The following is a 144179-nucleotide window of genomic DNA, read 5'->3' on the forward strand; positions in this document are numbered from 1 at the left end:
TCACTGTGAAAAGGCTTAAATGACTTTTTTAATTAAGTTTGATGATTGCGTTCAAACAAAATGTCCTAGAACAAAATTTTCAAATGTAACTACTAGATTGTGATACAATACACTATTGGGTGAAATTTGGTTGACTTCTGCGCAGCGGTTTGGGAGTTAACATCAAAATTACATTTCTCGGCCATATCGCATAGATCTCACTGTGAAAAGGCTTAAATGACTTTTTTAATTAAGTTTGATGATTGCGTTCAAACAAAATGTCCTAGAACAAAATTTTCAAATGTAACTACTAGATTGTGATATAATACACTATTGGGTGAAGTTTGGTTGACTTCTGCGCAGCGGTTTGGGAGTTAACATCAAAATTACATTTCTCGGCCATATCGCATAGATCTCACTGTGAAAAGGCTTAAATGGCTTTTTTGACCTAAGTTTGAGGATTGCGCTCAAATCAAATGTCCTAGAACCAAATTTCCACATGTAACTACTAGATTGTGATACAATACACTAATGGGTGAAGTTTGGTTTACTTCTGCGCAGCGGTTTGGGAGTTAACATCAAAATTACATTTCTCGGCCATATCGCATAGATCTCACTGTGAAAAGGCTTAAATGGCTTTTTTGACCTAAGTTTAATAATTGCGCTCAAACCAAATGTCCTAAAACTAAATTTCCAAATGTAACTACTAGATTGTGATAAAATACACTATTGGGTGAAGTTTAGTTGACTTCTGCGCAGCGGTTTGGGAGTTAACATCAAAATTACATTTCTCGGCCATATCGCATAGATCTCACTGTGAAAAGGCTTAAATGGCTTTTTTGACCTAAGTTTGAGGATTGCGCTCAAATCAAATGTCCTAGAACCAAATTTCCACATGTAACTACTAGATTGTGATACAATACACTAATGGGTGAAGTTTGGTTGACTTCTGCGCAGCGGTTTGGGAGTTAACATCAAAATTACATTTCTCGGCCATATCGCATAGATCTCACTGTGAAAAGGCTTAAATGACTTTTTTAATTAAGTTTGATGATTGCGTTCAAACAAAATGTCCTAGAACAAAATTTTCAAATGTAACTACTAGATTGTGATACAATAAACTATTGGGTGAAGTTTGGTTGACTTCTGCGCAGCGGTTTGGGAGTTAACATCAAAATTACATTTCTCGGCCATATCGCATAGATCTCACTGTGAAAAGGCTTAAATGACTTTTTTAATTAAGTTTAATGATTGCGCTCAAACCAAATGTCCTAGAACGAAATTTTCAAATGTAACTACTAGAATGTGATACAATACACTATTGGGTGAAGTTTAGTTGACTTCTGCGCAGCGGTTTGGGAGTTAACATCAAAATTACATTTCTCGGCCATATCGCATAGATCTCACTGTGAAAAGGCTTAAATGGCTTTTTTGACCTAAGTTTAATAATTGCGCTCAAACCAAATGTCCTAGAACGAAATTTTCACATGTAACTACTAGAATGTGATACAATACACTAATGGGTGAAGTTTGGTTGACTTCTGCGCAGCGGTTTGGGAGTTAACATCAAAATTACATTTCTCGGCCATATCGCATAGATCTCACTGTGAAAAGGCTTAAATGGCTTTTTTGACCTAAGTTTGGGGATTGCGCTCAAATCAAATGTCCTAGAACCAAATTTCCACATGTAACTACTAGATTGTGATACAATACACTAATGGGTGAAGTTTGGTTTACTTCTGCGCAGCGGTTTGGGAGTTAACATCAAAATTACATTTCTCGGCCATTTCGCATTGATCTCACTGTGAAAAGGCTTAAATGGCTTTTTTGACCTAAGTTTAATAATTGCGCTCAAACCAAATGTCCTAGAACGAAATTTTCAAATGTAACTACTAGATTGTGATACAATACACTATCGGGTGAAGTTTGGTTGACTTCTGCGCAGCGGTTTGGGAGTTAACATCAAAATTACATTTCTCGGCCATATCGCATAGATCTCACTGTGAAAAGGCTTAAATGGCTTTTTTGACCTAAGTTTGAGGATTGCGCTCAAACAAAATGTCCTAGAACAAAATTTCCACATGTAACTACTAGATTGTGATACAATACACTAATGGGTGAAGTTTGGTTGACTTCTGCGCAGCGGTTTGGGAGTTAACATCAAAATTACATTTCTCGGCCATATCGCATAGATCTCACTGTGAAAAGGCTTAAATGGCTTTTTTGACCTAAGTTTGAGGATTGCGCTCAAATCAAATGTCCTAGAACAAAATTTCCACATGTAACTACTAGATTGTGATACAATACACTAATGGGTGAAGTTTGGTTGACTTCTGCGCAGCGGTTTGGGAGTTAACATCAAAATTACATTTCTCGGCCATATCGCATAGATCTCACTGTGAAAAGGCTTAAATGGCTTTTTTGACCTAAGTTTGAGGATTGCGCTCAAATCAAATGTCCTAGAACAAAATTTCCACATGTAACTACTAGATTGTGATACAATACACTAATGGGTGAAGTTTGGTTGACTTCTGCGCAGCGGTTTGGGAGTTAACATCAAAATTACATTTCTCGGCCATATCGCATAGATCTCACTGTGAAAAGGCTTAAATGGCTTTTTTGACCTAAGTTTAATGATTGCGCTCAAAACAAATGTCCTAGAACGAAATTTTAAAATGTAACTACTAGAATGTGATACAATACACTATTGGGTGAAGTTTGGTTGACTTCTGCGCAGCGGTTTGGGAGTTAACATCAAAATTACATTTCTCGGCCATATCGCATAGATCTCACTGTGAAAAGGCTTAAATGGCTTTTTTGACCTAAGTTTAATGATTGCGCTCAAACCAAATGTCCTATAACAAAATTTTCAAATGTAACTACTAGATTGTGATACAATACACTATCGGGTGAAGTTTGGTTGACTTCTGCGCAGCGGTTTGGGAGTTAACATCAAAATTACATTTCTCGGCCATATCGCATAGATCTCACTGTGAAAAGGCTTAAATGACTTTTTTAATTAAGTTTGATGATTGCGTTCAAACAAAATGTCCTAGAACCAAATTTTCAAATGTAACTACTAGATTGTGATACAATACACTATCGGGTGAAGTTTGGTTGACTTCTGCGCAGCGGTTTGGGAGTTAACATCAAAATTACATTTCTCGGCCATATCGCATAGATCTCACTGTGAAAAGGCTTAAATGGCTTTTTTGACCTAAGTTTGAGGATTGCGCTCAAACAAAATGTCCTAGAACAAAATTTTCAAATGTAACTACTAGATTGTGATACAATACACTATTGGGTGAAGTTTGGTTGACTTCTGCGCAGCGGTTTGGGAGTTAAAATCAAAATTACATTTCTCGGCCATATCGCATAGATCTCTCTGTGAAAAGGCTTAAATGACTTTTTTAATTAAGTTTGATGATTGCGTTCAAACAAAATGTCCTAGAACAAAATTTTCAAATGTAACTACTAGATTGTGATAAAATACACTAATGGGTGAAGTTTGGTTGACTTCTGCGCAGCGGTTTGGGAGTTAACATCAAAATTACATTTCTCGGCCATATCGCATAGATCTCACTGTGAAAAGGCTTAAATGACTTTTTTAATTAAGTTTGATGATTGCGTTCAAACAAAATGTCCTAGAACAAAATTTTCAAATGTAACTACTAGATTGTGATACAATACACTATTGGGTGAAGTTTGGTTGACTTCTGCGCAGCGGTTTGGGAGTTAACATCAAAATTACATTTCTCGGCCATATCGCATAGATCTCACTGTGAAAAGGCTTAAATGACTTATTTAATTAAGTTTGATGATTGCGTTCAAACAAAATGTCCTAGAACAAAATTTTCAAATGTAACTACTAGATTGTGATACAATACACTATTGGGTGAAGTTTGGTTGACTTCTGCGCAGCGGTTTGGGAGTTAACATCAAAATTACATTTCTCGGCCATATCGCATAGATCTCACTGTGAAAAGGCTTAAATGGCTTTTTTGACCTAAGTTTGAGGATTGCGCTCAAATCAAATGTCCTAGAACCAAATTTCCACATGTAACTACTAGATTGTGATACAATACACTAATGGGTGAAGTTTGGTTTACTTCTGCGCAGCGGTTTGGGAGTTAACATCAAAATTACATTTCTCGGCCATATCGCATAGATCTCACTGTGAAAAGGCTTAAATGGCTTTTTTGACCTAAGTTTAATAATTGCGCTCAAACCAAATGTCCTAGAACGAAATTTTACAATGTAACTACTAGAATGTGATACAATACACTATTGGGTGAAGTTTGGTTGACTTCTGCGCAGCGGTTTGGGAGTTAACATCAAAATTACATTTCTCGGCCATATCGCATAGATCTCACTGTGAAAAGGCTTAAATGGCTTTTTTGACCTAAGTTTGAGGATTGCGCTCAAATCAAATGTCCTAGAACAAAATTTCCACATGTAACTACTAGATTGTGATACAATACACTAATGGGTGAAGTTTGGTTGACTTCTGCGCAGCGGTTTGGGAGTTAACATCAAAATTACATTTCTCGGCCATATCGCATAGATCTCACTGTGAAAAGGCTTAAATGACTTTTTTAATTAAGTTTGATGATTGCGTTCAAACAAAATGTCCTAGAACAAAATTTTCAAATGTAACTACTAGATTGTGATATAATACACTATTGGGTGAAGTTTGGTTGACTTCTGCGCAGCGGTTTGGGAGTTAACATCAAAATTACATTTCTCGGCCATATCGCATAGATCTCACTGTGAAAAGGCTTAAATGGCTTTTTTGACCTAAGTTTGAGGATTGCGCTCAAATCAAATGTCCTAGAACCAAATTTCCACATGTAACTACTAGATTGTGATACAATACACTAATGGGTGAAGTTTGGTTTACTTCTGCGCAGCGGTTTGGGAGTTAACATCAAAATTACATTTCTCGGCCATATCGCATAGATCTCACTGTGAAAAGGCTTAAATGGCTTTTTTGACCTAAGTTTAATAATTGCGCTCAAACCAAATGTCCTAAAACTAAATTTCCAAATGTAACTACTAGATTGTGATAAAATACACTATTGGGTGAAGTTTAGTTGACTTCTGCGCAGCGGTTTGGGAGTTAACATCAAAATTACATTTCTCGGCCATATCGCATAGATCTCACTGTGAAAAGGCTTAAATGGCTTTTTTGACCTAAGTTTGAGGATTGCGCTCAAATCAAATGTCCTAGAACCAAATTTCCACATGTAACTACTAGATTGTGATACAATACACTAATGGGTGAAGTTTGGTTGACTTCTGCGCAGCGGTTTGGGAGTTAACATCAAAATTACATTTCTCGGCCATATCGCATAGATCTCACTGTGAAAAGGCTTAAATGACTTTTTTAATTAAGTTTGATGATTGCGTTCAAACAAAATGTCCTAGAACAAAATTTTCAAATGTAACTACTAGATTGTGATACAATACACTATTGGGTGAAGTTTGGTTGACTTCTGCGCAGCGGTTTGGGAGTTAACATCAAAATTACATTTCTCGGCCATATCGCATAGATCTCACTGTGAAAAGGCTTAAATGACTTTTTTAATTAAGTTTAATGATTGCGCTCAAACCAAATGTCCTAGAACGAAATTTTCACATGTAACTACTAGAATGTGATACAATACACTAATGGGTGAAGTTTGGTTGACTTCTGCGCAGCGGTTTGGGAGTTAACATCAAAATTACATTTCTCGGCCATATCGCATAGATCTCAATGTGAAAAGGCTTAAATGGCTTTTTTGACCTAAGTTTGGGGATTGCGCTCAAATCAAATGTCCTAGAACCAAATTTCCACATGTAACTACTAGATTGTGATACAATACACTAATGGGTGAAGTTTGGTTTACTTCTGCGCAGCGGTTTGGGAGTTAACATCAAAATTACATTTCTCGGCCATATCGCATTGATCTCACTGTGAAAAGGCTTAAATGGCTTTTTTGACCTAAGTTTAATAATTGCGCTCAAACCAAATGTCCTAGAACGAAATTTTCAAATGTAACTACTAGATTGTGATACAATACACTATCGGGTGAAGTTTGGTTGACTTCTGCGCAGCGGTTTGGGAGTTAACATCAAAATTACATTTCTCGGCCATATCGCATAGATCTCACTGTGAAAAGGCTTAAATGGCTTTTTTGACCTAAGTTTAATGATTGCGCTCAAACCAAACGTCCTAGAACAAAATTTTCAAATGTAACTAATAGAATGTGATACAATACACTATTGGGTGAAGTTTGGTTGACTTCTGCGCAGCGGTTTGGGAGTTAACATCAAAATTACATTTCTCGGCCATATCGCATAGATCTCACTGTGAAAAGGCTTAAATGGCTTTTTTGACCTAAGTTTGAGGATTGCGCTCAAACAAAATGTCGTAGAACAAAATTTTCAAATGTAACTACTAGATTGTGATACAATACACTATTGGGTGAAGTTTGGTTGACTTCTGCGCAGCGGTTTGGGACTTAACATCAAAATTACATTTCTCGGCCATATCGCATAGATCTCTCTGTGAAAAGGCTTAAATGGCTTTTTTGACCTAAGTTTAATAATTGCGCTCAAACCAAATGTCCTAAAACTAAATTTCCAAATGTAACTACTAGATTGTGATAAAATACACTAATGGGTGAAGTTTGGTTGACTTCTGCGCAGCGGTTTGGGAGTTAACATCAAAATTACATTTCTCGGCCATATCGCATAGATCTCACTGTGAAAAGGCTTAAATGACTTTTTTAATTAAGTTTGATGATTGCGTTCAAACAAAATGTCCTAGAACAAAATTTTCAAATGTAACTACTAGATTGTGATACAATACACTATTGGGTGAAGTTTGGTTGACTTCTGCGCAGCGGTTTGGGAGTTAACATCAAAATTACATTTCTCGGCCATATCGCATAGATCTCACTGTGAAAAGGCTTAAATGGCTTTTTTGACCTAAGTTTGAGGATTGCGCTCAAATCAAATGTCCTAGAACCAAATTTCCACATGTAACTACTAGATTGTGATACAATACACTAATGGGTGAAGTTTGGTTTACTTCTGCGCAGCGGTTTGGGAGTTAACATCAAAATTACATTTCTCGGCCATATCGCATAGATCTCACTGTGAAAAGGCTCAAATGGCTTTTTTGACCTAAGTTTAATAATTGCGCTCAAACCAAATGTCCTAGAACGAAATTTTAAAATGTAACTACTAGAATGTGATACAATACACTATTGGGTGAAGTTTGGTTGACTTCTGCGCAGCGGTTTGGGAGTTAACATCAAAATTACATTTCTCGGCCATATCGCATAGATCTCACTGTGAAAAGGCTTAAATGGCTTTTTTGACCTAAGTTTGAGGATTGCGCTCAAATCAAATGTCCTAGAACAAAATTTCCACATGTAACTACTAGATTGTGATACAATACACTAATGGGTGAAGTTTGGTTGACTTCTGCGCAGCGGTTTGGGAGTTAACATCAAAATTACATTTCTCGGCCATATCGCATAGATCTCACTGTGAAAAGGCTTAAATGACTTTTTTAATTAAGTTTGATGATTGCGTTCAAACAAAATGTCCTAGAACAAAATTTTCAAATGTAACTACTAGATTGTGATACAATACACTATTGGGTGAAATTTGGTTGACTTCTGCGCAGCGGTTTGGGAGTTAACATCAAAATTACATTTCTCGGCCATATCGCATAGATCTCACTGTGAAAAGGCTTAAATGACTTTTTTAATTAAGTTTGATGATTGCGTTCAAACAAAATGTCCTAGAACAAAATTTTCAAATGTAACTACTAGATTGTGATATAATACACTATTGGGTGAAGTTTGGTTGACTTCTGCGCAGCGGTTTGGGAGTTAACATCAAAATTACATTTCTCGGCCATATCGCATAGATCTCACTGTGAAAAGGCTTAAATGGCTTTTTTGACCTAAGTTTGAGGATTGCGCTCAAATCAAATGTCCTAGAACCAAATTTCCACATGTAACTACTAGATTGTGATACAATACACTAATGGGTGAAGTTTGGTTTACTTCTGCGCAGCGGTTTGGGAGTTAACATCAAAATTACATTTCTCGGCCATATCGCATAGATCTCACTGTGAAAAGGCTTAAATGGCTTTTTTGACCTAAGTTTAATAATTGCGCTCAAACCAAATGTCCTAAAACTAAATTTCCAAATGTAACTACTAGATTGTGATAAAATACACTATTGGGTGAAGTTTAGTTGACTTCTGCGCAGCGGTTTGGGAGTTAACATCAAAATTACATTTCTCGGCCATATCGCATAGATCTCACTGTGAAAAGGCTTAAATGGCTTTTTTGACCTAAGTTTGAGGATTGCGCTCAAATCAAATGTCCTAGAACCAAATTTCCACATGTAACTACTAGATTGTGATACAATACACTAATTGGTGAAGTTTGGTTGACTTCTGCGCAGCGGTTTGGGAGTTAACATCAAAATTACATTTCTCGGCCATATCGCATAGATCTCACTGTGAAAAGGCTTAAATGACTTTTTTAATTAAGTTTGATGATTGCGTTCAAACAAAATGTCCTAGAACAAAATTTTCAAATGTAACTACTAGATTGTGATACAATAAACTATTGGGTGAAGTTTGGTTGACTTCTGCGCAGCGGTTTGGGAGTTAACATCAAAATTACATTTCTCGGCCATATCGCATAGATCTCACTGTGAAAAGGCTTAAATGACTTTTTTAATTAAGTTTAATGATTGCGCTCAAACCAAATGTCCTAGAACGAAATTTTCAAATGTAACTACTAGAATGTGATACAATACACTATTGGGTGAAGTTTAGTTGACTTCTGCGCAGCGGTTTGGGAGTTAACATCAAAATTACATTTCTCGGCCATATCGCATAGATCTCACTGTGAAAAGGCTTAAATGGCTTTTTTGACCTAAGTTTAATAATTGCGCTCAAACCAAATGTCCTAGAACGAAATTTTCACATGTAACTACTAGAATGTGATACAATACACTAATGGGTGAAGTTTGGTTGACTTCTGCGCAGCGGTTTGGGAGTTAACATCAAAATTACATTTCTCGGCCATATCGCATAGATCTCACTGTGAAAAGGCTTAAATGGCTTTTTTGACCTAAGTTTGGGGATTGCGCTCAAATCAAATGTCCTAGAACCAAATTTCCACATGTAACTACTAGATTGTGATACAATACACTAATGGGTGAAGTTTGGTTTACTTCTGCGCAGCGGTTTGGGAGTTAACATCAAAATTACATTTCTCGGCCATTTCGCATTGATCTCACTGTGAAAAGGCTTAAATGGCTTTTTTGACCTAAGTTTAATAATTGCGCTCAAACCAAATGTCCTAGAACGAAATTTTCAAATGTAACTACTAGATTGTGATACAATACACTATCGGGTGAAGTTTGGTTGACTTCTGCGCAGCGGTTTGGGAGTTAACATCAAAATTACATTTCTCGGCCATATCGCATAGATCTCACTGTGAAAAGGCTTAAATGGCTTTTTTGACCTAAGTTTGAGGATTGCGCTCAAACAAAATGTCCTAGAACAAAATTTCCACATGTAACTACTAGATTGTGATACAATACACTAATGGGTGAAGTTTGGTTGACTTCTGCGCAGCGGTTTGGGAGTTAACATCAAAATTACATTTCTCGGCCATATCGCATAGATCTCACTGTGAAAAGGCTTAAATGGCTTTTTTGACCTAAGTTTGAGGATTGCGCTCAAATCAAATGTCCTAGAACAAAATTTCCACATGTAACTACTAGATTGTGATACAATACACTAATGGGTGAAGTTTGGTTGACTTCTGCGCAGCGGTTTGGGAGTTAACATCAAAATTACATTTCTCGGCCATATCGCATAGATCTCACTGTGAAAAGGCTTAAATGGCTTTTTTGACCTAAGTTTAATGATTGCGCTCAAACCAAATGTCCTAGAACGAAATTTTAAAATGTAACTACTAGAATGTGATACAATACACTATTGGGTGAAGTTTGGTTGACTTCTGCGCAGCGGTTTGGGAGTTAACATCAAAATTACATTTCTCGGCCATATCGCATAGATCTCACTGTGAAAAGGCTTAAATGGCTTTTTTGACCTAAGTTTGAGGATTGCGCTCAAACAAAATGTCCTAGAACAAAATTTTCAAATGTAACTACTAGATTGTGATACAATACACTATTGGGTGAAGTTTGGTTTTCTTCTGCGCAGCGGTTTGGGAGTTAACATCAAAATTACATTTCTCGGCCATATCGCATAGATCTCACTGTGAAAAGGCTTAAATGACTTTTTTAATTAAGTTTGATGATTGCGTTCAAACAAAATGTCCTAGAACAAAATTTTCAAATGTAACTACTAGATTGTGATACAATACACTATTGGGTGAAGTTTGGTTGACTTCTGCGCAGCGGTTTGGGAGTTAACATCAAAATTACATTTCTCGGCCATATCGCATAGATCTCACTGTGAAAAGGCTTAAATGGCTTTTTTGACCTAAGTTTGAGGATTGCGCTCAAATCAAATGTCCTAGAACCAAATTTCTACATGTAACTACTAGATTGTGATACAATACACTAATGGGTGAAGTTTGGTTTACTTCTGCGCAGCGGTTTGGGAGTTAACATCAAAATTACATTTCTCGGCCATATCGCATAGATCTCACTGTGAAAAGGCTTAAATGGCTTTTTTGACCTAAGTTTAATGATTGCGCTCAAACCAAATGTCCTATAAAAAAAATTTCCACATGTAACTACTAGATTGTGATACAATACACTATCGGGTGAAGTTTGGTTGACTTCTGCGCAGCGGTTTGGGAGTTAACATCAAAATTACATTTCTCGGCCATATCGCATAGATCTCACTGTGAAAAGGCTTAAATGGCTTTTTTGACCTAAGTTTGAGGATTGCGCTCAAACAAAATGTCCTAGAACAAAATTTTCAAATGTAACTACTAGATTGTGATACAATACACTATTGGGTGAAGTTTGGTTGACTTCTGCGCAGCGGTTTGGGAGTTAACATCAAAATTACATTTCTCGGCCATATCGCATAGATCTCACTGTGAAAAGGCTTAAATGACTTTTTTAATTAAGTTTGATGATTGCGTTCAAACAAAATGTCCTAGAACAAAATTTTCAAATGTAACTACTAGATTGTGATACAATACACTATTGGGTGAAGTTTGGTTGACTTCTGCGCAGCGGTTTGGGAGTTAACATCAAAATTACATTTCTCGGCCATATCGCATAGATCTCACTGTGAAAAGGCTTAAATGGCTTTTTTGACCTAAGTTTGAGGATTGCGCTCAAATCAAATGTCCTAGAACCAAATTTCCACATGTAACTACTAGATTGTGATACAATACACTAATGGGTGAAGTTTGGTTTACTTCTGCGCAGCGGTTTGGGAGTTAACATCAAAATTACATTTCTCGGCCATATCGCATAGATCTCACTGTGAAAAGGCTTAAATGGCTTTTTTGACCTAAGTTTAATGATTGCGCTCAAACCAAACGTCCTAGAACGAAATTTTCAAATGTAACTAATAGAATGTGATACAATACACTATTGGGTGAAGTTTGGTTGACTTCTGCGCAGCGGTTTGGGAGTTAACATCAAAATTACATTTCTCGGCCATATCGCATAGATCTCACTATGAAAAGGCTTAAATGACTTTTTTAATTAAGTTTGATGATTGCGTTCAAACAAAATGTCCTAGAACAAAATTTTCAAATGTAACTACTAGATTGTGATACAATACACTATTGGGTGAAGTTTGGTTGACTTCTGCGCAGCGGTTTGGGAGTTAACATCAAAATTACATTTCTCGGCCATATCGCATAGATCTCACTGTGAAAAGGCTTAAATGGCTTTTTTGACCTAAGTTTGAGGATTGCGCTCAAACAAAATGTCCTAGAACAAAATTTCCACATGTAACTACTAGATTGTGATACAATTCACTAATGGGTGAAGTTTGGTTGACTTCTGCGCAGCGGTTTGGGAGTTAACATCAAAATTACATTTCTCGGCCATATCGCATAGATCTCACTGTGAAAAGGCTTAAATGGCTTTTTTGACCTAAGTTTGAGGATTGCGCTCAAACAAAATGTCCTAGAACAAAATTTCCACATGTAACTACTAGATTGTGATACAATTCACTAATGGGTGAAGTTTGGTTGACTTCTGCGCAGCGGTTTGGGAGTTAACATCAAAATTACATTTCTCGGCCATATCGCATAGATCTCACTGTGAAAAGGCTTAAATGGCTTTTTTGACCTAAGTTTAATAATTGCGCTCAAACCAAATGTCCTAGAACGAAATTTTCACATGTAACTACTAGAATGTGATACAATACACTAATGGGTGAAGTTTGGTTGACTTCTGCGCAGCGGTTTGGGAGTTAACATCAAAATTACATTTCTCGGCCATATCGCATAGATCTCACTGTGAAAAGGCTTAAATGGCTTTTTTGACCTAAGTTTGAGGATTGCGCTCAAATCAAATGTCCTAGAACCAAATTTCCACATGTAACTACTAGATTGTGATACAATACACTAATGGGTGAAGTTTGGTTTACTTCTGCGCAGCGGTTTGGGAGTTAACATCAAAATTAAATTTCTCGGCCATATCGCATTGATCTCACTGTGAAAAGGCTTAAATGGCTTTTTTGACCTAAGTTTAATAATTGCGCTCAAACCAAATGTCCTAGAACGAAATTTTCAAATGTAACTACTAGAATGTGATACAATACACTATCGGGTGAAGTTTGGTTGACTTCTGCGCAGCGGTTTGGGAGTTAACATCAAAATTACATTTCTCGGCCATATCGCATAGATCTCACTGTGAAAAGGCTTAAATGGCTTTTTTGACCTAAGTTTGAGGATTGCGCTCAAACAAAATGTCCTAGAACAAAATTTCCACATGTAACTACTAGATTGTGATACAATACACTATTGGGTGAAGTTTGGTTGACTTCTGCGCAGCGGTTTGGGAGTTAACATCAAAATTACATTTCTCGGCCATATCGCATAGATCTCACTGTGAAAAGGCTTAAATGACTTTTTTAATTAAGTTTGATGATTGCGTTCAAACAAAATGTCCTAGAACCAAATTTTCAAATGTAACTACTAGATTGTGATACAATACACTATCGGGTGAAGTTTGGTTGACTTCTGCGCAGCGGTTTGGGAGTTAACATCAAAATTACATTTCTCGGCCATATCGCATAGATCTCACTGTGAAAAGGCTTAAATGGCTTTTTTGACCTAAGTTTGAGGATTGCGCTCAAATCAAATGTCCTAGAACCAAATTTCCACATGTAACTACTAGATTGTGATACAATACACTAATGGGTGAAGTTTGGTTTACTTCTGCGCAGCGGTTTGGGAGTTAACATCAAAATTACATTTCTCGGCCATATCGCATAGATCTCACTGTGAAAAGGCTTAAATGGCTTTTTTGACCTAAGTTTAATGATTGCGCTCAAACCAAACGTCCTAGAACCAAATTTCCACATGTAACTACTAGATTGTGATACAATACACTAATGGGTGAAGTTTGGTTTACTTCTGCGCAGCGGTTTGGGAGTTAACATCAAAATTACATTTCTCGGCCATATCGCATAGATCTCACTGTGAAAAGGCTTAAATGGCTTTTTTGACCTAAGTTTAATGATTGCGCTCAAACCAAACGTCCTAGAACAAAATTTTCAAATGTAACTAATAGAATGTGATACAATACACTATTGGGTGAAGTTTGGTTGACTTCTGCGCAGCGGTTTGGGAGTTAACATCAAAATTACATTTCTCGGCCATATCGCATAGATCTCACTGTGAAAAGGCTTAAATGGCTTTTTTGACCTAAGTTTGAGGATTGCGCTCAAACAAAATGTCCTAGAACAAAATTTTCAAATGTAACTACTAGATTGTGATACAATACACTATTGGGTGAAGTTTGGTTGACTTCTGCGCAGCGGTTTGGGAGTTAACATCAAAATTACATTTCTCGGCCATATCGCATAGATCTCTCTGTAAAAAGGCTTAAATGGCTTTTTTGACCTAAGTTTAATAATTGCGCTCAAACCAAATGTCCTAAAACTAAATTTCCAAATGTAACTACTAGATTGTGATACAATACACTAATGGGTGAAGTTTGGTTTACTTCTGCGCAGCGGTTTGGGAGTTAACATCAAAATTACATTTCTCGGCCATATCGCATAGATCTCACTGTGAAAAGGCTCAAATGGCTTTTTTGACCTAAGTTTAATAATTGCGCTAAAACCAAATGTCCTAGAACGAAATTTTAAAATGTAACTACTAGAATGTGATACAATACACTATTGGGTGAAGTTTGGTTGACTTCTGCGCAGCGGTTTGGGAGTTAACATCAAAATTACATTTCTCGGCCATATCGCATAGATCTCACTGTGAAAAGGCTTAAATGGCTTTTTTGACCTAAGTTTGAGGATTGCGCTCAAATCAAATGTCCTAGAACAAAATTTCCACATGTAACTACTAGATTGTGATACAATACACTAATGGGTGAAGTTTGGTTGACTTCTGCGCAGCGGTTTGGGAGTTAACATCAAAATTACATTTCTCGGCCATATCGCATAGATCTCACTGTGAAAAGGCTTAAATGACTTTTTTAATTAAGTTTGATGATTGCGTTCAAACAAAATGTCCTAGAACAAAATTTTCAAATGTAACTACTAGATTGTGATACAATACACTATTGGGTGAAATTTGGTTGACTTCTGCGCAGCGGTTTGGGAGTTAACATCAAAATTACATTTCTCGGCCATATCGCATAGATCTCACTGTGAAAAGGCTTAAATGACTTTTTTAATTAAGTTTGATGATTGCGTTCAAACAAAATGTCCTAGAACAAAATTTTCAAATGTAACTACTAGATTGTGATATAATACACTATTGGGTGAAGTTTGGTTGACTTCTGCGCAGCGGTTTGGGAGTTAACATCAAAATTACATTTCTCGGCCATATCGCATAGATCTCACTGTGAAAAGGCTTAAATGGCTTTTTTGACCTAAGTTTGAGGATTGCGCTCAAATCAAATGTCCTAGAACCAAATTTCCACATGTAACTACTAGATTGTGATACAATACACTAATGGGTGAAGTTTGGTTTACTTCTGCGCAGCGGTTTGGGAGTTAACATCAAAATTACATTTCTCGGCCATATCGCATAGATCTCACTGTGAAAAGGCTTAAATGGCTTTTTTGACCTAAGTTTAATAATTGCGCTCAAACCAAATGTCCTAAAACTAAATTTCCAAATGTAACTACTAGATTGTGATAAAATACACTATTGGGTGAAGTTTAGTTGACTTCTGCGCAGCGGTTTGGGAGTTAACATCAAAATTACATTTCTCGGCCATATCGCATAGATCTCACTGTGAAAAGGCTTAAATGGCTTTTTTGACCTAAGTTTGAGGATTGCGCTCAAATCAAATGTCCTAGAACCAAATTTCCACATGTAACTACTAGATTGTGATACAATACACTAATGGGTGAAGTTTGGTTGACTTCTGCGCAGCGGTTTGGGAGTTAACATCAAAATTACATTTCTCGGCCATATCGCATAGATCTCACTGTGAAAAGGCTTAAATGACTTTTTTAATTAAGTTTGATGATTGCGTTCAAACAAAATGTCCTAGAACAAAATTTTCAAATGTAACTACTAGATTGTGATACAATAAACTATTGGGTGAAGTTTGGTTGACTTCTGCGCAGCGGTTTGGGAGTTAACATCAAAATTACATTTCTCGGCCATATCGCATAGATCTCACTGTGAAAAGGCTTAAATGACTTTTTTAATTAAGTTTAATGATTGCGCTCAAACCAAATGTCCTAGAACGAAATTTTCAAATGTAACTACTAGAATGTGATACAATACACTATTGGGTGAAGTTTAGTTGACTTCTGCGCAGCGGTTTGGGAGTTAACATCAAAATTACATTTCTCGGCCATATCGCATAGATCTCACTGTGAAAAGGCTTAAATGGCTTTTTTGACCTAAGTTTAATAATTGCGCTCAAACCAAATGTCCTAGAACGAAATTTTCACATGTAACTATAGAATGTGATACAATACACTAATGGGTGAAGTTTGGTTGACTTCTGCGCAGCGGTTTGGGAGTTAACATCAAAATTACATTTCTCGGCCATATCGCATAGATCTCACTGTGAAAAGGCTTAAATGGCTTTTTTGACCTAAGTTTGGGGATTGCGCTCAAATCAAATGTCCTAGAACCAAATTTCCACATGTAACTACTAGATTGTGATACAATACACTAATGGGTGAAGTTTGGTTTACTTCTGCGCAGCGGTTTGGGAGTTAACATCAAAATTACATTTCTCGGCCATATCGCATTGATCTCACTGTGAAAAGGCTTAAATGGCTTTTTTGACCTAAGTTTAATAATTGCGCTCAAACCAAATGTCCTAGAACGAAATTTTCAAATGTAACTACTAGATTGTGATACAATACACTATCGGGTGAAGTTTGGTTGACTTCTGCGCAGCGGTTTGGGAGTTAACATCAAAATTACATTTCTCGGCCATATCGCATAGATCTCACTGTGAAAAGGCTTAAATGGCTTTTTTGACCTAAGTTTGAGGATTGCGCTCAAACAAAATGTCCTAGAACAAAATTTCCACATGTAACTACTAGATTGTGATACAATACACTAATGGGTGAAGTTTGGTTGACTTCTGCGCAGCGGTTTGGGAGTTAACATCAAAATTACATTTCTCGGCCATATCGCATAGATCTCACTGTGAAAAGGCTTAAATGGCTTTTTTGACCTAAGTTTGAGGATTGCGCTCAAATCAAATGTCCTAGAACAAAATTTCCACATGTAACTACTAGATTGTGATACAATACACTAATGGGTGAAGTTTGGTTGACTTCTGCGCAGCGGTTTGGGAGTTAACATCAAAATTACATTTCTCGGCCATATCGCATAGATCTCACTGTGAAAAGGCTTAAATGGCTTTTTTGACCTAAGTTTAATGATTGCGCTCAAACCAAATGTCCTAGAACGAAATTTTAAAATGTAACTACTAGAATGTGATACAATACACTATTGGGTGAAGTTTGGTTGACTTCTGCGCAGCGGTTTGGGAGTTAACATCAAAATTACATTTCTCGGCCATATCGCATAGATCTCACTGTGAAAAGGCTTAAATGGCTTTTTTGACCTAAGTTTGAGGATTGCGCTCAAACAAAATGTCCTAGAACAAAATTTTCAAATGTAACTACTAGATTGTGATACAATACACTATTGGGTGAAGTTTGGTTTTCTTCTGCGCAGCGGTTTGGGAGTTAACATCAAAATTACATTTCTCGGCCATATCGCATAGATCTCACTGTGAAAAGGCTTAAATGACTTTTTTAATTAAGTTTGATGATTGCGTTCAAACAAAATGTCCTAGAACAAAATTTTCAAATGTAACTACTAGATTGTGATACAATACACTATTGGGTGAAGTTTGGTTGACTTCTGCGCAGCGGTTTGGGAGTTAACATCAAAATTACATTTCTCGGCCATATCGCATAGATCTCACTGTGAAAAGGCTTAAATGGCTTTTTTGACCTAAGTTTGAGGATTGCGCTCAAATCAAATGTCCTAGAACCAAATTTCTACATGTAACTACTAGATTGTGATACAATACACTAATGGGTGAAGTTTGGTTTACTTCTGCGCAGCGGTTTGGGAGTTAACATCAAAATTACATTTCTCGGCCATATCGCATAGATCTCACTGTGAAAAGGCTTAAATGGCTTTTTTGACCTAAGTTTAATGATTGCGCTCAAACCAAATGTCCTATAACAAAATTTTCAAATGTAACTACTAGATTGTGATACAATACACTATCGGGTGAAGTTTGGTTGACTTCTGCGCAGCGGTTTGGGAGTTAACATCAAAATTACATTTCTCGGCCATATCGCATAGATCTCACTGTGAAAAGGCTTAAATGGCTTTTTTGACCTAAGTTTGAGGATTGCGCTCAAACAAAATGTCCTAGAACAAAATTTTCAAATGTAACTACTAGATTGTGATACAATACACTATTGGGTGAAGTTTGGTTGACTTCTGCGCAGCGGTTTGGGAGTTAACATCAAAATTACATTTCTCGGCCATATCGCATAGATCTCACTGTGAAAAGGCTTAAATGACTTTTTTAATTAAGTTTGATGATTGCGTTCAAACAAAATGTCCTAGAACAAAATTTTCAAATGTAACTACTAGATTGTGATACAATACACTATTGGGTGAAGTTTGGTTGACTTCTGCGCAGCGGTTTGGGAGTTAACATCAAAATTACATTTCTCGGCCATATCGCATAGATCTCACTGTGAAAAGGCTTAAATGGCTTTTTTGACCTAAGTTTGAGGATTGCGCTCAAATCAAATGTCCTAGAACCAAATTTCCACATGTAACTACTAGATTGTGATACAATACACTAATGGGTGAAGTTTGGTTTACTTCTGCGCAGCGGTTTGGGAGTTAACATCAAAATTACATTTCTCGGCCATATCGCATAGATCTCACTGTGAAAAGGCTTAAATGGCTTTTTTGACCTAAGTTTAATGATTGCGCTCAAACCAAACGTCCTAGAACGAAATTTTCAAATGTAACTAATAGAATGTGATACAATACACTATTGGGTGAAGTTTGGTTGACTTCTGCGCAGCGGTTTGGGAGTTAACATCAAAATTACATTTCTCGGCCATATCGCATAGATCTCACTATGAAAAGGCTTAAATGACTTTTTTAATTAAGTTTGATGATTGCGTTCAAACAAAATGTCCTAGAACAAAATTTTCAAATGTAACTACTAGATTGTGATACAATACACTATTGGGTGAAGTTTGGTTGACTTCTGCGCAGCGGTTTGGGAGTTAACATCAAAATTACATTTCTCGGCCATATCGCATAGATCTCACTGTGAAAAGGCTTAAATGGCTTTTTTGACCTAAGTTTGAGGATTGCGCTCAAACAAAATGTCCTAGAACAAAATTTCCACATGTAACTACTAGATTGTGATACAATTCACTAATGGGTGAAGTTTGGTTGACTTCTGCGCAGCGGTTTGGGAGTTAACATCAAAATTACATTTCTCGGCCATATCGCATAGATCTCACTGTGAAAAGGCTTAAATGGCTTTTTTGACCTAAGTTTGAGGATTGCGCTCAAACAAAATGTCCTAGAACAAAATTTCCACATGTAACTACTAGATTGTGATACAATTCACTAATGGGTGAAGTTTGGTTGACTTCTGCGCAGCGGTTTGGGAGTTAACATCAAAATTACATTTCTCGGCCATATCGCATAGATCTCACTGTGAAAAGGCTTAAATGGCTTTTTTGACCTAAGTTTAATAATTGCGCTCAAACCAAATGTCCTAGAACGAAATTTTCACATGTAACTACTAGAATGTGATACAATACACTAATGGGTGAAGTTTGGTTGACTTCTGCGCAGCGGTTTGGGAGTTAACATCAAAATTACATTTCTCGGCCATATCGCATAGATCTCACTGTGAAAAGGCTTAAATGGCTTTTTTGACCTAAGTTTGAGGATTGCGCTCAAATCAAATGTCCTAGAACCAAATTTCCACATGTAACTACTAGATTGTGATACAATACACTAATGGGTGAAGTTTGGTTTACTTCTGCGCAGCGGTTTGGGAGTTAACATCAAAATTAAATTTCTCGGCCATATCGCATTGATCTCACTGTGAAAAGGCTTAAATGGCTTTTTTGACCTAAGTTTAATAATTGCGCTCAAACCAAATGTCCTAGAACGAAATTTTCAAATGTAACTACTAGAATGTGATACAATACACTATCGGGTGAAGTTTGGTTGACTTCTGCGCAGCGGTTTGGGAGTTAACATCAAAATTACATTTCTCGGCCATATCGCATAGATCTCACTGTGAAAAGGCTTAAATGGCTTTTTTGACCTAAGTTTGAGGATTGCGCTCAAACAAAATGTCCTAGAACAAAATTTCCACATGTAACTACTAGATTGTGATACAATACACTATTGGGTGAAGTTTGGTTGACTTCTGCGCAGCGGTTTGGGAGTTAACATCAAAATTACATTTCTCGGCCATATCGCATAGATCTCACTGTGAAAAGGCTTAAATGACTTTTTTAATTAAGTTTGATGATTGCGTTCAAACAAAATGTCCTAGAACAAAATTTTCAAATGTAACTACTAGATTGTGATACAATACACTATTGGGTGAAGTTTGGTTGACTTCTGCGCAGCGGTTTGGGAGTTAACATCAAAATTACATTTCTCGGCCATATCGCATAGATCTCACTGTGAAAAGGCTTAAATGGCTTTTTTGACCTAAGTTTGAGGATTGCGCTCAAATCAAATGTCCTAGAACCAAATTTCCACATGTAACTACTAGATTGTGATACAATACACTAATGGGTGAAGTTTGGTTTACTTCTGCGCAGCGGTTTGGGAGTTAACATCAAAATTACATTTCTCGGCCATATCGCATAGATCTCACTGTGAAAAGGCTTAAATGGCTTTTTTGACCTAAGTTTAATGATTGCGCTCAAACCAAACGTCCTAGAACGAAATTTTCAAATGTAACTAATAGAATGTGATACAATACACTATTGGGTGAAGTTTGGTTGACTTCTGCGCAGCGGTTTGGGAGTTAACATCAAAATTACATTTCTCGGCCATATCGCATAGATCTCACTGTGAAAAGGCTTAAATGGCTTTTTTGACCTAAGTTTGAGGATTGCGCTCAAACAAAATGTCCTAGAACAAAATTTTCAAATGTAACTACTAGATTGTGATACAATACACTATTGGGTGAAGTTTGGTTGACTTCTGCGCAGCGGTTTGGGAGTTAACATCAAAATTACATTTCTCGGCCATATCGCATAGATCTCTCTGTGAAAAGGCTTAAATGACTTTTTTAATTAAGTTTGATGATTGCGTTCAAACAAAATGTCCTAGAACAAAATTTTCAAATGTAACTACTAGATTGTGATATAATACACTATTGGGTGAAGTTTGGTTTACTTCTGCGCAGCGGTTTGGGAGTTAACATCAAAATTACATTTCTCGGCCATATCGCATTGATCTCACTGTGAAAAGGCTTAAATGGCTTTTTTGACCTAAGTTTAATAATTGCGCTCAAACCAAATGTCCTAGAACGAAATTTTCAAATGTAACTACTAGAATGTGATACAATACACTATCGGGTGAAGTTTGGTTGACTTCTGCGCAGCGGTTTGGGAGTTAACATCAAAATTACATTTCTCGGCCATATCGCATAGATCTCACTGTGAAAAGGCTTAAATGGCTTTTTTGACCTAAGTTTGAGGATTGCGCTCAAACAAAATGTCCTAGAACAAAATTTCCACATGTAACTACTAGATTGTGATACAATACACTATTGGGTGAAGTTTGGTTGACTTCTGCGCAGCGGTTTGGGAGTTAACATCAAAATTACATTTCTCGGCCATATCGCATAGATCTCACTGTGAAAAGGCTTAAATGACTTTTTTAATTAAGTTTGATGATTGCGTTCAAACAAAATGTCCTAGAACAAAATTTTCAAATGTAACTACTAGATTGTGATACAATACACTATTGGGTGAAGTTTGGTTGACTTCTGCGCAGCGGTTTGGGAGTTAACATCAAAATTACATTTCTCGGCCATATCGCATAGATCTCACTGTGAAAAGGCTTAAATGGCTTTTTTGACCTAAGTTTGAGGATTGCGCTCAAATCAAATGTCCTAGAACCAAATTTCCACATGTAACTACTAGATTGTGATACAATACACTAATGGGTGAAGTTTGGTTTACTTCTGCGCAGCGGTTTGGGAGTTAACATCAAAATTACATTTCTCGGCCATATCGCATAGATCTCACTGTGAAAAGGCTTAAATGGCTTTTTTGACCTAAGTTTAATGATTGCGCTCAAACCAAACGTCCTAGAACGAAATTTTCAAATGTAACTAATAGAATGTGATACAATACACTATTGGGTGAAGTTTGGTTGACTTCTGCGCAGCGGTTTGGGAGTTAACATCAAAATTACATTTCTCGGCCATATCGCATAGATCTCACTGTGAAAAGGCTTAAATGGCTTTTTTGACCTAAGTTTGAGGATTGCGCTCAAACAAAATGTCCTAGAACAAAATTTTCAAATGTAACTACTAGATTGTGATACAATACACTATTGGGTGAAGTTTGGTTGACTTCTGCGCAGCGGTTTGGGAGTTAACATCAAAATTACATTTCTCGGCCATATCGCATAGATCTCTCTGTGAAAAGGCTTAAATGACTTTTTTAATTAAGTTTGATGATTGCGTTCAAACAAAATGTCCTAGAACAAAATTTTCAAATGTAACTACTAGATTGTGATATAATACACTATTGGGTGAAGTTTGGTTTACTTCTGCGCAGCGGTTTGGGAGTTAACATCAAAATTACATTTCTCGGCCATATCGCATTGATCTCACTGTGAAAAGGCTTAAATGGCTTTTTTGACCTAAGTTTAATAATTGCGCTCAAACCAAATGTCCTAGAACGAAATTTTCAAATGTAACTACTAGATTGTGATACAATACACTATCGGGTGAAGTTTGGTTGACTTCTGCGCAGCGGTTTGGGAGTTAACATCAAAATTACATTTCTCGGCCATATCGCATAGATCTCACTGTGAAAAGGCTTAAATGGCTTTTTTGACCTAAGTTTGAGGATTGCGCTCAAACAAAATGTCCTAGAACAAAATTTCCACATGTAACTACTAGATTGTGATACAATACACTAATGGGTGAAGTTTGGTTGACTTCTGCGCAGCGGTTTGGGAGTTAACATCAAAATTACATTTCTCGGCCATATCGCATAGATCTCACTGTGAAAAGGCTTAAATGGCTTTTTTGACCTAAGTTTGAGGATTGCGCTCAAATCAAATGTCCTAGAACAAAATTTCCACATGTAACTACTAGATTGTGATACAATACACTAATGGGTGAAGTTTGGTTGACTTCTGCGCAGCGGTTTGGGAGTTAACATCAAAATTACATTTCTCGGCCATATCGCATAGATCTCACTGTGAAAAGGCTTAAATGGCTTTTTTGACCTAAGTTTAATGATTGCGCTCAAACCAAATGTCCTAGAACGAAATTTTAAAATGTAACTACTAGAATGTGATACAATACACTATTGGGTGAAGTTTGGTTGACTTCTGCGCAGCGGTTTGGGAGTTAACATCAAAATTACATTTCTCGGCCATATCGCATAGATCTCACTGTGAAAAGGCTTAAATGGCTTTTTTGACCTAAGTTTGAGGATTGCGCTCAAACAAAATGTCCTAGAACAAAATTTTCAAATGTAACTACTAGATTGTGATACAATACACTATTGGGTGAAGTTTGGTTTTCTTCTGCGCAGCGGTTTGGGAGTTAACATCAAAATTACATTTCTCGGCCATATCGCATAGATCTCACTGTGAAAAGGCTTAAATGACTTTTTTAATTAAGTTTGATGATTGCGTTCAAACAAAATGTCCTAGAACAAAATTTTCAAATGTAACTACTAGATTGTGATACAATACACTATTGGGTGAAGTTTGGTTGACTTCTGCGCAGCGGTTTGGGAGTTAACATCAAAATTACATTTCTCGGCCATATCGCATAGATCTCACTGTGAAAAGGCTTAAATGGCTTTTTTGACCTAAGTTTGAGGATTGCGCTCAAATCAAATGTCCTAGAACCAAATTTCTACATGTAACTACTAGATTGTGATACAATACACTAATGGGTGAAGTTTGGTTTACTTCTGCGCAGCGGTTTGGGAGTTAACATCAAAATTACATTTCTCGGCCATATCGCATAGATCTCACTGTGAAAAGGCTTAAATGGCTTTTTTGACCTAAGTTTAATGATTGCGCTCAAACCAAATGTCCTATAACAAAATTTTCAAATGTAACTACTAGATTGTGATACAATACACTATCGGGTGAAGTTTGGTTGACTTCTGCGCAGCGGTTTGGGAGTTAACATCAAAATTACATTTCTCGGCCATATCGCATAGATCTCACTGTGAAAAGGCTTAAATGGCTTTTTTGACCTAAGTTTGAGGATTGCGCTCAAACAAAATGTCCTAGAACAAAATTTTCAAATGTAACTACTAGATTGTGATACAATACACTATTGGGTGAAGTTTGGTTGACTTCTGCGCAGCGGTTTGGGAGTTAACATCAAAATTACATTTCTCGGCCATATCGCATAGATCTCACTGTGAAAAGGCTTAAATGACTTTTTTAATTAAGTTTGATGATTGCGTTCAAACAAAATGTCCTAGAACAAAATTTTCAAATGTAACTACTAGATTGTGATACAATACACTATTGGGTGAAGTTTGGTTGACTTCTGCGCAGCGGTTTGGGAGTTAACATCAAAATTACATTTCTCGGCCATATCGCATAGATCTCACTGTGAAAAGGCTTAAATGGCTTTTTTGACCTAAGTTTGAGGATTGCGCTCAAATCAAATGTCCTAGAACCAAATTTCCACATGTAACTACTAGATTGTGATACAATACACTAATGGGTGAAGTTTGGTTTACTTCTGCGCAGCGGTTTGGGAGTTAACATCAAAATTACATTTCTCGGCCATATCGCATAGATCTCACTGTGAAAAGGCTTAAATGGCTTTTTTGACCTAAGTTTGAGGATTGCGCTCAAACCAAACGTCCTAGAACGAAATTTTCAAATGTAACTAATAGAATGTGATACAATACACTATTGGGTGAAGTTTGGTTGACTTCTGCGCAGCGGTTTGGGAGTTAACATCAAAATTACATTTCTCGGCCATATCGCATAGATCTCACTATGAAAAGGCTTAAATGACTTTTTTAATTAAGTTTGATGATTGCGTTCAAACAAAATGTCCTAGAACAAAATTTTCAAATGTAACTACTAGATTGTGATACAATACACTATTGGGTGAAGTTTGGTTGACTTCTGCGCAGCGGTTTGGGAGTTAACATCAAAATTACATTTCTCGGCCATATCGCATAGATCTCACTGTGAAAAGGCTTAAATGGCTTTTTTGACCTAAGTTTGAGGATTGCGCTCAAACAAAATGTCCTAGAACAAAATTTCCACATGTAACTACTAGATTGTGATACAATTCACTAATGGGTGAAGTTTGGTTGACTTCTGCGCAGCGGTTTGGGAGTTAACATCAAAATTACATTTCTCGGCCATATCGCATAGATCTCACTGTGAAAAGGCTTAAATGGCTTTTTTGACCTAAGTTTGAGGATTGCGCTCAAACAAAATGTCCTAGAACAAAATTTCCACATGTAACTACTAGATTGTGATACAATTCACTAATGGGTGAAGTTTGGTTGACTTCTGCGCAGCGGTTTGGGAGTTAACATCAAAATTACATTTCTCGGCCATATCGCATAGATCTCACTGTGAAAAGGCTTAAATGGCTTTTTTGACCTAAGTTTAATAATTGCGCTCAAACCAAATGTCCTAGAACGAAATTTTCACATGTAACTACTAGAATGTGATACAATACACTAATGGGTGAAGTTTGGTTGACTTCTGCGCAGCGGTTTGGGAGTTAACATCAAAATTACATTTCTCGGCCATATCGCATAGATCTCACTGTGAAAAGGCTTAAATGGCTTTTTTGACCTAAGTTTGAGGATTGCGCTCAAATCAAATGTCCTAGAACCAAATTTCCACATGTAACTACTAGATTGTGATACAATACACTAATGGGTGAAGTTTGGTTTACTTCTGCGCAGCGGTTTGGGAGTTAACATCAAAATTAAATTTCTCGGCCATATCGCATTGATCTCACTGTGAAAAGGCTTAAATGGCTTTTTTGACCTAAGTTTAATAATTGCGCTCAAACCAAATGTCCTAGAACGAAATTTTCAAATGTAACTACTAGAATGTGATACAATACACTATCGGGTGAAGTTTGGTTGACTTCTGCGCAGCGGTTTGGGAGTTAACATCAAAATTACATTTCTCGGCCATATCGCATAGATCTCACTGTGAAAAGGCTTAAATGGCTTTTTTGACCTAAGTTTGAGGATTGCGCTCAAACAAAATGTCCTAGAACAAAATTTCCACATGTAACTACTAGATTGTGATACAATACACTATTGGGTGAAGTTTGGTTGACTTCTGCGCAGCGGTTTGGGAGTTAACATCAAAATTACATTTCTCGGCCATATCGCATAGATCTCACTGTGAAAAGGCTTAAATGACTTTTTTAATTAAGTTTGATGATTGCGTTCAAACAAAATGTCCTAGAACAAAATTTTCAAATGTAACTACTAGATTGTGATACAATACACTATTGGGTGAAGTTTGGTTGACTTCTGCGCAGCGGTTTGGGAGTTAACATCAAAATTACATTTCTCGGCCATATCGCATAGATCTCACTGTGAAAAGGCTTAAATGGCTTTTTTGACCTAAGTTTGAGGATTGCGCTCAAATCAAATGTCCTAGAACCAAATTTCCACATGTAACTACTAGATTGTGATACAATACACTAATGGGTGAAGTTTGGTTTACTTCTGCGCAGCGGTTTGGGAGTTAACATCAAAATTACATTTCTCGGCCATATCGCATAGATCTCACTGTGAAAAGGCTTAAATGGCTTTTTTGACCTAAGTTTAATGATTGCGCTCAAACCAAACGTCCTAGAACGAAATTTTCAAATGTAACTAATAGAATGTGATACAATACACTATTGGGTGAAGTTTGGTTGACTTCTGCGCAGCGGTTTGGGAGTTAACATCAAAATTACATTTCTCGGCCATATCGCATAGATCTCACTGTGAAAAGGCTTAAATGGCTTTTTTGACCTAAGTTTGAGGATTGCGCTCAAACAAAATGTCCTAGAACAAAATTTTCAAATGTAACTACTAGATTGTGATACAATACACTATTGGGTGAAGTTTGGTTGACTTCTGCGCAGCGGTTTGGGAGTTAACATCAAAATTACATTTCTCGGCCATATCGCATAGATCTCTCTGTGAAAAGGCTTAAATGACTTTTTTAATTAAGTTTGATGATTGCGTTCAAACAAAATGTCCTAGAACAAAATTTTCAAATGTAACTACTAGATTGTGATATAATACACTATTGGGTGAAGTTTGGTTGACTTCTGCGCAGCGGTTTGGGAGTTAACATCAAAATTACATTTCTCGGCCATATTGCATAGATCTCACTGTGAAAAGGCTTAAATGGCTTTTTTGACCTAAGTTTAAAAATTGCGCTCAAACCAAATGTCCTAAAACTAAATGTCCAAATGTAACTACTAGATTGTGATAAAATACACTAATGGGTGAAGTTTGGTTGACTTCTGCGCAGCGGTTTGGGAGTTAACATCAAAATTACATTTCTCGGCCATATCGCATAGATCTCACTGTGAAAAGGCTTAAATGACTTTTTTAATTAAGTTTGATGATTGCGTTCAAACAAAATGTCCTAGAACAAAATTTTCAAATGTAACTACTAGATTGTGATACAATACACTATTGGGTGAAGTTTGGTTGACTTCTGCGCAGCGGTTTGGGAGTTAACATCAAAATTACATTTCTCGGCCATATCGCATAGATCTCACTGTGAAAAGGCTTAAATGACTTATTTAATTAAGTTTGATGATTGCGTTCAAACAAAATGTCCTAGAACAAAATTTTCAAATGTAACTACTAGATTGTGATACAATACACTATTGGGTAAAGTTTGGTTGACTTCTGCGCAGCGGTTTGGGAGTTAACATCAAAATTACATTTCTCGGCCATATCGCATAGATCTCACTGCGAAAAGGCTTAAATGGCTTTTTTGACCTAAGTTTGAGGATTGCGCTCAAATCAAATGTCCTAGAACCAAATTTCCACATGTAACTACTAGATTGTGATACAATACACTAATGGGTGAAGTTTGGTTTACTTCTGCGCAGCGGTTTGGGAGTTAACATCAAAATTACATTTCTCGGCCATATCGCATAGATCTCACTGTGAAAAGGCTTAAATGGCTTTTTTGACCTAAGTTTAATAATTGCGCTCAAACCAAATGTCCTTGAACGAAATTTTAAAATGTAACTACTAGAATGTGATACAATACACTATTGGGTGAAGTTTGGTTGACTTCTGCGCAGCGGTTTGGGAGTTAACATCAAAATTACATTTCTCGGCCATATCGCATAGATCTCACTGTGAAAAGGCTTAAATGGCTTTTTTGACCTAAGTTTGAGGATTGCGCTCAAATCAAATGTCCTAGAACAAAATTTCCACATGTAACTACTAGATTGTGATACAATACACTAATGGGTGAAGTTTGGTTGACTTCTGCGCAGCGGTTTGGGAGTTAACATCAAAATTACATTTCTCGGCCATATCGCATAGATCTCACTGTGAAAAGGCTTAAATGACTTTTTTAATTAAGTTTGATGATTGCGGTCAAACAAAATGTCCTAGAACAAAATTTTCAAATGTAACTACTAGATTGTGATACAATACACTATTGGGTGAAATTTGGTTGACTTCTGCGCAGCGGTTTGGGAGTTAACATCAAAATTACATTTCTCGGCCATATCGCATAGATCTCACTGTGAAAAGGCTTAAATGACTTTTTTAATTAAGTTTGATGATTGCGTTCAAACAAAATGTCCTAGAACAAAATTTTCAAATGTAACTACTAGATTGTGATATAATACACTATTGGGTGAAGTTTGGTTGACTTCTGCGCAGCGGTTTGGGAGTTAACATCAAAATTACATTTCTCGGCCATATCGCATAGATCTCACTGTGAAAAGGCTTAAATGGCTTTTTTGACCTAAGTTTGAGGATTGCGCTCAAATCAAATGTCCTAGAACCAAATTTCCACATGTAACTACTAGATTGTGATACAATACACTAATGGGTGAAGTTTGGTTTACTTCTGCGCAGCGGTTTGGGAGTTAACATCAAAATTACATTTCTCGGCCATATCGCATAGATCTCACTGTGAAAATGCTTAAATGGCTTTTTTGACCTAAGTTTGAGGATTGCGCTCAAACAAAATGTCCTAGAACAAAATTTCCACATGTAACTACTAGATTGTGATACAATTCACTAATGGGTGAAGTTTGGTTGACTTCTGCGCAGCGGTTTGGGAGTTAACATCAAAATTACATTTCTCGGCCATATCGCATAGATCTCACTGTGAAAAGGCTTAAATGGCTTTTTTGACCTAAGTTTAATAATTGCGCTCAAACCAAATGTCCTAGAACGAAATTTTCACATGTAACTACTAGAATGTGATACAATACACTAATGGGTGAAGTTTGGTTGACTTCTGCGCAGCGGTTTGGGAGTTAACATCAAAATTACATTTCTCGGCCATATCGCATAGATCTCACTGTGAAAAGGCTTAAATGGCTTTTTTGACCTAAGTTTGAGGATTGCGCTCAAATCAAATGTCCTAGAACCAAATTTCCACATGTAACTACTAGATTGTGATACAATACACTAATGGGTGAAGTTTGGTTTACTTCTGCGCAGCGGTTTGGGAGTTAACATCAAAATTAAATTTCTCGGCCATATCGCATTGATCTCACTGTGAAAAGGCTTAAATGGCTTTTTTGACCTAAGTTTAATAATTGCGCTCAAACCAAATGTCCTAGAACGAAATTTTCAAATGTAACTACTAGAATGTGATACAATACACTATCGGGTGAAGTTTGGTTGACTTCTGCGCAGCGGTTTGGGAGTTAACATCAAAATTACATTTCTCGGCCATATCGCATAGATCTCACTGTGAAAAGGCTTAAATGGCTTTTTTGACCTAAGTTTGAGGATTGCGCTCAAACAAAATGTCCTAGAACAAAATTTCCACATGTAACTACTAGATTGTGATACAATACACTATTGGGTGAAGTTTGGTTGACTTCTGCGCAGCGGTTTGGGAGTTAACATCAAAATTACATTTCTCGGCCATATCGCATAGATCTCACTGTGAAAAGGCTTAAATGACTTTTTTAATTAAGTTTGATGATTGCGTTCAAACAAAATGTCCTAGAACAAAATTTTCAAATGTAACTACTAGATTGTGATACAATACACTATTGGGTGAAGTTTGGTTGACTTCTGCGCAGCGGTTTGGGAGTTAACATCAAAATTACATTTCTCGGCCATATCGCATAGATCTCACTGTGAAAAGGCTTAAATGGCTTTTTTGACCTAAGTTTGAGGATTGCGCTCAAATCAAATGTCCTAGAACCAAATTTCCACATGTAACTACTAGATTGTGATACAATACACTAATGGGTGAAGTTTGGTTTACTTCTGCGCAGCGGTTTGGGAGTTAACATCAAAATTACATTTCTCGGCCATATCGCATAGATCTCACTGTGAAAAGGCTTAAATGGCTTTTTTGACCTAAGTTTAATGATTGCGCTCAAACCAAACGTCCTAGAACGAAATTTTCAAATGTAACTAATAGAATGTGATACAATACACTATTGGGTGAAGTTTGGTTGACTTCTGCGCAGCGGTTTGGGAGTTAACATCAAAATTACATTTCTCGGCCATATCGCATAGATCTCACTGTGAAAAGGCTTAAATGGCTTTTTTGACCTAAGTTTGAGGATTGCGCTCAAACAAAATGTCCTAGAACAAAATTTTCAAATGTAACTACTAGATTGTGATACAATACACTATTGGGTGAAGTTTGGTTGACTTCTGCGCAGCGGTTTGGGAGTTAACATCAAAATTACATTTCTCGGCCATATCGCATAGATCTCTCTGTGAAAAGGCTTAAATGACTTTTTTAATTAAGTTTGATGATTGCGTTCAAACAAAATGTCCTAGAACAAAATTTTCAAATGTAACTACTAGATTGTGATATAATACACTATTGGGTGAAGTTTGGTTGACTTCTGCGCAGCGGTTTGGGAGTTAACATCAAAATTACATTTCTCGGCCATATTGCATAGATCTCACTGTGAAAAGGCTTAAATGGCTTTTTTGACCTAAGTTTAAAAATTGCGCTCAAACCAAATGTCCTAAAACTAAATGTCCAAATGTAACTACTAGATTGTGATAAAATACACTAATGGGTGAAGTTTGGTTGACTTCTGCGCAGCGGTTTGGGAGTTAACATCAAAATTACATTTCTCGGCCATATCGCATAGATCTCACTGTGAAAAGGCTTAAATGACTTTTTTAATTAAGTTTGATGATTGCGTTCAAACAAAATGTCCTAGAACAAAATTTTCAAATGTAACTACTAGATTGTGATACAATACACTATTGGGTGAAGTTTGGTTGACTTCTGCGCAGCGGTTTGGGAGTTAACATCAAAATTACATTTCTCGGCCATATCGCATAGATCTCACTGTGAAAAGGCTTAAATGACTTATTTAATTAAGTTTGATGATTGCGTTCAAACAAAATGTCCTAGAACAAAATTTTCAAATGTAACTACTAGATTGTGATACAATACACTATTGGGTAAAGTTTGGTTGACTTCTACGCAGCGGTTTGGGAGTTAACATCAAAATTACATTTCTCGGCCATATCGCATAGATCTCACTGCGAAAAGGCTTAAATGGCTTTTTTGACCTAAGTTTGAGGATTGCGCTCAAATCAAATGTCCTAGAACCAAATTTCCACATGTAACTACTAGATTGTGATACAATACACTAATGGGTGAAGTTTGGTTTACTTCTGCGCAGCGGTTTGGGAGTTAACATCAAAATTACATTTCTCGGCCATATCGCATAGATCTCACTGTGAAAAGGCTTAAATGGCTTTTTTGACCTAAGTTTAATAATTGCGCTCAAACCAAATGTCCTTGAACGAAATTTTAAAATGTAACTACTAGAATATGATACAATACACTATTGGGTGAAGTTTGGTTGACTTCTGCGCAGCGGTTTGGGAGTTAACATCAAAATTACATTTCTCGGCCATATCGCATAGATCTCACTGTGAAAAGGCTTAAATGGCTTTTTTGACCTAAGTTTGAGGATTGCGCTCAAATCAAATGTCCTAGAACAAAATTTCCACATGTAACTACTAGATTGTGATACAATACACTAAAGGGTGAAGTTTGGTTGACTTCTGCGCAGCGGTTTGGGAGTTAACATCAAAATTACATTTCTCGGCCATATCGCATAGATCTCACTGTGAAAAGGCTTAAATGACTTTTTTAATTAAGTTTGATGATTGCGGTCAAACAAAATGTCCTAGAACAAAATTTTCAAATGTAACTACTAGATTGTGATACAATACACTATTGGGTGAAATTTGGTTGACTTCTGCGCAGCGGTTTGGGAGTTAACATCAAAATTACATTTCTCGGCCATATCGCATAGATCTCACTGTGAAAAGGCTTAAATGACTTTTTTAATTAAGTTTGATGATTGCGTTCAAACAAAATGTCCTAGAACAAAATTTTCAAATGTAACTACTAGATTGTGATATAATACACTATTGGGTGAAGTTTGGTTGACTTCTGCGCAGCGGTTTGGGAGTTAACATCAAAATTACATTTCTCGGCCATATCGCATAGATCTCACTGTGAAAAGGCTTAAATGGCTTTTTTGACCTAAGTTTGAGGATTGCGCTCAAATCAAATGTCCTAGAACCAAATTTCCACATGTAACTACTAGATTGTGATACAATACACTAATGGGTGAAGTTTGGTTTACTTCTGCGCAGCGGTTTGGGAGTTAACATCAAAATTACATTTCTCGGCCATATCGCATAGATCTCACTGTGAAAAGGCTTAAATGGCTTTTTTGACCTAAGTTTAATAATTGCGCTCAAACCAAATGTCCTAAAACTAAATTTCCAAATGTAACTACTAGATTGTGATAAAATACACTATTGGGTGAAGTTTAGTTGACTTCTGCGCAGCGGTTTGGGAGTTAACATCAAAATTACATTTCTCGGCCATATCGCATAGATCTCACTGTGAAAAGGCTTAAATGGCTTTTTTGACCTAAGTTTGAGGATTGCGCTCAAATCAAATGTCCTAGAACCAAATTTCCACATGTAACTACTAGATTGTGATACAATACACTAATGGGTGAAGTTTGGTTGACTTCTGCGCAGCGGTTTGGGAGTTAACATCAAAATTACATTTCTCGGCCATATCGCATAGATCTCACTGTGAAAAGGCTTAAATGACTTTTTTAATTAAGTTTGATGATTGCGTTCAAACAAAATGTCCTAGAACAAAATTTTCAAATGTAACTACTAGATTGTGATACAATACACTATTGGGTGAAGTTTGGTTGACTTCTGCGCAGCGGTTTGGGAGTTAACATCAAAATTACATTTCTCGGCCATATCGCATAGATCTCACTGTGAAAAGGCTTAAATGACTTTTTTAATTAAGTTTAATGATTGCGCTCAAACCAAATGTCCTAGAACGAAATTTTCAAATGTAACTACTAGAATGTGATACAATACACTATTGGGTGAAGTTTAGTTGACTTCTGCGCAGCGGTTTGGGAGTTAACATCAAAATTACATTTCTCGGCCATATCGCATAGATCTCACTGTGAAAAGGCTTAAATGGCTTTTTTGACCTAAGTTTAATAATTGCGCTCAAACCAAATGTCCTAGAACGAAATTTTCACATGTAACTACTAGAATGTGATACAATACACTAATGGGTGAAGTTTGGTTGACTTCTGCGCAGCGGTTTGGGAGTTAACATCAAAATTACATTTCTCGGCCATATCGCATAGATCTCACTGTGAAAAGGCTTAAATGGCTTTTTTGACCTAAGTTTGGGGATTGCGCTCAAATCAAATGTCCTAGAACCAAATTTCCACATGTAACTACTAGATTGTGATACAATACACTAATGGGTGAAGTTTGGTTGACTTCTGCGCAGCGGTTTGGGAGTTAACATCAAAATTACATTTCTCGGCCATATCGCATTGATCTCACTGTGAAAAGGCTTAAATGGCTTTTTTGACCTAAGTTTAATAATTGCGCTCAAACCAAATGTCCTAGAACGAAATTTTCAAATGTAACTACTAGATTGTGATACAATACACTATCGGGTGAAGTTTGGTTGACTTCTGCGCAGCGGTTTGGGAGTTAACATCAAAATTACATTTCTCGGCCATATCGCATAGATCTCACTGTGAAAAGGCTTAAATGGCTTTTTTGACCTAAGTTTGAGGATTGCGCTCAAACAAAATGTCCTAGAACAAAATTTACACATGTAACTACTAGATTGTGATACAATACACTAATGGGTGAAGTTTGGTTGACTTCTGCGCAGCGGTTTGGGAGTTAACATCAAAATTACATTTCTCGGCCATATCGCATAGATCTCACTGTGAAAAGGCTTAAATGGCTTTTTTGACCTAAGTTTGAGGATTGCGCTCAAATCAAATGTCCTAGAACAAAATTTCCACATGTAACTACTAGATTGTGATACAATACACTAATGGGTGAAGTTTGGTTGACTTCTGCGCAGCGGTTTGGGAGTTAACATCAAAATTACATTTCTCGGCCATATCGCATAGATCTCACTGTGAAAAGGCTTAAATGGCTTTTTTGACCTAAGTTTAATGATTGCGCTCAAACCAAATGTCCTAGAACGAAATTTTAAAATGTAACTACTAGATTGTGATACAATACACTAATGGGTGAAGTTTGGTTGACTTCTGCGCAGCGGTTTGGGAGTTAACATCAAAATTACATTTCTCGGCCATATCGCATAGATCTCACTGTGAAAAGGCTTAAATGACTTTTTTAATTAAGTTTGATGATTGCGTTCAAACAAAATGTCCTAGAACAAAATTTTCAAATGTAACTACTAGATTGTGATAAAATACACTATTGGGTGAAGTTTAGTTGACTTCTGCGCAGCGGTTTGGGAGTTAACATCAAAATTACATTTCTCGGCCATATCGCATAGATCTCACTGTGAAAAGGCTTAAATGGCTTTTTTGACCTAAGTTTGAGGATTGCGCTCAAATCAAATGTCCTAGAACCAAATTTCCACATGTAACTACTAGATTGTGATACAATACACTAATGGGTGAAGTTTGGTTGACTTCTGCGCAGCGGTTTGGGAGTTAACATCAAAATTACATTTCTCGGCCATATCGCATAGATCTCACTGTGAAAAGGCTTAAATGACTTTTTTAATTAAGTTTGATGATTGCGTTCAAACAAAATGTCCTAGAACAAAATTTTCAAATGTAACTACTAGATTGTGATACAATACACTATTGGGTGAAGTTTGGTTGACTTCTGCGCAGCGGTTTGGGAGTTAACATCAAAATTACATTTCTCGGCCATATCGCATAGATCTCACTGTGAAAAGGCTTAAATGACTTTTTTAATTAAGTTTAATGATTGCGCTCAAACCAAATGTCCTAGAACGAAATTTTCAAATGTAACTACTAGAATGTGATACAATACACTATTGGGTGAAGTTTAGTTGACTTCTGCGCAGCGGTTTGGGAGTTAACATCAAAATTACATTTCTCGGCCATATCGCATAGATCTCACTGTGAAAAGGCTTAAATGGCTTTTTTGACCTAAGTTTAATAATTGCGCTCAAACCAAATGTCCTAGAACGAAATTTTCACATGTAACTACTAGAATGTGATACAATACACTAATGGGTGAAGTTTGGTTGACTTCTGCGCAGCGGTTTGGGAGTTAACATCAAAATTACATTTCTCGGCCATATCGCATAGATCTCACTGTGAAAAGGCTTAAATGGCTTTTTTGACCTAAGTTTGGGGATTGCGCTCAAATCAAATGTCCTAGAACCAAATTTCCACATGTAACTACTAGATTGTGATACAATACACTAATGGGTGAAGTTTGGTTTACTTCTGCGCAGCGGTTTGGGAGTTAACATCAAAATTACATTTCTCGGCCATATCGCATTGATCTCACTGTGAAAAGGCTTAAATGGCTTTTTTGACCTAAGTTTAATAATTGCGCTCAAACCAAATGTCCTAGAACGAAATTTTCAAATGTAACTACTAGATTGTGATACAATACACTATCGGGTGAAGTTTGGTTGACTTCTGCGCAGCGGTTTGGGAGTTAACATCAAAATTACATTTCTCGGCCATATCGCATAGATCTCACTGTGAAAAGGCTTAAATGGCTTTTTTGACCTAAGTTTGAGGATTGCGCTCAAACAAAATGTCCTAGAACAAAATTTACACATGTAACTACTAGATTGTGATACAATACACTAATGGGTGAAGTTTGGTTGACTTCTGCGCAGCGGTTTGGGAGTTAACATCAAAATTACATTTCTCGGCCATATCGCATAGATCTCACTGTGAAAAGGCTTAAATGGCTTTTTTGACCTAAGTTTGAGGATTGCGCTCAAATCAAATGTCCTAGAACAAAATTTCCACATGTAACTACTAGATTGTGATACAATACACTAATGGGTGAAGTTTGGTTGACTTCTGCGCAGCGGTTTGGGAGTTAACATCAAAATTACATTTCTCGGCCATATCGCATAGATCTCACTGTGAAAAGGCTTAAATGGCTTTTTTGACCTAAGTTTAATGATTGCGCTCAAACCAAATGTCCTAGAACGAAATTTTAAAATGTAACTACTAGAATGTGATACAATACACTATTGGGTGAAGTTTGGTTGACTTCTGCGCAGCGGTTTGGGAGTTAACATCAAAATTACATTTCTCGGCCATATCGCATAGATCTCACTGTGAAAAGGCTTAAATGGCTTTTTTGACCTAAGTTTGAGGATTGCGCTCAAACAAAATGTCCTAGAACAAAATTTTCAAATGTAACTACTAGATTGTGATACAATACACTATTGGGTGAAGTTTGGTTTTCTTCTGCGCAGCGGTTTGGGAGTTAACATCAAAATTACATTTCTCGGCCATATCGCATAGATCTCACTGTGAAAAGGCTTAAATGACTTTTTTAATTAAGTTTGATGATTGCGTTCAAACAAAATGTCCTAGAACAAAATTTTCAAATGTAACTACTAGATTGTGATACAATACACTATTGGGTGAAGTTTGGTTGACTTCTGCGCAGCGGTTTGGGAGTTAACATCAAAATTACATTTCTCGGCCATATCGCATAGATCTCACTGTGAAAAGGCTTAAATGGCTTTTTTGACCTAAGTTTGAGGATTGCGCTCAAATCAAATGTCCTAGAACCAAATTTCTACATGTAACTACTAGATTGTGATACAATACACTAATGGGTGAAGTTTGGTTTACTTCTGCGCAGCGGTTTGGGAGTTAACATCAAAATTACATTTCTCGGCCATATCGCATAGATCTCACTGTGAAAAGGCTTAAATGGCTTTTTTGACCTAAGTTTAATGATTGCGCTCAAACCAAATGTCCTATAACAAAATTTTCAAATGTAACTACTAGATTGTGATACAATACACTATCGGGTGAAGTTTGGTTGACTTCTGCGCAGCGGTTTGGGAGTTAACATCAAAATTACATTTCTCGGCCATATCGCATAGATCTCACTATGAAAAGGCTTAAATGACTTTTTTAATTAAGTTTGATGATTGCGTTCAAACAAAATGTCCTAGAACCAAATTTTCAAATGTAACTACTAGATTGTGATACAATACACTATCGGGTGAAGTTTGGTTGACTTCTGCGCAGCGGTTTGGGAGTTAACATCAAAATTACATTTCTCGGCCATATCGCATAGATCTCACTGTGAAAAGGCTTAAATGGCTTTTTTGACCTAAGTTTGAGGATTGCGCTCAAACAAAATGTCCTAGAACAAAATTTTCAAATGTAACTACTAGATTGTGATACAATACACTATTGGGTGAAGTTTGGTTGACTTCTGCGCAGCGGTTTGGGAGTTAAAATCAAAATTACATTTCTCGGCCATATCGCATAGATCTCACTGTGAAAAGGCTTAAATGACTTTTTTAATTAAGTTTGATGATTGCGTTCAAACAAAATGTCCTAGAACAAAATTTTCAAATGTAACTACTAGATTGTGATATAATACACTATTGGGTGAAGTTTGGTTGACTTTTGCGCAGCGGTTTGGGAGTTAACATCAAAATTACATTTCTCGGCCATATTGCATAGATCTCACTGTGAAAAGGCTTAAATGGCTTTTTTGACCTAAGTTTAATAATTGCGCTCAAACCAAATGTCCTAAAACTAAATTTCCAAATTTAACTACTAGATTGTGATAAAATACACTAATGGGTGAAGTTTGGTTGACTTCTGCGCAGCGGTTTGGGAGTTAACATCAAAATTACATTTCTCGGCCATATCGCATAGATCTCACTGTGAAAAGGCTTAAATGACTTTTTTAATTAAGTTTGATGATTGCGTTCAAACAAAATGTCCTAGAACAAAATTTTCAAATGTAACTACTAGATTGTGATACAATACACTATTGGGTGAAGTTTGGTTGACTTCTGCGCAGCGGTTTGGGAGTTAACATCAAAATTACATTTCTCGGCCATATCGCATAGATCTCACTGTGAAAAGGCTTAAATGGCTTTTTTGACCTAAGTTTGAGGATTGCGCTCAAATCAAATGTCCTAGAACCAAATTTCCACATGTAACTACTAGATTGTGATACAATACACTAATGGGTGAAGTTTGGTTTACTTCTGCGCAGCGGTTTGGGAGTTAACATCAAAATTAAATTTCTCGGCCATATCGCATTGATCTCACTGTGAAAAGGCTTAAATGGCTTTTTTTAGACCTAAGTTTAATAATTGCGCTCAAACCAAATGTCCTAGAACGAAATTTTCAAATGTAACTACTAGAATGTGATACAATACACTATCGGGTGAAGTTTGGTTGACTTCTGCGCAGCGGTTTGGGAGTTAACATCAAAATTACATTTCTCGGCCATATCGCATAGATCTCACTGTGAAAAGGCTTAAATGGCTTTTTTGACCTAAGTTTGAGGATTGCGCTCAAACAAAATGTCCTAGAACAAAATTTCCACATGTAACTACTAGATTGTGATACAATACACTATTGGGTGAAGTTTGGTTGACTTCTGCGCAGCGGTTTGGGAGTTAACATCAAAATTACATTTCTCGGCCATATCGCATAGATCTCACTGTGAAAAGGCTTAAATGACTTTTTTAATTAAGTTTGATGATTGCGTTCAAACAAAATGTCCTAGAACAAAATTTTCAAATGTAACTACTAGATTGTGATACAATACACTATTGGGTGAAGTTTGGTTGACTTCTGCGCAGCGGTTTGGGAGTTAACATCAAAATTACATTTCTCGGCCATATCGCATAGATCTCACTGTGAAAAGGCTTAAATGGCTTTTTTGACCTAAGTTTGAGGATTGCGCTCAAATCAAATGTCCTAGAACCAAATTTCCACATGTAACTACTAGATTGTGATACAATACACTAATGGGTGAAGTTTGGTTTACTTCTGCGCAGCGGTTTGGGAGTTAACATCAAAATTACATTTCTCGGCCATATCGCATAGATCTCACTGTGAAAAGGCTTAAATGGCTTTTTTGACCTAAGTTTAATGATTGCGCTCAAACCAAACGTCCTAGAACGAAATTTTCAAATGTAACTAATAGAATGTGATACAATACACTATTGGGTGAAGTTTGGTTGACTTCTGCGCAGCGGTTTGGGAGTTAACATCAAAATTACATTTCTCGGCCATATCGCATAGATCTCACTGTGAAAAGGCTTAAATGGCTTTTTTGACCTAAGTTTGAGGATTGCGCTCAAACAAAATGTCCTAGAACAAAATTTACACATGTAACTACTAGATTGTGATACAATACACTAATGGGTGAAGTTTGGTTGACTTCTGCGCAGCGGTTTGGGAGTTAACATCAAAATTACATTTCTCGGCCATATCGCATAGATCTCACTGTGAAAAGGCTTAAATGGCTTTTTTGACCTAAGTTTGAGGATTGCGCTCAAATCAAATGTCCTAGAACAAAATTTCCACATGTAACTACTAGATTGTGATACAATACACTAATGGGTGAAGTTTGGTTGACTTCTGCGCAGCGGTTTGGGAGTTAACATCAAAATTACATTTCTCGGCCATATCGCATAGATCTCACTGTGAAAAGGCTTAAATGGCTTTTTTGACCTAAGTTTAATGATTGCGCTCAAACCAAATGTCCTAGAACGAAATTTTAAAATGTAACTACTAGAATGTGATACAATACACTATTGGGTGAAGTTTGGTTGACTTCTGCGCAGCGGTTTGGGAGTTAACATCAAAATTACATTTCTCGGCCATATCGCATAGATCTCACTGTGAAAAGGCTTAAATGGCTTTTTTGACCTAAGTTTGAGGATTGCGCTCAAACAAAATGTCCTAGAACAAAATTTTCAAATGTAACTACTAGATTGTGATACAATACACTATTGGGTGAAGTTTGGTTTTCTTCTGCGCAGCGGTTTGGGAGTTAACATCAAAATTACATTTCTCGGCCATATCGCATAGATCTCACTGTGAAAAGGCTTAAATGACTTTTTTAATTAAGTTTGATGATTGCGTTCAAACAAAATGTCCTAGAACAAAATTTTCAAATGTAACTACTAGATTGTGATACAATACACTATTGGGTGAAGTTTGGTTGACTTCTGCGCAGCGGTTTGGGAGTTAACATCAAAATTACATTTCTCGGCCATATCGCATAGATCTCACTGTGAAAAGGCTTAAATGGCTTTTTTGACCTAAGTTTGAGGATTGCGCTCAAATCAAATGTCCTAGAACCAAATTTCTACATGTAACTACTAGATTGTGATACAATACACTAATGGGTGAAGTTTGGTTTACTTCTGCGCAGCGGTTTGGGAGTTAACATCAAAATTACATTTCTCGGCCATATCGCATAGATCTCACTGTGAAAAGGCTTAAATGGCTTTTTTGACCTAAGTTTAATGATTGCGCTCAAACCAAATGTCCTATAACAAAATTTTCAAATGTAACTACTAGATTGTGATACAATACACTATCGGGTGAAGTTTGGTTGACTTCTGCGCAGCGGTTTGGGAGTTAACATCAAAATTACATTTCTCGGCCATATCGCATAGATCTCACTATGAAAAGGCTTAAATGACTTTTTTAATTAAGTTTGATGATTGCGTTCAAACAAAATGTCCTAGAACCAAATTTTCAAATGTAACTACTAGATTGTGATACAATACACTATCGGGTGAAGTTTGGTTGACTTCTGCGCAGCGGTTTGGGAGTTAACATCAAAATTACATTTCTCGGCCATATCGCATAGATCTCACTGTGAAAAGGCTTAAATGGCTTTTTTGACCTAAGTTTGAGGATTGCGCTCAAACAAAATGTCCTAGAACAAAATTTTCAAATGTAACTACTAGATTGTGATACAATACACTATTGGGTGAAGTTTGGTTGACTTCTGCGCAGCGGTTTGGGAGTTAAAATCAAAATTACATTTCTCGGCCATATCGCATAGATCTCACTGTGAAAAGGCTTAAATGACTTTTTTAATTAAGTTTGATGATTGCGTTCAAACAAAATGTCCTAGAACAAAATTTTCAAATGTAACTACTAGATTGTGATATAATACACTATTGGGTGAAGTTTGGTTGACTTTTGCGCAGCGGTTTGGGAGTTAACATCAAAATTACATTTCTCGGCCATATTGCATAGATCTCACTGTGAAAAGGCTTAAATGGCTTTTTTGACCTAAGTTTAATAATTGCGCTCAAACCAAATGTCCTAGAACCAAATTTCCACATGTAACTACTAGATTGTGATACAATACACTATTGGGTGAAGTTTGGTTGACTTCTGCGCAGCGGTTTGGGAGTTAACATCAAAATTACATTTCTCGGCCATATCGCATAGATCTCACTGTGAAAAGGCTTAAATGGCTTTTTTGACCTAAGTTTGAGGATTGCGCTCAAACAAAATGTCCTAGAACAAAATTTTCAAATGTAACTACTAGATTGTGATACAATACACTATTGGGTGAAGTTTGGTTGACTTCTGCGCAGCGGTTTGGGAGTTAACATCAAAATTACATTTCTCGGCCATATCGCATAGATCTCTCTGTGAAAAGGCTTAAATGACTTTTTTAATTAAGTTTGATGATTGCGTTCAAACAAAATGTCCTAGAACAAAATTTTCAAATGTAACTACTAGATTGTGATATAATACACTATTGGGTGAAGTTTGGTTGACTTCTGCGCAGCGGTTTGGGAGTTAACATCAAAATTACATTTCTCGGCCATATTGCATAGATCTCACTGTGAAAAGGCTTAAATGGCTTTTTTGACCTAAGTTTAAAAATTGCGCTCAAACCAAATGTCCTAAAACTAAATGTCCAAATGTAACTACTAGATTGTGATAAAATACACTAATGGGTGAAGTTTGGTTGACTTCTGCGCAGCGGTTTGGGAGTTAACATCAAAATTACATTTCTCGGCCATATCGCATAGATCTCACTGTGAAAAGGCTTAAATGACTTTTTTAATTAAGTTTGATGATTGCGTTCAAACAAAATGTCCTAGAACAAAATTTTCAAATGTAACTACTAGATTGTGATACAATACACTATTGGGTGAAGTTTGGTTGACTTCTGCGCAGCGGTTTGGGAGTTAACATCAAAATTACATTTCTCGGCCATATCGCATAGATCTCACTGTGAAAAGGCTTAAATGACTTATTTAATTAAGTTTGATGATTGCGTTCAAACAAAATGTCCTAGAACAAAATTTTCAAATGTAACTACTAGATTGTGATACAATACACTATTGGGTAAAGTTTGGTTGACTTCTGCGCAGCGGTTTGGGAGTTAACATCAAAATTACATTTCTCGGCCATATCGCATAGATCTCACTGCGAAAAGGCTTAAATGGCTTTTTTGACCTAAGTTTGAGGATTGCGCTCAAATCAAATGTCCTAGAACCAAATTTCCACATGTAACTACTAGATTGTGATACAATACACTAATGGGTGAAGTTTGGTTTACTTCTGCGCAGCGGTTTGGGAGTTAACATCAAAATTACATTTCTCGGCCATATCGCATAGATCTCACTGTGAAAAGGCTTAAATGGCTTTTTTGACCTAAGTTTAATAATTGCGCTCAAACCAAATGTCCTTGAACGAAATTTTAAAATGTAACTACTAGAATGTGATACAATACACTATTGGGTGAAGTTTGGTTGACTTCTGCGCAGCGGTTTGGGAGTTAACATCAAAATTACATTTCTCGGCCATATCGCATAGATCTCACTGTGAAAAGGCTTAAATGGCTTTTTTGACCTAAGTTTGAGGATTGCGCTCAAATCAAATGTCCTAGAACAAAATTTCCACATGTAACTACTAGATTGTGATACAATACACTAATGGGTGAAGTTTGGTTGACTTCTGCGCAGCGGTTTGGGAGTTAACATCAAAATTACATTTCTCGGCCATATCGCATAGATCTCACTGTGAAAAGGCTTAAATGACTTTTTTAATTAAGTTTGATGATTGCGGTCAAACAAAATGTCCTAGAACAAAATTTTCAAATGTAACTACTAGATTGTGATACAATACACTATTGGGTGAAATTTGGTTGACTTCTGCGCAGCGGTTTGGGAGTTAACATCAAAATTACATTTCTCGGCCATATCGCATAGATCTCACTGTGAAAAGGCTTAAATGACTTTTTTAATTAAGTTTGATGATTGCGTTCAAACAAAATGTCCTAGAACAAAATTTTCAAATGTAACTACTAGATTGTGATATAATACACTATTGGGTGAAGTTTGGTTGACTTCTGCGCAGCGGTTTGGGAGTTAACATCAAAATTACATTTCTCGGCCATATCGCATAGATCTCACTGTGAAAAGGCTTAAATGGCTTTTTTGACCTAAGTTTGAGGATTGCGCTCAAATCAAATGTCCTAGAACCAAATTTCCACATGTAACTACTAGATTGTGATACAATACACTAATGGGTGAAGTTTGGTTTACTTCTGCGCAGCGGTTTGGGAGTTAACATCAAAATTACATTTCTCGGCCATATCGCATAGATCTCACTGTGAAAATGCTTAAATGGCTTTTTTGACCTAAGTTTGAGGATTGCGCTCAAACAAAATGTCCTAGAACAAAATTTCCACATGTAACTACTAGATTGTGATACAATTCACTAATGGGTGAAGTTTGGTTGACTTCTGCGCAGCGGTTTGGGAGTTAACATCAAAATTACATTTCTCGGCCATATCGCATAGATCTCACTGTGAAAAGGCTTAAATGGCTTTTTTGACCTAAGTTTAATAATTGCGCTCAAACCAAATGTCCTAGAACGAAATTTTCACATGTAACTACTAGAATGTGATACAATACACTAATGGGTGAAGTTTGGTTGACTTCTGCGCAGCGGTTTGGGAGTTAACATCAAAATTACATTTCTCGGCCATATCGCATAGATCTCACTGTGAAAAGGCTTAAATGGCTTTTTTGACCTAAGTTTGAGGATTGCGCTCAAATCAAATGTCCTAGAACCAAATTTCCACATGTAACTACTAGATTGTGATACAATACACTAATGGGTGAAGTTTGGTTTACTTCTGCGCAGCGGTTTGGGAGTTAACATCAAAATTAAATTTCTCGGCCATATCGCATTGATCTCACTGTGAAAAGGCTTAAATGGCTTTTTTGACCTAAGTTTAATAATTGCGCTCAAACCAAATGTCCTAGAACGAAATTTTCAAATGTAACTACTAGAATGTGATACAATACACTATCGGGTGAAGTTTGGTTGACTTCTGCGCAGCGGTTTGGGAGTTAACATCAAAATTACATTTCTCGGCCATATCGCATAGATCTCACTGTGAAAAGGCTTAAATGGCTTTTTTGACCTAAGTTTGAGGATTGCGCTCAAACAAAATGTCCTAGAACAAAATTTCCACATGTAACTACTAGATTGTGATACAATACACTATTGGGTGAAGTTTGGTTGACTTCTGCGCAGCGGTTTGGGAGTTAACATCAAAATTACATTTCTCGGCCATATCGCATAGATCTCACTGTGAAAAGGCTTAAATGACTTTTTTAATTAAGTTTGATGATTGCGTTCAAACAAAATGTCCTAGAACAAAATTTTCAAATGTAACTACTAGATTGTGATACAATACACTATTGGGTGAAGTTTGGTTGACTTCTGCGCAGCGGTTTGGGAGTTAACATCAAAATTACATTTCTCGGCCATATCGCATAGATCTCACTGTGAAAAGGCTTAAATGGCTTTTTTGACCTAAGTTTGAGGATTGCGCTCAAATCAAATGTCCTAGAACCAAATTTCCACATGTAACTACTAGATTGTGATACAATACACTAATGGGTGAAGTTTGGTTTACTTCTGCGCAGCGGTTTGGGAGTTAACATCAAAATTACATTTCTCGGCCATATCGCATAGATCTCACTGTGAAAAGGCTTAAATGGCTTTTTTGACCTAAGTTTAATGATTGCGCTCAAACCAAACGTCCTAGAACGAAATTTTCAAATGTAACTAATAGAATGTGATACAATACACTATTGGGTGAAGTTTGGTTGACTTCTGCGCAGCGGTTTGGGAGTTAACATCAAAATTACATTTCTCGGCCATATCGCATAGATCTCACTGTGAAAAGGCTTAAATGGCTTTTTTGACCTAAGTTTGAGGATTGCGCTCAAACAAAATGTCCTAGAACAAAATTTTCAAATGTAACTACTAGATTGTGATACAATACACTATTGGGTGAAGTTTGGTTGACTTCTGCGCAGCGGTTTGGGAGTTAACATCAAAATTACATTTCTCGGCCATATCGCATAGATCTCTCTGTGAAAAGGCTTAAATGACTTTTTTAATTAAGTTTGATGATTGCGTTCAAACAAAATGTCCTAGAACAAAATTTTCAAATGTAACTACTAGATTGTGATATAATACACTATTGGGTGAAGTTTGGTTGACTTCTGCGCAGCGGTTTGGGAGTTAACATCAAAATTACATTTCTCGGCCATATTGCATAGATCTCACTGTGAAAAGGCTTAAATGGCTTTTTTGACCTAAGTTTAAAAATTGCGCTCAAACCAAATGTCCTAAAACTAAATGTCCAAATGTAACTACTAGATTGTGATAAAATACACTAATGGGTGAAGTTTGGTTGACTTCTGCGCAGCGGTTTGGGAGTTAACATCAAAATTACATTTCTCGGCCATATCGCATAGATCTCACTGTGAAAAGGCTTAAATGACTTTTTTAATTAAGTTTGATGATTGCGTTCAAACAAAATGTCCTAGAACAAAATTTTCAAATGTAACTACTAGATTGTGATACAATACACTATTGGGTGAAGTTTGGTTGACTTCTGCGCAGCGGTTTGGGAGTTAACATCAAAATTACATTTCTCGGCCATATCGCATAGATCTCACTGTGAAAAGGCTTAAATGACTTATTTAATTAAGTTTGATGATTGCGTTCAAACAAAATGTCCTAGAACAAAATTTTCAAATGTAACTACTAGATTGTGATACAATACACTATTGGGTAAAGTTTGGTTGACTTCTACGCAGCGGTTTGGGAGTTAACATCAAAATTACATTTCTCGGCCATATCGCATAGATCTCACTGCGAAAAGGCTTAAATGGCTTTTTTGACCTAAGTTTGAGGATTGCGCTCAAATCAAATGTCCTAGAACCAAATTTCCACATGTAACTACTAGATTGTGATACAATACACTAATGGGTGAAGTTTGGTTTACTTCTGCGCAGCGGTTTGGGAGTTAACATCAAAATTACATTTCTCGGCCATATCGCATAGATCTCACTGTGAAAAGGCTTAAATGGCTTTTTTGACCTAAGTTTAATAATTGCGCTCAAACCAAATGTCCTTGAACGAAATTTTAAAATGTAACTACTAGAATGTGATACAATACACTATTGGGTGAAGTTTGGTTGACTTCTGCGCAGCGGTTTGGGAGTTAACATCAAAATTACATTTCTCGGCCATATCGCATAGATCTCACTGTGAAAAGGCTTAAATGGCTTTTTTGACCTAAGTTTGAGGATTGCGCTCAAATCAAATGTCCTAGAACAAAATTTCCACATGTAACTACTAGATTGTGATACAATACACTAAAGGGTGAAGTTTGGTTGACTTCTGCGCAGCGGTTTGGGAGTTAACATCAAAATTACATTTCTCGGCCATATCGCATAGATCTCACTGTGAAAAGGCTTAAATGACTTTTTTAATTAAGTTTGATGATTGCGGTCAAACAAAATGTCCTAGAACAAAATTTTCAAATGTAACTACTAGATTGTGATACAATACACTATTGGGTGAAATTTGGTTGACTTCTGCGCAGCGGTTTGGGAGTTAACATCAAAATTACATTTCTCGGCCATATCGCATAGATCTCACTGTGAAAAGGCTTAAATGACTTTTTTAATTAAGTTTGATGATTGCGTTCAAACAAAATGTCCTAGAACAAAATTTTCAAATGTAACTACTAGATTGTGATATAATACACTATTGGGTGAAGTTTGGTTGACTTCTGCGCAGCGGTTTGGGAGTTAACATCAAAATTACATTTCTCGGCCATATCGCATAGATCTCACTGTGAAAAGGCTTAAATGGCTTTTTTGACCTAAGTTTGAGGATTGCGCTCAAATCAAATGTCCTAGAACCAAATTTCCACATGTAACTACTAGATTGTGATACAATACACTAATGGGTGAAGTTTGGTTTACTTCTGCGCAGCGGTTTGGGAGTTAACATCAAAATTACATTTCTCGGCCATATCGCATAGATCTCACTGTGAAAAGGCTTAAATGGCTTTTTTGACCTAAGTTTAATAATTGCGCTCAAACCAAATGTCCTAAAACTAAATTTCCAAATGTAACTACTAGATTGTGATAAAATACACTATTGGGTGAAGTTTAGTTGACTTCTGCGCAGCGGTTTGGGAGTTAACATCAAAATTACATTTCTCGGCCATATCGCATAGATCTCACTGTGAAAAGGCTTAAATGGCTTTTTTGACCTAAGTTTGAGGATTGCGCTCAAATCAAATGTCCTAGAACCAAATTTCCACATGTAACTACTAGATTGTGATACAATACACTAATGGGTGAAGTTTGGTTGACTTCTGCGCAGCGGTTTGGGAGTTAACATCAAAATTACATTTCTCGGCCATATCGCATAGATCTCACTGTGAAAAGGCTTAAATGACTTTTTTAATTAAGTTTGATGATTGCGTTCAAACAAAATGTCCTAGAACAAAATTTTCAAATGTAACTACTAGATTGTGATACAATACACTATTGGGTGAAGTTTGGTTGACTTCTGCGCAGCGGTTTGGGAGTTAACATCAAAATTACATTTCTCGGCCATATCGCATAGATCTCACTGTGAAAAGGCTTAAATGACTTTTTTAATTAAGTTTAATGATTGCGCTCAAACCAAATGTCCTAGAACGAAATTTTCAAATGTAACTACTAGAATGTGATACAATACACTATTGGGTGAAGTTTAGTTGACTTCTGCGCAGCGGTTTGGGAGTTAACATCAAAATTACATTTCTCGGCCATATCGCATAGATCTCACTGTGAAAAGGCTTAAATGGCTTTTTTGACCTAAGTTTAATAATTGCGCTCAAACCAAATGTCCTAGAACGAAATTTTCACATGTAACTACTAGAATGTGATACAATACACTAATGGGTGAAGTTTGGTTGACTTCTGCGCAGCGGTTTGGGAGTTAACATCAAAATTACATTTCTCGGCCATATCGCATAGATCTCACTGTGAAAAGGCTTAAATGGCTTTTTTGACCTAAGTTTGGGGATTGCGCTCAAATCAAATGTCCTAGAACCAAATTTCCACATGTAACTACTAGATTGTGATACAATACACTAATGGGTGAAGTTTGGTTGACTTCTGCGCAGCGGTTTGGGAGTTAACATCAAAATTACATTTCTCGGCCATATCGCATTGATCTCACTGTGAAAAGGCTTAAATGGCTTTTTTGACCTAAGTTTAATAATTGCGCTCAAACCAAATGTCCTAGAACGAAATTTTCAAATGTAACTACTAGATTGTGATACAATACACTATCGGGTGAAGTTTGGTTGACTTCTGCGCAGCGGTTTGGGAGTTAACATCAAAATTACATTTCTCGGCCATATCGCATAGATCTCACTGTGAAAAGGCTTAAATGGCTTTTTTGACCTAAGTTTGAGGATTGCGCTCAAACAAAATGTCCTAGAACAAAATTTACACATGTAACTACTAGATTGTGATACAATACACTAATGGGTGAAGTTTGGTTGACTTCTGCGCAGCGGTTTGGGAGTTAACATCAAAATTACATTTCTCGGCCATATCGCATAGATCTCACTGTGAAAAGGCTTAAATGGCTTTTTTGACCTAAGTTTGAGGATTGCGCTCAAATCAAATGTCCTAGAACAAAATTTCCACATGTAACTACTAGATTGTGATACAATACACTAATGGGTGAAGTTTGGTTGACTTCTGCGCAGCGGTTTGGGAGTTAACATCAAAATTACATTTCTCGGCCATATCGCATAGATCTCACTGTGAAAAGGCTTAAATGGCTTTTTTGACCTAAGTTTAATGATTGCACTCAAACCAAATGTCCTAGAACGAAATTTTAAAATGTAACTACTAGATTGTGATACAATACACTAATGGGTGAAGTTTGGTTGACTTCTGCGCAGCGGTTTGGGAGTTAACATCAAAATTACATTTCTCGGCCATATCGCATAGATCTCACTGTGAAAAGGCTTAAATGACTTTTTTAATTAAGTTTGATGATTGCGTTCAAACAAAATGTCCTAGAACAAAATTTTCAAATGTAACTACTAGATTGTGATAAAATACACTATTGGGTGAAGTTTAGTTGACTTCTGCGCAGCGGTTTGGGAGTTAACATCAAAATTACATTTCTCGGCCATATCGCATAGATCTCACTGTGAAAAGGCTTAAATGGCTTTTTTGACCTAAGTTTGAGGATTGCGCTCAAATCAAATGTCCTAGAACCAAATTTCCACATGTAACTACTAGATTGTGATACAATACACTAATGGGTGAAGTTTGGTTGACTTCTGCGCAGCGGTTTGGGAGTTAACATCAAAATTACATTTCTCGGCCATATCGCATAGATCTCACTGTGAAAAGGCTTAAATGACTTTTTTAATTAAGTTTGATGATTGCGTTCAAACAAAATGTCCTAGAACAAAATTTTCAAATGTAACTACTAGATTGTGATACAATACACTATTGGGTGAAGTTTGGTTGACTTCTGCGCAGCGGTTTGGGAGTTAACATCAAAATTACATTTCTCGGCCATATCGCATAGATCTCACTGTGAAAAGGCTTAAATGACTTTTTTAATTAAGTTTAATGATTGCGCTCAAACCAAATGTCCTAGAACGAAATTTTCAAATGTAACTACTAGAATGTGATACAATACACTATTGGGTGAAGTTTAGTTGACTTCTGCGCAGCGGTTTGGGAGTTAACATCAAAATTACATTTCTCGGCCATATCGCATAGATCTCACTGTGAAAAGGCTTAAATGGCTTTTTTGACCTAAGTTTAATAATTGCGCTCAAACCAAATGTCCTAGAACGAAATTTTCACATGTAACTACTAGAATGTGATACAATACACTAATGGGTGAAGTTTGGTTGACTTCTGCGCAGCGGTTTGGGAGTTAACATCAAAATTACATTTCTCGGCCATATCGCATAGATCTCACTGTGAAAAGGCTTAAATGGCTTTTTTGACCTAAGTTTGGGGATTGCGCTCAAATCAAATGTCCTAGAACCAAATTTCCACATGTAACTACTAGATTGTGATACAATACACTAATGGGTGAAGTTTGGTTTACTTCTGCGCAGCGGTTTGGGAGTTAACATCAAAATTACATTTCTCGGCCATATCGCATTGATCTCACTGTGAAAAGGCTTAAATGGCTTTTTTGACCTAAGTTTAATAATTGCGCTCAAACCAAATGTCCTAGAACGAAATTTTCAAATGTAACTACTAGATTGTGATACAATACACTATCGGGTGAAGTTTGGTTGACTTCTGCGCAGCGGTTTGGGAGTTAACATCAAAATTACATTTCTCGGCCATATCGCATAGATCTCACTGTGAAAAGGCTTAAATGGCTTTTTTGACCTAAGTTTGAGGATTGCGCTCAAACAAAATGTCCTAGAACAAAATTTACACATGTAACTACTAGATTGTGATACAATACACTAATGGGTGAAGTTTGGTTGACTTCTGCGCAGCGGTTTGGGAGTTAACATCAAAATTACATTTCTCGGCCATATCGCATAGATCTCACTGTGAAAAGGCTTAAATGGCTTTTTTGACCTAAGTTTGAGGATTGCGCTCAAATCAAATGTCCTAGAACAAAATTTCCACATGTAACTACTAGATTGTGATACAATACACTAATGGGTGAAGTTTGGTTGACTTCTGCGCAGCGGTTTGGGAGTTAACATCAAAATTACATTTCTCGGCCATATCGCATAGATCTCACTGTGAAAAGGCTTAAATGGCTTTTTTGACCTAAGTTTAATGATTGCGCTCAAACCAAATGTCCTAGAACGAAATTTTAAAATGTAACTACTAGAATGTGATACAATACACTATTGGGTGAAGTTTGGTTGACTTCTGCGCAGCGGTTTGGGAGTTAACATCAAAATTACATTTCTCGGCCATATCGCATAGATCTCACTGTGAAAAGGCTTAAATGGCTTTTTTGACCTAAGTTTGAGGATTGCGCTCAAACAAAATGTCCTAGAACAAAATTTTCAAATGTAACTACTAGATTGTGATACAATACACTATTGGGTGAAGTTTGGTTTTCTTCTGCGCAGCGGTTTGGGAGTTAACATCAAAATTACATTTCTCGGCCATATCGCATAGATCTCACTGTGAAAAGGCTTAAATGACTTTTTTAATTAAGTTTGATGATTGCGTTCAAACAAAATGTCCTAGAACAAAATTTTCAAATGTAACTACTAGATTGTGATACAATACACTATTGGGTGAAGTTTGGTTGACTTCTGCGCAGCGGTTTGGGAGTTAACATCAAAATTACATTTCTCGGCCATATCGCATAGATCTCACTGTGAAAAGGCTTAAATGGCTTTTTTGACCTAAGTTTGAGGATTGCGCTCAAATCAAATGTCCTAGAACCAAATTTCTACATGTAACTACTAGATTGTGATACAATACACTAATGGGTGAAGTTTGGTTTACTTCTGCGCAGCGGTTTGGGAGTTAACATCAAAATTACATTTCTCGGCCATATCGCATAGATCTCACTGTGAAAAGGCTTAAATGGCTTTTTTGACCTAAGTTTAATGATTGCGCTCAAACCAAATGTCCTATAACAAAATTTTCAAATGTAACTACTAGATTGTGATACAATACACTATCGGGTGAAGTTTGGTTGACTTCTGCGCAGCGGTTTGGGAGTTAACATCAAAATTACATTTCTCGGCCATATCGCATAGATCTCACTATGAAAAGGCTTAAATGACTTTTTTAATTAAGTTTGATGATTGCGTTCAAACAAAATGTCCTAGAACCAAATTTTCAAATGTAACTACTAGATTGTGATACAATACACTATCGGGTGAAGTTTGGTTGACTTCTGCGCAGCGGTTTGGGAGTTAACATCAAAATTACATTTCTCGGCCATATCGCATAGATCTCACTGTGAAAAGGCTTAAATGGCTTTTTTGACCTAAGTTTGAGGATTGCGCTCAAACAAAATGTCCTAGAACAAAATTTTCAAATGTAACTACTAGATTGTGATACAATACACTATTGGGTGAAGTTTGGTTGACTTCTGCGCAGCGGTTTGGGAGTTAAAATCAAAATTACATTTCTCGGCCATATCGCATAGATCTCACTGTGAAAAGGCTTAAATGACTTTTTTAATTAAGTTTGATGATTGCGTTCAAACAAAATGTCCTAGAACAAAATTTTCAAATGTAACTACTAGATTGTGATATAATACACTATTGGGTGAAGTTTGGTTGACTTTTGCGCAGCGGTTTGGGAGTTAACATCAAAATTACATTTCTCGGCCATATTGCATAGATCTCACTGTGAAAAGGCTTAAATGGCTTTTTTGACCTAAGTTTAATAATTGCGCTCAAACCAAATGTCCTAAAACTAAATTTCCAAATGTAACTACTAGATTGTGATAAAATACACTAATGGGTGAAGTTTGGTTGACTTCTGCGCAGCGGTTTGGGAGTTAACATCAAAATTACATTTCTCGGCCATATCGCATAGATCTCACTGTGAAAAGGCTTAAATGACTTTTTTAATTAAGTTTGATGATTGCGTTCAAACAAAATGTCCTAGAACAAAATTTTCAAATGTAACTACTAGATTGTGATACAATACACTATTGGGTGAAGTTTGGTTGACTTCTGCGCAGCGGTTTGGGAGTTAACATCAAAATTACATTTCTCGGCCATATCGCATAGATCTCACTGTGAAAAGGCTTAAATGGCTTTTTTGACCTAAGTTTGAGGATTGCGCTCAAATCAAATGTCCTAGAACCAAATTTCCACATGTAACTACTAGATTGTGATACAATACACTAATGGGTGAAGTTTGGTTTACTTCTGCGCAGCGGTTTGGGAGTTAACATCAAAATTAAATTTCTCGGCCATATCGCATTGATCTCACTGTGAAAAGGCTTAAATGGCTTTTTTGACCTAAGTTTAATAATTGCGCTCAAACCAAATGTCCTAGAACGAAATTTTCAAATGTAACTACTAGAATGTGATACAATACACTATCGGGTGAAGTTTGGTTGACTTCTGCGCAGCGGTTTGGGAGTTAACATCAAAATTACATTTCTCGGCCATATCGCATAGATCTCACTGTGAAAAGGCTTAAATGGCTTTTTTGACCTAAGTTTGAGGATTGCGCTCAAACAAAATGTCCTAGAACAAAATTTCCACATGTAACTACTAGATTGTGATACAATACACTATTGGGTGAAGTTTGGTTGACTTCTGCGCAGCGGTTTGGGAGTTAACATCAAAATTACATTTCTCGGCCATATCGCATAGATCTCACTGTGAAAAGGCTTAAATGACTTTTTTAATTAAGTTTGATGATTGCGTTCAAACAAAATGTCCTAGAACAAAATTTTCAAATGTAACTACTAGATTGTGATACAATACACTATTGGGTGAAGTTTGGTTGACTTCTGCGCAGCGGTTTGGGAGTTAACATCAAAATTACATTTCTCGGCCATATCGCATAGATCTCACTGTGAAAAGGCTTAAATGGCTTTTTTGACCTAAGTTTGAGGATTGCGCTCAAATCAAATGTCCTAGAACCAAATTTCCACATGTAACTACTAGATTGTGATACAATACACTAATGGGTGAAGTTTGGTTTACTTCTGCGCAGCGGTTTGGGAGTTAACATCAAAATTACATTTCTCGGCCATATCGCATAGATCTCACTGTGAAAAGGCTTAAATGGCTTTTTTGACCTAAGTTTAATGATTGCGCTCAAACCAAACGTCCTAGAACGAAATTTTCAAATGTAACTAATAGAATGTGATACAATACACTATTGGGTGAAGTTTGGTTGACTTCTGCGCAGCGGTTTGGGAGTTAACATCAAAATTACATTTCTCGGCCATATCGCATAGATCTCACTGTGAAAAGGCTTAAATGGCTTTTTTGACCTAAGTTTGAGGATTGCGCTCAAACAAAATGTCCTAGAACAAAATTTACACATGTAACTACTAGATTGTGATACAATACACTAATGGGTGAAGTTTGGTTGACTTCTGCGCAGCGGTTTGGGAGTTAACATCAAAATTACATTTCTCGGCCATATCGCATAGATCTCACTGTGAAAAGGCTTAAATGGCTTTTTTGACCTAAGTTTGAGGATTGCGCTCAAATCAAATGTCCTAGAACAAAATTTCCACATGTAACTACTAGATTGTGATACAATACACTAATGGGTGAAGTTTGGTTGACTTCTGCGCAGCGGTTTGGGAGTTAACATCAAAATTACATTTCTCGGCCATATCGCATAGATCTCACTGTGAAAAGGCTTAAATGGCTTTTTTGACCTAAGTTTAATGATTGCGCTCAAACCAAATGTCCTAGAACGAAATTTTAAAATGTAACTACTAGAATGTGATACAATACACTATTGGGTGAAGTTTGGTTGACTTCTGCGCAGCGGTTTGGGAGTTAACATCAAAATTACATTTCTCGGCCATATCGCATAGATCTCACTGTGAAAAGGCTTAAATGGCTTTTTTGACCTAAGTTTGAGGATTGCGCTCAAACAAAATGTCCTAGAACAAAATTTTCAAATGTAACTACTAGATTGTGATACAATACACTATTGGGTGAAGTTTGGTTTTCTTCTGCGCAGCGGTTTGGGAGTTAACATCAAAATTACATTTCTCGGCCATATCGCATAGATCTCACTGTGAAAAGGCTTAAATGACTTTTTTAATTAAGTTTGATGATTGCGTTCAAACAAAATGTCCTAGAACAAAATTTTCAAATGTAACTACTAGATTGTGATACAATACACTATTGGGTGAAGTTTGGTTGACTTCTGCGCAGCGGTTTGGGAGTTAACATCAAAATTACATTTCTCGGCCATATCGCATAGATCTCACTGTGAAAAGGCTTAAATGGCTTTTTTGACCTAAGTTTGAGGATTGCGCTCAAATCAAATGTCCTAGAACCAAATTTCTACATGTAACTACTAGATTGTGATACAATACACTAATGGGTGAAGTTTGGTTTACTTCTGCGCAGCGGTTTGGGAGTTAACATCAAAATTACATTTCTCGGCCATATCGCATAGATCTCACTGTGAAAAGGCTTAAATGGCTTTTTTGACCTAAGTTTAATGATTGCGCTCAAACCAAATGTCCTATAACAAAATTTTCAAATGTAACTACTAGATTGTGATACAATACACTATCGGGTGAAGTTTGGTTGACTTCTGCGCAGCGGTTTGGGAGTTAACATCAAAATTACATTTCTCGGCCATATCGCATAGATCTCACTATGAAAAGGCTTAAATGACTTTTTTAATTAAGTTTGATGATTGCGTTCAAACAAAATGTCCTAGAACCAAATTTTCAAATGTAACTACTAGATTGTGATACAATACACTATCGGGTGAAGTTTGGTTGACTTCTGCGCAGCGGTTTGGGAGTTAACATCAAAATTACATTTCTCGGCCATATCGCATAGATCTCACTGTGAAAAGGCTTAAATGGCTTTTTTGACCTAAGTTTGAGGATTGCGCTCAAACAAAATGTCCTAGAACAAAATTTTCAAATGTAACTACTAGATTGTGATACAATACACTATTGGGTGAAGTTTGGTTGACTTCTGCGCAGCGGTTTGGGAGTTAAAATCAAAATTACATTTCTCGGCCATATCGCATAGATCTCACTGTGAAAAGGCTTAAATGACTTTTTTAATTAAGTTTGATGATTGCGTTCAAACAAAATGTCCTAGAACAAAATTTTCAAATGTAACTACTAGATTGTGATATAATACACTATTGGGTGAAGTTTGGTTGACTTTTGCGCAGCGGTTTGGGAGTTAACATCAAAATTACATTTCTCGGCCATATTGCATAGATCTCACTGTGAAAAGGCTTAAATGGCTTTTTTGACCTAAGTTTAATAATTGCGCTCAAACCAAATGTCCTAGAACCAAATTTCCACATGTAACTACTAGATTGTGATACAATACACTATTGGGTGAAGTTTGGTTGACTTCTGCGCAGCGGTTTGGGAGTTAACATCAAAATTACATTTCTCGGCCATATCGCATAGATCTCACTGTGAAAAGGCTTAAATGGCTTTTTTGACCTAAGTTTGAGGATTGCGCTCAAACAAAATGTCCTAGAACAAAATTTTCAAATGTAACTACTAGATTGTGATACAATACACTATTGGGTGAAGTTTGGTTGACTTCTGCGCAGCGGTTTGGGAGTTAACATCAAAATTACATTTCTCGGCCATATCGCATAGATCTCTCTGTGAAAAGGCTTAAATGACTTTTTTAATTAAGTTTGATGATTGCGTTCAAACAAAATGTCCTAGAACAAAATTTTCAAATGTAACTACTAGATTGTGATATAATACACTATTGGGTGAAGTTTGGTTGACTTCTGCGCAGCGGTTTGGGAGTTAACATCAAAATTACATTTCTCGGCCATATTGCATAGATCTCACTGTGAAAAGGCTTAAATGGCTTTTTTGACCTAAGTTTAAAAATTGCGCTCAAACCAAATGTCCTAAAACTAAATGTCCAAATGTAACTACTAGATTGTGATAAAATACACTAATGGGTGAAGTTTGGTTGACTTCTGCGCAGCGGTTTGGGAGTTAACATCAAAATTACATTTCTCGGCCATATCGCATAGATCTCACTGTGAAAAGGCTTAAATGACTTTTTTAATTAAGTTTGATGATTGCGTTCAAACAAAATGTCCTAGAACAAAATTTTCAAATGTAACTACTAGATTGTGATACAATACACTATTGGGTGAAGTTTGGTTGACTTCTGCGCAGCGGTTTGGGAGTTAACATCAAAATTACATTTCTCGGCCATATCGCATAGATCTCACTGTGAAAAGGCTTAAATGACTTATTTAATTAAGTTTGATGATTGCGTTCAAACAAAATGTCCTAGAACAAAATTTTCAAATGTAACTACTAGATTGTGATACAATACACTATTGGGTAAAGTTTGGTTGACTTCTGCGCAGCGGTTTGGGAGTTAACATCAAAATTACATTTCTCGGCCATATCGCATAGATCTCACTGCGAAAAGGCTTAAATGGCTTTTTTGACCTAAGTTTGAGGATTGCGCTCAAATCAAATGTCCTAGAACCAAATTTCCACATGTAACTACTAGATTGTGATACAATACACTAATGGGTGAAGTTTGGTTTACTTCTGCGCAGCGGTTTGGGAGTTAACATCAAAATTACATTTCTCGGCCATATCGCATAGATCTCACTGTGAAAAGGCTTAAATGGCTTTTTTGACCTAAGTTTAATAATTGCGCTCAAACCAAATGTCCTTGAACGAAATTTTAAAATGTAACTACTAGAATGTGATACAATACACTATTGGGTGAAGTTTGGTTGACTTCTGCGCAGCGGTTTGGGAGTTAACATCAAAATTACATTTCTCGGCCATATCGCATAGATCTCACTGTGAAAAGGCTTAAATGGCTTTTTTGACCTAAGTTTGAGGATTGCGCTCAAATCAAATGTCCTAGAACAAAATTTCCACATGTAACTACAAGATTGTGATACAATACACTAATGGGTGAAGTTTGGTTGACTTCTGCGCAGCGGTTTGGGAGTTAACATCAAAATTACATTTCTCGGCCATATCGCATAGATCTCACTGTGAAAAGGCTTAAATGACTTTTTTAATTAAGTTTGATGATTGCGGTCAAACAAAATGTCCTAGAACAAAATTTTCAAATGTAACTACTAGATTGTGATACAATACACTATTGGGTGAAATTTGGTTGACTTCTGCGCAGCGGTTTGGGAGTTAACATCAAAATTACATTTCTCGGCCATATCGCATAGATCTCACTGTGAAAAGGCTTAAATGACTTTTTTAATTAAGTTTGATGATTGCGTTCAAACAAAATGTCCTAGAACAAAATTTTCAAATGTAACTACTAGATTGTGATATAATACACTATTGGGTGAAGTTTGGTTGACTTCTGCGCAGCGGTTTGGGAGTTAACATCAAAATTACATTTCTCGGCCATATCGCATAGATCTCACTGTGAAAAGGCTTAAATGGCTTTTTTGACCTAAGTTTGAGGATTGCGCTCAAATCAAATGTCCTAGAACCAAATTTCCACATGTAACTACTAGATTGTGATACAATACACTAATGGGTGAAGTTTGGTTTACTTCTGCGCAGCGGTTTGGGAGTTAACATCAAAATTACATTTCTCGGCCATATCGCATAGATCTCACTGTGAAAAGGCTTAAATGGCTTTTTTGACCTAAGTTTAATAATTGCGCTCAAACCAAATGTCCTAAAACTAAATTTCCAAATGTAACTACTAGATTGTGATAAAATACACTATTGGGTGAAGTTTGGTTGACTTCTGCGCAGCGGTTTGGGAGTTAACATCAAAATTACATTTCTCGGCCATATCGCATAGATCTCACTGTGAAAAGGCTTAAATGGCTTTTTTGACCTAAGTTTGAGGATTGCGCTCAAATCAAATGTCCTAGAACCAAATTTCCACATGTAACTACTAGATTGTGATACAATACACTAATGGGTGAAGTTTGGTTGACTTCTGCGCAGCGGTTTGGGAGTTAACATCAAAATTACATTTCTCGGCCATATCGCATAGATCTCACTGTGAAAAGGCTTAAATGACTTTTTTAATTAAGTTTGATGATTGCGTTCAAACAAAATGTCCTAGAACAAAATTTTCAAATGTAACTACTAGATTGTGATACAATACACTATTGGGTGAAGTTTGGTTGACTTCTGCGCAGCGGTTTGGGAGTTAACATCAAAATTACATTTCTCGGCCATATCGCATAGATCTCACTGTGAAAAGGCTTAAATGGCTTTTTTGACCTAAGTTTGATGATTGCGTTCAAACAAAATGTCCTAGAACAAAATTTTCAAATGTAACTACTAGATTGTGATACAATACACTATTGGGTGAAGTTTGGTTGACTTCTGCGCAGCGGTTTGGGAGTTAACATCAAAATTACATTTCTCGGCCATATCGCATAGATCTCACTGTGAAAAGGCTTAAATGGCTTTTTTGACCTAAGTTTGAGGATTGCGCTCAAATCAAATGTCCTAGAACCAAATTTCTACATGTAACTACTAGATTGTGATACAATACACTAATGGGTGAAGTTTGGTTTACTTCTGCGCAGCGGTTTGGGAGTTAACATCAAAATTACATTTCTCGGCCATATCGCATAGATCTCACTGTGAAAAGGCTTAAATGGCTTTTTTGACCTAAGTTTAATGATTGCGCTCAAACCAAATGTCCTATAACAAAATTTTCAAATGTAACTACTAGATTGTGATACAATACACTATCGGGTGAAGTTTGGTTGACTTCTGCGCAGCGGTTTGGGAGTTAACATCAAAATTACATTTCTCGGCCATATCGCATAGATCTCACTATGAAAAGGCTTAAATGACTTTTTTAATTAAGTTTGATGATTGCGTTCAAACAAAATGTCCTAGAACCAAATTTTCAAATGTAACTACTAGATTGTGATACAATACACTATCGGGTGAAGTTTGGTTGACTTCTGCGCAGCGGTTTGGGAGTTAACATCAAAATTACATTTCTCGGCCATATCGCATAGATCTCACTGTGAAAAGGCTTAAATGGCTTTTTTGACCTAAGTTTGAGGATTGCGCTCAAACAAAATGTCCTAGAACAAAATTTTCAAATGTAACTACTAGATTGTGATACAATACACTATTGGGTGAAGTTTGGTTGACTTCTGCGCAGCGGTTTGGGAGTTAAAATCAAAATTACATTTCTCGGCCATATCGCATAGATCTCACTGTGAAAAGGCTTAAATGACTTTTTTAATTAAGTTTGATGATTGCGTTCAAACAAAATGTCCTAGAACAAAATTTTCAAATGTAACTACTAGATTGTGATATAATACACTATTGGGTGAAGTTTGGTTGACTTTTGCGCAGCGGTTTGGGAGTTAACATCAAAATTACATTTCTCGGCCATATTGCATAGATCTCACTGTGAAAAGGCTTAAATGGCTTTTTTGACCTAAGTTTAATAATTGCGCTCAAACCAAATGTCCTAGAACCAAATTTCCACATGTAACTACTAGATTGTGATACAATACACTATTGGGTGAAGTTTGGTTGACTTCTGCGCAGCGGTTTGGGAGTTAACATCAAAATTACATTTCTCGGCCATATCGCATAGATCTCACTGTGAAAAGGCTTAAATGGCTTTTTTGACCTAAGTTTGAGGATTGCGCTCAAACAAAATGTCCTAGAACAAAATTTTCAAATGTAACTACTAGATTGTGATACAATACACTATTGGGTGAAGTTTGGTTGACTTCTGCGCAGCGGTTTGGGAGTTAACATCAAAATTACATTTCTCGGCCATATCGCATAGATCTCTCTGTGAAAAGGCTTAAATGACTTTTTTAATTAAGTTTGATGATTGCGTTCAAACAAAATGTCCTAGAACAAAATTTTCAAATGTAACTACTAGATTGTGATATAATACACTATTGGGTGAAGTTTGGTTGACTTCTGCGCAGCGGTTTGGGAGTTAACATCAAAATTACATTTCTCGGCCATATTGCATAGATCTCACTGTGAAAAGGCTTAAATGGCTTTTTTGACCTAAGTTTAAAAATTGCGCTCAAACCAAATGTCCTAAAACTAAATGTCCAAATGTAACTACTAGATTGTGATAAAATACACTAATGGGTGAAGTTTGGTTGACTTCTGCGCAGCGGTTTGGGAGTTAACATCAAAATTACATTTCTCGGCCATATCGCATAGATCTCACTGTGAAAAGGCTTAAATGACTTTTTTAATTAAGTTTGATGATTGCGTTCAAACAAAATGTCCTAGAACAAAATTTTCAAATGTAACTACTAGATTGTGATACAATACACTATTGGGTGAAGTTTGGTTGACTTCTGCGCAGCGGTTTGGGAGTTAACATCAAAATTACATTTCTCGGCCATATCGCATAGATCTCACTGTGAAAAGGCTTAAATGACTTATTTAATTAAGTTTGATGATTGCGTTCAAACAAAATGTCCTAGAACAAAATTTTCAAATGTAACTACTAGATTGTGATACAATACACTATTGGGTAAAGTTTGGTTGACTTCTGCGCAGCGGTTTGGGAGTTAACATCAAAATTACATTTCTCGGCCATATCGCATAGATCTCACTGCGAAAAGGCTTAAATGGCTTTTTTGACCTAAGTTTGAGGATTGCGCTCAAATCAAATGTCCTAGAACCAAATTTCCACATGTAACTACTAGATTGTGATACAATACACTAATGGGTGAAGTTTGGTTTACTTCTGCGCAGCGGTTTGGGAGTTAACATCAAAATTACATTTCTCGGCCATATCGCATAGATCTCACTGTGAAAAGGCTTAAATGGCTTTTTTGACCTAAGTTTAATAATTGCGCTCAAACCAAATGTCCTTGAACGAAATTTTAAAATGTAACTACTAGAATGTGATACAATACACTATTGGGTGAAGTTTGGTTGACTTCTGCGCAGCGGTTTGGGAGTTAACATCAAAATTACATTTCTCGGCCATATCGCATAGATCTCACTGTGAAAAGGCTTAAATGGCTTTTTTGACCTAAGTTTGAGGATTGCGCTCAAATCAAATGTCCTAGAACAAAATTTCCACATGTAACTACTAGATTGTGATACAATACACTAATGGGTGAAGTTTGGTTGACTTCTGCGCAGCGGTTTGGGAGTTAACATCAAAATTACATTTCTCGGCCATATCGCATAGATCTCACTGTGAAAAGGCTTAAATGACTTTTTTAATTAAGTTTGATGATTGCGGTCAAACAAAATGTCCTAGAACAAAATTTTCAAATGTAACTACTAGATTGTGATACAATACACTATTGGGTGAAATTTGGTTGACTTCTGCGCAGCGGTTTGGGAGTTAACATCAAAATTACATTTCTCGGCCATATCGCATAGATCTCACTGTGAAAAGGCTTAAATGACTTTTTTAATTAAGTTTGATGATTGCGTTCAAACAAAATGTCCTAGAACAAAATTTTCAAATGTAACTACTAGATTGTGATATAATACACTATTGGGTGAAGTTTGGTTGACTTCTGCGCAGCGGTTTGGGAGTTAACATCAAAATTACATTTCTCGGCCATATCGCATAGATCTCACTGTGAAAAGGCTTAAATGGCTTTTTTGACCTAAGTTTGAGGATTGCGCTCAAATCAAATGTCCTAGAACCAAATTTCCACATGTAACTACTAGATTGTGATACAATACACTAATGGGTGAAGTTTGGTTTACTTCTGCGCAGCGGTTTGGGAGTTAACATCAAAATTACATTTCTCGGCCATATCGCATAGATCTCACTGTGAAAAGGCTTAAATGGCTTTTTTGACCTAAGTTTAATAATTGCGCTCAAACCAAATGTCCTAAAACTAAATTTCCAAATGTAACTACTAGATTGTGATAAAATACACTATTGGGTGAAGTTTGGTTGACTTCTGCGCAGCGGTTTGGGAGTTAACATCAAAATTACATTTCTCGGCCATATCGCATAGATCTCACTGTGAAAAGGCTTAAATGGCTTTTTTGACCTAAGTTTGAGGATTGCGCTCAAATCAAATGTCCTAGAACCAAATTTCCACATGTAACTACTAGATTGTGATACAATACACTAATGGGTGAAGTTTGGTTGACTTCTGCGCAGCGGTTTGGGAGTTAACATCAAAATTACATTTCTCGGCCATATCGCATAGATCTCACTGTGAAAAGGCTTAAATGACTTTTTTAATTAAGTTTGATGATTGCGTTCAAACAAAATGTCCTAGAACAAAATTTTCAAATGTAACTACTAGATTGTGATACAATACACTATTGGGTGAAGTTTGGTTGACTTCTGCGCAGCGGTTTGGGAGTTAACATCAAAATTACATTTCTCGGCCATATCGCATAGATCTCACTGTGAAAAGGCTTAAATGACTTTTTTAATTAAGTTTAATGATTGCGCTCAAACCAAATGTCCTAGAACGAAATTTTCAAATGTAACTACTAGAATGTGATACAATACACTATTGGGTGAAGTTTAGTTGACTTCTGCGCAGCGGTTTGGGAGTTAACATCAAAATTACATTTCTCGGCCATATCGCATAGATCTCACTGTGAAAAGGCTTAAATGGCTTTTTTGACCTAAGTTTAATAATTGCGCTCAAACCAAATGTCCTAGAACGAAATTTTCACATGTAACTACTAGAATGTGATACAATACACTAATGGGTGAAGTTTGGTTGACTTCTGCGCAGCGGTTTGGGAGTTAACATCAAAATTACATTTCTCGGCCATATCGCATAGATCTCACTGTGAAAAGGCTTAAATGGCTTTTTTGACCTAAGTTTGGGGATTGCGCTCAAATCAAATGTCCTAGAACCAAATTTCCACATGTAACTACTAGATTGTGATACAATACACTAATGGGTGAAGTTTGGTTGACTTCTGCGCAGCGGTTTGGGAGTTAACATCAAAATTACATTTCTCGGCCATATCGCATTGATCTCACTGTGAAAAGGCTTAAATGGCTTTTTTGACCTAAGTTTAATAATTGCGCTCAAACCAAATGTCCTAGAACGAAATTTTCAAATGTAACTACTAGATTGTGATACAATACACTATCGGGTGAAGTTTGGTTGACTTCTGCGCAGCGGTTTGGGAGTTAACATCAAAATTACATTTCTCGGCCATATCGCATAGATCTCACTGTGAAAAGGCTTAAATGGCTTTTTTGACCTAAGTTTGAGGATTGCGCTCAAACAAAATGTCCTAGAACAAAATTTACACATGTAACTACTAGATTGTGATACAATACACTAATGGGTGAAGTTTGGTTGACTTCTGCGCAGCGGTTTGGGAGTTAACATCAAAATTACATTTCTCGGCCATATCGCATAGATCTCACTGTGAAAAGGCTTAAATGGCTTTTTTGACCTAAGTTTGAGGATTGCGCTCAAATCAAATGTCCTAGAACAAAATTTCCACATGTAACTACTAGATTGTGATACAATACACTAATGGGTGAAGTTTGGTTGACTTCTGCGCAGCGGTTTGGGAGTTAACATCAAAATTACATTTCTCGGCCATATCGCATAGATCTCACTGTGAAAAGGCTTAAATGGCTTTTTTGACCTAAGTTTAATGATTGCGCTCAAACCAAATGTCCTAGAACGAAATTTTAAAATGTAACTACTAGATTGTGATACAATACACTAATGGGTGAAGTTTGGTTGACTTCTGCGCAGCGGTTTGGGAGTTAACATCAAAATTACATTTCTCGGCCATATCGCATAGATCTCACTGTGAAAAGGCTTAAATGACTTTTTTAATTAAGTTTGATGATTGCGTTCAAACAAAATGTCCTAGAACAAAATTTTCAAATGTAACTACTAGATTGTGATAAAATACACTATTGGGTGAAGTTTAGTTGACTTCTGCGCAGCGGTTTGGGAGTTAACATCAAAATTACATTTCTCGGCCATATCGCATAGATCTCACTGTGAAAAGGCTTAAATGGCTTTTTTGACCTAAGTTTGAGGATTGCGCTCAAATCAAATGTCCTAGAACCAAATTTCCACATGTAACTACTAGATTGTGATACAATACACTAATGGGTGAAGTTTGGTTGACTTCTGCGCAGCGGTTTGGGAGTTAACATCAAAATTACATTTCTCGGCCATATCGCATAGATCTCACTGTGAAAAGGCTTAAATGACTTTTTTAATTAAGTTTGATGATTGCGTTCAAACAAAATGTCCTAGAACAAAATTTTCAAATGTAACTACTAGATTGTGATACAATACACTATTGGGTGAAGTTTGGTTGACTTCTGCGCAGCGGTTTGGGAGTTAACATCAAAATTACATTTCTCGGCCATATCGCATAGATCTCATTGTGAAAAGGCTTAAATGACTTTTTTAATTAAGTTTAATGATTGCGCTCAAACCAAATGTCCTAGAACGAAATTTTCAAATGTAACTACTAGAATGTGATACAATACACTATTGGGTGAAGTTTAGTTGACTTCTGCGCAGCGGTTTGGGAGTTAACATCAAAATTACATTTCTCGGCCATATCGCATAGATCTCACTGTGAAAAGGCTTAAATGGCTTTTTTGACCTAAGTTTAATAATTGCGCTCAAACCAAATGTCCTAGAACGAAATTTTCACATGTAACTACTAGAATGTGATACAATACACTAATGGGTGAAGTTTGGTTGACTTCTGCGCAGCGGTTTGGGAGTTAACATCAAAATTACATTTCTCGGCCATATCGCATAGATCTCACTGTGAAAAGGCTTAAATGGCTTTTTTGACCTAAGTTTGGGGATTGCGCTCAAATCAAATGTCCTAGAACCAAATTTCCACATGTAACTACTAGATTGTGATACAATACACTAATGGGTGAAGTTTGGTTTACTTCTGCGCAGCGGTTTGGGAGTTAACATCAAAATTACATTTCTCGGCCATATCGCATAGATCTCACTGTGAAAAGGCTTAAATGGCTTTTTTGACCTAAGTTTAATGATTGCGCTCAAACCAAATGTCCTAGAACGAAATTTTAAAATGTAACTACTAGAATGTGATACAATACACTATTGGGTGAAGTTTGGTTGACTTCTGCGCAGCGGTTTGGGAGTTAACATCAAAATTACATTTCTCGGCCATATCGCATAGATCTCACTGTGAAAAGGCTTAAATGGCTTTTTTGACCTAAGTTTGAGGATTGCGCTCAAACAAAATGTCCTAGAACAAAATTTTCAAATGTAACTACTAGATTGTGATACAATACACTATTGGGTGAAGTTTGGTTTTCTTCTGCGCAGCGGTTTGGGAGTTAACATCAAAATTACATTTCTCGGCCATATCGCATAGATCTCACTGTGAAAAGGCTTAAATGACTTTTTTAATTAAGTTTGATGATTGCGTTCAAACAAAATGTCCTAGAACAAAATTTTCAAATGTAACTACTAGATTGTGATACAATACACTATTGGGTGAAGTTTGGTTGACTTCTGCGCAGCGGTTTGGGAGTTAACATCAAAATTACATTTCTCGGCCATATCGCATAGATCTCACTGTGAAAAGGCTTAAATGGCTTTTTTGACCTAAGTTTGAGGATTGCGCTCAAATCAAATGTCCTAGAACCAAATTTCTACATGTAACTACTAGATTGTGATACAATACACTAATGGGTGAAGTTTGGTTTACTTCTGCGCAGCGGTTTGGGAGTTAACATCAAAATTACATTTCTCGGCCATATCGCATAGATCTCACTGTGAAAAGGCTTAAATGGCTTTTTTGACCTAAGTTTAATGATTGCGCTCAAACCAAATGTCCTATAACAAAATTTTCAAATGTAACTACTAGATTGTGATACAATACACTATCGGGTGAAGTTTGGTTGACTTCTGCGCAGCGGTTTGGGAGTTAACATCAAAATTACATTTCTCGGCCATATCGCATAGATCTCACTATGAAAAGGCTTAAATGACTTTTTTAATTAAGTTTGATGATTGCGTTCAAACAAAATGTCCTAGAACCAAATTTTCAAATGTAACTACTAGATTGTGATACAATACACTATTGGGTGAAGTTTGGTTGACTTCTGCGCAGCGGTTTGGGAGTTAAAATCAAAATTACATTTCTCGGCCATATCGCATAGATCTCACTGTGAAAAGGCTTAAATGACTTTTTTAATTAAGTTTGATGATTGCGTTCAAACAAAATGTCCTAGAACAAAATTTTCAAATGTAACTACTAGATTGTGATCCAATACACTATTGGGTGAAGTTTGGTTGACTTCTGCGCAGCGGTTTGGGAGTTAACATCAAAATTACATTTCTCGGCCATATCGCATAGATCTCACTGTGAAAAGGCTTAAATGGCTTTTTTGACCTAAGTTTAATGATTGCGCTCAAACCAAATGTCCTAGAACGAAATTTTAAAATGTAACTACTAGAATGTGATACAATACACTATTGGGTGAAGTTTGGTTGACTTCTGCGCAGCGGTTTGGGAGTTAACATCAAAATTACATTTCTCGGCCATATCGCATAGATCTCACTGTGAAAAGGCTTAAATGGCTTTTTTGACCTAAGTTTGAGGATTGCGCTCAAACAAAATGTCCTAGAACAAAATTTTCAAATGTAACTACTAGATTGTGATACAATACACTATTGGGTGAAGTTTGGTTTTCTTCTGCGCAGCGGTTTGGGAGTTAACATCAAAATTACATTTCTCGGCCATATCGCATAGATCTCACTGTGAAAAGGCTTAAATGACTTTTTTAATTAAGTTTGATGATTGCGTTCAAACAAAATGTCCTAGAACAAAATTTTCAAATGTAACTACTAGATTGTGATACAATACACTATTGGGTGAAGTTTGGTTGACTTCTGCGCAGCGGTTTGGGAGTTAACATCAAAATTACATTTCTCGGCCATATCGCATAGATCTCACTGTGAAAAGGCTTAAATGGCTTTTTTGACCTAAGTTTGAGGATTGCGCTCAAATCAAATGTCCTAGAACCAAATTTCTACATGTAACTACTAGATTGTGATACAATACACTAATGGGTGAAGTTTGGTTTACTTCTGCGCAGCGGTTTGGGAGTTAACATCAAAATTACATTTCTCGGCCATATCGCATAGATCTCACTGTGAAAAGGCTTAAATGGCTTTTTTGACCTAAGTTTAATGATTGCGCTCAAACCAAATGTCCTATAACAAAATTTTCAAATGTAACTACTAGATTGTGATACAATACACTATCGGGTGAAGTTTGGTTGACTTCTGCGCAGCGGTTTGGGAGTTAACATCAAAATTACATTTCTCGGCCATATCGCATAGATCTCACTATGAAAAGGCTTAAATGACTTTTTTAATTAAGTTTGATGATTGCGTTCAAACAAAATGTCCTAGAACCAAATTTTCAAATGTAACTACTAGATTGTGATACAATACACTATCGGGTGAAGTTTGGTTGACTTCTGCGCAGCGGTTTGGGAGTTAACATCAAAATTACATTTCTCGGCCATATCGCATAGATCTCACTGTGAAAAGGCTTAAATGGCTTTTTTGACCTAAGTTTGAGGATTGCGCTCAAACAAAATGTCCTAGAACAAAATTTTCAAATGTAACTACTAGATTGTGATACAATACACTATTGGGTGAAGTTTGGTTGACTTCTGCGCAGCGGTTTGGGAGTTAAAATCAAAATTACATTTCTCGGCCATATCGCATAGATCTCACTGTGAAAAGGCTTAAATGACTTTTTTAATTAAGTTTGATGATTGCGTTCAAACAAAATGTCCTAGAACAAAATTTTCAAATGTAACTACTAGATTGTGATATAATACACTATTGGGTGAAGTTTGGTTGACTTTTGCGCAGCGGTTTGGGAGTTAACATCAAAATTACATTTCTCGGCCATATTGCATAGATCTCACTGTGAAAAGGCTTAAATGGCTTTTTTGACCTAAGTTTAATAATTGCGCTCAAACCAAATGTCCTAAAACTAAATTTCCAAATGTAACTACTAGATTGTGATAAAATACACTAATGGGTGAAGTTTGGTTGACTTCTGCGCAGCGGTTTGGGAGTTAACATCAAAATTACATTTCTCGGCCATATCGCATAGATCTCACTGTGAAAAGGCTTAAATGACTTTTTTAATTAAGTTTGATGATTGCGTTCAAACAAAATGTCCTAGAACAAAATTTTCAAATGTAACTACTAGATTGTGATACAATACACTATTGGGTGAAGTTTGGTTGACTTCTGCGCAGCGGTTTGGGAGTTAACATCAAAATTACATTTCTCGGCCATATCGCATAGATCTCACTGTGAAAAGGCTTAAATGACTTATTTAATTAAGTTTGATGATTGCGTTCAAACAAAATGTCCTAGAACAAAATTTTCAAATGTAACTACTAGATTGTGATACAATACACTATTGGGTGAAGTTTGGTTGACTTCTGCGCAGCGGTTTGGGAGTTAACATCAAAATTACATTTCTCGGCCATATCGCATAGATCTCACTGTGAAAAGGCTTAAATGGCTTTTTTGACCTAAGTTTGAGGATTGCGCTCAAATCAAATGTCCTAGAACCAAATTTCCACATGTAACTACTAGATTGTGATACAATACACTAATGGGTGAAGTTTGGTTTACTTCTGCGCAGCGGTTTGGGAGTTAACATCAAAATTACATTTCTCGGCCATATCGCATAGATCTCACTGTGAAAAGGCTTAAATGGCTTTTTTGACCTAAGTTTAATAATTGCGCTCAAACCAAATGTCCTAGAACGAAATTTTACAATGTAACTACTAGAATGTGATACAATACACTATTGGGTGAAGTTTGGTTGACTTCTGCGCAGCGGTTTGGGAGTTAACATCAAAATTACATTTCTCGGCCATATCGCATAGATCTCACTGTGAAAAGGCTTAAATGGCTTTTTTGACCTAAGTTTGAGGATTGCGCTCAAATCAAATGTCCTAGAACAAAATTTCCACATGTAACTACTAGATTGTGATACAATACACTAATGGGTGAAGTTTGGTTGACTTCTGCGCAGCGGTTTGGGAGTTAACATCAAAATTAAATTTCTCGGCCATATCGCATTGATCTCACTGTGAAAAGGCTTAAATGGCTTTTTTGACCTAAGTTTAATAATTGCGCTCAAACCAAATGTCCTAGAACGAAATTTTCAAATGTAACTACTAGATTGTGATACAATACACTATCGGGTGAAGTTTGGTTGACTTCTGCGCAGCGGTTTGGGAGTTAACATCAAAATTACATTTCTCGGCCATATCGCATAGATCTCACTGTGAAAAGGCTTAAATGGCTTTTTTGACCTAAGTTTAATGATTGCGCTCAAACCAAACGTCCTAGAACAAAATTTTCAAATGTAACTAATAGAATGTGATACAATACACTATTGGGTGAAGTTTGGTTGACTTCTGCGCAGCGGTTTGGGAGTTAACATCAAAATTACATTTCTCGGCCATATCGCATAGATCTCACTGTGAAAAGGCTTAAATGGCTTTTTTGACCTAAGTTTGAGGATTGCGCTCAAACAAAATGTCCTAGAACAAAATTTTCAAATGTAACTACTAGATTGTGATACAATACACTATTGGGTGAAGTTTGGTTGACTTCTGCGCAGCGGTTTGGGAGTTAACATCAAAATTACATTTCTCGGCCATATCGCATAGATCTCTCTGTGAAAAGGCTTAAATGGCTTTTTTGACCTAAGTTTAATAATTGCGCTCAAACCAAATGTCCTAAAACTAAATTTCCAAATGTAACTACTAGATTGTGATAAAATACACTAATGGGTGAAGTTTGGTTGACTTCTGCGCAGCGGTTTGGGAGTTAACATCAAAATTACATTTCTCGGCCATATCGCATAGATCTCACTGTGAAAAGGCTTAAATGACTTTTTTAATTAAGTTTGATGATTGCGTTCAAACAAAATGTCCTAGAACAAAATTTTCAAATGTAACTACTAGATTGTGATACAATACACTATTGGGTGAAGTTTGGTTGACTTCTGCGCAGCGGTTTGGGAGTTAACATCAAAATTACATTTCTCGGCCATATCGCATAGATCTCACTGTGAAAAGGCTTAAATGACTTATTTAATTAAGTTTGATGATTGCGTTCAAACAAAATGTCCTAGAACAAAATTTTCAAATGTAACTACTAGATTGTGATACAATACACTATTGGGTGAAGTTTGGTTGACTTCTGCGCAGCGGTTTGGGAGTTAACATCAAAATTACATTTCTCGGCCATATCGCATAGATCTCACTGTGAAAAGGCTTAAATGGCTTTTTTGACCTAAGTTTGAGGATTGCGCTCAAATCAAATGTCCTAGAACCAAATTTCCACATGTAACTACTAGATTGTGATACAATACACTAATGGGTGAAGTTTGGTTTACTTCTGCGCAGCGGTTTGGGAGTTAACATCAAAATTACATTTCTCGGCCATATCGCATAGATCTCACTGTGAAAAGGCTCAAATGGCTTTTTTGACCTAAGTTTAATAATTGCGCTCAAACCAAATGTCCTAGAACGAAATTTTAAAATGTAACTACTAGAATGTGATACAATACACTATTGGGTGAAGTTTGGTTGACTTCTGCGCAGCGGTTTGGGAGTTAACATCAAAATTACATTTCTCGGCCATATCGCATAGATCTCACTGTGAAAAGGCTTAAATGGCTTTTTTGACCTAAGTTTGAGGATTGCGCTCAAATCAAATGTCCTAGAACAAAATTTCCACATGTAACTACTAGATTGTGATACAATACACTAATGGGTGAAGTTTGGTTGACTTCTGCGCAGCGGTTTGGGAGTTAACATCAAAATTACATTTCTCGGCCATATCGCATAGATCTCACTGTGAAAAGGCTTAAATGACTTTTTTAATTAAGTTTGATGATTGCGTTCAAACAAAATGTCCTAGAACAAAATTTTCAAATGTAACTACTAGATTGTGATACAATACACTATTGGGTGAAATTTGGTTGACTTCTGCGCAGCGGTTTGGGAGTTAACATCAAAATTACATTTCTCGGCCATATCGCTTAGATCTCACTGTGAAAAGGCTTAAATGACTTTTTTAATTAAGTTTGATGATTGCGTTCAAACAAAATGTCCTAGAACAAAATTTTCAAATGTAACTACTAGATTGTGATATAATACACTATTGGGTGAAGTTTGGTTGACTTCTGCGCAGCGGTTTGGGAGTTAACATCAAAATTACATTTCTCGGCCATATCGCATAGATCTCACTGTGAAAAGGCTTAAATGGCTTTTTTGACCTAAGTTTGAGGATTGCGCTCAAATCAAATGTCCTAGAACCAAATTTCCACATGTAACTACTAGATTGTGATACAATACACTAATGGGTGAAGTTTGGTTTACTTCTGCGCAGCGGTTTGGGAGTTAACATCAAAATTACATTTCTCGGCCATATCGCATAGATCTCACTGTGAAAAGGCTTAAATGGCTTTTTTGACCTAAGTTTAATAATTGCGCTCAAACCAAATGTCCTAAAACTAAATTTCCAAATGTAACTACTAGATTGTGATAAAATACACTATTGGGTGAAGTTTAGTTGACTTCTGCGCAGCGGTTTGGGAGTTAACATCAAAATTACATTTCTCGGCCATATCGCATAGATCTCACTGTGAAAAGGCTTAAATGGCTTTTTTGACCTAAGTTTGAGGATTGCGCTCAAATCAAATGTCCTAGAACCAAATTTCCACATGTAACTACTAGATTGTGATACAATACACTAATGGGTGAAGTTTGGTTGACTTCTGCGCAGCGGTTTGGGAGTTAACATCAAAATTACATTTCTCGGCCATATCGCATAGATCTCACTGTGAAAAGGCTTAAATGACTTTTTTAATTAAGTTTGATGATTGCGTTCAAACAAAATGTCCTAGAACAAAATTTTCAAATGTAACTACTAGATTGTGATACAATAAACTATTGGGTGAAGTTTGGTTGACTTCTGCGCAGCGGTTTGGGAGTTAACATCAAAATTACATTTCTCGGCCATATCGCATAGATCTCACTGTGAAAAGGCTTAAATGACTTTTTTAATTAAGTTTAATGATTGCGCTCAAACCAAATGTCCTAGAACGAAATTTTCAAATGTAACTACTAGAATGTGATACAATACACTATTGGGTGAAGTTTAGTTGACTTCTGCGCAGCGGTTTGGGAGTTAACATCAAAATTACATTTCTCGGCCATATCGCATAGATCTCACTGTGAAAAGGCTTAAATGGCTTTTTTGACCTAAGTTTAATAATTGCGCTCAAACCAAATGTCCTAGAACGAAATTTTCACATGTAACTACTAGAATGTGATACAATACACTAATGGGTGAAGTTTGGTTGACTTCTGCGCAGCGGTTTGGGAGTTAACATCAAAATTACATTTCTCGGCCATATCGCATAGATCTCACTGTGAAAAGGCTTAAATGGCTTTTTTGACCTAAGTTTGGGGATTGCGCTCAAATCAAATGTCCTAGAACCAAATTTCCACATGTAACTACTAGATTGTGATACAATACACTAATGGGTGAAGTTTGGTTTACTTCTGCGCAGCGGTTTGGGAGTTAACATCAAAATTACATTTCTCGGCCATATCGCATTGATCTCACTGTGAAAAGGCTTAAATGGCTTTTTTGACCTAAGTTTAATAATTGCGCTCAAACCAAATGTCCTAGAACGAAATTTTCAAATGTAACTACTAGATTGTGATACAATACACTATCGGGTGAAGTTTGGTTGACTTCTGCGCAGCGGTTTGGGAGTTAACATCAAAATTACATTTCTCGGCCATATCGCATAGATCTCACTGTGAAAAGGCTTAAATGGCTTTTTTGACCTAAGTTTGAGGATTGCGCTCAAACAAAATGTCCTAGAACAAAATTTCCACATGTAACTACTAGATTGTGATACAATACACTAATGGGTGAAGTTTGGTTGACTTCTGCGCAGCGGTTTGGGAGTTAACATCAAAATTACATTTCTCGGCCATATCGCATAGATCTCACTGTGAAAAGGCTTAAATGGCTTTTTTGACCTAAGTTTGAGGATTGCGCTCAAATCAAATGTCCTAGAACAAAATTTCCACATGTAACTACTAGATTGTGATACAATACACTAATGGGTGAAGTTTGGTTGACTTCTGCGCAGCGGTTTGGGAGTTAACATCAAAATTACATTTCTCGGCCATATCGCATAGATCTCACTGTGAAAAGGCTTAAATGGCTTTTTTGACCTAAGTTTAATGATTGCGCTCAAACCAAATGTCCTAGAACGAAATTTTAAAATGTAACTACTAGAATGTGATACAATACACTATTGGGTGAAGTTTGGTTGACTTCTGCGCAGCGGTTTGGGAGTTAACATCAAAATTACATTTCTCGGCCATATCGCATAGATCTCACTGTGAAAAGGCTTAAATGGCTTTTTTGACCTAAGTTTGAGGATTGCGCTCAAACAAAATGTCCTAGAACAAAATTTTCAAATGTAACTACTAGATTGTGATACAATACACTATTGGGTGAAGTTTGGTTTTCTTCTGCGCAGCGGTTTGGGAGTTAACATCAAAATTACATTTCTCGGCCATATCGCATAGATCTCACTGTGAAAAGGCTTAAATGACTTTTTTAATTAAGTTTGATGATTGCGTTCAAACAAAATGTCCTAGAACAAAATTTTCAAATGTAACTACTAGATTGTGATACAATACACTATTGGGTGAAGTTTGGTTGACTTCTGCGCAGCGGTTTGGGAGTTAACATCAAAATTACATTTCTCGGCCATATCGCATAGATCTCACTGTGAAAAGGCTTAAATGGCTTTTTTGACCTAAGTTTGAGGATTGCGCTCAAATCAAATGTCCTAGAACCAAATTTCTACATGTAACTACTAGATTGTGATACAATACACTAATGGGTGAAGTTTGGTTTACTTCTGCGCAGCGGTTTGGGAGTTAACATCAAAATTACATTTCTCGGCCATATCGCATAGATCTCACTGTGAAAAGGCTTAAATGGCTTTTTTGACCTAAGTTTAATGATTGCGCTCAAACCAAATGTCCTATAACAAAATTTTCAAATGTAACTACTAGATTGTGATACAATACACTATCGGGTGAAGTTTGGTTGACTTCTGCGCAGCGGTTTGGGAGTTAACATCAAAATTACATTTCTCGGCCATATCGCATAGATCTCACTATGAAAAGGCTTAAATGACTTTTTTAATTAAGTTTGATGATTGCGTTCAAACAAAATGTCCTAGAACCAAATTTTTAAATGTAACTACTAGATTGTGATACAATACACTATCGGGTGAAGTTTGGTTGACTTCTGCGCAGCGGTTTGGGAGTTAACATCAAAATTACATTTCTCGGCCATATCGCATAGATCTCACTGTGAAAAGGCTTAAATGGCTTTTTTGACCTAAGTTTGAGGATTGCGCTCAAACAAAATGTCCTAGAACAAAATTTTCAAATGTAACTACTAGATTGTGATACAATACACTATTGGGTGAAGTTTGGTTGACTTCTGCGCAGCGGTTTGGGAGTTAACATCAAAATTACATTTCTCGGCCATATCGCATAGATCTCTCTGTGAAAAGGCTTAAATGACTTTTTTAATTAAGTTTGATGATTGCGTTCAAACAAAATGTCCTAGAACAAAATTTTCAAATGTAACTACTAGATTGTGATATAATACACTATTGGGTGAAGTTTGGTTGACTTCTGCGCAGCGGTTTGGGAGTTAACATCAAAATTACATTTCTCGGCCATATTGCATAGATCTCACTGTGAAAAGGCTTAAATGGCTTTTTTGACCTAAGTTTAATAATTGCGCTCAAACCAAATGTCCTAAAACTAAATTTCCAAATGTAACTACTAGATTGTGATAAAATACACTAATGGGTGAAGTTTGGTTGACTTCTGCGCAGCGGTTTGGGAGTTAACATCAAAATTACATTTCTCGGCCATATCGCATAGATCTCACTGTGAAAAGGCTTAAATGACTTTTTTAATTAAGTTTGATGATTGCGTTCAAACAAAATGTCCTAGAACAAAATTTTCAAATGTAACTACTAGATTGTGATACAATACACTATTGGGTGAAGTTTGGTTGACTTCTGCGCAGCGGTTTGGGAGTTAACATCAAAATTACATTTCTCGGCCATATCGCATAGATCTCACTGTGAAAAGGCTTAAATGACTTATTTAATTAAGTTTGATGATTGCGTTCAAACAAAATGTCCTAGAACAAAATTTTCAAATGTAACTACTAGATTGTGATACAATACACTATTGGGTGAAGTTTGGTTGACTTCTGCGCAGCGGTTTGGGAGTTAACATCAAAATTACATTTCTCGGCCATATCGCATAGATCTCACTGTGAAAAGGCTTAAATGGCTTTTTTGACCTAAGTTTGAGGATTGCGCTCAAATCAAATGTCCTAGAACCAAATTTCCACATGTAACTACTAGATTGTGATACAATACACTAATGGGTGAAGTTTGGTTTACTTCTGCGCAGCGGTTTGGGAGTTAACATCAAAATTACATTTCTCGGCCATATCGCATAGATCTCACTGTGAAAAGGCTTAAATGGCTTTTTTGACCTAAGTTTAATAATTGCGCTCAAACCAAATGTCCTAGAACGAAATTTTAAAATGTAACTACTAGAATGTGATACAATACACTATTGGGTGAAGTTTGGTTGACTTCTGCGCAGCGGTTTGGGAGTTAACATCAAAATTACATTTCTCGGCCATATCGCATAGATCTCACTGTGAAAAGGCTTAAATGGCTTTTTTGACCTAAGTTTGAGGATTGCGCTCAAATCAAATGTCCTAGAACAAAATTTCCACATGTAACTACTAGATTGTGATACAATACACTAATGGGTGAAGTTTGGTTGACTTCTGCGCAGCGGTTTGGGAGTTAACATCAAAATTACATTTCTCGGCCATATCGCATAGATCTCACTGTGAAAAGGCTTAAATGACTTTTTTAATTAAGTTTGATGATTGCGTTCAAACAAAATGTCCTAGAACAAAATTTTCAAATGTAACTACTAGATTGTGATACAATACACTATTGGGTGAAATTTGGTTGACTTCTGCGCAGCGGTTTGGGAGTTAACATCAAAATTACATTTCTCGGCCATATCGCATAGATCTCACTGTGAAAAGGCTTAAATGACTTTTTTAATTAAGTTTGATGATTGCGTTCAAACAAAATGTCCTAGAACAAAATTTTCAAATGTAACTACTAGATTGTGATATAATACACTATTGGGTGAAGTTTGGTTGACTTCTGCGCAGCGGTTTGGGAGTTAACATCAAAATTACATTTCTCGGCCATATCGCATAGATCTCACTGTGAAAAGGCTTAAATGGCTTTTTTGACCTAAGTTTGAGGATTGCGCTCAAATCAAATGTCCTAGAACCAAATTTCCACATGTAACTACTAGATTGTGATACAATACACTAATGGGTGAAGTTTGGTTTACTTCTGCGCAGCGGTTTGGGAGTTAACATCAAAATTACATTTCTCGGCCATATCGCATAGATCTCACTGTGAAAAGGCTTAAATGGCTTTTTTGACCTAAGTTTAATAATTGCGCTCAAACCAAATGTCCTAAAACTAAATTTCCAAATGTAACTACTAGATTGTGATAAAATACACTATTGGGTGAAGTTTAGTTGACTTCTGCGCAGCGGTTTGGGAGTTAACATCAAAATTACATTTCTCGGCCATATCGCATAGATCTCACTGTGAAAAGGCTTAAATGGCTTTTTTGACCTAAGTTTGAGGATTGCGCTCAAATCAAATGTCCTAGAACCAAATTTCCACATGTAACTACTAGATTGTGATACAATACACTAATGGGTGAAGTTTGGTTGACTTCTGCGCAGCGGTTTGGGAGTTAACATCAAAATTACATTTCTCGGCCATATCGCATAGATCTCACTGTGAAAAGGCTTAAATGACTTTTTTAATTAAGTTTGATGATTGCGTTCAAACAAAATGTCCTAGAACAAAATTTTCAAATGTAACTACTAGATCGTGATACAATACACTATTGGGTGAAGTTTGGTTGACTTCTGCGCAGCGGTTTGGGAGTTAACATCAAAATTACATTTCTCGGCCATATCGCATAGATCTCACTGTGAAAAGGCTTAAATGACTTTTTTAATTAAGTTTAATGATTGCGCTCAAACCAAATGTCCTAGAACGAAATTTTCAAATGTAACTACTAGAATGTGATACAATACACTATTGGGTGAAGTTTAGTTGACTTCTGCGCAGCGGTTTGGGAGTTAACATCAAAATTACATTTCTCGGCCATATCGCATAGATCTCACTGTGAAAAGGCTTAAATGGCTTTTTTGACCTAAGTTTAATAATTGCGCTCAAACCAAATGTCCTAGAACGAAATTTTCACATGTAACTACTAGAATGTGATACAATACACTAATGGGTGAAGTTTGGTTGACTTCTGCGCAGCGGTTTGGGAGTTAACATCAAAATTACATTTCTCGGCCATATCGCATAGATCTCAATGTGAAAAGGCTTAAATGGCTTTTTTGACCTAAGTTTGGGGATTGCGCTCAAATCAAATGTCCTAGAACCAAATTTCCACATGTAACTACTAGATTGTGATACAATACACTAATGGGTGAAGTTTGGTTTACTTCTGCGCAGCGGTTTGGGAGTTAACATCAAAATTACATTTCTCGGCCATATCGCATTGATCTCACTGTGAAAAGGCTTAAATGGCTTTTTTGACCTAAGTTTAATAATTGCGCTCAAACCAAATGTCCTAGAACGAAATTTTCAAATGTAACTACTAGATTGTGATACAATACACTATCGGGTGAAGTTTGGTTGACTTCTGCGCAGCGGTTTGGGAGTTAACATCAAAATTACATTTCTCGGCCATATCGCATAGATCTCACTGTGAAAAGGCTTAAATGGCTTTTTTGACCTAAGTTTAATGATTGCGCTCAAACCAAACGTCCTAGAACAAAATTTTCAAATGTAACTAATAGAATGTGATACAATACACTATTGGGTGAAGTTTGGTTGACTTCTGCGCAGCGGTTTGGGAGTTAACATCAAAATTACATTTCTCGGCCATATCGCATAGATCTCACTGTGAAAAGGCTTAAATGGCTTTTTTGACCTAAGTTTGAGGATTGCGCTCAAACAAAATGTCCTAGAACAAAATTTTCAAATGTAACTACTAGATTGTGATACAATACACTATTGGGTGAAGTTTGGTTGACTTCTGCGCAGCGGTTTGGGAGTTAACATCAAAATTACATTTCTCGGCCATATCGCATAGATCTCTCTGTGAAAAGGCTTAAATGGCTTTTTTGACCTAAGTTTAATAATTGCGCTCAAACCAAATGTCCTAAAACTAAATTTCCAAATGTAACTACTAGATTGTGATAAAATACACTAATGGGTGAAGTTTGGTTGACTTCTGCGCAGCGGTTTGGGAGTTAACATCAAAATTACATTTCTCGGCCATATCGCATAGATCTCACTGTGAAAAGGCTTAAATGACTTTTTTAATTAAGTTTGATGATTGCGTTCAAACAAAATGTCCTAGAACAAAATTTTCAAATGTAACTACTAGATTGTGATACAATACACTATTGGGTGAAGTTTGGTTTACTTCTGCGCAGCGGTTTGGGAGTTAACATCAAAATTACATTTCTCGGCCATATCGCATAGATCTCACTGTGAAAAGGCTTAAATGACTTATTTAATTAAGTTTGATGATTGCGTTCAAACAAAATGTCCTAGAACAAAATTTTCAAATGTAACTACTAGATTGTGATACAATACACTATTGGGTGAAGTTTGGTTGACTTCTGCGCAGCGGTTTGGGAGTTAACATCAAAATTACATTTCTCGGCCATATCGCATAGATCTCACTGTGAAAAGGCTTAAATGGCTTTTTTGACCTAAGTTTGAGGATTGCGCTCAAATCAAATGTCCTAGAACCAAATTTCCACATGTAACTACTAGATTGTGATACAATACACTAATGGGTGAAGTTTGGTTTACTTCTGCGCAGCGGTTTGGGAGTTAACATCAAAATTACATTTCTCGGCCATATCGCATAGATCTCACTGTGAAAAGGCTTAAATGGCTTTTTTGACCTAAGTTTAATAATTGCGCTCAAACCAAATGTCCTAGAACGAAATTTTAAAATGTAACTACTAGAATGTGATACAATACACTATTGGGTGAAGTTTGGTTGACTTCTGCGCAGCGGTTTGGGAGTTAACATCAAAATTACATTTCTCGGCCATATCGCATAGATCTCACTGTGAAAAGGCTTAAATGGCTTTTTTGACCTAAGTTTGAGGATTGCGCTCAAATCAAATGTCCTAGAACAAAATTTCCACATGTAACTACTAGATTGTGATACAATACACTAATGGGTGAAGTTTGGTTGACTTCTGCGCAGCGGTTTGGGAGTTAACATCAAAATTACATTTCTCGGCCATATCGCATAGATCTCACTGTGAAAAGGCTTAAATGACTTTTTTAATTAAGTTTGATGATTGCGTTCAAACAAAATGTCCTAGAACAAAATTTTCAAATGTAACTACTAGATTGTGATACAATACACTATTGGGTGAAATTTGGTTGACTTCTGCGCAGCGGTTTGGGAGTTAACATCAAAATTACATTTCTCGGCCATATCGCATAGATCTCACTGTGAAAAGGCTTAAATGACTTTTTTAATTAAGTTTGATGATTGCGTTCAAACAAAATGTCCTAGAACAAAATTTTCAAATGTAACTACTAGATTGTGATATAATACACTATTGGGTGAAGTTTGGTTGACTTCTGCGCAGCGGTTTGGGAGTTAACATCAAAATTACATTTCTCGGCCATATCGCATAGATCTCACTGTGAAAAGGCTTAAATGGCTTTTTTGACCTAAGTTTGAGGATTGCGCTCAAATCAAATGTCCTAGAACCAAATTTCCACATGTAACTACTAGATTGTGATACAATACACTAATGGGTGAAGTTTGGTTTACTTCTGCGCAGCGGTTTGGGAGTTAACATCAAAATTACATTTCTCGGCCATATCGCATAGATCTCACTGTGAAAAGGCTTAAATGGCTTTTTTGACCTAAGTTTAATAATTGCGCTCAAACCAAATGTCCTAAAACTAAATTTCCAAATGTAACTACTAGATTGTGATAAAATACACTATTGGGTGAAGTTTAGTTGACTTCTGCGCAGCGGTTTGGGAGTTAACATCAAAATTACATTTCTCGGCCATATCGCATAGATCTCACTGTGAAAAGGCTTAAATGGCTTTTTTGACCTAAGTTTGAGGATTGCGCTCAAATCAAATGTCCTAGAACCAAATTTCCACATGTAACTACTAGATTGTGATACAATACACTAATGGGTGAAGTTTGGTTGACTTCTGCGCAGCGGTTTGGGAGTTAACATCAAAATTACATTTCTCGGCCATATCGCATAGATCTCACTGTGAAAAGGCTTAAATGACTTTTTTAATTAAGTTTGATGATTGCGTTCAAACAAAATGTCCTAGAACAAAATTTTCAAATGTAACTACTAGATTGTGATACAATAAACTATTGGGTGAAGTTTGGTTGACTTCTGCGCAGCGGTTTGGGAGTTAACATCAAAATTACATTTCTCGGCCATATCGCATAGATCTCACTGTGAAAAGGCTTAAATGACTTTTTTAATTAAGTTTAATGATTGCGCTCAAACCAAATGTCCTAGAACGAAATTTTCAAATGTAACTACTAGAATGTGATACAATACACTATTGGGTGAAGTTTAGTTGACTTCTGCGCAGCGGTTTGGGAGTTAACATCAAAATTACATTTCTCGGCCATATCGCATAGATCTCACTGTGAAAAGGCTTAAATGGCTTTTTTGACCTAAGTTTAATAATTGCGCTCAAACCAAATGTCCTAGAACGAAATTTTCACATGTAACTACTAGAATGTGATACAATACACTAATGGGTGAAGTTTGGTTGACTTCTGCGCAGCGGTTTGGGAGTTAACATCAAAATTACATTTCTCGGCCATATCGCATAGATCTCACTGTGAAAAGGCTTAAATGGCTTTTTTGACCTAAGTTTGGGGATTGCGCTCAAATCAAATGTCCTAGAACCAAATTTCCACATGTAACTACTAGATTGTGATACAATACACTAATGGGTGAAGTTTGGTTTACTTCTGCGCAGCGGTTTGGGAGTTAACATCAAAATTACATTTCTCGGCCATATCGCATTGATCTCACTGTGAAAAGGCTTAAATGGCTTTTTTGACCTAAGTTTAATAATTGCGCTCAAACCAAATGTCCTAGAACGAAATTTTCAAATGTAACTACTAGATTGTGATACAATACACTATCGGGTGAAGTTTGGTTGACTTCTGCGCAGCGGTTTGGGAGTTAACATCAAAATTACATTTCTCGGCCATATCGCATAGATCTCACTGTGAAAAGGCTTAAATGGCTTTTTTGACCTAAGTTTGAGGATTGCGCTCAAACAAAATGTCCTAGAACAAAATTTCCACATGTAACTACTAGATTGTGATACAATACACTAATGGGTGAAGTTTGGTTGACTTCTGCGCAGCGGTTTGGGAGTTAACATCAAAATTACATTTCTCGGCCATATCGCATAGATCTCACTGTGAAAAGGCTTAAATGGCTTTTTTGACCTAAGTTTGAGGATTGCGCTCAAATCAAATGTCCTAGAACAAAATTTCCACATGTAACTACTAGATTGTGATACAATACACTAATGGGTGAAGTTTGGTTGACTTCTGCTTAGCGGTTTGGGAGTTAACATCAAAATTACATTTCTCGGCCATATCGCATAGATCTCACTGTGAAAAGGCTTAAATGGCTTTTTTGACCTAAGTTTAATGATTGCGCTCAAACCAAATGTCCTAGAACGAAATTTTCAAATGTAACTACTAGAATGTGATACAATACACTATTGGGTGAAGTTTGGTTGACTTCTGCGCAGCGGTTTGGGAGTTAACATCAAAATTACATTTCTCGGCCATATCGCATAGATCTCACTGTGAAAAGGCTTAAATGGCTTTTTTGACCTAAGTTTGAGGATTGCGCTCAAACAAAATGTCCTAGAACAAAATTTTCAAATGTAACTACTAGATTGTGATACAATACACTATTGGGTGAAGTTTGGTTTTCTTCTGCGCAGCGGTTTGGGAGTTAACATCAAAATTACATTTCTCGGCCATATCGCATAGATCTCACTGTGAAAAGGCTTAAATGACTTTTTTAATTAAGTTTGATGATTGCGTTCAAACAAAATGTCCTAGAACAAAATTTTCAAATGTAACTACTAGATTGTGATACAATACACTATTGGGTGAAGTTTGGTTGACTTCTGCGCAGCGGTTTGGGAGTTAACATCAAAATTACATTTCTCGGCCATATCGCATAGATCTCACTGTGAAAAGGCTTAAATGGCTTTTTTGACCTAAGTTTGAGGATTGCGCTCAAATCAAATGTCCTAGAACCAAATTTCTACATGTAACTACTAGATTGTGATACAATACACTAATGGGTGAAGTTTGGTTTACTTCTGCGCAGCGGTTTGGGAGTTAACATCAAAATTACATTTCTCGGCCATATCGCATAGATCTCACTGTGAAAAGGCTTAAATGGCTTTTTTGACCTAAGTTTAATGATTGCGCTCAAACCAAATGTCCTATAACAAAATTTTCAAATGTAACTACTAGATTGTGATACAATACACTATCGGGTGAAGTTTGGTTGACTTCTGCGCAGCGGTTTGGGAGTTAACATCAAAAATACATTTCTCGGCCATATCGTATAGATCTCACTATGAAAAGGCTTAAATGACTTTTTTAATTAAGTTTGATGATTGCGTTCAAACAAAATGTCCTAGAACCAAATTTTCAAATGTAACTACTAGATTGTGATACAATACACTATCGGGTGAAGTTTGGTTGACTTCTGCGCAGCGGTTTGGGAGTTAACATCAAAATTACATTTCTCGGCCATATCGCATAGATCTCACTGTGAAAAGGCTTAAATGGCTTTTTTGACCTAAGTTTGAGGATTGCGCTCAAACAAAATGTCCTAGAACAAAATTTTCAAATGTAACTACTAGATTGTGATACAATACACTATTGGGTGAAGTTTGGTTGACTTCTGCGCAGCGGTTTGGGAGTTAACATCAAAATTACATTTCTCGGCCATATCGCATAGATCTCACTGTGAAAAGGCTTAAATGGCTTTTTTGACCTAAGTTTAATGATTGCGCTCAAACCAAATGTCCTATAACAAAATTTTCAAATGTAACTACTAGATTGTGATACAATACACTATCGGGTGAAGTTTGGTTGACTTCTGCGCAGCGGTTTGGGAGTTAACATCAAAATTACATTTCTCGGCCATATCGCATAGATCTCACTATGAAAAGGCTTAAATGACTTTTTTAATTAAGTTTGATGATTGCGTTCAAACAAAATGTCCTAGAACCAAATTTTCAAATGTAACTACTAGATTGTGATACAATACACTATCGGGTGAAGTTTGGTTGACTTCTGCGCAGCGGTTTGGGAGTTAACATCAAAATTACATTTCTCGGCCATATCGCATAGATCTCACTGTGAAAAGGCTTAAATGGCTTTTTTGACCTAAGTTTGAGGATTGCGCTCAAACAAAATGTCCTAGAACAAAATTTTCAAATGTAACTACTAGATTGTGATACAATACACTATTGGGTGAAGTTTGGTTGACTTCTGCGCAGCGGTTTGGGAGTTAAAATCAAAATTACATTTCTCGGCCATATCGCATAGATCTCTCTGTGAAAAGGCTTAAATGACTTTTTTAATTAAGTTTGATGATTGCGTTCAAACAAAATGTCCTAGAACAAAATTTTCAAATGTAACTACTAGATTGTGATATAATACACTATTGGGTGAAGTTTGGTTGACTTCTGCGCAGCGGTTTGGGAGTTAACATCAAAATTACATTTCTCGGCCATATTGCATAGATCTCACTGTGAAAAGGCTTAAATGGCTTTTTTGACCTAAGTTTAATAATTGCGCTCAAACCAAATGTCCTAAAACTAAATTTCCAAATGTAACTACTAGATTGTGATAAAATACACTAATGGGTGAAGTTTGGTTGACTTCTGCGCAGCGGTTTGGGAGTTAACATCAAAATTACATTTCTCGGCCATATCGCATAGATCTCACTGTGAAAAGGCTTAAATGGCTTTTTTGACCTAAGTTTGAGGATTGCGCTCAAATCAAATGTCCTAGAACCAAATTTCCACATGTAACTACTAGATTGTGATAAAATACACTAATGGGTGAAGTTTGGTTGACTTCTGCGCAGCGGTTTGGGAGTTAACATCAAAATTACATTTCTCGGCCATATCGCATAGATCTCACTGTGAAAAGGCTTAAATGACTTTTTTAATTAAGTTTGATGATTGCGCTCAAACAAAATTTCCTAGAACAAAATTTTCAAATGTAACTACTAGATTGTGATACAATACACTATTGGGTGAAGTTTGGTTGACTTCTGCGCAGCGGTTTGGGAGTGAACATCAAAATTACATTTCTCGGCCATATCGCATAGATCTCACTGTGAAAAGGCTTAAATGGCTTTTTTGACCTAAGTTTGAGGATTGCGCTCAAATCAAATGTCCTAGAACCAAATTTCCACATGTAACTACTAGATTGTGATACAATACACTAATGGGTGAAGTTTGGTTTACTTCTGCGCAGCGGTTTGGGAGTTAACATCAAAATTACATTTCTCGGCCATATCGCATAGATCTCACTGTGAAAAGGCTTAAATGGCTTTTTTGACCTAAGTTTAATAATTGCGCTCAAACCAAATGTCCTAAAACTAAATTTCCAAATGTAACTACTAGATTGTGATAAAATACACTATTGGGTGAAGTTTAGTTGACTTCTGCGCAGCGGTTTGGGAGTTAACATCAAAATTACATTTCTCGGCCATATCGCATAGATCTCACTGTGAAAAGGCTTAAATGGCTTTTTTGACCTAAGTTTGAGGATTGCGCTCAAATCAAATGTCCTAGAACCAAATTTCCACATGTAACTACTAGATTGTGATACAATACACTAATGGGTGAAGTTTGGTTGACTTCTGCGCAGCGGTTTGGGAGTTAACATCAAAATTACATTTCTCGGCCATATCGCATAGATCTCACTGTGAAAAGGCTTAAATGACTTTTTTAATTAAGTTTGATGATTGCGTTCAAACAAAATGTCCTAGAACAAAATTTTCAAATGTAACTACTAGATCGTGATACAATACACTATTGGGTGAAGTTTGGTTGACTTCTGCGCAGCGGTTTGGGAGTTAACATCAAAATTACATTTCTCGGCCATATCGCATAGATCTCACTGTGAAAAGGCTTAAATGACTTTTTTAATTAAGTTTAATGATTGCGCTCAAACCAAATGTCCTAGAACGAAATTTTCAAATGTAACTACTAGAATGTGATACAATACACTATTGGGTGAAGTTTAGTTGACTTCTGCGCAGCGGTTTGGGAGTTAACATCAAAATTACATTTCTCGGCCATATCGCATAGATCTCACTGTGAAAAGGCTTAAATGGCTTTTTTGACCTAAGTTTAATAATTGCGCTCAAACCAAATGTCCTAGAACGAAATTTTCACATGTAACTACTAGAATGTGATACAATACACTAATGGGTGAAGTTTGGTTGACTTCTGCGCAGCGGTTTGGGAGTTAACATCAAAATTACATTTCTCGGCCATATCGCATAGATCTCAATGTGAAAAGGCTTAAATGGCTTTTTTGACCTAAGTTTGGGGATTGCGCTCAAATCAAATGTCCTAGAACCAAATTTCCACATGTAACTACTAGATTGTGATACAATACACTAATGGGTGAAGTTTGGTTTACTTCTGCGCAGCGGTTTGGGAGTTAACATCAAAATTACATTTCTCGGCCATATCGCATTGATCTCACTGTGAAAAGGCTTAAATGGCTTTTTTGACCTAAGTTTAATAATTGCGCTCAAACCAAATGTCCTAGAACGAAATTTTCAAATGTAACTACTAGATTGTGATACAATACACTATCGGGTGAAGTTTGGTTGACTTCTGCGCAGCGGTTTGGGAGTTAACATCAAAATTACATTTCTCGGCCATATCGCATAGATCTCACTGTGAAAAGGCTTAAATGGCTTTTTTGACCTAAGTTTAATGATTGCGCTCAAACCAAACGTCCTAGAACAAAATTTTCAAATGTAACTAATAGAATGTGATACAATACACTATTGGGTGAAGTTTGGTTGACTTCTGCGCAGCGGTTTGGGAGTTAACATCAAAATTACATTTCTCGGCCATATCGCATAGATCTCACTGTGAAAAGGCTTAAATGGCTTTTTTGACCTAAGTTTGAGGATTGCGCTCAAACAAAATGTCCTAGAACAAAATTTTCAAATGTAACTACTAGATTGTGATACAATACACTATTGGGTGAAGTTTGGTTGACTTCTGCGCAGCGGTTTGGGAGTTAACATCAAAATTACATTTCTCGGCCATATCGCATAGATCTCTCTGTGAAAAGGCTTAAATGGCTTTTTTGACCTAAGTTTAATAATTGCGCTCAAACCAAATGTCCTAAAACTAAATTTCCAAATGTAACTACTAGATTGTGATAAAATACACTAATGGGTGAAGTTTGGTTGACTTCTGCGCAGCGGTTTGGGAGTTAACATCAAAATTACATTTCTCGGCCATATCGCATAGATCTCACTGTGAAAAGGCTTAAATGACTTTTTTAATTAAGTTTGATGATTGCGTTCAAACAAAATGTCCTAGAACAAAATTTTCAAATGTAACTACTAGATTGTGATACAATACACTATTGGGTGAAGTTTGGTTTACTTCTGCGCAGCGGTTTGGGAGTTAACATCAAAATTACATTTCTCGGCCATATCGCATAGATCTCACTGTGAAAAGGCTTAAATGACTTATTTAATTAAGTTTGATGATTGCGTTCAAACAAAATGTCCTAGAACAAAATTTTCAAATGTAACTACTAGATTGTGATACAATACACTATTGGGTGAAGTTTGGTTGACTTCTGCGCAGCGGTTTGGGAGTTAACATCAAAATTACATTTCTCGGCCATATCGCATAGATCTCACTGTGAAAAGGCTTAAATGGCTTTTTTGACCTAAGTTTGAGGATTGCGCTCAAATCAAATGTCCTAGAACCAAATTTCCACATGTAACTACTAGATTGTGATACAATACACTAATGGGTGAAGTTTGGTTTACTTCTGCGCAGCGGTTTGGGAGTTAACATCAAAATTACATTTCTCGGCCATATCGCATAGATCTCACTGTGAAAAGGCTTAAATGGCTTTTTTGACCTAAGTTTAATAATTGCGCTCAAACCAAATGTCCTAGAACGAAATTTTAAAATGTAACTACTAGAATGTGATACAATACACTATTGGGTGAAGTTTGGTTGACTTCTGCGCAGCGGTTTGGGAGTTAACATCAAAATTACATTTCTCGGCCATATCGCATAGATCTCACTGTGAAAAGGCTTAAATGGCTTTTTTGACCTAAGTTTGAGGATTGCGCTCAAATCAAATGTCCTAGAACAAAATTTCCACATGTAACTACTAGATTGTGATACAATACACTAATGGGTGAAGTTTGGTTGACTTCTGCGCAGCGGTTTGGGAGTTAACATCAAAATTACATTTCTCGGCCATATCGCATAGATCTCACTGTGAAAAGGCTTAAATGACTTTTTTAATTAAGTTTGATGATTGCGTTCAAACAAAATGTCCTAGAACAAAATTTTCAAATGTAACTACTAGATTGTGATACAATACACTATTGGGTGAAATTTGGTTGACTTCTGCGCAGCGGTTTGGGAGTTAACATCAAAATTACATTTCTCGGCCATATCGCATAGATCTCACTGTGAAAAGGCTTAAATGACTTTTTTAATTAAGTTTGATGATTGCGTTCAAACAAAATGTCCTAGAACAAAATTTTCAAATGTAACTACTAGATTGTGATATAATACACTATTGGGTGAAGTTTGGTTGACTTCTGCGCAGCGGTTTGGGAGTTAACATCAAAATTACATTTCTCGGCCATATCGCATAGATCTCACTGTGAAAAGGCTTAAATGGCTTTTTTGACCTAAGTTTGAGGATTGCGCTCAAATCAAATGTCCTAGAACCAAATTTCCACATGTAACTACTAGATTGTGATACAATACACTAATGGGTGAAGTTTGGTTTACTTCTGCGCAGCGGTTTGGGAGTTAACATCAAAATTACATTTCTCGGCCATATCGCATAGATCTCACTGTGAAAAGGCTTAAATGGCTTTTTTGACCTAAGTTTAATAATTGCGCTCAAACCAAATGTCCTAAAACTAAATTTCCAAATGTAACTACTAGATTGTGATAAAATACACTATTGGGTGAAGTTTAGTTGACTTCTGCGCAGCGGTTTGGGAGTTAACATCAAAATTACATTTCTCGGCCATATCGCATAGATCTCACTGTGAAAAGGCTTAAATGGCTTTTTTGACCTAAGTTTGAGGATTGCGCTCAAATCAAATGTCCTAGAACCAAATTTCCACATGTAACTACTAGATTGTGATACAATACACTAATGGGTGAAGTTTGGTTGACTTCTGCGCAGCGGTTTGGGAGTTAACATCAAAATTACATTTCTCGGCCATATCGCATAGATCTCACTGTGAAAAGGCTTAAATGACTTTTTTAATTAAGTTTGATGATTGCGTTCAAACAAAATGTCCTAGAACAAAATTTTCAAATGTAACTACTAGATTGTGATACAATAAACTATTGGGTGAAGTTTGGTTGACTTCTGCGCAGCGGTTTGGGAGTTAACATCAAAATTACATTTCTCGGCCATATCGCATAGATCTCACTGTGAAAAGGCTTAAATGACTTTTTTAATTAAGTTTAATGATTGCGCTCAAACCAAATGTCCTAGAACGAAATTTTCAAATGTAACTACTAGAATGTGATACAATACACTATTGGGTGAAGTTTAGTTGACTTCTGCGCAGCGGTTTGGGAGTTAACATCAAAATTACATTTCTCGGCCATATCGCATAGATCTCACTGTGAAAAGGCTTAAATGGCTTTTTTGACCTAAGTTTAATAATTGCGCTCAAACCAAATGTCCTAGAACGAAATTTTCACATGTAACTACTAGAATGTGATACAATACACTAATGGGTGAAGTTTGGTTGACTTCTGCGCAGCGGTTTGGGAGTTAACATCAAAATTACATTTCTCGGCCATATCGCATAGATCTCACTGTGAAAAGGCTTAAATGGCTTTTTTGACCTAAGTTTGGGGATTGCGCTCAAATCAAATGTCCTAGAACCAAATTTCCACATGTAACTACTAGATTGTGATACAATACACTAATGGGTGAAGTTTGGTTTACTTCTGCGCAGCGGTTTGGGAGTTAACATCAAAATTACATTTCTCGGCCATATCGCATTGATCTCACTGTGAAAAGGCTTAAATGGCTTTTTTGACCTAAGTTTAATAATTGCGCTCAAACCAAATGTCCTAGAACGAAATTTTCAAATGTAACTACTAGATTGTGATACAATACACTATCGGGTGAAGTTTGGTTGACTTCTGCGCAGCGGTTTGGGAGTTAACATCAAAATTACATTTCTCGGCCATATCGCATAGATCTCACTGTGAAAAGGCTTAAATGGCTTTTTTGACCTAAGTTTGAGGATTGCGCTCAAACAAAATGTCCTAGAACAAAATTTCCACATGTAACTACTAGATTGTGATACAATACACTAATGGGTGAAGTTTGGTTGACTTCTGCGCAGCGGTTTGGGAGTTAACATCAAAATTACATTTCTCGGCCATATCGCATAGATCTCACTGTGAAAAGGCTTAAATGGCTTTTTTGACCTAAGTTTGAGGATTGCGCTCAAATCAAATGTCCTAGAACAAAATTTCCACATGTAACTACTAGATTGTGATACAATACACTAATGGGTGAAGTTTGGTTGACTTCTGCTTAGCGGTTTGGGAGTTAACATCAAAATTACATTTCTCGGCCATATCGCATAGATCTCACTGTGAAAAGGCTTAAATGGCTTTTTTGACCTAAGTTTAATGATTGCGCTCAAACCAAATGTCCTAGAACGAAATTTTCAAATGTAACTACTAGAATGTGATACAATACACTATTGGGTGAAGTTTGGTTGACTTCTGCGCAGCGGTTTGGGAGTTAACATCAAAATTACATTTCTCGGCCATATCGCATAGATCTCACTGTGAAAAGGCTTAAATGGCTTTTTTGACCTAAGTTTGAGGATTGCGCTCAAACAAAATGTCCTAGAACAAAATTTTCAAATGTAACTACTAGATTGTGATACAATACACTATTGGGTGAAGTTTGGTTTTCTTCTGCGCAGCGGTTTGGGAGTTAACATCAAAATTACATTTCTCGGCCATATCGCATAGATCTCACTGTGAAAAGGCTTAAATGACTTTTTTAATTAAGTTTGATGATTGCGTTCAAACAAAATGTCCTAGAACAAAATTCTCAAATGTAACTACTAGATTGTGATACAATACACTATTGGGTGAAGTTTGGTTGACTTCTGCGCAGCGGTTTGGGAGTTAACATCAAAATTACATTTCTCGGCCATATCGCATAGATCTCACTGTGAAAAGGCTTAAATGGCTTTTTTGACCTAAGTTTGAGGATTGCGCTCAAATCAAATGTCCTAGAACCAAATTTCTACATGTAACTACTAGATTGTGATACAATACACTAATGGGTGAAGTTTGGTTTACTTCTGCGCAGCGGTTTGGGAGTTAACATCAAAATTACATTTCTCGGCCATATCGCATAGATCTCACTGTGAAAAGGCTTAAATGGCTTTTTTGACCTAAGTTTAATGATTGCGCTCAAACCAAATGTCCTATAACAAAATTTTCAAATGTAACTACTAGATTGTGATACAATACACTATCGGGTGAAGTTTGGTTGACTTCTGCGCAGCGGTTTGGGAGTTAACATCAAAAATACATTTCTCGGCCATATCGTATAGATCTCACTATGAAAAGGCTTAAATGACTTTTTTAATTAAGTTTGATGATTGCGTTCAAACAAAATGTCCTAGAACCAAATTTTCAAATGTAACTACTAGATTGTGATACAATACACTATCGGGTGAAGTTTGGTTGACTTCTGCGCAGCGGTTTGGGAGTTAACATCAAAATTACATTTCTCGGCCATATCGCATAGATCTCACTGTGAAAAGGCTTAAATGGCTTTTTTGACCTAAGTTTGAGGATTGCGCTCAAACAAAATGTCCTAGAACAAAATTTTCAAATGTAACTACTAGATTGTGATACAATACACTATTGGGTGAAGTTTGGTTGACTTCTGCGCAGCGGTTTGGGAGTTAACATCAAAATTACATTTCTCGGCCATATCGCATAGATCTCACTGTGAAAAGGCTTAAATGGCTTTTTTGACCTAAGTTTAATGATTGCGCTCAAACCAAATGTCCTATAACAAAATTTTCAAATGTAACTACTAGATTGTGATACAATACACTATCGGGTGAAGTTTGGTTGACTTCTGCGCAGCGGTTTGGGAGTTAACATCAAAATTACATTTCTCGGCCATATCGCATAGATCTCACTATGAAAAGGCTTAAATGACTTTTTTAATTAAGTTTGATGATTGCGTTCAAACAAAATGTCCTAGAACCAAATTTTCAAATGTAACTACTAGATTGTGATACAATACACTATCGGGTGAAGTTTGGTTGACTTCTGCGCAGCGGTTTGGGAGTTAACATCAAAATTACATTTCTCGGCCATATCGCATAGATCTCACTGTGAAAAGGCTTAAATGGCTTTTTTGACCTAAGTTTGAGGATTGCGCTCAAACAAAATGTCCTAGAACAAAATTTTCAAATGTAACTACTAGATTGTGATACAATACACTATTGGGTGAAGTTTGGTTGACTTCTGCGCAGCGGTTTGGGAGTTAAAATCAAAATTACATTTCTCGGCCATATCGCATAGATCTCTCTGTGAAAAGGCTTAAATGACTTTTTTAATTAAGTTTGATGATTGCGTTCAAACAAAATGTCCTAGAACAAAATTTTCAAATGTAACTACTAGATTGTGATATAATACACTATTGGGTGAAGTTTGGTTGACTTCTGCGCAGCGGTTTGGGAGTTAACATCAAAATTACATTTCTCGGCCATATTGCATAGATCTCACTGTGAAAAGGCTTAAATGGCTTTTTTGACCTAAGTTTAATAATTGCGCTCAAACCAAATGTCCTAAAACTAAATTTCCAAATGTAACTACTAGATTGTGATAAAATACACTAATGGGTGAAGTTTGGTTGACTTCTGCGCAGCGGTTTGGGAGTTAACATCAAAATTACATTTCTCGGCCATATCGCATAGATCTCACTGTGAAAAGGCTTAAATGGCTTTTTTGACCTAAGTTTGAGGATTGCGCTCAAATCAAATGTCCTAGAACCAAATTTCCACATGTAACTACTAGATTGTGATAAAATACACTAATGGGTGAAGTTTGGTTGACTTCTGCGCAGCGGTTTGGGAGTTAACATCAAAATTACATTTCTCGGCCATATCGCATAGATCTCACTGTGAAAAGGCTTAAATGACTTTTTTAATTAAGTTTGATGATTGCGCTCAAACAAAATTTCCTAGAACAAAATTTTCAAATGTAACTACTAGATTGTGATACAATACACTATTGGGTGAAGTTTGGTTGACTTCTGCGCAGCGGTTTGGGAGTGAACATCAAAATTACATTTCTCGGCCATATCGCATAGATCTCACTGTGAAAAGGCTTAAATGGCTTTTTTGACCTAAGTTTGAGGATTGCGCTCAAATCAAATGTCCTAGAACCAAATTTCCACATGTAACTACTAGATTGTGATAAAATACACTAATGGGTGAAGTTTGGTTGACTTCTGCGCAGCGGTTTGGGAGTTAACATCAAAATTACATTTCTCGGCCATATCGCATAGATCTCACTGTGAAAAGGCTTAAATGACTTTTTTAATTAAGTTTGATGATTGCGCTCAAACAAAATTTCCTAGAACAAAATTTTCAAATGTAACTACTAGATTGTGATACAATACACTATTGGGTGAAGTTTGGTTGACTTCTGCGCAGCGGTTTGGGAGTTAACATCAATATTACATTTCTCGGCCATATCGCATAGATCTCACTGTGAAAAGGCTTAAATGGCTTTTTTGACCTAAGTTTGAGAATTGCGCTCAAATCAAATGTCCTATAACCAAATTTCCACATGTAACTACTAGATTGTGATACAATACACTAATGGGTGAAGTTTGGTTGACTTCTGCGCAGCGGTTTGGGAGTTAACATCAAAATTACATTTCTCGGCCATATCGCATAGATCTCACTGTGAAAAGGCTTAAATGACTTTTTTAATTAAGTTTGATGATTGCGTTCAAACAAAATGTCCTAGAACAAAATTTTTAAATGTAACTACTAGATTGTGATACAATACACTATTGGGTGAAGTTTGGTTGACTTCTGCGCAGCGGTTTGGGAGTTAACATCAAAATTACATTTCTCGGCCATATCGCATAGATCTCACTGTGAAAAGGCTTAAATGGCTTTTTTGACCTAAGTTTGAGGATTGCGCTCAAATCAAATGTCCTAGAACCAAATTTCCACATGTAACTACTAGATTGTGATAAAATACACTAATGGGTGAAGTTTGGTTGACTTCTGCGCAGCGGTTTGGGAGTTAACATCAAAATTACATTTCTCGGCCATATCGCATAGATCTCACTGTGAAAAGGCTTAAATGACTTTTTTAATTAAGTTTGATGATTGCGCTCAAACAAAATTTCCTAGAACAAAATTTTCAAATGTAACTACTAGATTGTGATACAATACACTATTGGGTGAAGTTTGGTTGACTTCTGCGCAGCGGTTTGGGAGTTAACATCAAAATTACATTTCTCGGCCATATCGCATAGATCTCACTGTGAAAAGGCTTAAATGACTTTTTTAATTAAGTTTGATGATTGCGTTCAAACAAAATGTCCTAGAACAAAATTTTCAAATGTAACTACTAGATTGTGATACAATACACTATTGGGTGAAGTTTGGTTGACTTCTGCGCAGCGGTTTGGGAGTTAACATCAAAATTACATTTCTCGGCCATATCGCATAGATCTCACTGTGAAAAGGCTTAAATGGCTTTTTTGACCTAAGTTTGAGGATTGCGCTCAAACAAAATGTCCTAGAACAAAATTTTCAAATGTAACTACTAGATTGTGATACAATACACTATTGGGTGAAGTTTGGTTGACTTCTGCGCAGCGGTTTGGGAGTTAACATCAAAATTACATTTCTCGGCCATATCGCATAGATCTCACTGTGAAAAGGCTTAAATGACTTTTTTAATTAAGTTTGATGATTGCGTTCAAACAAAATGTCCTAGAACAAAATTTTCAAATGTAACTACTAGATTTTGATACAATACACTATTGGGTGAAGTTTGGTTGACTTCTGCGCAGCGGTTTGGGAGTTAACATCAAAATTACATTTCTCGGCCATATCGCATAGATCTCACTGTGAAAAGGCTTAAATGACTTTTTTAATTAAGTTTGATGATTGCGCTCAAACAAAATTTCCTAGAACAAAATTTTCAAATGTAACTACTAGATTGTGATACAATACACTATTGGGTGAAGTTTGGTTGACTTCTGCGCAGCGGTTTGGGAGTTAACATCAAAATTACATTTCGCGGCCATATCGCATAGATCTCACTGTGAAAAGGCTTAAATGGCTTTTTTGACCTAAGTTTGAGGATTGCGCTCAAATCAAATGTCCTATAACCAAATTTCCACATGTAACTACTAGATTGTGATACAATACACTAATGGGTGAAGTTTGGTTGACTTCTGCGCAGCGGTTTGGGAGTTAACATCAAAATTACATTTCTCGGCCATATCGCATAGATCTCACTGTGAAAAGGCTTAAATGACTTTTTTAATTAAGTTTGATGATTGCGTTCAAACAAAATGTCCTAGAACAAAATTTTTAAATGTAACTACTAGATTGTGATACAATACACTATTGGGTGAAGTTTGGTTGACTTCTGCGCAGCGGTTTGGGAGTTAACATCAAAATTACATTTCTCGGCCATATCGCATAGATCTCACTGTGAAAAGGCTTAAATGGCTTTTTTGACCTAAGTTTGAGGATTGCGCTCAAATCAAATGTCCTAAAACCAAATTTCCACATGTAACTACTAGATTGTGATAAAATACACTAATGGGTGAAGTTTGGTTGACTTCTGCGCAGCGGTTTGGGAGTTAACATCAAAATTACATTTCTCGGCCATATCGCATAGATCTCACTGTGAAAAGGCTTAAATGACTTTTTTAATTAAGTTTGATGATTGCGCTCAAACAAAATTTCCTAGAACAAAATTTTCAAATGTAACTACTAGATTGTGATACAATACACTATTGGGTGAAGTTTGGTTGACTTCTGCGCAGCGGTTTGGGAGTGAACATCAAAATTACATTTCTCGGCCATATCGCATAGATCTCACTGTGAAAAGGCTTAAATGGCTTTTTTGACCTAAGTTTGAGGATTGCGCTCAAATCAAATGTCCTAGAACCAAATTTCCACATGTAACTACTAGATTGTGATAAAATACACTAATGGGTGAAGTTTGGTTGACTTCTGCGCAGCGGTTTGGGAGTTAACATCAAAATTACATTTCTCGGCCATATCGCATAGATCTCACTGTGAAAAGGCTTAAATGACTTTTTTAATTAAGTTTGATGATTGCGCTCAAACAAAATTTCCTAGAACAAAATTTTCAAATGTAACTACTAGATTGTGATAAAATACACTATTGGGTGAAGTTTGGTTGACTTCTGCGCAGCGGTTTGGGAGTTAACATCAATATTACATTTCTCGGCCATATCGCATAGATCTCACTGTGAAAAGGCTTAAATGGCTTTTTTGACCTAAGTTTGAGAATTGCGCTCAAATCAAATGTCCTATAACCAAATTTCCACATGTAACTACTAGATTGTGATACAATACACTAATGGGTGAAGTTTGGTTGACTTCTGCGCAGCGGTTTGGGAGTTAACATCAAAATTACATTTCTCGGCCATATCGCATAGATCTCACTGTGAAAAGGCTTAAATGACTTTTTTAATTAAGTTTGATGATTGCGTTCAAACAAAATGTCCTAGAACAAAATTTTTAAATGTAACTACTAGATTGTGATACAATACACTATTGGGTGAAGTTTGGTTGACTTCTGCGCAGCGGTTTGGGAGTTAACATCAAAATTACATTTCTCGGCCATATCGCATAGATCTCACTGTGAAAAGGCTTAAATGGCTTTTTTGACCTAAGTTTGAGGATTGCGCTCAAATCAAATGTCCTAGAACCAAATTTCCACATGTAACTACTAGATTGTGATAAAATACACTAATGGGTGAAGTTTGGTTGACTTCTGCGCAGCGGTTTGGGAGTTAACATCAAAATTACATTTCTCGGCCATATCGCATAGATCTCACTGTGAAAAGGCTTAAATGACTTTTTTAATTAAGTTTGATGATTGCGCTCAAACAAAATTTCCTAGAACAAAATTTTCAAATGTAACTACTAGATTGTGATACAATACACTATTGGGTGAAGTTTGGTTGACTTCTGCGCAGCGGTTTGGGAGTGAACATCAAAATTACATTTCTCGGCCATATCGCATAGATCTCACTGTGAAAAGGCTTAAATGGCTTTTTTGACCTAAGTTTGAGGATTGCGCTCAAATCAAATGTCCTAGAACCAAATTTCCACATGTAACTACTAGATTGTGATAAAATACACTAATGGGTGAAGTTTGGTTGACTTCTGCGCAGCGGTTTGGGAGTTAACATCAAAATTACATTTCTCGGCCATATCGCATAGATCTCACTGTGAAAAGGCTTAAATGACTTTTTTAATTAAGTTTGATGATTGCGCTCAAACAAAATTTCCTAGAACAAAATTTTCAAATGTAACTACTAGATTGTGATACAATACACTATTGGGTGAAGTTTGGTTGACTTCTGCGCAGCGGTTTGGGAGTTAACATCAATATTACATTTCTCGGCCATATCGCATAGATCTCACTGTGAAAAGGCTTAAATGGCTTTTTTGACCTAAGTTTGAGAATTGCGCTCAAATCAAATGTCCTATAACCAAATTTCCACATGTAACTACTAGATTGTGATACAATACACTAATGGGTGAAGTTTGGTTGACTTCTGCGCAGCGGTTTGGGAGTTAACATCAAAATTACATTTCTCGGCCATATCGCATAGATCTCACTGTGAAAAGGCTTAAATGACTTTTTTAATTAAGTTTGATGATTGCGTTCAAACAAAATGTCCTAGAACAAAATTTTTAAATGTAACTACTAGATTGTGATACAATACACTATTGGGTGAAGTTTGGTTGACTTCTGCGCAGCGGTTTGGGAGTTAACATCAAAATTACATTTCTCGGCCATATCGCATAGATCTCACTGTGAAAAGGCTTAAATGGCTTTTTTGACCTAAGTTTGAGGATTGCGCTCAAATCAAATGTCCTAGAACCAAATTTCCACATGTAACTACTAGATTGTGATAAAATACACTAATGGGTGAAGTTTGGTTGACTTCTGCGCAGCGGTTTGGGAGTTAACATCAAAATTACATTTCTCGGCCATATCGCATAGATCTCACTGTGAAAAGGCTTAAATGACTTTTTTAATTAAGTTTGATGATTGCGCTCAAACAAAATTTCCTAGAACAAAATTTTCAAATGTAACTACTAGATTGTGATACAATACACTATTGGGTGAAGTTTGGTTGACTTCTGCGCAGCGGTTTGGGAGTTAACATCAAAATTACATTTCTCGGCCATATCGCATAGATCTCACTGTGAAAAGGCTTAAATGACTTTTTTAATTAAGTTTGATGATTGCGTTCAAACAAAATGTCCTAGAACAAAATTTTCAAATGTAACTACTAGATTGTGATACAATACACTATTGGGTGAAGTTTGGTTGACTTCTGCGCAGCGGTTTGGGAGTTAACATCAAAATTACATTTCTCGGCCATATCGCATAGATCTCACTGTGAAAAGGCTTAAATGGCTTTTTTGACCTAAGTTTGAGGATTGCGCTCAAACCAAATGTCCTAGAACAAAATTTTCAAACGTAACTACTAGATTGTGATACAATACACTATTGGGTGAAGTTTGGTTGACTTCTGCGCAGCGGTTTGGGAGTTAACATCAAAATTACATTTCTCGGCCATATCGCATAGATCTCACTGTGAAAAGGCTTAAATGGCTTTTTTGACCTAAGTTTGAGGATTGCGCTCAAATCAAATGTCCTAGAACCAAATTTCCACATGTAACTACTAGATTGTGATAAAATTCACTAATGGGTGAAGTTTGGTTGACTTCTGCGCAGCGGTTTGGGAGTTAACATCAAAATTACATTTCTCGGCCATATCGCATAGATCTCACTGTGAAAAGGCTTAAATGACTTTTTTAATTAAGTTTGATGATTGCGCTCAAACAAAATTTCCTAGAACAAAATTTTCAAATGTAACTACTAGATTGTGATCCAATACACTATTGGGTGAAGTTTGGTTGACTTCTGCGCAGCGGTTTGGGAGTGAACATCAAAATTACATTTCTCGGCCATATCGCATAGATCTCACTGTGAAAAGGCTTAAATGGCTTTTTTGACCTAAGTTTGAGGATTGCGCTCAAATCAAATGTCCTAGAACCAAATTTCCACATGTAACTACTAGATTGTGATAAAATACACTAATGGGTGAAGTTTGGTTGACTTCTGCGCAGCGGTTTGGGAGTTAACATCAAAATTACATTTCTCGGCCATATCGCATAGATCTCACTGTGAAAAGGCTTAAATGACTTTTTTAATTAAGTTTGATGATTGCGCTCAAACAAAATTTCCTAGAACAAAATTTTCAAATGTAACTACTAGATTGTGATACAATACACTATTGGGTGAAGTTTGGTTGACTTCTGCGCAGCGGTTTGGGAGTTAACATCAATATTACATTTCTCGGCCATATCGCATAGATCTCACTGTGAAAAGGCTTAAATGGCTTTTTTGACCTAAGTTTGAGAATTGCGCTCAAATCAAATGTCCTATAACCAAATTTCCACATGTAACTACTAGATTGTGATACAATACACTAATGGGTGAAGTTTGGTTGACTTCTGCGCAGCGGTTTGGGAGTTAACATCAAAATTACATTTCTCGGCCATATCGCATAGATCTCACTGTGAAAAGGCTTAAATGACTTTTTTAATTAAGTTTGATGATTGCGTTCAAACAAAATGTCCTAGAACAAAATTTTTAAATGTAACTACTAGATTGTGATACAATACACTATTGGGTGAAGTTTGGTTGACTTCTGCGCAGCGGTTTGGGAGTTAACATCAAAATTACATTTCTCGGCCATATCGCATAGATCTCACTGTGAAAAGGCTTAAATGGCTTTTTTGACCTAAGTTTGAGGATTGCGCTCAAATCAAATGTCCTAGAACCAAATTTCTACATGTAACTACTAGATTGTGATAAAATACACTAATGGGTGAAGTTTGGTTGACTTCTGCGCAGCGGTTTGGGAGTTAACATCAAAATTACATTTCTCGGCCATATCGCATAGATCTCACTGTGAAAAGGCTTAAATGACTTTTTTAATTAAGTTTGATGATTGCGCTCAAACAAAATTTCCTAGAACAAAATTTTCAAATGTAACTACTAGATTGTGATACAATACACTATTGGGTGAAGTTTGGTTGACTTCTGCGCAGCGGTTTGGGAGTTAACATCAAAATTACATTTCTCGGCCATATCGCATAGATCTCACTGTGAAAAGGCTTAAATGACTTTTTTAATTAAGTTTGATGATTGCGTTCAAACAAAATGTCCTAGAACAAAATTTTCAAATGTAACTACTAGATTGTGATACAATACACTATTGGGTGAAGTTTGGTTGACTTCTGCGCAGCGGTTTGGGAGTTAACATCAAAATTACATTTCTCGGCCATATCGCATAGATCTCACTGTGAAAAGGCTTAAATGGCTTTTTTGACCTAAGTTTGAGGATTGCGCTCAAACAAAATGTCCTAGAACAAAATTTTCAAATGTAACTACTAGATTGTGATACAATACACTATTGGGTGAAGTTTGGTTGACTTCTGCGCAGCGGTTTGGGAGTTAACATCACAATTACATTTCTCGGCCATATCGCATAGATCTCACTGTGAAAAGGCTTAAATGACTTTTTTAATTAAGTTTGATGATTGCGTTCAAACAAAATGTCCTAGAACAAAATTTTCAAATGTAACTACTAGATTGTGATACAATACACTATTGGGTGAAGTTTGGTTGACTTCTGCGCAGCGGTTTGGGAGTTAACATCAAAATTACATTTCTCGGCCATATCGCATAGATCTCACTGTGAAAAGGCTTAAATGACTTTTTTAATTAAGTTTGATGATTGCGTTCAAACAAAATGTCCTAGAACAAAATTTTCAAATGTAACTACTAGATTGTGATACAATACACTATTGGGTGAAGTTTGGTTGACTTCTGCGCAGCGGTTTGGGAGTTAACATCAAAATTACATTTCTCGGCCATATCGCATAGATCTCACTGTGAAAAGGCTTAAATGGCTTTTTTGACCTAAGTTTGAGGATTGCGCTCAAACAAAATGTCCTAGAACAAAATTTTCAAATGTAACTACTAGATTGTGATACAATACACTATTGGGTGAAGTTTGGTTGACTTCTGCGCAGCGGTTTGGGAGTTAACATCAAAATTACATTTCTCGGCCATATCGCATAGATCTCACTGTGAAAAGGCTTAAATGACTTTTTTAATTAAGTTTGATGATTGCGTTCAAACAAAATGTCCTAGAACAAAATTTTCAAATGTAACTACTAGATTGTGATACAATACACTATTGGGTGAAGTTTAGTTGACTTCTGCGCAGCGGTTTGGGAGTTAACATCAAAATTACATTTCTCGGCCATATCGCATAGATCTCACTGTGAAAAGGCTTAAATGGCTTTTTTGACCTAAGTTTGAGGATTGCGCTCAAACCAAATGTCCTAGAACGAAATTTTCAAATGTAACTACTAGAATGTGATACAATACACTATTGGGTGAAGTTTGGTTGACTTCTGCGCAGCGGTTTGGGAGTTAACATCAAAATTACATTTCTCGGCCATATCGCATAGATCTCACTGTGAAAAGGCTTAAATGGCTTTTTTGACCTAAGTTTGAGGATTGCGCTCAAATCAAATGTCCTAGAACCAAATTTCCACATGTAACTACTAGATTGTGATACAATACACTAATGGGTGAAGTTTGGTTGACTTCTGCGCAGCGGTTTGGGAGTTAACATCAAAATTACATTTCTCGGCCATATCGCATAGATCTCACTGTGAAAAGGCTTAAATGGCTTTTTTGACCTAAGTTTGAGGATTGCGCTCAAATCAAATGTCCAATAACCAAATTTCCACATGTAACTACTAGATTGTGATACAATACACTAATGGGTGAAGTTTGGTTGCCTTCTTGCATAGCGGTTTGGGAGTTAACATCAAAATTACATTTCTCGGCCATATCGCATAGATCTCACTGTGAAAAGGCTTAAATGACTTTTTTAATTAAGTTTAATGATTGCGCTCAAACCAAATGTCCTAGAACGAAATTTTCAAATGTAACTACTAGAATGTGATACAATACACTATTGGGTGAAGTTTGGTTGACTTCTGCGCAGCGGTTTGGGAGTTAACATCAAAATTACATTTCTCGGCCATATCGCATTGATCTCACTGTGAAAAGGCTTAAATGGCTTTTTTGACCTAAGTTTCAGGATTGCGCTCAAATCAAATGTCCTATAACCAAATTTCCACATGTAACTACTAGATTGTGATACAATACACTAATGGGTGAAGTTTGGTTGACTTCTGCGCAGCGGTTTGGGAGTTAACATCAAAATTACATTTCTCGGCCATATCGCATAGATCTCACTGTGAAAAGGCTTAAATGGCTTTTTTGACCTAAGTTTGAGGATTGCGCTCAAATCAAATGTCCTAGAACCAAATTTCCACATGTAACTACTAGATTGTGATAAAATACACTAATGGGTGAAGTTTGGTTGACTTCTGCGCAGCGGTTTGGGAGTTAACATCAAAATTACATTTCTCGGCCATATCGCATAGATCTCACTGTGAAAAGGCTTAAATGACTTTTTTAATTAAGTTTGATGATTGCGCTCAAACAAAATTTCCTAGAACAAAATTTTCAAATGTAACTACTAGATTGTGATACAATACACTATTGGGTGAAGTTTGGTTGACTTCTGCGCAGCGGTTTGGGAGTTAACATCAATATTACATTTCTCGGCCATATCGCATAGATCTCACTGAGAAAAGGCTTAAATGGCTTTTTTGACCTAAGTTTGAGAATTGCGCTCAAATCAAATGTCCTATAACCAAATTTCCACATGTAACTACTAGATTGTGATACAATACACTAATGGGTGAAGTTTGGTTGACTTCTGCGCAGCGGTTTGGGAGTTAACATCAAAATTACATTTCTCGGCCATATCGCATAGATCTCACTGTGAAAAGGCTTAAATGACTTTTTTAATTAAGTTTGATGATTGCGTTCAAACAAAATGTCCTAGAACAAAATTTTTAAATGTAACTACTAGATTGTGATACAATACACTATTGGGTGAAGTTTGGTTGACTTCTGCGCAGCGGTTTGGGAGTTAACATCAAAATTACATTTCTCGGCCATATCGCATAGATCTCACTGTGAAAAGGCTTAAATGGCTTTTTTGACCTAAGTTTGAGGATTGCGCTCAAATCAAATGTCCTAGAACCAAATTTCCACATGTAACTACTAGATTGTGATAAAATACACTAATGGGTGAAGTTTGGTTGACTTCTGCGCAGCGGTTTGGGAGTTAACATCAAAATTACATTTCTCGGCCATATCGCATAGATCTCACTGTGAAAAGGCTTAAATGACTTTTTTAATTAAGTTTGATGATTGCGCTCAAACAAAATTTCCTAGAACAAAATTTTCAAATGTAACTACTAGATTGTGATACAATACACTATTGGGTGAAGTTTGGTTGACTTCTGCGCAGCGGTTTGGGAGTTAACATCAAAATTACATTTCTCGGCCATATCGCATAGATCTCACTGTGAAAAGGCTTAAATGACTTTTTTAATTAAGTTTGATGATTGCGTTCAAACAAAATGTCCTAGAACAAAATTTTCAAATGTAACTACTAGATTGTGATACAATACACTATTGGGTGAAGTTTGGTTGACTTCTGCGCAGCGGTTTGGGAGTTAACATCAAAATTAAATTTCTCGGCCATATCGCATAGATCTCACTGTGAAAAGGCTTAAATGGCTTTTTTGACCTAAGTTTGAGGATTGCGCTCAAACCAAATGTCCTAGAACGAAATTTTCAAATGTAACAACTAGAATGTGATACAATACACTATTGGGTGAAGTTTGGTTGACTTCTGCGCAGCGGTTTGGGAGTTAACATCAAAATTACATTTCTCGGCCATATCGCATAGATCTCACTGTGAAAAGGCTTAAATGGCTTTTTTGACCTAAGTTTGAGGATTGCGCTCAAATCAAATGTCCTAGAACCAAATTTCCATTTGTAACTACTAGATTGTGATAAAATACACTAATGGGTGAAGTTTGGTTGACTTCTGCGCAGCGGTTTGGGAGTTAACATCAAAATTACATTTCTCGGCCATATCGCATAGATCTCACTGTGAAAAGGCTTAAATGACTTTTTTAATTAAGTTTGATGATTGCGCTCAAACAAAATTTCCTAGAACAAAATTTTCAAATGTAACTACTAGATTGTGATACAATACACTATTGGGTGAAGTTTGGTTGACTTCTGCGCAGCGGTTTGGGAGTGAACATCAAAATTACATTTCTCGGCCATATCGCATAGATCTCACTGTGAAAAGGCTTAAATGGCTTTTTTGACCTAAGTTTGAGGATTGCGCTCAAATCAAATGTCCTAGAACCAAATTTCCACATGTAACTACTAGATTGTGATAAAATACACTAATGGGTGAAGTTTGGTTGACTTCTGCGCAGCGGTTTGGGAGTTAACATCAAAATTACATTTCTCGGCCATATCGCATAGATCTCACTGTGAAAAGGCTTAAATGACTTTTTTAATTAAGTTTGATGATTGCGCTCAAACAAAATTTCCTAGAACAAAATTTTCAAATGTAACTACTAGATTGTGATACAATACACTATTGGGTGAAGTTTGGTTGACTTCTGCGCAGCGGTTTGGGAGTTAACATCAAAATTACATTTCTCGGCCATATCGCATAGATCTCACTGTGAAAAGGCTTAAATGGCTTTTTTGACCTAAGTTTGAGGATTGCGCTCAAATCAAATGTCCTATAACCAAATTTCCACATGTAACTACTAGATTGTGATACAATACACTAATGGGTGAAGTTTGGTTGACTTCTGCGCAGCGGTTTGGGAGTTAACATCAAAATTACATTTCTCGGCCATATCGCATAGATCTCACTGTGAAAAGGCTTAAATGACTTTTTTAATTAAGTTTGATGATTGCGTTCAAACAAAATGTCCTAGAACAAAATTTTTAAATGTAACTACTAGATTGTGATACAATACACTATTGGGTGAAGTTTGGTTGACTTCTGCGCAGCGGTTTGGGAGTTAACATCAAAATTACATTTCTCGGCCATATCGCATAGATCTCACTGTGAAAAGGCTTAAATGGCTTTTTTGACCTAAGTTTGAGGATTGCGCTCAAATCAAATGTCCTAGAACCAAATTTCCACATGTAACTACTAGATTGTGATAAAATACACTAATGGGTGAAGTTTGGTTGACTTCTGCGCAGCGGTTTGGGAGTTAACATCAAAATTACATTTCTCGGCCATATCGCATAGATCTCACTGTGAAAAGGCTTAAATGACTTTTTTAATTAAGTTTGATGATTGCGCTCAAACAAAATTTCCTAGAACAAAATTTTCAAATGTAACTACTAGATTGTGATACAATACACTATTGGGTGAAGTTTGGTTGACTTCTGCGCAGCGGTTTGGGAGTTAACATCAAAATTACATTTCTCGGCCATATCGCATAGATCTCACTGTGAAAAGGCTTAAATGACTTTTTTAATTAAGTTTGATGATTGCGTTCAAACCAAATGTCCTAGAACGAAATTTTCAAATGTAACTACTAGAATGTGATACAATACACTATTGGGTGAAGTTTGGTTTACTTCTGCGCAGCGGTTTGGGAGTTAACATCAAAATTACATTTCTCGGCCATATCGCATAGATCTCACTGTGAAAAGGCTTAAATGGCTTTTTTGACCTAAGTTTAATAATTGCGCTCAAACCAAATGTCCTAGAACGAAATTTTCAAATGTAACTACTAGAATGTGATACAATACACTATTGGGTGAAGTTTGGTTGACTTCTGCGCAGCGGTTTGGGAGTTAACATCAAAATTACATTTCTCGGCCATATCGCATAGATCTCACTGTGAAAAGGCTTAAATGGCTTTTTTGACCTAAGTTTGAGGATTGCGCTCAAACAAAATGTCCTAGAACAAAATTTTCAAATGTAACTACTAGATTGTGATACAATACACTATTGGGTGAAGTTTGGTTGACTTCTGCGCAGCGGTTTGGGAGTTAACATCACAATTACATTTCTCGGCCATATCGCATAGATCTCACTGTGAAAAGGCTTAAATGACTTTTTTAATTAAGTTTGATGATTGCGTTCAAACAAAATGTCCTAGAACAAAATTTTCAAATGTAACTACTAGATTGTGATACAATACACTATTGGGTGAAGTTTGGTTGACTTCTGCGCAGCGGTTTGGGAGTTAACATCAAAATTACATTTCTCGGCCATATCGCATAGATCTCACTGTGAAAAGGCTTAAATGACTTTTTTAATTAAGTTTGATGATTGCGTTCAAACAAAATGTCCTAGAACAAAATTTTCAAATGTAACTACTAGATTGTGATACAATACACTATTGGGTGAAGTTTGGTTGACTTCTGCGCAGCGGTTTGGGAGTTAACATCAAAATTACATTTCTCGGCCATATCGCATAGATCTCACTGTGAAAAGGCTTAAATGGCTTTTTTGACCTAAGTTTGAGGATTGCGCTCAAACAAAATGTCCTAGAACAAAATTTTCAAATGTAACTACTAGATTGTGATACAATACACTATTGGGTGAAGTTTGGTTGACTTCTGCGCAGCGGTTTGGGAGTTAACATCAAAATTACATTTCTCGGCCATATCGCATAGATCTCACTGTGAAAAGGCTTAAATGACTTTTTTAATTAAGTTTGATGATTGCGTTCAAACAAAATGTCCTAGAACAAAATTTTCAAATGTAACTACTAGATTGTGATACAATACACTATTGGGTGAAGTTTAGTTGACTTCTGCGCAGCGGTTTGGGAGTTAACATCAAAATTACATTTCTCGGCCATATCGCATAGATCTCACTGTGAAAAGGCTTAAATGGCTTTTTTGACCTAAGTTTGAGGATTGCGCTCAAACCAAATGTCCTAGAACGAAATTTTCAAATGTAACTACTAGAATGTGATACAATACACTATTGGGTGAAGTTTGGTTGACTTCTGCGCAGCGGTTTGGGAGTTAACATCAAAATTACATTTCTCGGCCATATCGCATAGATCTCACTGTGAAAAGGCTTAAATGGCTTTTTTGACCTAAGTTTGAGGATTGCGCTCAAATCAAATGTCCTAGAACCAAATTTCCACATGTAACTACTAGATTGTGATACAATACACTAATGGGTGAAGTTTGGTTGACTTCTGCGCAGCGGTTTGGGAGTTAACATCAAAATTACATTTCTCGGCCATATCGCATAGATCTCACTGTGAAAAGGCTTAAATGGCTTTTTTGACCTAAGTTTGAGGATTGCGCTCAAATCAAATGTCCTAGAACCAAATTTCCACATGTAACTACTAGATTGTGATAAAATACACTAATGGGTGAAGTTTGGTTGACTTCTGCGCAGCGGTTTGGGAGTTAACATCAAAATTACATTTCTCGGCCATATCGCATAGATCTCACTGTGAAAAGGCTTAAATGACTTTTTTAATTAAGTTTGATGATTGCGCTCAAACAAAATTTCCTAGAACAAAATTTTCAAATGTAACTACTAGATTGTGATACAATACACTATTGGGTGAAGTTTGGTTGACTTCTGCGCAGCGGTTTGGGAGTTAACATCAATATTACATTTCTCGGCCATATCGCATAGATCTCACTGTGAAAAGGCTTAAATGGCTTTTTTGACCTAAGTTTGAGAATTGCGCTCAAATCAAATGTCCTATAACCAAATTTCCACATGTAACTACTAGATTGTGATACAATACACTAATGGGTGAAGTTTGGTTGACTTCTGCGCAGCGGTTTGGGAGTTAACATCAAAATTACATTTCTCGGCCATATCGCATAGATCTCACTGTGAAAAGGCTTAAATGACTTTTTTAATTAAGTTTGATGATTGCGTTCAAACAAAATGTCCTAGAACAAAATTTTTAAATGTAACTACTAGATTGTGATACAATACACTATTGGGTGAAGTTTGGTTGACTTCTGCGCAGCGGTTTGGGAGTTAACATCAAAATTACATTTCTCGGCCATATCGCATAGATCTCACTGTGAAAAGGCTTAAATGGCTTTTTTGACCTAAGTTTGAGGATTGCGCTCAAATCAAATGTCCTAGAACCAAATTTCCACATGTAACTACTAGATTGTGATAAAATACATTAATGGGTGAAGTTTGGTTGACTTCTGCGCAGCGGTTTGGGAGTTAACATCAAAATTACATTTCTCGGCCATATCGCATAGATCTCACTGTGAAAAGGCTTAAATGACTTTTTTAATTAAGTTTGATGATTGCGCTCAAACAAAATTTCCTAGAACAAAATTTTCAAATGTAACTACTAGATTGTGATACAATACACTATTGGGTGAAGTTTGGTTGACTTCTGCGCAGCGGTTTGGGAGTTAACATCAAAATTACATTTCTCGGCCATATCGCATAGATCTCACTGTGAAAAGGCTTAAATGACTTTTTTAATTAAGTTTGATGATTGCGTTCAAACAAAATGTCCTAGAACAAAATTTTCAAATGTAACTACTAGATTGTGATACAATACACTATTGGGTGAAGTTTGGTTGACTTCTGCGCAGCGGTTTGGGAGTTAACATCAAAATTACATTTCTCGGCCATATCGCATAGATCTCACTGTGAAAAGGCTTAAATGGCTTTTTTGACCTAAGTTTGAGGATTGCGCTCAAACCAAATGTCCTAGAACGAAATTTTCAAATGTAACTACTAGAATGTGATACAATACACTATTGGGTGAAGTTTGGTTGACTTCTGCGCAGCGGTTTGGGAGTTAACATCAAAATTACATTTCTCGGCCATATCGCATAGATCTCACTGTGAAAAGGCTTAAATGGCTTTTTTGACCTAAGTTTGAGGATTGCGCTCAAATCAAATGTCCTAGAACCAAATTTCCATTTGTAACTACTAGATTGTGATAAAATACACTAATGGGTGAAGTTTGGTTGACTTCTGCGCAGCGGTTTGGGAGTTAACATCAAAATTACATTTCTCGGCCATATCGCATAGATCTCACTGTGAAAAGGCTTAAATGACTTTTTTAATTAAGTTTGATGATTGCGCTCAAACAAAATTTCCTAGAACAAAATTTTCAAATGTAACTACTAGATTGTGATACAATACACTATTGGGTGAAGTTTGGTTGACTTCTGCGCAGCGGTTTGGGAGTGAACATCAAAATTACATTTCTCGGCCATATCGCATAGATCTCACTGTGAAAAGGCTTAAATGGCTTTTTTGACCTAAGTTTGAGGATTGCGCTCAAACCAAATGTCCTAGAACCAAATTTCCTCATGTAACTACTAGATTGTGATAAAATACACTAATGGGTGAAGTTTGGTTGACTTCTGCGCAGCGGTTTGGGAGTTAACATCAAAATTACATTTCTCGGCCATATCGCATAGATCTCACTGTGAAAAGGCTTAAATGACTTTTTTAATTAAGTTTGATGATTGCGCTCAAACAAAATTTCCTAGAACAAAATTTTCAAATGTAACTACTAGATTGTGATACAATACACTATTGGGTGAAGTTTGGTTGACTTCTGCGCAGCGGTTTGGGAGTTAACATCAAAATTACATTTCTCGGCCATATCGCATAGATCTCACTGTGAAAAGGCTTAAATGGCTTTTTTGACCTAAGTTTGAGGATTGCGCTCAAATCAAATGTCCTATAACCAAATTTCCACATGTAACTACTAGATTGTGATACAATACACTAATGGGTGAAGTTTGGTTGACTTCTGCGCAGCGGTTTGGGAGTTAACATCAAAATTACATTTCTCGGCCATATCGCATAGATCTCACTGTGAAAAGGCTTAAATGACTTTTTTAATTAAGTTTGATGATTGCGTTCAAACAAAATGTCCTAGAACAAAATTTTTAAATGTAACTACTAGATTGTGATACAATACACTATTGGGTGAAGTTTGGTTGACTTCTGCGCAGCGGTTTGGGAGTTAACATCAAAATTACATTTCTCGGCCATATCGCATAGATCTCACTGTGAAAAGGCTTAAATGGCTTTTTTGACCTAAGTTTGAGGATTGCGCTCAAATCAAATGTCCTAGAACCAAATTTCCACATGTAACTACTAGATTGTGATAAAATACACTAATGGGTGAAGTTTGGTTGACTTCTGCGCAGCGGTTTGGGAGTTAACATCAAAATTACATTTCTCGGCCATATCGCATAGATCTCACTGTGAAAAGGCTTAAATGACTTTTTTAATTAAGTTTGATGATTGCGCTCAAACAAAATTTCCTAGAACAAAATTTTCAAATGTAACTACTAGATTGTGATACAATACACTATTGGGTGAAGTTTGGTTGACTTCTGCGCAGCGGTTTGGGAGTTAACATCAAAATTACATTTCTCGGCCATATCGCATAGATCTCACTGTGAAAAGGCTTAAATGACTTTTTTAATTAAGTTTGATGATTGCGTTCAAATCAAATGTCCTAGAACGAAATTTTCAAATGTAACTACTAGAATGTGATACAATACACTATTGGGTGAAGTTTGGTTTACTTCTGCGCAGCGGTTTGGGAGTTAACATCAAAATTACATTTCTCGGCCATATCGCATAGATCTCACTGTGAAAAGGCTTAAATGGCTTTTTTGACCTAAGTTTAATAATTGCGCTCAAACCAAATGTCCTAGAACGAAATTTTCAAATGTAACTACTAGAATGTGATACAATACACTATTGGGTGAAGTTTGGTTGACTTCTGCGCAGCGGTTTGGGAGTTAACATCAAAATTACATTTCTCGGCCATATCGCATAGATCTCACTGTGAAAAGGCTTAAATGGCTTTTTTGACCTAAGTTTGAGGATTGCGCTCAAATCAAATGTCCTAGAACCAAATTTCCACATGTAACTACTAGATTGTGATACAATACACTAATGGGTGAAGTTTGGTTGACTTCTGCGCAGCGGTTTGGGAGTTAACATCAAAATTACATTTCTCGGCCATATCGCATAGATCTCACTGTGAAAAGGCTTAAATGACTTTTTTAATTAAGTTTGATGAATGCGTTCAAACAAAATGTCCTAGAACAAAATTTTTAAATGTAACTACTAGATTGTGATACAATACACTATTGGGTGAAGTTTGGTTGACTTCTGCGCAGCGGTTTGGGAGTTAACATCAAAATTACATTTCTCGGCCATATCGCATAGATCTCACTGTGAAAAGGCTTAAATGGCTTTTTTGACCTAAGTTTGAGGATTGCGCTCAAATCAAATTTCCTAGAACCAAATTTCCACATGTAACTACTAGATTGTGATAAAATACACTAATGGGTGAAGTTTGGTTGACTTCTGCGCAGCGGTTTGGGAGTTAACATCAAAATTACATTTCTCGGCCATATCGCATAGATCTCACTGTGAAAAGGCTTAAATGACTTTTTTAATTAAGTTTGATGATTGCGCTCAAACAAAATTTCCTAGAACAAAATTTTCAAATGTAACTACTAGATTGTGATACAATACACTATTGGGTGAAGTTTGGTTGACTTCTGCGCAGCGGTTTGGGAGTTAACATCAAAATTACATTTCTCGGCCATATCGCATAGATCTCACTGTGAAAAGGCTTAAATGACTTTTTTAATTAAGTTTGATGATTGCGTTCAAACCAAATGTCCTAGAACGAAATTTTCAAATGTAACTACTAGAATGTGATACAATACACTATTGGGTGAAGTTTGGTTTACTTCTGCGCAGCGGTTTGGGAGTTAACATCAAAATTACATTTCTCGGCCATATCGCATAGATCTCACTGTGAAAAGGCTTAAATGGCTTTTTTGACCTAAGTTTAATAATTGCGCTCAAACCAAATGTCCTAGAACGAAATTTTCAAATGTAACTACTAGAATGTGATACAATACACTATTGGGTGAAGTTTGGTTGACTTCTGCGCAGCGGTTTGGGAGTTAACATCAAAATTACATTTCTCGGCCATATCGCATAGATCTCACTGTGAAAAGGCTTAAATGGCTTTTTTGACCTAAGTTTGAGGATTGCGCTCAAATCAAATGTCCTAGAACCAAATTTCCACATGTAACTACTAGATTGTGATAAAATACACTAATGGGTGAAGTTTGGTTGACTTTTGCGCAGCGGTTTGGGAGTTAACATCAAAATTACATTTCTCGGCCATATCGCATAGATCTCACTGTGAAAAGGCTTAAATGACTTTTTTAATTAAGTTTGATGATTGCGCTCAAACAAAATTTCCTAGAACAAAATTTTCAAATGTAACTACTAGATTGTGATACAATACACTATTGGGTGAAGTTTGGTTGCCTTCTTGCATAGCGGTTTGGGAGTTAACATCAAAATTACATTTCTCGGCCATATCGCATAGATCTCACTGTGAAAAGGCTTAAATGACTTTTTTAATTAAGTTTAATGATTGCGCTCAAACCAAATGTCCTAGAACGAAATTTTCAAATGTAACTACTAGAATGTGATACAATACACTATTGGGTGAAGTTTGGTTGACTTCTGCGCAGCGGTTTGGGAGTTAACATCAAAATTACATTTCTCGGCCATATCGCATAGATCTCACTGTGAAAAGGCTTAAATGGCTTTTTTGACCTAAGTTTCAGGATTGCGCTCAAATCAAATGTCCTATAACCAAATTTCCACATGTAACTACTAGATTGTGATACAATACACTAATGGGTGAAGTTTGGTTGACTTCTGCGCAGCGGTTTGGGAGTTAACATCAAAATTACATTTCTCGGCCATATCGCATAGATCTCACTGTGAAAAGGCTTAAATGGCTTTTTTGACCTAAGTTTGAGGATTGCGCTCAAATCAAATGTCCTAGAACCAAATTTCCACATGTAACTACTAGATTGTGATAAAATACACTAATGGGTGAAGTTTGGTTGACTTCTGCGCAGCGGTTTGGGAGTTAACATCAAAATTACATTTCTCGGCCATATCGCATAGATCTCACTGTGAAAAGGCTTAAATGACTTTTTTAATTAAGTTTGATGATTGCGCTCAAACAAAATTTCCTAGAACAAAATTTTCAAATGTAACTACTAGATTGTGATACAATACACTATTGGGTGAAGTTTGGTTGACTTCTGCGCAGCGGTTTGGGAGTTAACATCAATATTACATTTCTCGGCCATATCGCATAGATCTCACTGTGAAAAGGCTTAAATGGCTTTTTTGACCTAAGTTTGAGAATTGCGCTCAAATCAAATGTCCTATAACCAAATTTCCACATGTAACTACTAGATTGTGATACAATACACTAATGGGTGAAGTTTGGTTGACTTCTGCGCAGCGGTTTGGGAGTTAACATCAAAATTACATTTCTCGGCCATATCGCATAGATCTCACTGTGAAAAGGCTTAAATGACTTTTTTAATTAAGTTTGATGATTGCGTTCAAACAAAATGTCCTAGAACAAAATTTTTAAATGTAACTACTAGATTGTGATACAATACACTATTGGGTGAAGTTTGGTTGACTTCTGCGCAGCGGTTTGGGAGTTAACATCAAAATTACATTTCTCGGCCATATCGCATAGATCTCACTGTGAAAAGGCTTAAATGGCTTTTTTGACCTAAGTTTGAGGATTGCGCTCAAATCAAATGTCCTAGAACCAAATTTCCACATGTAACTACTAGATTGTGATAAAATACATTAATGGGTGAAGTTTGGTTGACTTCTGCGCAGCGGTTTGGGAGTTAACATCAAAATTACATTTCTCGGCCATATCGCATAGATCTCACTGTGAAAAGGCTTAAATGACTTTTTTAATTAAGTTTGATGATTGCGCTCAAACAAAATTTCCTAGAACAAAATTTTCAAATGTAACTACTAGATTGTGATACAATACACTATTGGGTGAAGTTTGGTTGACTTCTGCGCAGCGGTTTGGGAGTTAACATCAAAATTACATTTCTCGGCCATATCGCATAGATCTCACTGTGAAAAGGCTTAAATGACTTTTTTAATTAAGTTTGATGATTGCGTTCAAACAAAATGTCCTAGAACAAAATTTTCAAATGTAACTACTAGATTGTGATACAATACACTATTGGGTGAAGTTTGGTTGACTTCTGCGCAGCGGTTTGGGAGTTAACATCAAAATTACATTTCTCGGCCATATCGCATAGATCTCACTGTGAAAAGGCTTAAATGGCTTTTTTGACCTAAGTTTGAGGATTGCGCTCAAACCAAATGTCCTAGAACGAAATTTTCAAATGTAACTACTAGAATGTGATACAATACACTATTGGGTGAAGTTTGGTTGACTTCTGCGCAGCGGTTTGGGAGTTAACATCAAAATTACATTTCTCGGCCATATCGCATAGATCTCACTGTGAAAAGGCTTAAATGGCTTTTTTGACCTAAGTTTGAGGATTGCGCTCAAATCAAATGTCCTAGAACCAAATTTCCATTTGTAACTACTAGATTGTGATACAATACACTATTGGGTGAAGTTTGGTTGACTTCTGCGCAGCGGTTTGGGAGTTAACATCAAAATTACATTTCTCGGCCATATCGCATAGATCTCACTGTGAAAAGGCTTAAATGGCTTTTTTGACCTAAGTTTGAGGATTGCGCTCAAATCAAATGTCCTAGAACCAAATTTCCACATGTAACTACTAGATTGTGATACAATACACTAATGGGTGAAGTTTGGTTGACTTCTGCGCAGCGGTTTGGGAGTTAACATCAAAATTACATTTCTCGGCCATATCGCATAGATCTCACTGTGAAAAGGCTTAAATGACTTTTTTAATTAAGTTTGATGAATGCGTTCAAACAAAATGTCCTAGAACAAAATTTTTAAATGTAACTACTAGATTGTGATACAATACACTATTGGGTGAAGTTTGGTTGACTTCTGCGCAGCGGTTTGGGAGTTAACATCAAAATTACATTTCTCGGCCATATCGCATAGATCTCACTGTGAAAAGGCTTAAATGGCTTTTTTGACCTAAGTTTGAGGATTGCGCTCAAATCAAATTTCCTAGAACCAAATTTCCACATGTAACTACTAGATTGTGATAAAATACACTAATGGGTGAAGTTTGGTTGACTTCTGCGCAGCGGTTTGGGAGTTAACATCAAAATTACATTTCTCGGCCATATCGCATAGATCTCACTGTGAAAAGGCTTAAATGACTTTTTTAATTAAGTTTGATGATTGCGCTCAAACAAAATTTCCTAGAACAAAATTTTCAAATGTAACTACTAGATTGTGATACAATACACTATTGGGTGAAGTTTGGTTGACTTCTGCGCAGCGGTTTGGGAGTTAACATCAAAATTACATTTCTCGGCCATATCGCATAGATCTCACTGTGAAAAGGCTTAAATGACTTTTTTAATTAAGTTTGATGATTGCGTTCAAACCAAATGTCCTAGAACGAAATTTTCAAATGTAACTACTAGAATGTGATACAATACACTATTGGGTGAAGTTTGGTTTACTTCTGCGCAGCGGTTTGGGAGTTAACATCAAAATTACATTTCTCGGCCATATCGCATAGATCTCACTGTGAAAAGGCTTAAATGGCTTTTTTGACCTAAGTTTAATAATTGCGCTCAAACCAAATGTCCTAGAACGAAATTTTCAAATGTAACTACTAGAATGTGATACAATACACTATTGGGTGAAGTTTGGTTGACTTCTGCGCAGCGGTTTGGGAGTTAACATCAAAATTACATTTCTCGGCCATATCGCATAGATCTCACTGTGAAAAGGCTTAAATGGCTTTTTTGACCTAAGTTTGAGGATTGCGCTCAAATCAAATGTCCTAGAACCAAATTTCCACATGTAACTACTAGATTGTGATAAAATACACTAATGGGTGAAGTTTGGTTGACTTTTGCGCAGCGGTTTGGGAGTTAACATCAAAATTACATTTCTCGGCCATATCGCATAGATCTCACTGTGAAAAGGCTTAAATGACTTTTTTAATTAAGTTTGATGATTGCGCTCAAACAAAATTTCCTAGAACAAAATTTTCAAATGTAACTACTAGATTGTGATACAATACACTATTGGGTGAAGTTTGGTTGACTTCTGCGCAGCGGTTTGGGAGTTAACATCAAAATTACATTTCTCGGCCATATCGCATAGATCTCACTGTGAAAAGGCTTAAATGGCTTTTTTGATCTAAGTTTGAGGATTGCGCTCAAATCAAATGTCCTATAACCAAATTTCCACATGTAACTACTAGATTGTGATACAATACACTAATGGGTGAAGTTTGGTTGACTTCTGCGCAGCGGTTTGGGAGTTAACATCAAAATTACATTTCTCGGCCATATCGCATAGATCTCACTGTGAAAAGGCTTAAATGACTTTTTTAATTAAGTTTGATGATTGCGTTCAAACAAAATGTCCTAGAACAAAATTTTTAAATGTAACTGCTAGATTTTGATACAATACACTATTGGGTGAAGTTTGGTTGACTTCTGCGCAGCGGTTTGGGAGTTAACATCAAAATTACATTTCTCGGCCATATCGCATAGATCTCACTGTGAAAAGGCTTAAATGGCTTTTTTGACCTAAGTTTGAGGATTGCGCTCAAATCAAATGTCCTAGAACCAAATTTCCACATGTAACTACTAGATTGTGATAAAATACACTAATGGGTGAAGTTTGGTTGACTTCTGCGCAGCGGTTTGGGAGTTAACATCAAAATTACATTTCTCGGCCATATCGCATAGATCTCACTGTGAAAAGGCTTAAATGACTTTTTTAATTAAGTTTGATGATTGCGCTCAAACAAAATTTTCTAGAACAAAATTTTCAAATGTAACTACTAGATTGTGATACAATACACTATTGGGTGAAGTTTGGTTGACTTCTGCGCAGCGGTTTGGGAGTTAACATCAAAATTACATTTCTCGGCCATATCGCATAGATCTCACTGTGAAAAGGCTTAAATGACTTTTTTAATTAAGTTTGATGATTGCGTTCAAACAAAATGTCCTAGAACAAATTTTTCAAATGTAACTACTAGATTGTGATACAATACACTATTGGGTGAAGTTTGGTTGACTTCTGCGCAGCGGTTTGGGAGTTAACATCAAAATTACATTTCTCGGCCATATCGCATAGATCTCACTGTGAAAAGGCTTAAATGGCTTTTTTGACCTAAGTTTGAGGATTGCGCTCAAACAAAATGTCCTAGAACAAAATTTTTAAATGTAACTACTAGATTGTGATACAATACACTATTGGGTGAAGTTTGGTTGACTTCTGCGCAGCGGTTTGGGAGTTAACATCAAAATTACATTTCTCGGCCATATCGCATAGATCTCACTGTGAAAAGGCTTAAATGACTTTTTTAATTAAGTTTGATGATTGCGTTCAAACAAAATGTCCTAGAACAAAATTTTCAAATGTAACTACTAGATTGTGATACAATACACTATTGGGTGAAGTTTGGTTGACTTCTGCGCAGCGGTTTGGGAGTTAACATCAAAATTACATTTCTCGGCCATATCGCATAGATCTCACTGTGAAAAGGCTTAAATGACTTTTTTAATTAAGTTTGATGATTGCGCTCAAACAAAATTTCCTAAAACAAAATTTTCAAATGTAACTACTAGATTGTGATACAATACACTATTGGGTGAAGTTTGGTTGACTTCTGCGCAGCGGTTTGGGAGTTAACATCAAAATTACATTTCTCGGCCATATCGCATAGATCTCACTGTGAAAAGGCTTAAATGGCTTTTTTGACCTAAGTTTGAGGATTGCGCTAAAATCAAATGTCCTAGAACCAAATTTCCACATGTAACTACTAGATTGTGATACAATACACTAATGGGTGAAGTTTGGTTTACTTCTGCGCAGCGGTTTGGGAGTTAACATCAAAATTACATTTCTCGGCCATATCGCATAGATCTCACTGTGAAAAGGCTTAAATGGCTTTTTTGACCTAAGTTTAATAATTGCGCTCAAACCAAATGTCCTAGAACGAAATTTTCAAATGTAACTACTAGAATGTGATACAATACACTATTGGGTGAAATTTGGTTGACTTCTGCGCAGCGGTTTGGGAGTTAACATCAAAATTACATTTCTCGGCCATATCGCATAGATCTCACTGTGAAAAGGCTTAAATGGCTTTTTTGACCTAAGTTTGAGGATTGCGCTGAAATCAAATGTCCTAGAACCAAATTTCCACATGTAACTACTAGATTGTGATACAATACACTAATGGGTGAAGTTTGGTTTACTTCTGCGCAGCGGTTTGGGAGTTAACATCAAAATTACATTTCTCGGCCATATCGCATAGATCTCACTGTGAAAAGGCTTAAATGGCTTTTTTGACCTAAGTTTAATAATTGCGCTCAAACCAAATGTCCTTGAACGAAATTTTAAAATGTAACTACTAGAATGTGATACAATACACTATTGGGTGAAGTTTGGTTGACTTCTGCGCAGCGGTTTGGGAGTTAACATCAAAATTACATTTCTCGGCCATATCGCATAGATCTCACTGTGAAAAGGCTTAAATGACTTTTTTAATTAAGTTTGATGATTGCATTCAAACAAAATGTCCTAGAACAAAATTTTCAAATGTAACTACTAGATTGTGATACAATACACTATTGGGTGAAGTTTGGTTGACTTCTGCGCAGCGGTTTGGGAGTTAACATCAAAATTACATTTCTCGGCCATATCGCATAGATCTCACTGTGAAAAGGCTTAAATGGCTTTTTTGACCTAAGTTTAATAATTGCGCTCAAACCAAATTTCCTAGAACGAAATTTTAAAATGTAACTACTAGAATGTGATACAATACACTATTGGGTGAAGTTTGGTTTTATTTCTGCGCAGCGGTTTGGGAGTTAACATCAAAATTACATTTCTCGGCCATATCGCATAGATCTCACTGTGAAAAGGCTTAAATGGCTTTTTTGACCTAAGTTTGAGGATTGCGCTCAAATCAAATGTCCTAGAACCAAATTTCCACATGTAACTACTAGATTGTGATACAATACACTAATGGGTGAAGTTTGGTTGACTTTTGCGCAGCGGTTTGGGAGTTAACATCAAAATTACATTTCTCGGCCATATCGCATAGATCTCACTGTGAAAAGGTTTAAATGACTTTTTTAATTAAGTTTGATGATTGCGCTCAAACAAAATTTCCTAGAACAAAATTTTCAAATGTAACTACTAGATTGTGATACAATACACTATTGGGTGAAGTTTGGTTGACTTCTGCGCAGCGGTTTGGGAGTTAACATCAAAATTACATTTCTCGGCCATATCGCATAGATCTCACTGTGAAAAGGCTTAAATGGCTTTTTTGACCTAAGTTTGAGGATTGCGCTAAAATCAAATGTCCTAGAACCAAATTTCCACATGTAACTACTAGATTGTGATACAATACACTAATGGGTGAAGTTTGGTTTACTTCTGCGCAGCGGTTTGGGAGTTAACATCAAAATTACATTTCTCGGCCATATCGCATAGATCTCACTGTGAAAAGGCTTAAATGGCTTTTTTGACCTAAGTTTAATAATTGCGCTCAAACCAAATGTCCTAGAACGAAATTTTCAAATGTAACTACTAGAATGTGATACAATACACTATTGGGTGAAGTTTGGTTGACTTCTGCGCAGCGGTTTGGGAGTTAACATCAAAATTACATTTCTCGGCCATATCGCATAGATCTCACTGTGAAAAGGCTTAAATGGCTTTTTTGACCTAAGTTTGAGGATTGCGCTCAAATCAAATGTCCTAGAACCAAATTTCCACATGTAACTACTAGATTGTGATACAATACACTAATGGATGAAGTTTGGTTTACTTCTGCGCAGCGGTTTGGGAGTTAACATCAAAATTACATTTCTCGGCCATATCGCATAGATCTCACTGTGAAAAGGCTTAAATGGCTTTTTTGACCTAAGTTTAATAATTGCGCTCAAACCAAATGTCCTTGAACGAAATTTTAAAATGTAACTACTAGAATGTGATACAATACACTATTGGGTGAAGTTTGGTTGACTTCTGCGCAGCGGTTTGGGAGTTAACATCAAAATTACATTTCTCGGCCATATCGCATAGATCTCACTGTGAAAAGGCTTAAATGGCTTTTTTGACCTAAGTTTGAGGATTGCGCTCAAATCAAATGTCCTAGAACCAAATTTCCACATGTAACTACTAGATTGTGATACAATACACTAATGGGTGAAGTTTGGTTGACTTCTGCGCAGCGGTTTGGGAGTTAACATCAAAATTACATTTCTCGGCCATATCGCATAGATCTCACTGTGAAAAGGCTTAAATGACTTTTTTAATTAAGTTTGATGATTGCGCTCAAACAAAATTTCCTAGAACAAAATTTTCAAATGTAACTACTAGATTGTGATACAATACACTATTGGGTGAAGTTTGGTTGACTTCTGCGCAGCGGTTTGGGAGTTAACATCAAAATTACATTTCTCGGCCATATCGCATAGATCTCACTGTGAAAAGGCTTAAATGGCTTTTTTGATCTAAGTTTGAGGATTGCGCTCAAATCAAATGTCCTATAACCAAATTTCCACATGTAACTACTAGATTGTGATACAATACACTAATGGGTGAAGTTTGGTTGACTTCTGCGCAGCGGTTTGGGAGTTAACATCAAAATTACATTTCTCGGCCATATCGCATAGATCTCACTGTGAAAAGGCTTAAATGACTTTTTTAATTAAGTTTGATGATTGCGTTCAAACAAAATTTTCTAGAACAAAATTTTTAAATGTAACTACTAGATTGTGATACAATACACTATTGGGTGAAGTTTGGTTGACTTCTGCGCAGCGGTTTGGGAGTTAACATCAAAATTACATTTCTCGGCCATATCGCATAGATCTCACTGTGAAAAGGCTTAAATGGCTTTTTTGACCTAAGTTTAATAATTGCGCTCAAACCAAATGTCCTTGAACGAAATTTTAAAATGTAACTACTAGAATGTGATACAATACACTATTGGGTGAAGTTTGGTTGACTTCTGCGCAGCGGTTTGGGAGTTAACATCAAAATTACATTTCTCGGCCATATCGCATAGATCTCACTGTGAAAAGGCTTAAATGACTTTTTTAATTAAGTTTGATGATTGCATTCAAACAAAATGTCCTAGAACAAAATTTTCAAATGTAACTACTAGATTGTGATACAATACACTATTGGGTGAAGTTTGGTTGACTTCTGCGCAGCGGTTTGGGAGTTAACATCAAAATTACATTTCTCGGCCATATCGCATAGATCTCACTGTGAAAAGGCTTAAATGGCTTTTTTGACCTAAGTTTAATAATTGCGCTCAAACCAAATTTCCTAGAACGAAATTTTAAAATGTAACTACTAGAATGTGATACAATACACTATTGGGTGAAGTTTGGTTTTATTTCTGCGCAGCGGTTTGGGAGTTAACATCAAAATTACATTTCTCGGCCATATCGCATAGATCTCACTGTGAAAAGGCTTAAATGGCTTTTTTGACCTAAGTTTGAGGATTGCGCTCAAATCAAATGTCCTAGAACCAAATTTCCACATGTAACTACTAGATTGTGATACAATACACTAATGGGTGAAGTTTGGTTGACTTTTGCGCAGCGGTTTGGGAGTTAACATCAAAATTACATTTCTCGGCCATATCGCATAGATCTCACTGTGAAAAGGTTTAAATGACTTTTTTAATTAAGTTTGATGATTGCGCTCAAACAAAATTTCCTAGAACAAAATTTTCAAATGTAACTACTAGATTGTGATACAATACACTATTGGGTGAAGTTTGGTTGACTTCTGCGCAGCGGTTTGGGAGTTAACATCAAAATTACATTTCTCGGCCATATCGCATAGATCTCACTGTGAAAAGGCTTAAATGGCTTTTTTGACCTAAGTTTGAGGATTGCGCTAAAATCAAATGTCCTAGAACCAAATTTCCACATGTAACTACTAGATTGTGATACAATACACTAATGGGTGAAGTTTGGTTTACTTCTGCGCAGCGGTTTGGGAGTTAACATCAAAATTACATTTCTCGGCCATATCGCATAGATCTCACTGTGAAAAGGCTTAAATGGCTTTTTTGACCTAAGTTTAATAATTGCGCTCAAACCAAATGTCCTAGAACGAAATTTTCAAATGTAACTACTAGAATGTGATACAATACACTATTGGGTGAAGTTTGGTTGACTTCTGCGCAGCGGTTTGGGAGTTAACATCAAAATTACATTTCTCGGCCATATCGCATAGATCTCACTGTGAAAAGGCTTAAATGGCTTTTTTGACCTAAGTTTGAGGATTGCGCTCAAATCAAATGTCCTAGAACCAAATTTCCACATGTAACTACTAGATTGTGATACAATACACTAATGGATGAAGTTTGGTTTACTTCTGCGCAGCGGTTTGGGAGTTAACATCAAAATTACATTTCTCGGCCATATCGCATAGATCTCACTGTGAAAAGGCTTAAATGGCTTTTTTGACCTAAGTTTAATAATTGCGCTCAAACCAAATGTCCTTGAACGAAATTTTAAAATGTAACTACTAGAATGTGATACAATACACTATTGGGTGAAGTTTGGTTGACTTCTGCGCAGCGGTTTGGGAGTTAACATCAAAATTACATTTCTCGGCCATATCGCATAGATCTCACTGTGAAAAGGCTTAAATGGCTTTTTTGACCTAAGTTTGAGGATTGCGCTCAAATCAAATGTCCTAGAACCAAATTTCCACATGTAACTACTAGATTGTGATACAATACACTAATGGGTGAAGTTTGGTTGACTTCTGCGCAGCGGTTTGGGAGTTAACATCAAAATTACATTTCTCGGCCATATCGCATAGATCTCACTGTGAAAAGGCTTAAATGACTTTTTTAATTAAGTTTGATGATTGCGCTCAAACAAAATTTCCTAGAACAAAATTTTCAAATGTAACTACTAGATTGTGATACAATACACTATTGGGTGAAGTTTGGTTGACTTCTGCGCAGCGGTTTGGGAGTTAACATCAAAATTACATTTCTCGGCCATATCGCATAGATCTCACTGTGAAAAGGCTTAAATGGCTTTTTTGATCTAAGTTTGAGGATTGCGCTCAAATCAAATGTCCTATAACCAAATTTCCACATGTAACTACTAGATTGTGATACAATACACTAATGGGTGAAGTTTGGTTGACTTCTGCGCAGCGGTTTGGGAGTTAACATCAAAATTACATTTCTCGGCCATATCGCATAGATCTCACTGTGAAAAGGCTTAAATGACTTTTTTAATTAAGTTTGATGATTGCGTTCAAACAAAATTTTCTAGAACAAAATTTTTAAATGTAACTACTAGATTGTGATACAATACACTATTGGGTGAAGTTTGGTTGACTTCTGCGCAGCGGTTTGGGAGTTAACATCAAAATTACATTTCTCGGCCATATCGCATAGATCTCACTGTGAAAAGGCTTAAATGGCTTTTTTGACCTAAGTTTGAGGATTGCGCTCAAATCAAATGTCCTAGAACCAAATTTCCACATGTAACTACTAGATTGTGATACAATACACTATTGGGTGAAGTTTGGTTGACTTCTGCGCAGCGGTTTGGGAGTTAACATCAAAATTACATTTCTCGGCCATATCGCATAGATCTCACTGTGAAAAGGCTTAAATGACTTTTTTAATTAAGTTTGATGATTGCGTTCAAACAAAATGTCCTAGAACAAATTTTTCAAATGTAACTACTAGATTGTGATACAATACACTATTGGGTGAAGTTTGGTTGACTTCTGCGCAGCGGTTTGGGAGTTAACATCAAAATTACATTTCTCGGCCATATCGCATAGATCTCACTGTGAAAAGGCTTAAATGGCTTTTTTGACCTAAGTTTGAGGATTGCGCTCAAACAAAATGTCCTAGAACAAAATTTTTAAATGTAACTACTAGATTGTGATACAATACACTATTGGGTGAAGTTTGGTTGACTTCTGCGCAGCGGTTTGGGAGTTAACATCAAAATTACATTTCTCGGCCATATCGCATAGATCTCACTGTGAAAAGGCTTAAATGACTTTTTTAATTAAGTTTGATGATTGCGTTCAAACAAAATGTCCTAGAACAAAATTTTCAAATGTAACTACTAGATTGTGATACAATACACTATTGGGTGAAGTTTGGTTGACTTCTGCGCAGCGGTTTGGGAGTTAACATCAAAATTACATTTCTCGGCCATATCGCATAGATCTCACTGTGAAAAGGCTTAAATGACTTTTTTAATTAAGTTTGATGATTGCGCTCAAACAAAATTTCCTAAAACAAAATTTTCAAATGTAACTACTAGATTGTGATACAATACACTATTGGGTGAAGTTTGGTTGACTTCTGCGCAGCGGTTTGGGAGTTAACATCAAAATTACATTTCTCGGCCATATCGCATAGATCTCACTGTGAAAAGGCTTAAATGGCTTTTTTGACCTAAGTTTGAGGATTGCGCTAAAATCAAATGTCCTAGAACCAAATTTCCACATGTAACTACTAGATTGTGATACAATACACTAATGGGTGAAGTTTGGTTTACTTCTGCGCAGCGGTTTGGGAGTTAACATCAAAATTACATTTCTCGGCCATATCGCATAGATCTCACTGTGAAAAGGCTTAAATGGCTTTTTTGACCTAAGTTTAATAATTGCGCTCAAACCAAATGTCCTAGAACGAAATTTTCAAATGTAACTACTAGAATGTGATACAATACACTATTGGGTGAAATTTGGTTGACTTCTGCGCAGCGGTTTGGGAGTTAACATCAAAATTACATTTCTCGGCCATATCGCATAGATCTCACTGTGAAAAGGCTTAAATGGCTTTTTTGACCTAAGTTTGAGGATTGCGCTGAAATCAAATGTCCTAGAACCAAATTTCCACATGTAACTACTAGATTGTGATACAATACACTAATGGGTGAAGTTTGGTTTACTTCTGCGCAGCGGTTTGGGAGTTAACATCAAAATTACATTTCTCGGCCATATCGCATAGATCTCACTGTGAAAAGGCTTAAATGGCTTTTTTGACCTAAGTTTAATAATTGCGCTCAAACCAAATGTCCTTGAACGAAATTTTAAAATGTAACTACTAGAATGTGATACAATACACTATTGGGTGAAGTTTGGTTGACTTCTGCGCAGCGGTTTGGGAGTTAACATCAAAATTACATTTCTCGGCCATATCGCATAGATCTCACTGTGAAAAGGCTTAAATGACTTTTTTAATTAAGTTTGATGATTGCATTCAAACAAAATGTCCTAGAACAAAATTTTCAAATGTAACTACTAGATTGTGATACAATACACTATTGGGTGAAGTTTGGTTGACTTCTGCGCAGCGGTTTGGGAGTTAACATCAAAATTACATTTCTCGGCCATATCGCATAGATCTCACTGTGAAAAGGCTTAAATGGCTTTTTTGACCTAAGTTTAATAATTGCGCTCAAACCAAATGTCCTAGAACGAAATTTTAAAATGTAACTACTAGAATGTGATACAATACACTATTGGGTGAAGTTTGGTTTTATTTCTGCGCAGCGGTTTGGGAGTTAACATCAAAATTACATTTCTCGGCCATATCGCATAGATCTCACTGTGAAAAGGCTTAAATGGCTTTTTTGACCTAAGTTTGAGGATTGCGCTCAAATCAAATGTCCTAGAACCAAATTTCCACATGTAACTACTAGATTTTGATACAATACACTAATGGGTGAAGTTTGGTTGACTTTTGCGCAGCGGTTTGGGAGTTAACATCAAAATTACATTTCTCGGCCATATCGCATAGATCTCACTGTGAAAAGGCTTAAATGACTTTTTTAATTAAGTTTGATGATTGCGCTCAAACAAAATTTCCTAGAACAAAATTTTCAAATGTAACTACTAGATTGTGATACAATACACTATTGGGTGAAGTTTGGTTGACTTCTGCGCAGCGGTTTGGGAGTTAACATCAAAATTACATTTCTCGGCCATATCGCATAGATCTCACTGTGAAAAGGCTTAAATGGCTTTTTTGACCTAAGTTTGAGGATTGCGCTAAAATCAAATGTCCTAGAACCAAATTTCCACATGTAACTACTAGATTGTGATACAATACACTAATGGGTGAAGTTTGGTTTACTTCTGCGCAGCGGTTTGGGAGTTAACATCAAAATTACATTTCTCGGCCATATCGCATAGATCTCACTGTGAAAAGGCTTAAATGGCTTTTTTGACCTAAGTTTAATAATTGCGCTCAAACCAAATGTCCTAGAACGAAATTTTCAAATGTAACTACTAGAATGTGATACAATACACTATTGGGTGAAGTTTGGTTGACTTCTGCGCAGCGGTTTGGGAGTTAACATCAAAATTACATTTCTCGGCCATATCGCATAGATCTCACTGTGAAAAGGCTTAAATGGCTTTTTTGACCTAAGTTTGAGGATTGCGCTCAAATCAAATGTCCTAGAACCAAATTTCCACATGTAACTACTAGATTGTGATACAATACACTAATGGGTGAAGTTTGGTTTACTTCTGCGCAGCGGTTTGGGAGTTAACATCAAAATTACATTTCTCGGCCATATCGCATAGATCTCACTGTGAAAAGGCTTAAATGGCTTTTTTGACCTAAGTTTAATAATTGCGCTCAAACCAAATGTCCTTGAACGAAATTTTAAAATGTAACTACTAGAATGTGATACAATACACTATTGGGTGAAGTTTGGTTGACTTCTGCGCAGCGGTTTGGGAGTTAACATCAAAATTACATTTCTCGGCCATATCGCATAGATCTCACTGTGAAAAGGCTTAAATGGCTTTTTTGACCTAAGTTTGAGGATTGCGCTCAAATCAAATGTCCTAGAACCAAATTTCCACATGTAACTACTAGATTGTGATACAATACACTAATGGGTGAAGTTTGGTTGACTTCTGCGCAGCGGTTTGGGAGTTAACATCAAAATTACATTTCTCGGCCATATCGCATAGATCTCACTGTGAAAAGGCTTAAATGGCTTTTTTGACCTAAGTTTGAGGATTGCGCTCAAACAAAATGTCCTAGAACAAAATTTTCAAATGTAACTACTAGATTGTGATACAATACACTATTGGGTGAAGTTTGGTTGACTTCTGCGCAGCGGTTTGGGAGTTAACATCAAAATTACATTTCTCGGCCATATCGCATAGATCTCACTGTGAAAAGGCTTAAATGACTTTTTTAATTAAGTTTGATGATTGCGTTCAAACAAAATGTCCTAGAACAAAATTTTCAAATGTAACTACTAGATTGTGATACAATACACTATTGGGTGAAGTTTGGTTGACTTCTGCGCAGCGGTTTGGGAGTTAACATCAAAATTACATTTCTCGGCCATATCGCATAGATCTCACTGTGAAAAGGCTTAAATGGCTTTTTTGACCTAAGTTTGAGGATTGCGCTCAAACCAAATGTCCTAGAACGAAATTTTCAAATGTAACTACTAGAATGTGATACAATACACTATTGGGTGAAGTTTGGTTGACTTCTGCGCAGCGGTTTGGGAGTTAACATCAAAATTACATTTCTCGGCCATATCGCATAGATCTCACTGTGAAAAGGCTTAAATGGCTTTTTTGACCTAAGTTTGAGGATTGCGCTCAAATCAAATGTCCTAGAACCAAATTTCCACATGTAACTACTAGATTGTGATAAAATACACTAATGGGTGAAGTTTGGTTGACTTCTGCGCAGCGGTTCGGGAGTTAACATCAAAATTACATTTCTCGGCCATATCGCATAGATCTCACTGTGAAAAGGCTTAAATGACTTTTTTAATTAAGTTTGATGATTGCGCTCAAACAAAATTTCCTAGAACAAAATTTTCAAATGTAACTACTAGATTGTGATACAATACACTATTGGGTGAAGTTTGGTTGACTTCTGCGCAGCGGTTTGGGAGTGAACATCAAAATTACATTTCTCGGCCATATCGCATAGATCTCACTGTGAAAAGGCTTAAATGGCTTTTTTGACCTAAGTTTGAGGATTGCGCTCAAATCAAATGTCCTAGAACCAAATTTCCACATGTAACTACTAGATTGTGATAAAATACACTAATGGGTGAAGTTTGGTTGACTTCTGCGCAGCGGTTTGGGAGTTAACATCAAAATTACATTTCTCGGCCATATCGCATAGATCTCACTGTGAAAAGGCTTAAATGACTTTTTTAATTAAGTTTGATGATTGCGCTCAAACAAAATTTCCTAGAACAAAATTTTCAAATGTAACTACTAGATTGTGATACAATACACTATTGGGTGAAGTTTGGTTGACTTCTGCGCAGCGGTTTGGGAGTTAACATCAAAATTACATTTCTCGGCCATATCGCATAGATCTCACTGTGAAAAGGCTTAAATGACTTTTTTAATTAAGTTTGATGATTGCGTTCAAACAAAATGTCCTAGAACAAAATTTTTAAATGTAACTACTAGATTGTGATACAATACACTATTGGGTGAAGTTTGGTTGACTTCTGCGCAGCGGTTTGGGAGTTAACATCAAAATTACATTTCTCGGCCATATCGCATAGATCTCACTGTGAAAAGGCTTAAATGGCTTTTTTGACCTAAGTTTGAGGATTGCGCTCAAATCAAATGTCCTAGAACCAAATTTCCACATGTAACTACTAGATTGTGATAAAATACACTAATGGGTGAAGTTTGGTTGACTTCTGCGCAGCGGTTTGGGAGTTAACATCAAAATTACATTTCTCGGCCATATCGCATAGATCTCACTGTGAAAAGGCTTAAATGACTTTTTTAATTAAGTTTGATGATTGCGTTCAAACAAAATGTCCTAGAACAAAATTTTCAAATGTAACTACTAGATTGTGATACAATACACTATTGGGTGAAGTTTGGTTGACTTCTGCGCAGCGGTTTGGGAGTTAACATCAAAATTACATTTCTCGGCCATATCGCATAGATCTCACTGTGAAAAGGCTTAAATGGCTTTTTTGACCTAAGTTTGAGGATTGCGCTCAAACCAAATGTCCTAGAACGAAATTTTCAAATGTAACTACTAGAATGTGATACAATACACTATTGGGTGAAGTTTGGTTGACTTCTGCGCAGCGGTTTGGGAGTTAACATCAAAATTACATTTCTCGGCCATATCGCATAGATCTCACTGTGAAAAGGCTTAAATGGCTTTTTTGACCTAAGTTTGAGGATTGCGCTCAAATCAAATGTCCTAGAACCAAATTTCCACATGTAACTACTAGATTGTGATAAAATACACTAATGGGTGAAGTTTGGTTGACTTCTGCGCAGCGGTTTGGGAGTTAACATCAAAATTACATTTCTCGGCCATATCGCATAGATCTCACTGTGAAAAGGCTTAAATGACTTTTTTAATTAAGTTTGATGATTGCGCTCAAACAAAATTTCCTAGAACAAAATTTTCAAATGTAACTACTAGATTGTGATACAATACACTATTGGGTGAAGTTTGGTTGACTTCTGCGCAGCGGTTTGGGAGTTAACATCAAAATTACATTTCTCGGCCATATCGCATAGATCTCACTGTGAAAAGGCTTAAATGACTTTTTTAATTAAGTTTGATGATTGCGCTCAAACAAAATTTCCTAAAACAAAATTTTCAAATGTAACTACTAGATTGTGATACAATACACTATTGGGTGAAGTTTGGTTGACTTCTGCGCAGCGGTTTGGGAGTTAACATCAAAATTACATTTCTCGGCCATATCGCATAGATCTCACTGTGAAAAGGCTTAAATGGCTTTTTTGACCTAAGTTTGAGGATTGCGCTAAAATCAAATGTCCTAGAACCAAATTTCCACATGTAACTACTAGATTGTGATACAATACACTAATGGGTGAAGTTTGGTTTACTTCTGCGCAGCGGTTTGGGAGTTAACATCAAAATTACATTTCTCGGCCATATCGCATAGATCTCACTGTGAAAAGGCTTAAATGGCTTTTTTGACCTAAGTTTAATAATTGCGCTCAAACCAAATGTCCTAGAACGAAATTTTCAAATGTAACTACTAGAATGTGATACAATACACTATTGGGTGAAATTTGGTTGACTTCTGCGCAGCGGTTTGGGAGTTAACATCAAAATTACATTTCTCGGCCATATCGCATAGATCTCACTGTGAAAAGGCTTAAATGGCTTTTTTGACCTAAGTTTGAGGATTGCGCTGAAATCAAATGTCCTAGAACCAAATTTCCACATGTAACTACTAGATTGTGATACAATACACTAATGGGTGAAGTTTGGTTTACTTCTGCGCAGCGGTTTGGGAGTTAACATCAAAATTACATTTCTCGGCCATATCGCATAGATCTCACTGTGAAAAGGCTTAAATGGCTTTTTTGACCTAAGTTTGAGGATTGCGCTCAAATCAAATGTCCTAGAACCAAATTTCCACATGTAACTACTAGATTGTGATACAATACACTATTGGGTGAAGTTTGGTTGACTTCTGCGCAGCGAATTGGGAGTTAACATCAAAATTAAATTTCTCGGCCATATCGCGTAGATCTCACTGTGAAAAGGCTTAAATGACTTTTTTAATTAAGTTTGATGATTGCGCTCAAATCAAATGTCCTAGAACCAAATTTCCACATGTAACTACTAGATTGTGATACAATACACTATTGGGTGAAGTTTGGTTGACTTCTGCGCAGCGGTTTGGGAGTTAACATCAAAATTACATTTCTCGGCCATATCGCATAGATCTCACTGTGAAAAGGCTTAAATGGCTTTTTTGACCTAAGTTTGAGGATTGCGCTCAAATCAAATGTCCTAGAACCAAATTTCCACATGTAACTACTAGATTGTGATACAATACACTAATGGGTGAAGTTTGGTTGACTTTTGCGCAGCGGTTTGGGAGTTAACATCAAAATTACATTTCTCGGCCATATCGCATAGATCTCACTGTGAAAAGGCTTAAATGACTTTTTTAATTAAGTTTAATGATTGCGCTCAAACAAAATTTCCTAGAACAAAATTTTCAAATGTAACTACTAGATTGTGATACAATACACTATTGGGTGAAGTTTGGTTGACTTCTGCGCAGCGGTTTGGGAGTTAACATCAAAATTACATTTCTCGGCCATATCGCATAGATCTCACTGTGAAAAGGCTTAAATGGCTTTTTTGACCTAAGTTTGAGGATTGCGCTCAAATCAAATGTCCTAGAACCAAATTTCCACATGTAACTACTAGATTGTGATACAATACACTATTGGGTGAAGTTTGGTTCACTTCTGCGCAGCGAATTGGGAGTTAACATCAAAATTAAATTTCTCGGCCATATCGCGTAGATCTCACTGTGAAAAGGCTTAAATGACTTTTTCAATTAAGTTTGATGATTGCGCTCAAACAAAATTTCCTAGAACAAAATTTTCAAATGTAACTACTAGATTGTGATACAATACACTATTGGGTGAAGTTTGGTTGACTTCTGCGCAGCGGTTTGGGAGTGAACATCAAAATTACATTTCTCGGCCATATCGCATAGATCTCACTGTGAAAAGGCTTAAATGGCTTTTTTGACCTAAGTTTGAGGATTGCGCTCAAATCAAATGTCCTAGAACCAAATTTCCACATGTAACTACTAGATTGTGATAAAATACACTAATGGGTGAAGTTTGGTTGACTTCTGCGCAGCGGTTTGGGAGTTAACATCAAAATTACATTTCTCGGCCATATCGCATAGATCTCACTGTGAAAAGGCTTAAATGACTTTTTTAATTAAGTTTGATGATTGCGCTCAAACAAAATTTCCTAGAACAAAATTTTCAAATGTAACTACTAGATTGTGATACAATACACTATTGGGTGAAGTTTGGTTGACTTCTGCGCAGCGGTTTGGGAGTTAACATCAAAATTACATTTCTCGGCCATATCGCATAGATCTCACTGTGAAAAGGCTTAAATGACTTTTTTAATTAAGTTTGATGATTGCGTTCAAACAAAATGTCCTAGAACAAAATTTTTAAATGTAACTACTAGATTGTGATACAATACACTATTGGGTGAAGTTTGGTTGACTTCTGCGCAGCGGTTTGGGAGTTAACATCAAAATTACATTTCTCGGCCATATCGCATAGATCTCACTGTGAAAAGGCTTAAATGGCTTTTTTGACCTAAGTTTGAGGATTGCGCTCAAATCAAATGTCCTAGAACCAAATTTCCACATGTAACTACTAGATTGTGATAAAATACACTAATGCGTGAAGTTTGGTTGACTTCTGCGCAGCGGTTTGGGAGTTAACATCAAAATTACATTTCTCGGCCATATCGCATAGATCTCACTGTGAAAAGGCTTAAACGACTTTTTTAATTAAGTTTGATGATTGCGTTCAAACAAAATGTCCTAGAACAAAATTTTCAAATGTAACTACTAGATTGTGATACAATACACTATTGGGTGAAGTTTGGTTGACTTCTGCGCAGCGGTTTGGGAGTTAACATCAAAATTACATTTCTCGGCCATATCGCATAGATCTCACTGTGAAAAGGCTTAAATGGCTTTTTTGACCTAAGTTTGAGGATTGCGCTCAAACCAAATGTCCTAGAACGAAATTTTCAAATGTAACTACTAGAATGTGATACAATACACTATTGGGTGAAGTTTGGTTGACTTCTGCGCAGCGGTTTGGGAGTTAACATCAAAATTACATTTCTCGGCCATATCGCATAGATCTCACTGTGAAAAGGCTTAAATGGCTTTTTTGACCTAAGTTTGAGGATTGCGCTCAAATCAAATGTCCTAGAACCAAATTTCCACATGTAACTACTAGATTGTGATAAAATACACTAATGGGTGAAGTTTGGTTGACTTCTGCGCAGCGGTTTGGGAGTTAACATCAAAATTACATTTCTCGGCCATATCGCATAGATCTCACTGTGAAAAGGCTTAAATGACTTTTTTAATTAAGTTTGATGATTGCGCTCAAACAAAATTTCCTAGAACAAAATTTTCAAATGTAACTACTAGATTGTGATACAATACACTATTGGGTGAAGTTTGGTTGACTTCTGCGCAGCGGTTTGGGAGTTAACATCAAAATTACATTTCTCGGCCATATCGCATAGATCTCACTGTGAAAAGGCTTAAATGACTTTTTTAATTAAGTTTGATGATTGCGCTCAAACAAAATTTCCTAAAACAAAATTTTCAAATGTAACTACTAGATTGTGATACAATACACTATTGGGTGAAGTTTGGTTGACTTCTGCGCAGCGGTTTGGGAGTTAACATCAAAATTACATTTCTCGGCCATATCGCATAGATCTCACTGTGAAAAGGCTTAAATGGCTTTTTTGACCTAAGTTTGAGGATTGCGCTAAAATCAAATGTCCTAGAACCAAATTTCCACATGTAACTACTAGATTGTGATACAATACACTAATGGGTGAAGTTTGGTTTACTTCTGCGCAGCGGTTTGGGAGTTAACATCAAAATTACATTTCTCGGCCATATCGCATAGATCTCACTGTGAAAAGGCTTAAATGGCTTTTTTGACCTAAGTTTAATAATTGCGCTCAAACCAAATGTCCTAGAACGAAATTTTCAAATGTAACTACTAGAATGTGATACAATACACTATTGGGTGAAATTTGGTTGACTTCTGCGCAGCGGTTTGGGAGTTAACATCAAAATTACATTTCTCGGCCATATCGCATAGATCTCACTGTGAAAAGGCTTAAATGGCTTTTTTGACCTAAGTTTGAGGATTGCGCTGAAATCAAATGTCCTAGAACCAAATTTCCACATGTAACTACTAGATTGTGATACAATACACTAATGGGTGAAGTTTGGTTTACTTCTGCGCAGCGGTTTGGGAGTTAACATCAAAATTACATTTCTCGGCCATATCGCATAGATCTCACTGTGAAAAGGCTTAAATGGCTTTTTTGACCTAAGTTTAATAATTGCGCTCAAACCAAATGTCCTTGAACGAAATTTTAAAATGTAACTACTAGAATGTGATACAATACACTATTGGGTGAAGTTTGGTTGACTTCTGCGCAGCGGTTTGGGAGTTAACATCAAAATTACATTTCTCGGCCATATCGCATAGATCTCACTGTGAAAAGGCTTAAATGACTTTTTTAATTAAGTTTGATGATTGCATTCAAACAAAATGTCCTAGAACAAAATTTTCAAATGTAACTACTAGATTGTGATACAATACACTATTGGGTGAAGTTTGGTTGACTTCTGCGCAGCGGTTTGGGAGTTAACATCAAAATTACATTTCTCGGCCATATCGCATAGATCTCACTGTGAAAAGGCTTAAATGGCTTTTTTGACCTAAGTTTAATAATTGCGCTCAAACCAAATGTCCTAGAACGAAATTTTGAAATGTAACTACTAGAATGTGATACAATACACTATTGGGTGAAGTTTGGTTTTATTTCTGCGCAGCGGTTTGGGAGTTAACATCAAAATTACATTTCTCGGCCATATCGCATAGATCTCACTGTGAAAAGGCTAAAATGGCTTTTTTGACCTAAGTTTGAGGATTGCGCTCAAATCAAATGTCCTAGAACCAAATTTCCACATGTAACTACTAGATTGTGATACAATACACTAATGGGTGAAGTTTGGTTGACTTTTGCGCAGCGGTTTGGGAGTTAACATCAAAATTACATTTCTCGGCCATATCGCATAGATCTCACTGTGAAAAGGCTTAAATGACTTTTTTAATTAAGTTTGATGATTGCGCTCAAACAAAATTTCCTAGAACAAAATTTTCAAATGTAACTACTAGATTGTGATACAATACACTATTGGGTGAAGTTTGGTTGACTTCTGCGCAGCGGTTTGGGAGTTAACATCAAAATTACATTTCTCGGCCATATCGCATAGATCTCACTGTGAAAAGGCTTAAATGGCTTTTTTGACCTAAGTTTGAGGATTGCGCTAAAATCAAATGTCCTAGAACCAAATTTCCACATGTAACTACTAGATTGTGATACAATACACTAATGGGTGAAGTTTGGTTTACTTCTGCGCAGCGGTTTGGGAGTTAACATCAAAATTACATTTCTCGGCCATATCGCATAGATCTCACTGTGAAAAGGCTTAAATGGCTTTTTTGACCTAAGTTTAATAATTGCGCTCAAACCAAATGTCCTTGAACGAAATTTTAAAATGTAACTACTAGAATGTGATACAATACACTATTGGGTGAAGTTTGGTTGACTTCTGCGCAGCGGTTTGGGAGTTAACATCAAAATTACATTTCTCGGCCATATCGCATAGATCTCACTGTGAAAAGGCTTAAATGGCTTTTTTGACCTAAGTTTGAGGATTGCGCTCAAATCAAATGTCCTAGAACCAAATTTCCACATGTAACTACTAGATTGTGATACAATACACTAATGGGTGAAGTTTGGTTGACTTCTGCGCAGCGGTTTGGGAGTTAACATCAAAATTACATTTCTCGGCCATATCGCATAGATCTCACTGTGAAAAGGCTTAAATGGCTTTTTTGACCTAAGTTTGAGGATTGCGCTCAAACAAAATGTCCTAGAACAAAATTTTCAAATGTAACTACTAGATTGTGATACAATACACTATTGGGTGAAGTTTGGTTGACTTCTGCGCAGCGGTTTGGGAGTTAACATCAAAATTACATTTCTCGGCCATATCGCATAGATCTCACTGTGAAAAGGCTTAAATGACTTTTTTAATTAAGTTTGATGATTGCGTTCAAACAAAATGTCCTAGAACAAAATTTTCAAATGTAACTACTAGATTGTGATACAATACACTATTGGGTGAAGTTTGGTTGACTTCTGCGCAGCGGTTTGGGAGTTAACATCAAAATTACATTTCTCGGCCATATCGCATAGATCTCACTGTGAAAAGGCTTAAATGGCTTTTTTGACCTAAGTTTGAGGATTGCGCTCAAACCAAATGTCCTAGAACGAAATTTTCAAATGTAACTACTAGAATGTGATACAATACACTATTGGGTGAAGTTTGGTTGACTTCTGCGCAGCGGTTTGGGAGTTAACATCAAAATTACATTTCTCGGCCATATCGCATAGATCTCACTGTGAAAAGGCTTAAATGGCTTTTTTGACCTAAGTTTGAGGATTGCGCTCAAATCAAATGTCCTAGAACCAAATTTCCACATGTAACTACTAGATTGTGATAAAATACACTAATGGGTGAAGTTTGGTTGACTTCTGCGCAGCGGTTCGGGAGTTAACATCAAAATTACATTTCTCGGCCATATCGCATAGATCTCACTGTGAAAAGGCTTAAATGACTTTTTTAATTAAGTTTGATGATTGCGCTCAAACAAAATTTCCTAGAACAAAATTTTCAAATGTAACTACTAGATTGTGATACAATACACTATTGGGTGAAGTTTGGTTGACTTCTGCGCAGCGGTTTGGGAGTGAACATCAAAATTACATTTCTCGGCCATATCGCATAGATCTCACTGTGAAAAGGCTTAAATGGCTTTTTTGACCTAAGTTTGAGGATTGCGCTCAAATCAAATGTCCTAGAACCAAATTTCCACATGTAACTACTAGATTGTGATAAAATACACTAATGGGTGAAGTTTGGTTGACTTCTGCGCAGCGGTTTGGGAGTTAACATCAAAATTACATTTCTCGGCCATATCGCATAGATCTCACTGTTAAAAGGCTTAAATGACTTTTTTAATTAAGTTTGATGATTGCGCTCAAACAAAATTTCCTAGAACAAAATTTTCAAATGTAACTACTAGATTGTGATACAATACACTATTGGGTGAAGTTTGGTTGACTTCTGCGCAGCGGTTTGGGAGTTAACATCAATATTACATTTCTCGGCCATATCGCATAGATCTCACTGTGAAAAGGCTTAAATGACTTTTTTAATTAAGTTTGATGATTGCGTTCAAACAAAATGTCCTAGAACAAAATTTTTAAATGTAACTACTAGATTGTGATACAATACACTATTGGGTGAAGTTTGGTTGACTTCTGCGCAGCGGTTTGGGAGTTAACATCAAAATTACATTTCTCGGCCATATCGCATAGATCTCACTGTGAAAAGGCTTAAATGGCTTTTTTGACCTAAGTTTGAGGATTGCGCTCAAATCAAATGTCCTAGAACCAAATTTCCACATGTAACTACTAGATTGTGATAAAATACACTAATGGGTGAAGTTTGGTTGACTTCTGCGCAGCGGTTTGGGAGTTAACATCAAAATTACATTTCTCGGCCATATCGCATAGATCTCACTGTGAAAAGGCTTAAATGACTTTTTTAATTAAGTTTGATGATTGCGTTCAAACAAAATGTCCTAGAACAAAATTTTCAAATGTAACTACTAGATTGTGATACAATACACTATTGGGTGAAGTTTGGTTGACTTCTGCGCAGCGGTTTGGGAGTTAACATCAAAATTACATTTCTCGGCCATATCGCATAGATCTCACTGTGAAAAGGCTTAAATGGCTTTTTTGACCTAAGTTTGAGGATTGCGCTCAAACCAAATGTCCTAGAACGAAATTTTCAAATGTAACTACTAGAATGTGATACAATACACTATTGGGTGAAGTTTGGTTGACTTCTGCGCAGCGGTTTGGGAGTTAACATCAAAATTACATTTCTCGGCCATATCGCATAGATCTCACTGTGAAAAGGCTTAAATGGCTTTTTTGACCTAAGTTTGAGGATTGCGCTCAAATCAAATGTCCTAGAACCAAATTTCCACATGTAACTACTAGATTGTGATAAAATACACTAATGGGTGAAGTTTGGTTGACTTCTGCGCAGCGGTTTGGGAGTTAACATCAAAATTACATTTCTCGGCCATATCGCATAGATCTCACTGTGAAAAGGCTTAAATGACTTTTTTAATTAAGTTTGATGATTGCGCTCAAACAAAATTTCCTAGAACAAAATTTTCAAATGTAACTACTAGATTGTGATACAATACACTATTGGGTGAAGTTTGGTTGACTTCTGCGCAGCGGTTTGGGAGTTAACATCAAAATTACATTTCTCGGCCATATCGCATAGATCTCACTGTGAAAAGGCTTAAATGGCTTTTTTGACCTAAGTTTGAGGATTGCGCTCAAACCAAATGTCCTAGAACGAAATTTTCAAATGTAACTACTAGAATGTGATACAATACACTATTGGGTGAAGTTTGGTTGACTTCTGCGCAGCGGTTTGGGAGTTAACATCAAAATTACATTTCTCGGCCATATCGCATAGATCTCACTGTGAATAGGCTTAAATGGCTTTTTTGACCTACGTTTGAGGATTGCGCTCAAATCAAATGTCCTAGAACCAAATTTCCATTTGTAACTACTAGATTGTGATAAAATACACTAATGGGTGAAGTTTGGTTGACTTCTGCGCAGCGGTTTGGGAGTTAACATCAAAATTACATTTCTCGGCCATATCGCATAGATCTCACTGTGAAAAGGCTTAAATGACTTTTTTAATTAAGTTTGATGATTGCGCTCAAACAAAATTTCCTAGAACAAAATTTTCAAATGTAACTACTAGATTGTGATACAATACACTATTGGGTGAAGTTTGGTTGACTTCTGCGCAGCGGTTTGGGAGTGAACATCAAAATTACATTTCTCGGCCATATCGCATAGATCTCACTGTGAAAAGGCTTAAATGGCTTTTTTGACCTACGTTTGAGGATTGCGCTCAAATCAAATGTCCTAGAACCAAATTTCCACATGTAACTACTAGATTGTGATAAAATACACTAATGGGTGAAGTTTGGTTGACTTCTGCGCAGCGGTTTGGGAGTTAACATCAAAATTACATTTCTCGGCCATATCGCATAGATCTCACTGTGAAAAGGCTTAAATGACTTTTTTAATTAAGTTTGATGATTGCGCTCAAACAAAATTTCCTAGAACAAAATTTTCAAATGTAACTACTAGATTGTGATACAATACACTATTGGGTGAAGTTTGGTTGACTTCTGCGCAGCGGTTTGGGAGTTAACATCAAAATTACATTTCTCGGCCATATCGCATAGATCTCACTGTGAAAAGGCTTAAATGACTTTTTTAATTAAGTTTGATGATTGCGTTCAAACCAAATGTCCTAGAACAAAATTTTCAAATGTAACTACTAGATTGTAATACAATACACTATTGGGTGAAGTTTGGTTGACTTCTGCGCAGCGGTTTGGGAGTTAACATCAAAATTACATTTCTCGGCCATATCGCATAGATCTCACTGTGAAAAGGCTTAAATGGCTTTTTTGACCTAAGTTTGAGGATTGCGCTCAAACAAAATGTCCTAGAACAAAATTTTCAAATGTAACTACTAGATTGTGATACAATACACTATTGGGTGAAGTTTGGTTGACTTCTGCGCAGCGGTTTGGGAGTTAACATCAAAATTACATTTCTCGGCCATATCGCATAGATCTCACTGTGAAAAGGCTTAAATGACTTTTTTAATTAAGTTTGATGATTGCGTTCAAACAAAATGTCCTAGAACAAAATTTTCAAATGTAACTACTAGATTGTGATACAATACACTATTGGGTGAAGTTTGGTTGACTTCTGCGCAGCGGTTTGGGAGTTAACATCAAAATTACATTTCTCGGCCATATCGCATAGATCTCACTGTGAAAAGGCTTAAATGGCTTTTTTGACCTAAGTTTGAGGATTGCGCTCAAACCAAATGTCCTAGAACGAAATTTTCAAATGTAACTACTAGAATGTGATACAATACACTATTGGGTGAAGTTTGGTTGACTTCTGCGCAGCGGTTTGGGAGTTAACATCAAAATTACATTTCTCGGCCATATCGCATAGATCTCACTGTGAAAAGGCTTAAATGGCTTTGTTGACCTAAGTTTGAGGATTGCGCTCAAATCAAATGTCCTAGAACCAAATTTCCACATGTAACTACTAGATTGTGATAAAATACACTAATGGGTGAAGTTTGGTTGACTTCTGCGCAGCGGTTTGGGAGTTAACATCAAAATTACATTTCTCGGCCATATCGCATAGATCTCACTGTGAAAAGGCTTAAATGGCTTTTTTGACCTAAGTTTGAGGATTGCGCTCAAACCAAATGTCCTAGAACGAAATTTTCAAATGTAACTACTAGAATGTGATACAATACACTATTGGGTGAAGTTTGGTTGACTTCTGCGCAGCGGTTTGGGAGTTAACATCAAAATTACATTTCTCGGCCATATCGCATAGATCTCACTGTGAAAAGGCTTAAATGGCTTTTTTGACCTAAGTTTGAGGATTGCGCTAAAATCAAATGTCCTAGAACCAAATTTCCACATGTAACTACTAGATTGTGATACAATACACTAATGGGTGAAGTTTGGTTTACTTCTGCGCAGCGGTTTGGGAGTTAACATCAAAATTACATTTCTCGGCCATATCGCATAGATCTCACTGTGAAAAGGCTTAAATGGCTTTTTTGACCTAAGTTTAATAATTGCGCTCAAACCAAATGTCCTAGAACGAAATTTTCAAATGTAACTACTAGAATGTGATACAATACACTATTGGGTGAAGTTTGGTTGACTTCTGCGCAGCGGTTTGGGAGTTAACATCAAAATTACATTTCTCGGCCATATCGCATAGATCTCACTGTGAAAAGGCTTAAATGGCTTTTTTGACCTAAGTTTGAGGATTGCGCTCAAATCAAATGTCCTATAACCAAATTTCCACATGTAACTACTAGATTGTGATACAATACACTAATGGGTGAAGTTTGGTTGACTTCTGCGCAGCGGTTTGGGAGTGAACATCAAAATTACATTTCTCGGCCATATCGCATAGATCTCACTGTGAAAAGGCTTAAATGGCTTTTTTGACCTAAGTTTGAGGATTGCGCTCAAATCAAATGTCCTAGAACCAAATTTCCACATGTAACTACTAGATTGTGATACAATACACTAATGGGTGAAGTTTGGTTGACTTCTGCGCAGCGGTTTGGGAGTTAACATCAAAATTACATTTCTCGGCCATATCGCATAGATCTCACTGTGAAAAGGCTTAAATGACTTTTTTAATTAAGTTTGATGATTGCGCTCAAACAAAATTTCCTAGAACAAAATTTTCAAATGTAACTACTAGATTGTCATACAATACACTATTGGGTGAAGTTTGGTTGACTTCTGCGCAGCGGTTTGGGAGTTAACATCAAAATTACATTTCTCGGCCATATCGCATAGATCTCACTGTGAAAAGGCTTAAATGGCTTTTTTGACCTAAGTTTGAGGATTGCGCTCAAATCAAATGTCCTAGAACCAAATTTCCACATGTAACTACTAGATTGTGATACAATACACTAATGGGTGAAGTTTGGTTGACTTTTGCGCAGCGGTTTGGGAGTTAACATCAAAATTACATTTCTCGGCCATATCGCATAGATCTCACTGTGAAAAGGCTTAAATGACTTTTTTAATTAAGTTTGATGATTGCGCTCAAACAAAATTTCCTAGAACAAAATTTTCAAATTTAACTACTAGATTGTGATACAATACACTATTGGGTGAAGTTTGGTTGACTTCTGCGCAGCGGTTTGGGAGTTAACATCAAAATTACATTTCTCGGCCATATCGCATAGATCTCACTGTGAAAAGGCTTAAATGGCTTTTTTGACCTAAGTTTGAGGATTGCGCTAAAATCAAATGTCCTAGAACCAAATTTCCACATGTAACTACTAGATTGTGATACAATACACTAATGGGTGAAGTTTGGTTTACTTCTGCGCAGCGGTTTGGGAGTTAACATCAAAATTACATTTCTCGGCCATATCGCATAGATCTCACTGTGAAAAGGCTTAAATGGCTTTTTTGACCTAAGTTTAATAATTGCGCTCAAACCAAATGTCCTAGAACGAAATTTTCAAATGTAACTACTAGAATGTGATACAATACACTATTGGGTGAAGTTTGGTTGACTTCTGCGCAGCGGTTTGGGAGTTAACATCAAAATTACATTTCTCGGCCATATCGCATAGATCTCACTGTGAAAAGGCTTAAATGGCTTTTTTGACCTAAGTTTGAGGATTGCGCTCAAATCAAATGTCCTAGAACCAAATTTCCACATGTAACTACTAGATTGTGATACAATACACTAAGTGGTGAAGTTTGGTTTACTGCTGCGCAGCGGTTTGGGAGTTAACATCAAAATTACATTTCTCGGCCATATCGCATAGATCTCACTGTGAAAAGGCTTAAATGGCTTTTTTGACCTAAGTTTAATAATTGCGCTCAAACCAAATGTCCTTGAACGAAATTTTAAAATGTAACTACTAGAATGTGATACAATACACTATTGGGTGAAGTTTGGTTGACTTCTGCGCAGCGGTTTGGGAGTTAACATCAAAATTACATTTCTCGGCCATATCGCATAGATCTCACTGTGAAAAGGCTTAAATGGCTTTTTTGACCTAAGTTTGAGGATTGCGCTCAAATCAAATGTCCTAGAACCAAATTTCCACATGTAACTACTAGATTGTGATACAATACACTAATGGGTGAAGTTTGGTTTACTTCTGCGCAGCGGTTTGGGAGTTAACATCAAAATTACATTTCTCGGCCATATCGCATAGATCTCACTGTGAAAAGGCTTAAATGGCTTTTTTGACCTAAGTTTAATAATTGCGCTCAAACCAAATGTCCTTGAACGAAATTTTA

This window comes from Corythoichthys intestinalis, chromosome 4 (genome assembly GCF_030265065.1).
Source record: "Corythoichthys intestinalis isolate RoL2023-P3 chromosome 4, ASM3026506v1, whole genome shotgun sequence".
Classification (NCBI taxonomy): Eukaryota; Metazoa; Chordata; class Actinopteri; order Syngnathiformes; family Syngnathidae; genus Corythoichthys; species Corythoichthys intestinalis.